General features: G+C 37.7%; 1 protein-coding gene and 1 long non-coding RNA gene across 4 annotated transcripts; one reads left to right on the top strand and one right to left on the bottom strand.

The window, feature by feature from the left end:
* Positions 1 to 10,772: 10,772 nt before the first annotated feature.
* Positions 10,773 to 64,716, bottom strand: VAMP7 (vesicle associated membrane protein 7). Of its 3 annotated transcripts, NM_001243593.1 has the most exon segments (9): positions 10,781 to 12,630; positions 16,367 to 16,459; positions 27,470 to 27,537; positions 40,264 to 40,354; positions 48,708 to 48,845; positions 50,783 to 50,840; positions 56,363 to 56,517; positions 63,066 to 63,137; positions 64,593 to 64,712. In NM_001243593.1, coding segments are annotated over 7 exon segments (663 nt in total). In that variant the 5' UTR covers positions 56,509 to 56,517; positions 63,066 to 63,137; positions 64,593 to 64,712; the 3' UTR covers positions 10,781 to 12,561.
* Positions 64,717 to 64,848: 132 nt separating this feature from the next.
* On the top strand, positions 64,849 to 102,021 carry LOC146394845 (uncharacterized). The gene is made up of 3 exons (XR_014835681.1): positions 64,849 to 65,027; positions 69,986 to 70,058; positions 98,890 to 102,021. It is a non-coding gene; the product is annotated as an uncharacterized LOC146394845 (long non-coding RNA).
* The last annotated feature ends 3,338 nt before the right edge of the window (positions 102,022 to 105,359 follow it).

Raw genomic sequence — 105,359 nt, 5'->3', positions numbered from 1 at the left:
CACCGGGGAAAAAAACAAACCCAAAAAACATCACCATGGCTCCTTAGGAGGGATAAGCAAATGCCATCGACACTGAGGGAGGTCCCACCCCACCCCTGTCCAGAGCAGCCAACGTTCGGAAGCCCGCCAGTGACAGATCCGGGAGGGGCTGCGGAGAGGAGGGGGCCCTCCTCCAGTGAGGCTGGGTCTGTAACTTGGTACATCCCCTATGGACCACAGGATCGGGACAAGTCCGCACAAATACATCTCGAAAGACCTCATGACCCAGCAAACCCACTCTTGAGCAGTTATGTGGAAAACCTTTCAGAACACGGTAGGTGCCCCGTTATGCTCAGGCAGCACTCTTCACCATAGCAAGACATGGAAACAAACTCAATGTCCGTGTATAATGTCAGGAGAGTCTTTTGAATTGCTTTATCTATCAATTCACTTCGCTACTATGTATTTATAGACTTCTTGATCATTTGATCTTCTTTTGACAATTTTCTTATGTGTATTCATTTCTTTGGGTACCACCTGCGACCCTGGGAATTTTTATGGCCAGGTTCTGATCTCCCAAGGCAGTTCTTACCACAGCCACAGCAGAGGGAGAAGCAGGCTCTTAAGCCAGGAAGCCATGAGGGAACTCCACGAGAGCTTTCTTGATAGCTTAATTCATCAGACCTGGTTCGGTCAGGCCTCCATAGCCTGGCGCAGTACTGAAAAGAAAGACTCACGTGGGAAGGCAAGAAGGGAGTTTCACTAGGTCTCTTGAGAGAGAAAAGCACAAGGATTAGCACAGCCGCCCATCAAAATGCAACCGAATCCATGCATCAGCAACAGCCTCTACCGGGATACCTAAACCCTCGACAGGGAGGGGCTTGAAAATTGCCCAGTCACGATGGAAAACAGATGCTGTGTGGGTCCGGGTCCTGCCTCTGGAGGAACAGAAGGCAATCCGAAACCCAGTGAAACCCTCAAGCGTTCGAAACGCTCTGCTAGCGGACCAGACTGCAAGTCCACATCCAAGCCTGAAGGGACACCTGTGTCCTCTGCCTGACATCAGGCATCCTGGAGCAGAGTCACAGGAGACTGGAGAACAATGCCAGACCTCCAGGTGCTTGCTGCGGGTTCTGCCCAACCCACCATCAACCCCACTTCTGAGCCTGGGTATGCAGCCTAGGAGCTGCACAGGAGTCCAGAAGGTACTCTGGCGCCCTCGTGTGGACATCTACTCTAACAACAACTCTCAGGTTTTCCTCACAAAGTGGTTGTTTCTTCCTCCTCTTTCTTTAAATACACGAAGTGCCTGCCAAAGTGGGCTATGTCTCTCTCAAAGTCTTTCAGATCACTGAGATCTACCTAGCCCTAACCGTAATCCAAACCATAACCCTCACCCTAACCCACTAACCCTAGCCCCCATAACCCTAACCCTCTAACCCTAACCTTAACCTTCTGTCCCTAATCCTAAGCCTGAAATCATAATGCTAACCCTAACCCAACCCTCTAACCCCAACCTTATAACCCGCACCCGAACCCTAACCCTACCCCAACACCAGCCATAACTCTAACCCCTAACCCTAACCCTATCCCCTCACCCTAACCCTGAAACCCTAACCCTAACCCTCTAACCCTCACCCTCTAACCCTCACCCTAAACCCGAATCCGTACCCTAACCCTAACCCAACACAAGAATGAATTGAACAACCAAATACTGTGGTGCTTGACTATAACAAAAAGCTTAAAATAACTATGTGGGAGTCCACGCTGGTAAAAATAAATTATAATTTTAATATAAATGGAATTGTATAGGAATCTTCTATGCAGTTGAATCCAAATAACTGATGTTGACACCAACAGCCATATCTCAAGGAGTTGGAACAAACTTCCCTCTCCTGACGCATGCGTTCTGCTTAGTGACTTTCCCTTTAAGGAGATAGTTTATACATGGAAAAAAGTACCTTCACAGTGGGGAAACCTGACACAATTAACTTAGCTAAGAGACCAAAGTTAGGAATAACAGTGATAAGTTGTGAAATGCCCATCATGGCTCAGAGGTAATGAATCCAATTAGTATCACGGCTGTGTTGGACCTGGGTGTGCACAGAGTGGGTACACATCACTGTCCTCAGGCAGGCATATACAAGATAACACTGCAGGACCTCTGAGGCCCTAACAACATGACTGAGGTTAATTGGACTTGAAATAGTCATTGGCCAGAGAAGACATTTCATTCATATTTTATCAGGACTAAAGAGGCAGAAATATGATGGCCCAGGTAAACCTTCACCTGGACATTGACCCTGACCCTAAACACTGACTCTGACCCTAACCTAACCCTAGCTCTAAGACATACTCTAACCCATACCATAACCTGTACCTATACCTCAACCTATACACATACCCTAATCCATATTCATACCCATACCCATACCCATTCCTTAATTCTAACCCTAATTAACACCCATAATCTAGCATGCTAACCCAAACAAAACCAAAACCATAAAACTTAACCAATAATCAAAACTAAACTATAACCAAAACCAAAATCATAAACTATATCCCACAAATATATCCATTAAGTCATAATCATAAAACTTAAACCATAACCATAACCAAGTCCAGCCTCAGCACTAGCACTCCAAACCATTAAACACTAAGCCCAATCTAATCAAATCACACAAATACATCATAAAAAAATAGACCAATATCCCTTATAAATATGAATTTTAAAATCCTCTGTAATGAGTTACCTGGTGGCTCAGTGTGTTCAGCATTGTCACTGCTGTAGTTCTGATTACAGCTGTGGTGCAAGTTTGATCCCTGACCTGAGAACTTCTGCATGCCATGGGCACAGCCAAAAAATTATCGCAACATGAAACCAACAGCACATTTAAAGATTTATGCACCATAAGAAAGTGGCTCTATGCAAGAAAATTCTGCTTGTTCAACATATTAAAACTAAGCAATGTATTAAACCACAAGAATTGTATGAAATAAAAACGTATGATCATATTAGTGCAGAAAAAGCATTATCATGATTGGATGTTGAATTTAGTCAAATGCCTTTTCTGCATCTATTTAGATGATCATGTGATTTCTATCTTTTCTTTTGTTGATGTGGTGTATCACATTAATTGACTTGTGTGTGTTGAATCATCCTTAATACCCTGGACTGAAACTTGATCATGGTATATGATCCTTTTTATGTGTTGTTGGATTCGGTTTGCTAATATTTTATTGATTTTTTTCATCTCTATTCATCAAATGTATTGGCTTGTAATTTTCTTTTTTGTAGTGTATTTATCTGGCTTTGGTATCAGAATGATGGTGGTTTCATAGCATGACTTTGGGAGTGTGCCTTCCTCTTCAATATTTTAGAAGAATTTGAGAAGGATGGGTATAAGTTCATCTTTTTATTTTTGGGAGAATTCCCCACCAAATCTATCTGGTCCTGGACTTTTGTTTGCAAGGAGCTTTTAAATTACAGATCCTCTTTCATTTCTGCTGATTGGTCTGTTCAAATTATCTATTCCTCTTTTATTCAGTTTTGGTGGGCTGTATGTTTCTGGAAACTTGTCCATTTCTTCTAGGTTGTCCAATTTGTTGGCATATAATTGTTCATAGTATTCTGTTACAATGTTTTGTATTTTATGGTGTTGGTTTTTATCTCCTCTTTTACTTTTTATTTTATTTGGGTTCTATTTTCTTTTCGTTGAACCTGGCCAGAGGTTTGTTGATTTTGTTTATCCTTTCGAAATACCAGCCCTTGCTTTTATTTTTTTCCCACCCTTTAAAAACTATTTATTTCCTCTCTGATCTTTATTATTTCCTTCCTTCTGCTGACTTTAGGTTTTGCTTGTTCTTTTTCTATTCTTTTAGGTGGTAGGCTAGATGGTTTACTTGAAATTTTTGCTTTTTTGAGGAAGGCCTCTGTTGCTATGAACTTCCCTCTTAAGACTGCTTTTGCTGCATCCCATATACTTTGTATGGTTGTGTTTTCATTGTTGTTTGTCTCAAGGTATGTTTTAATTTCATCTTTTTTTTAATTGTTCACCCATTGTTTTTTTAAATAGCATGTTATTAGGTCTCCATGTAGTCGTTTTTTTGTTTTTGTTTTTACTTGTTTCTCTTTTTGTGGTTGATTTCTAGTTCCATGCTCTTGTAGTCAGAAAACATGCTTGAAATAATTTCTATCCTCTTAATTCGTTGAGGCTTAGTTTTGTGTCCTAATTTGTGGCCCATACTAGAGAATGTTCCATGTGCTCTTGAAAAGAATGTGTTATGGCTTTTTTGGATGTAATGCCCTGAAGATATCAATTAAGTCTGTTCTACTGTGTCATTTAGTATCTGTTGCCTTATTGATTTTTTGTCTCAAACATCTGTCCATTGATGCCAGTGGGGTGTTAAAGTCTCCTACTACTATTGTATTCCCATCAACTTTCTCCCTCTATGTCTGTTAGTATCTATTTTATATATTTATGTACTCCTGTATTGGGTGCATACATATTAATGAGTGTAATACCCTCTTCATGTATTGATCCTTTTATCATTATGTAATATCCTTCTATATGGTCTTTGTTTTAAAGTTTATTTTGTCTGATATGAGTATTGCTACTTCCACTTTCTTGTCATTTCCATTTATATGAAAAATCATTTTCCATCCCTTCACTTTCAATCCATGTGTGTCCCTAGCCCCAAAGTGGGTCTCTTGTAGACAGCATATTGTAAATTCTTTTTTTAAAAAAATCTAATCTACCACTATATGTCTTTTGATTAGAGCACTTAGTCCATTGAGATTTAAAGTAATTATTGATAGGTATGTATTTATTGCCATTTTAAACCTTATTTTCCAATTGATTTTGTATTATTTCTTTGTTCCTTTCTTTTGTGTGTGTGTGTGTGTGTGTGTGTGTGTGATTTGATGGTTTTTTTTTTTTTGGTTGTTTTTGTTTTTGTTTTGTCTTTTTGGGGCTGTACCTGCAGCATATGGGGGTTCCCATGCTAGGGGTCCATTCGAAGCTGTAGCTGCCGGCCTATGCCAGAGCCACAGCAACATGGGACCCAAGCCACATCTGCGACCTACACCACAGTTCACGGCAACACCAGATCCTTAACTCACTGAGCGAGGCCAGGGATCGAACCCACAACCTCAAGGTTCCTAGTCGGATTCATTTCCACTGCACCACAATGGGAATTCCGGTTTTCTTTTTTATTAAGCTTGAGTTCCCTTCCTTTTGGTTTTTGTGAATCTATTGTATGTTTTTGATTTTTGGTTACTCTGGTTTTCAAGTACGTGAACATATTACTGTGTCTACTTGCTTTAGACTGGTAGTCATATAAGGTCAAATATATTCTAGAAAAAAAAATCTACATTTTCTTACTACCCTTCCATGATGGAAACTCCACATTATGATTTTGATGCCCTATCTTACTTACATGTTCATTTTTATCCTATTGATGTTCACTGTAGTTATAATTGCTTTCACAAACTTTGGTTTAAAAAAATCTATATACTAGCTTAAGTGATCTATACAATCTTTTTATACATTTATTTTTTCCTATTGTAATTTTCCATTTCCTATAGATTCTTGCTTTATTTCTATTCAGAGAAGACCTTTCAATATTTCTCTAAGGATAGGTTTAATATTGCTGTATTCTTTTAGTTTTTGCTTGTCTGAGAAATTCCTTCTCTCTCCTTCTATTAAGTGATAATTTTAAGAGTATCCTAGGTTTCAGGTTTCCCCCCGCCCCCTTTTAAGACTTTGAATATATCTTGCCACTCCCTTCTGGCCTGCAAAGTTTCTGCAGAGAAATCAGGTGATAGCCTTATGGGGGTTCCCTTGTAACTAACTCTTTGTTTTTCTCTTGCTGCCTTTAGAATCTTGATATATCTTGATGTAGGTCTGTTTGGGTTCATCTTGTTTGGGACCTTCTGTGCTTCCTGTACCTGTTTCCTTCTTTAGGTTTGGGAAATTTTCAGTCAGAATTTCTTCAAATAGATTTCTGAGGCTCTTTCCTCTTTCTTCTTGTGGGATCCCCACTGGCACACTTTATATTATCCCATAGGTCTCATATGTTGCTTTCATTTTTTTTTCCATTTGTCTTTCTGTCTGCTCTTCTGATTGGGTGACTTCCATTAGTCTATGTTCCAGATCACTTATTCATTCTTCCGCATTATCTAGTTTGCTATTTATCACCTACAGTTTGGTTTTTATCTTGGCAATTAGGTTGTCTAATTTTGATTGGCTCTGCTTTATAGTTTGCAGTTATCTGCATTTCTATTGATAGTCTTTCTTAATTCCTTCAGCATTTTCAGTACCTCCTTTTTGAACTCAGGGTCTGGTAGACTGAAGAGATCTGTTTCATTGCTTTTTCTTTCAGTGGATTTCTCTTGTTCTTTTAATTGGGAGTAGTTTCTCTGCTTCTTCATTTTATTTATATTTCTCTGTCTCTATGAACTTTGGAGAAAGTTACCTACTGTGGTCTTGAAGGGCTGTTTTTATGAAGGAGCATCCCTATGTAGCCTACATGAGTCTGATATTTTTGGTGCAAGGGATGTTTTTGGTATGGATGCCTGCCATATTTTTCCCCAGGGTGTACTGGCTGTTGTCCCTTTGATGGAGGGTGTAGTTGCTGTTGTGATGACTGAAGCCCGAACTGGATTTTGGACAGGTCCTCCTCTTTGCTCTGTGATTGTCACAGCCCTGTCAGGGGCAGAGTCTGCTCCCCCATTTCTGGAGTAGAAGCCACCAGATCCAGTTCAAAGGTGAGTATGAGGTAAATGGAACTAGGGTGTTCCTCCCCAGAGGCTGTCCACTGGGACGTGTGCTGTAACATCAGTCATCACCCATTGTGCATGTTCCTCAAGTACATTGCTGTTGGTGCTGCCCTCAGCCCCACCTGTGCCTGTGGGAACACTGGGAATTGGCACACTTCAGCCCTACCTCTGCACGTGTACACCCATAAAGCCTGCTACTACTGATACTGGATCCGCCTCAGCTATGGGAGCACCAGTAACCAGCTTGCATATCCCCTACATGCTGCACCTACAAAGCCACTGGCGTAAATCTGCCCAAGTCACCTACCCACCAGGAATCTGCTCAGATTTCAGCCCTGCCTCCACGTGTGGGCAACTGCTCCTCTCTGGTGCTTGTACACTCCCAGAGCTCACAGTGGCAGAGCCACGTCTGCTGTGAACACACCAAGAATGAGGATGCTGGGGTGGGGCCACACCCTTCCCTTCACATGCACATTTATGATGGGGCTCTTATGGTGGACTTGGGCTCAGTCCTGCACACACCAGTTGCAACTTGGACCACACTTTGGGCTGTCTCTGCACAGCCAAACTGAATACCCTCCCCAGGTCTATATGCTGAGTTTCAGCACCCAGCCACTGCACACACTAGCAGGGATGCATCCTGGGCTGGGAAGTGCAGCAAGGTGGCAAAGGCCATCTGTGTTGATTTCTCTGTTTTGCCTGCCACAAGCTAGCTGCTGAGCTCTCCTCTGAGCCTCTGAAGCTCTGTATCTGTCCTGCTGATTTCCCTACTGGTGAGGGGGTTTCCAGGGTAAGGGAAATTTTCCCTTTCACAGTCCCCTCCTAGGGGCACAGGTCTTGTCCCTATTTCCCCCCCCCCCCACTCCCCAATCCTACCTGGTTATGAGGTGATCTTTCTTGCAGCGTTGGTTGTATGAGATCTTCTGCCAGCATTCAGTAGATATTCTGCATATATATATATTCAGATATATTTTTCATGTATTTATTGGAGGTGGTGAGTTCCATGTCCTTCTACTCCAACATTTTGATTTCCTGTCTGCACTTGTTTTGCTCCATTATCTACAATGTAGGCTTTGTCCTTATCCACTATGTTCTAAATACCATCTGTTCCTTTAGGGATAGTTTCAGACTCTATGTCTTGTCTCTCTCCCTGGGTATAATATCTAATCCACTCCTCTGGACTTGGAGAAGGGACATTTACTTACTTCCCTCAAAGTGACACCTCTGCTTTCTCACAGGGTGCTGACCTGGAGAAGCAACTTGTCTTCCCTGGTATAGAATCTATACTCTATAATTGACCAGGTGTGAGAGAGATTTGGGTCTCAATATTTCCATCATGCTGCACCTATGTGTGGAGACTGGGTGGAAGAAGGGAGCATTGATTCTTGGCTGTGCTGACCTAAAATTGAATCTCTGTAACATGTATCTGGGGACATGAGAAGGGTTAACAGTCTCACTCTCCCAGGAAGATTCCATATCTCTTGACTGGAGCTAGAAGAGGAGGGATCCCCATCTTTGTAATCACACCCAGCTGGAGTAGAGCCTCCATCACGCTGAGTTTGGAAGTGGAGAAAGGGAGTAGGTCAGGGTTAAAGTGCCACAGAATCTTGCTGTTCTTAGGTATACACAGCAGACTTTCCTGAGTGAATGTTTCTTCATGTGCTATCTGCCCTTAGGTCAATTTCCAGGACCTGCAATCGTTGGTTTTGTTTTTTATAGTTTTTACCAGCTTTGCTTATTTTACTGGGGTGTAGGTCAAAGTTGATCTTCGTGTACTCAGGTTATTTACTTCAAAAGCCACATGGAGCCATTAGAGAAAATGTGGCTTCTGGAAGTCTTATCTCTAATCAGAAACCCAATGTTCATTTTCCTCAGGACTTTTGTGTATGTTTTACCTATAGCAAATATTTGCAGATCATAAAGTAAATAAATTAAAGTCAATACCTCTACATTGTAACCTTTAACGTGGATTTATCTGAGCTTTATTTATGCACAATCACAAGCATCTGGAATGTCCCTAACCCTGACCCCTGATTCTGACCCTCACCCTGACCCCTACTACCAATACTTGATTCTGACCCTTACCTTGACTCCTCTGGAGTCCTTAACCTGATCATGAATGTGAAGACTGGAAAACATCCCTGATTTTTTTTTATGGCACTCATCTTTAGAATTGTACTTAAGCAGTAACATACAATTGATAAAGGTATGCTTTTGATTTGTTTCTCATGCCTCACTGCATCTCCAGTTACAATTCTTCACTAGGGTTAGTTTCTAGGTAAGATTTATAAAGTGCCATCCTCAATGTTTTTCACGCTGAATATAATCACTGGACAAAATTTAGGGGGCAGCTAATTTGAAGACTGAAATTTAGGCAGGCTGAAGGCCAGAGTCTGAACTACAAACAAACCTCTAGTATTTCTTTCTTCCTCCCATATTATGGGGCTGCAGTCACAGGTAGCCCCAAACCTATCCTCCAACACTAATCCCTACACCCTGGCCTCTGGTGAATTGACATATAACCTCTTTTATCCCTGGATACTCTTTGCTCTGAAATTTACTTCATCTAATACAACAGCCATTCCAGTTTTCTTGAGTGGTGTCAACATAATATATTGTTCCATGTTTTTACTTTAACTCATTAATGCTTACAGTGATTTATTATAGGCATTTAGACTGACTCCTTTTAAAAAATTCGTTCTGACATTTAACAATGTCTTCAATTGGTCTGTTTCATTTGGATAGTTTGTATTGCTGTCTTCAAGGTCAGTAATCTTTTCTTCTGAAGTGCCTATGCTATCGCTAATTCTATCCAGTGTATTTTTCATCTCAGAAAACAGGCTTCATCTCTAGAAATTCAATGGGCCTCTTCAAATTTCCCATTTTTACTTATCTCTTTGCTGGGTGTGAAATGCAGTATTAACTTTTTTATGTCTTTGCTAATTCTAACACCTGTGTCAGAGCCACATTTCTTTTAATTTAATGGTTTTCCCCTTATTATTGGTCATATTTTCCTGCTTCTTTGTGTGAAGGGTACTCTGTTACCTTATTTGTATTCCTATATATTCTTAAGCTTTTTTTCTAGGACAGTTACTTGGAAACAGCTCCTAAGGTCTGGATTTTAAAATTTATTATCCTGGATTATACTGTTTAGTCTAGGGCATTGGTTCTCAACCAAGGTTGATTTTGCTCTCCCACCCCAACTTTGCAGAAACATTTGGGGCATTTTTGGTTGTCACAATTGGAGAGAGAGTGCTCCTGGCATCGCATGGGTTGAGGTCAGACGTGCTGCTGAAGGAAATTTATGGACTGTGACATTATTTGACCTTGTGGCCAAGGGTTTGAAGTAAAGAAAAATAATTAGCTTGTGCCACTTCTTTCTTTGTTCATAACAACCAAAGAAATAGCCATCCTCGCCCCACCATGTATGGTTAAGGAATGCATACTTCAGTTGAAACTTAGAGGAGGCCTGTGGGGAGAGTTGAAAGGGCTGTTTTTGAGTTACCCTAGCCTATACAAAAACGTATTCAAAGGCCCCCAAGTGACTGATTATTGTTTTATTGTGGCCCAGCTTTTTGTACATTTGATTGGTGCCACTCTTTTTCTCTTTACCTAAACCTGTTTGCTACAACAAATCATTCTCTCCCACTCTCTAACGCCTTCCTTTGAGCCATTTCTTTCAGAACCAGTCAGAGCTGTGTTGAACTGGAGCACAATCCCTGGGGTTCTTTTTCTGTTCTGTCTCAACCATGGTTTCAGGATGATGACTGTAGAGGCTGTGTGGTCATTTCAGGATCTTTCATTGTTTTCAGTATAGCCTACATATTTTTAAACTTCTATTGTGTCTTTTGGTTTTGAAGAAATTTTATATACCTGAGCTCTTTACTAAAAGGCTCCAGGCCACACTTTTAAATATATTTTCAGCATAAGTAAAATATTTTTGTTCTGTAAACTATGGCAAAATATCATCAGAACAAATTAGATTCTAAGAAGAAATTCTAAAACAAGCAACTCATATTACTCTTACATTTTATTAATGCCTTCAGTTTGTGCATCATTTAAAACAAGATATGTGCTTTAAAAGCATTCTTATACATAAATAGACCAAGGGGGTGTTTAGTAATTTATCCCTAAAACATGCACATCATTTTTATTCAGGTGTGTATAAGAAAGGGAAATAAGCTTTAAGTCTTTTTCTTTGGATTAACAACATTTGGAAATTATTATTCAGGAATGCCAAATGTTTTCATGGAACAAATGTAAACACCAATAGGAAGTGCTGATATAATTAAAAGGCATTAGTGTTGATGAAGAAGAATGAAAAAACATTTACACTCCGCATGATCACCAGGAAAAGAGTTCTGATGGGTCAAAAATATATGTCAAATAAACGAATCAGCATGAATCAAAAGGTTTAGAAGGAAGAACAGATAGCAGGAGCCAGATTCTGTGAGACACATATATTCAAGGCACATTACTAGGCTAAATAGGTGGTTAGGTTTTATAGACCAATTTTTTCTTTCATTGGGAAAATAGTCAAATGTAATATAATTTCCATTTACTGGCATTTATTGATAAATGACTGCAATTAGATCTAGGGCAGCAAATGTTGTCCTTTCAGATACACACCAAAGGTACACACTAGCTAACAGATGCCAGAGTAGCCAAAGCAGTATGCTTACACTTCAGTTTTTTGTCACACTGCAGTTACATGGATGTTAGCAAATCTGTCTTGTATTGTTTCTATTACCATACTGTCTACTCTCAAGTTTCACAAAAGAATTCGTCAAAACTAGGCAGTTTAAAGAACTTATTAAACCAGAAAGGATGCTTGAACTATTTCATTCAACACCAGTCAAACCCAAACCCTGGAGTTGACTGTTGACTATATTCAGTTTGGGCTTTTCCCAGGCTGGGAAAAATTTCCCACACTATTTCCCTTCATACAGCTAAAATGCTAGCACATCCACTGTGGTTCTCTTCTTTTTCTTTGGTGAGCCACAGGAATATGCCTCCCTACTCCCTCCACTACCCATTCTATTATCTATACAATTGCCTTAAATATCCACCAAAGGAAAAGGAATATATAAAAATCCACAACCTTCATAACATTTAAACCACCCTCTTCTTAAATCAACTGCAATGGGAAAATAGAGGATATCAAGCTCTGTAAGGTTTGAAAATGATCAAAAGTTTCTTCCTACAAGTGAATAATAGGCAGACAAGAATAATTTCTGTGTGCTTCTAACAGGCTAGCAAAATGTTCCCCATCTGGCTGAGATAAAATGTTTAATACTTTACCTGCTTGGGCTCCTAGAAACAAGCAGCACCAACAATTTATTTACAATTCCCCAAATAATAACAATTCTCCATGTATATTGTTTTCAAGCACCTAAAACCCTTCAAAATCAAAAGATATTAAGATGAGATGTTAGCAATCCTGTCTCTTGAACTTTCGTTTGCACAAAGGTCATGCATAACTTTAGTAGACAGCTCATAAGACAAGTGGTTTCCACCTTGCTTTGTGCAATTACCGACAAAAAGGTTTCTGTAAGTAGATGACATTAGTTAATAAACCAAAGAAACAAAATGCCTTTTTAAGGCTACTGCTGCAATAGTTCAATCTGGAATAAAATGGTTGGTAGGACAAAGATAAATCTGGAGGCATAGAACAAGACTTAAAAAAGAGAAAGAAGAGGGTTGAAGAGACTGGCAGACACCATCTGTCAGTATTAAAAGGCTTGAATCACACAGATTGCTTTTAACTCCTTGTTCTCTCATATCCTTGGTTAATAACTTTTTTATTTCTTCACACAGCTGGGCCATGTAAATCCACCACAGAGAGGTGACACAATAATATAGATGAATACCTGGAAGGAGGGGGAAGGCAATTTTATTTTCTTGAATCTATCGTAGGCTCCTAAATATTATATAAAGACCTATTAATAAATATTGGTTTCATTAGAGCAGCAGTTATGTAATAATATAATAATCAAGTATTTTAAAAGATAGATTGAATTATAATGCTCTTTTCTCATATAACTCACACCCACTTGAATTCCACTATATTTTCTTTATTGAGAAAGAAAGGAGTGGGGTTGTTTCTCTTCACTGGGAAGCAGGCAGAATTGAACTATATAAGCAACTCTTACTGATATATCATTGTTATAAGGATCACAAATTAACATAACTCCCTTGAAGTATGATTTTATAATTAAGTACATTTTTGGGTTTTGCACATGGATTAATTTTTCCTTATTAGGATGATTAAAAATATTAAAAAGCATGAGTAGACTCTACATCTGTATCACCTATGAGCAAGAATGTTGCAATGAACCTTTCAGTGTATAATGACACAATAATTATAATTACCCAATCATAACTGACCCAACAAAAATGCTAGTCCTATTAAAGATGTATTAGCTTTTTAATTGTGGTATTGTATTTTAAATTATGACATTTTTTAATGGTATATGCTTGTTCATATTACTACATTGCAAAAATAGATTTACTGTAAATATCAGGTTCACTATATTAAATCAGTCGTTTTGTTTTGCTTTTAAATTACAGCTTTTGCCATGAGCTGTGGTGTAGGTTGCAGACACGGCTCGGACCTCGCGTTGCTGTGGCTCTGGTGTAGGCCAGTGGCTACGGCTCCGATTAGACCCCTAGCCTGGGAATCTCCATATGCCGTGGAAGCGGCCCTGGAAAAGGCAAAAAGACAAAATAAATAAATAAATTAATTAATTAATTAATTACAACTTTTAAGACCTTTAAGTGACTGACTTCATTACTCACATGCTTAGAAAAAAAAAAAAAACAGGAGTTCCCGTCGTGGCGCAGTGGTTAACGAATCCAACTAGGAACCATGAGGTTGCGGGTTCGGTCCCTGGCCTTGCTCAGTGGGTTAAGGATCCGGCGTTGCCGTGAGCTGTGGTGTAGGTTGCAGACGCGGCTCGGATCCCGCGTTGCTGTGGCTCTGGCGTAGGCCGGTGGCTACAGCTCCGATTCAACCCCTAGCCTGGGAACCTCCATATGCCGCGGGAGCGGCCCAAGAAATAGCAACAATAACAACAACAACAACAACAACAACAACAACAACAAAAAGACAAAAGACAAAAAAAAAAAAAAAAACATAATGAATTCATGCCCCCTCCCGAAAGTTAGCAGTGTTTTTCCTTACTTCCCTGTAAATGTTGGGGGTGAGGGTTACAGAAAATTATAGTTATTAATGAATAGGCTAAACTACTCATATCATATTCATACACAAACATATTCCAATTTGATATAAAGTAGATTATTTGCCACAGCTAAAATATAAGGATTTTAAAAACTGAAGTACAACATCAGGTCATAATATTTTTTAGCAGAGCTAGCAAAGCGCTCTGCATGCAATAAGCAATCAATAAATATAATCTGAATTTAACAATAATCCAGCTTAATAAATCAATCTAAATTCCCAAAGAAGGAGGAAGAACCTAAGCTAAAAAGCTTAGAATGTGACACCTGAGGACCTCAAGCAAGGAGACATTCAATGCCATGACACTATTTCTAGTATAACATTAAAAGATCTATGGATGCCCTTCTCTGTAAGGTAGGTCCAGCTGTCTAAGATGGAGGACCTTTATTAGGGGTCGAGAAGAAGTGGAGATGAGTCAGACATATCTGCTTGGAGTTAACTTTGGGCCTCTGTAAATGACAAGAGGAAGAGGAGGAAAGGCTGCTTTGCCTAGACACAAACTACCCCCAAAGTAGGGCATTCTTCCCCTACTCCTTAGCAACTGTCAAACTTTTGGTTTAGGACTTCTTTACATTCTTAAAAATTAGTGTGGAGCCCAAAGAGCTCTTCTTTTTTTTGGGGGGGGGTTATAATTATCAACATTTACCACATTAGAAATAAATTTTAAAAAATACCCATCACATATAAACATAACTATAGTACTGTCAGGGTCACTTTTGTGTGTCAACTTGGGGAGGCTACAGTGTGCTGTAATATAATCAAATGCTAATCTAAGTGTTGCTGTAATTTGAAGATGTGATTAAAGCACATGATCAGTCAGCTGACTTTAAGTAAGGGAGATTATCCTACATAATAATGAGACTGATTCAATCAATTAAAAGGCCTTAAAAGTGGAACCAAGGTTCCTTGATGAAGAAGAAATTCTGCCTGTGAATACAACTTTGCTCTTGCTCCACAGGTCCAGCCAGCCCTTCCTGACGGCTTGCCCTGAGGATTTTGGACTTGCCTAGCCAGCTCTTGGCATTGGGTAAACTAATTCCCTATATATCCAGAGAAATTCAAGGAGAGAGTACATCTGTTAACAAGTTCCATGAAAAAAATGTTAAAATAAGAATAATAGGAGTTCTTAGAAATTTAAAACATGGCTATAAAAAACATTTTAAACATTTTAAGATTGATGTTTAAAAAGAAGAATTGGATAGCAGAATGAACAGAGTTGGAAGAGTTAGCTGAATGATTCGCTCAGAATATGATACAAAAGAGGAGTTTAAACATATTAAAAAGGTTACCAGACAAGCAGGATACTCAAAGAGGTCCAATATATGTTTATATTGGGATTCCAAAAGAAGAGCAGCATAGACTGCTTTATAGTTAAAGACAAGAGAACTACTAAATAATAGAAAACTGAACTCACCATCTATTAAAAGAATACTATATAATGACCTCAGTATTTATCTCAGAAATAAAAGAATAATTGTTTATGCTTTTATTGATATCATTCAATATATTAATATTAAATGTAAATAGTTATATTATCAATTCATTGGGTAGCAAAATATAATTCCTTAAAGTGAAATGCCTATTCCTGATAAAAACTTTTAGTAATATAGAAAATAAAAGGTTCTTTAACTTCACAATAAAAGTTTAAATGAAATATTGGAAGCATTCCAATTGAAACCAGGAACCAAATAAAGATTCCCACTGATACCACAATTATTCAACACTGCTAGGATCATAATTTACCTATAGCCGGAGTCAGTGAACTATAGCCATGGACTGTGAGCTAAGAATGGTTTTGATATTTTTCAAGGGTTGTTTAAAAAATATGTGACAGAGACTGTATGTGACCTGCAAAGCCTAAAATATTTACTATTTGGACTTCACAGAATGTTTGCTGACTACTGATCTATAGCACACAGAAGAATCAACTGACAAACTGTTACAACTAATAAAAGTTATGCAAGGTTGCAAGAAACAAAACAGATTAGAAAAAACAGAAACACAGAAATACAAAAGAGAATTAGCTAAAAATTAGGAATATAATTAGAAAATGAGTGCTCAATTAGAAAATGTAATTTTAAACAAATCTCATTTCAGTAGTGAGAAAACCATTGATTAACCAGGAATATTTGGAATGCCTTGAACGACTGCTTACATAAAAGAATTCTCAACAGGGAGACTTGGTTTATTTAAGTAGAGATAATATGTCATAGTAACTTCATAGGAAAGCCAATGCCTGGTCATATGTTTCACCATTAAAAGTTATATGTAGCTCACTCAGAGTGCTAATCACTGAGAAAGAATTTCAGCACCTAATTTATTAGAGACTGAAATATAAATCATACACTAAAAGAACAAAAACTTACAACTGATATGATGATGATGATGATTGTGAGCTTGAGATTCTTCATACACATGGCTCGGGCGAGATTTCTGCTGGTTGTTTTGAAGGTGACAGACTAGGAAAAAAACATGAATTGTTTGATCTCTGGTATTGACTACATGATTAATTTGCAATAATACATGCAAAACTTTTACTTTCATTAAATCTGCTCCAATGTTCTTTACTCCTTCCCTCTCTTCTCAGGTAGAGACTGGTCACTAGTTCCCCAAGCAGGACTCTGCTATGTATACAGTAAGCAGTATGAGCCCAATGGAAAGATTTCTTTCCCTTTTCTTCTCCACCATAGCAATGCACATGATGTTGAGCACTGTTCAGTAGTTCTTCCTGCTAGTGGAAAATGTTTTCCTCTCTATGGTTCCAATAAGAAAGGCTCTTTACGAGCCAATTGGCTGCAAACACATTTGCCCATCCTGCCCAGTAGGACCCTGGGATTTTGAACCACATGGACGTGTTCATTTTCCATAAGAAGATATATATTTACTAGTATGAGGGCCCAAACCCAAAGAACTTCACTCCTTCAGTTACTCATTTTCTTTTGCAACATCAATTTCTCAATATCTACTGAACCATTCCCTCCAGGACAAAATCAGTTTAAAACAAACAAACAAAAAAATCCCTAATAGCCCTGCATTTCCATTCCTAGATATATACCCAACAGAGATATTTGCATGAGTTCACCTAAAGACATATACAAAAATGTTTCTAACTGTACTATTTGTCTCATCTCAAAACGAAACAAACCGAATGCCTACCAACTGTGCTGTATGGTAAAGAACTTAACTTTGTCCCCAAAGGGGTCTGACATTTGCTTTCAACTCCCAGAAGGTAACCTTTTCTTGCCTGGAGGCCATGGGCTATCCAAATAGTAACAATGTGATTTAGTGCAGGGACTAGTCACTCCAGAAAAACCAACTATATGATTTAGGATAGAGATTCTGAGTCATACCTAGAGTTGCTAGAGACTGGAGAGTGAGATTAAGCAAGTGGGCAATCAAGTCAGCCATGCTTATGTAATGAAATCTCGAAAACTGAAAAATGCTAACGAGGTCCTACTGTATAGTACAGGGAACTATATTCAATATCCTATGATAAACCATAATGGCAAAGAATATGAAAAAAGAATATATATATGTAACTGTATCATTCTGCTGTGTAACAGAAACTAAACATTATAAATCAACTATACTTCAATTTAAAAAAATGACTAAACAGTGAAGCTTGGGCAAGCTTCCCTGTTGTACAATACTCTGTGTATATTGTAGAATAAAATTCATATTTTATGGAAAGACAAAAAGTTAAATGTAAAAATTATTTGTCTTTTGGCCTCCTCTCTCCCCACACTGTGCATTGTGTACCTACATTATGCATGGACCTAATCTTCCCCATCAGTGAAAATACCTGCTCAACATAAAGAGCAACTTTCTCTTCGCATCTATGATATAACTCCTTAAAGATAATAGCCCTTCTTGATCTTCTAAGGGGCCATGATGACATATATATCTGGATTGTGCAAATTGTTAATAATATGTCATTTAACATGCAGTCTCTTATCTCAAAACACATATAACTGTTCCTGGACTTTTAACAGGCAGAACAGTTCTTAGACCTTTCTAAGATACTCTTTCCTGATTATAATCCTCAAATTTGGCTCAGTAACATTATTCATTTCTTTCTTAGATTGACAGATTAATTTTTTTTGTTTTGTCATTTGTCTTTTGAGGGCTACACCTGCAGCATATGGAGGTTCCCAGGCTAGGGGTCTAATCAGAGCTGTAGCTGCTGGCCTGCACCACAGCCATAGCAATGCCGGATCAGAGCCACGTCTGTGACCTACACCACAGATCATGGCAATGCCGGATCGTTAACCCACTGAGCGAGGCCAGGGATCAAACCCGCAACCTCATGGTTCCTAGTCGGATTCGTTTCCGCTGCACCACGACTGGAACTCTGACAGATTAATTTTTTATTGAACTCTCATCACACATTATGCTGGGAGAATAAAGTGTCCTGACTCCATGTGGAGAGAATAATAGAAGCTCTGGGTCTGATACTTCTTCAAACTCCACCTTATGTACTCCTTTCCTTGGCTGAGCTTAATCTGTAACCTTTGCCTGTAAAAAAAACATAACTGTAAGTATAGTAGCTTTCATGGAGTTTTGTGAGTCCTTCCAGTGAATTATCAAACCTGAGGGAGGTTTGGGGAACAAACTTGAATTTGGTGTGAGAATTGAGGGCAGCTTGGGGACTGTGCCCTCTAAACTGTATATAGCTGATGAACTTCTCAGCTGCCTTAACTCTTTTCAATTACTCACAAAGTCACAATAAAGAATCCAAGAAGAAGGAAGGTAATATAAGAAAAAGTAGTTAGCAATGAAACTTAATAAACCTAAATATAATTGTGTGATTTAATAGGTTGGAGTGGACATTCCTCCACAGTCCTCAGGTCAATATTTGAACATTGATAATTCACCTATTTAAAACCAGTTCAGCTATAAAGAATAACTGCTATGTTTTATCAAAGCTTCCCTTGGGGATGGGTGGGGGTAAGTGTAGGTAGAAAAGAGCGAAGAAGATGATATTAAAAATCCCCATGAGAATGACAAGGGCAAGCTGACCAGTCTGATGGCCACTCCACTCCATGTAAATGGTTTCATTAGCAGCTGGTGATACCCTAAAAATGGGTAAAGGACTTGAACAATTTCTCCAAAGAAGATACACAAATGGCCAATAAACACATGAAAAGATGGTAAATATCATTAGTCATCAGGGAAATGCAAATCAAAACCACAATGACATACCACTTCATACCCACCAGGACGGCTATAATAAAAACATGGAAAATAGTAAGTGTTGGTGAGAATATGGAAAAACTGTTACCCTTGCACATTGATGGTGGGAATGTAAGATGGTGCAGCAGCCATGGAAAAATGACAGTCCCTCAAAGAAGCTAAACACAGGATTACCATATGACCCGGCAATTCTACTCCTAGGTATATATCCAAAGGAACTAAAAACAGGGACCTGAACAGATACTTGTATGTCAATGTTCACAGCAGCATTATTCACAATAGCCCAAAGATCGAAATAACTCATGGGTCCATTAACAGATGAACAGATAAATAAGATGTGGTATATCTATACAATGGAATATTACTCACCCATAAAAATAAATTAAGTTCTGATACATGAAAACACAATGCTAAGTGAAATAAGCCATACACAAATGGACAAACAATTGTAGGATTCCAATTACAGGTACCTAGAATAGGCAAATTCATAGACAGAAAGTAGGTAAGAGGTTACCAGGGGCTGGGCAGAGTGGGAATGGGAGCTTATTAATAGGTATAGATTTTCTACTTGGGATAATGACAAAGTTCTGGACACAGATGATGATGGTTGTACAACATTGTGAATGCAATCATGTCACTGAATTACACATTAAAAATGGTTAAAATGTCAAATTTATTATGTATATTTCACAATTAGAAAATCATACTGTAATATGCCAAAACCCATGGAACTGTATACTTGAAATGGGTCAACTGAATTCCAAAACCAGACAAAGATACCACCAAAAAAAAAAAAAAAAAAACTACTGGCCAATATCTTTGATGAATATAGACGCAAAAATTCTCAACAAAATTTTAGCCAACCCAATCCAGCAACGTATCAAAAAGATCGTACACCATGACCAGGTGGGATTCATCCTAGGTTCACAAGGATGGTTCAACATATGCAAATCAATCAACGTCATACACCACATTAACAAAAGAAAAGTCAAAAACCACATGATCATCTCAATAGATGCAGAAAAGGCATTTGACAAAGTCCAACATCCACTTATGATAAAAACTCTCACCAAAGTGAGTATAGAGGGAACATTCCTGAAGATAATCAAAGCCATTTATGACAAATCCACAGCAAATATAATACTCAATGGGGAAAAACTGAAAGCCTTCTCACTCAAATCTGGACCAAGACAGGGATGCCCACTCTCACCACTGCCATTCAACATAGTTTTGGAAGTCCTAGCCACAGCAATTAGACAAACGAAAGAAATAAAAGGCATCCAAATAGGAAGAGAAGAGATAAAACTGTCACTGTATGCAGACAACATGATACTATACATAGAAAACCCTAAGGACTCCACCCCAAAACTACTCGAACTGATTAACAAATTCAGCAAAGTAGCAGGCTATAAGATTAACATTCACAAGTCAGTCGCATTTCTGGATACTAACAATGAAATATTAAAAAAGGAATACAAAAATACCTTTTAAAATTGCACCCCAAAAAATCAAATACCTGGGAATACACCTGACCAAGGAGGTAAAGGACTTATATGCCAAGAATTATAAAACATTAATCAAGGAAATTAAAGAAGATGTAAAGAAATGGAAAGATATTCCATGTTCATGGATTGGAAAAATTAATATTATAAAAATGGCCATACTACCCAAAGCGATCTACAGAGTCAATGCAATCCCTTTCAAATTACCCATGACATTTTTCACAGAACTAGAACAAACAATCCAAAAATTTATATGGAACCACAAAAGACCCAGAATTGCCAAAGCAATTCCAAGAAACAAAAACCAAGCAGGAGGCATAACTCTCCCAGACTTCAAGCAATATTACAAAGCCACAGTCATCAAAACAGTGTGGTACTGGTATCAAAACACACAGACAGACCAATGGAACAGAATAGAGAACCCAGAAATAAACCCTGACACCTACAGTCAATTAATCTTTGACAAAGGAGGCAAGGGCATAAATTGGGGAAAAGAAAGTCTATTCAGCAAGCATTGCTGGGAAACCTGAACAGCTGCATGCAAAGCAATGAAACTAGAACACACCCTCACATCATGCACAAAAATAAACTCAAAATGGCTGAAAGACTTAAATATAAGACAAGATACCATCAAACTCCTGGAAGACAACATAGGCAAAACACTGACATCAACATCATGAATATTTTCTCAGCTCAGTCTCCCAAGGCACCAGAAATAAGAGCAAAAATAAACCCATGGGACCTCATCAAACTGACACGCTTTTGCACAGCAAAGGAAACCAAAAAGAAAACAAAAAGACAACTTACAGAATGGGAGAAAATAGTTCCAAACGATGCAACGGACAAGGGCTTAATCTCTAGGATACACAAACAACTTATACAACTCAACAGCAAAAAGCCAACCACCCAATGGAAAAATAGGCAAAAGACCTGAATAGACCATTCTCCAAGGAAGATATACAGACGGCCAACAGGCACATGAAGAAATGCTCAATATCACTGATTATAAGAGAGATGCAAATCAAAACTACCATGAGATACCACCTCACACCAGTAAGAACAGCCATCATTAATAAGTCCACAAATAACAAGTGCTGGAGGGGTTGTGGAGAAAAGGGAACCCTCCTGCATTGTTGGTGGGAATATAAGCTGGTACAGCCACTATGGAGAACAGTATGGAGGTACCTTAGAAATCTATACATAGAACTACCATATGACCCAGCAATCCCACTCTTGGGCATACATCCAGACAAAACTTTCCTTAAAAAAGACATATGTACCTACATGTTCATTGCGGCACTATTCACAATAGCCAGGACATGGAAACAACCCAAATGTCCATCGACAGATGATTGGATTAGGAAGATGTGGTATATATACACAAGGGAATACTACTCAGCCATAAAAAGAATGACATAATGCCATTTGCAGCAACATGGATGGAACTAGAGACTCTCATCCTGAGTGATATCAGTCAGAAAGAGAAAGACAAATACCATATGATATCACTTATAACTGGAATCTAATATACAGCACAAATGAATAGTTCCACCGAAAAGAAAATCATAGACTTGGAGAATAGACTTGTGGCTGCCGGGGGGTGGGGAGGAGTGGGAGGGATTGGGAGCTTGGGGTTAATAGATGCAAACTATTACTCTTGGAATGGATTTACAGTGAGATCCTGAGAACTATGTCAGGATACTTACATCGCAACACAACAATGGGAGGAAAAAGTGTGTATACATGCATGTGTAACTTGGTCCCCATGCTGTACAGTGGGAAAAATTAAAAAAAAAAAAAAGAAATGGGTCAACTGGATGGTCTGTCATTTATTAATAAAGGAATAATTAAAGCTGTTAAAAAACAAGATGATAGATGAAACAACTTTTACAATATTTGAATAAACAAAATTTAAAATAAGAGGAACAAAGAGGATGGAGCAAATTAACACCAAAGAGCTTACTTAATTCCCAACTATCAATATTTATATTACATGTAAATAGAATAAACATTTAAATAACAAATATACTTTATATATTCAGGAAGGTAGAGGAAAGCATGCAAATGTTAAGGAGCAACATGAAAGACACAAAAAAGTTCCATCAAACTTATAGGGATGAAAAATACACCAAATGAGATTAATAGATTATAAACTGCAGAAGAAGAGATAAGTAAATGCAACACAAAGAAAAATGACTGAAAAAAAATGAACAGAGTCAACTGGTTTAATGTACACATAATTGGAGTCCTAGAAGGAAAGAAGGACAGAAAAATATTTGAAGAAATAATGGCTGTTGTCATAATTTGATGGAAACTACAAACCCACAGCTCAACAAACCCAAAGCTAAATAAAGAAACATGAAGAGGAGCTCCTGTTGTGGCTCAGTGGTTAACAAATCTGACTATGAGGTTGCGGGTTCAATCCCGGCCTCGCTCAGTGGGTTAAGGGTCTGGCGTTGCTGTGAGCTGTGGTGTAGGTCGCAGACGCGGCACAGATCTGGCATTGCTGTGGCTGTGGTATAGGCCAGCAACTACAGCTCTGATTAGACCCCTAGCCTGGGAACTTCCATATGCCATGAGTGTGGCCCTAAAAAAACAAAAAAACGAAACCAAAAAACAATCTTTTTAAAAACGAAGCAAAATAGACTTTTCAGATATACAAATACTGAAAGTCATTACTAGCAGGTGTACCAACCAAGAAATGTTAAAAGATGTCTTACATGCAGAAAGAAAATGTCTTACCCCAGAAGGAAATTTGGATCTACAGAGAAAAATGAAGAGACTTACCAGAAATATTAACTACATGGATAAATAGAAAAGATTTTTTCCTCATTATTTAAATCTCTTTAAAAGATAATCAACTGCTTAAAGAAAAATAATTACAGGAGTTCCCATCGTGGCTCAGCAGTTTAATGAACCCAACTATTATCCATGAGGATGCAGGTTCCATCCCTGGCCTCGCTCAGGGGGTTAGGAATCTGGCATTCCTGTGAGCTGTGGTGTAGATCACAAACATGGCTCAGATCTGGCATTGCTGTGGCTATGGCATAGGCTGGCAGCTATAGCTCCGATTGGACCCCTAGCCTGAGAACCTCCATATGCCAAGGGTGTGGCCCTAAAAAGACACCCCCCCCAAGAAAAACACAAAAATAATTACAATGTATTTTAAAGTTTTATGTGAAAATAAAAGTATAAAAAATTAGCATCAAGTCCAGGAAGGTTAAATTGGAGGTATACTATTACAAGGTTCTTGTATTATTTGTGAAGTGGGATAATACCCACTTAAAAGTAGACTATGATAAGTTACAAAACAATAAAAATGGAATTTAAAAAATATTCATTAATTGAACAGAAGGCAGAAAAAGAGGGTGAAGGGAACAAAGAACAGATAGTACAGATAGAAAATAAAAAGTAAAATGGTAGATTTAAAACCTTCCCACAAGAAGACACAAGGCTGAGATGGCTTCCCTGGTGAATTCTTCCAAACAGCTAAGGAACAAATAATGTCGATAGTGCCTAAACTCTTTTGGAGAAGGGAGAGAGAGGGAGAAAGAGAGATAACACTTCCCAACTTGTTTGATGGGGTCAGCAAATCCCTGATAAAAAAGCACAAAAGGAAAAATAAATTATAGACCAATATCCCTCATGGGCAGAGATACAAAATTCCTGAATAAATCAATAACAGATCCAATAAGGTATTATATAAAAAGCATAATCTATTATGACCCTGCAGGAATGCAAGATTTGTTTAAATTTCATAAATAAATGTTAATTTAGTAAGCTATGTTTAGCCATACTAACTAACTAAAGGAGAATAAACATACAATCTTCTCAATAGATAGAGAAAAAAATATTTGATAAAATTTTTGAATAAAAAAAATCTCAAATGAGGAATTAAAAGGAACTTCTTCCACTTGATAAAGGGTGCCTATAAAAAAATCTACAGCTAACAACATAATTCCAAAGATAACGAATTCTTCCACATAATATATGCTCCATGGAAGAATGTCCACTGTCATAATTTGTCTTCACTATTGTAGAGAAGGTTCTAGCCAGTGCAATAAGACAAGGAAAAGAAATAAAAGGCAACAATATACAAAAAAGCTAGCAGAATAAGTGAATTTTGCAAAGTTGCAGGATACAAACAAGGTCAATATACAAAAATCAATTTCATTTCTATATATCAGGAATAAAAAATTAGAAAATGAAATTTAAAATTTACAGAACACAAAAACATGAAATTCTCAAAGGTAAATTTCACAAAATATGTCCAAGACCTATACAGCAAACAGCAAAAAAACAAAAACAAAAACCCACTGTTGAGAAAAATTAAAGAAACGCTATGCAAAAGAAGAGATAATGCTGCCAGGTTTAGGGACAGGAAGACTCAATCCTGACAAGATTACCAATTCTCCCTAAATTGATCTATAGATTAAATGCAATCACAAAGATTTTTTTTTTTTAAGGACGGAAAATAACAAGCTCATTCTGAAACATAAATAGAAATGTAAAGAACCTAAAATGGTGAAGACAGTCTTGGAGAAGAACATAGTGAAGGACTTAGGGAATTCTATAAAGCTCCAGCTTTAAATACAGTGTGATGTTGGCATAAAGGCAGACAAATAGAACGATGGAACAAAATAAAGAACCCAGAATTAAAGCCCCACAGAGGAGAATGGATAAACAAATTGCAGTAGATAGGTTACAAAATGGAATATGCAGTACAAAACAATAAAAAATAATTACTACATTCAACAACGTGGATGAATCTCACAGGCATAATGGTGAGTGAAAGAGGCCAGATGCAAAAGAGTCTGTAACACAGATTCCATTGTTTTATGCATTTTAAGAACAGGAAAAACATCTAGGGTGATTAAGTCAGAAAAATTACCCCTGTTAATGGTTACTAACTGGAAGGGGCAGGAGGCAGCTTTCTGAAGTATTACAGTGTTTCATATCTTGATTTAGGTGGTAGTTACATGGTCATAAACATATGTAAAAGATAACTGAGCTGCACACTTATTAAAAATAGTACACTTGCTGCACTTTATTGTATTTATGTTATTCCTCCCTAAAAAGAGGTTAGTAGTTAGCTCAGCAGTACCTTTGTTACTCTGGGTCATACAATCAACAAAATTAAGACTTCTATTTGGAAAGTGCATACTATACTAGTACTGGTCAAACACAGATCACTCTGTCTATATAGGGTCATCTTTAGGGATTAAGAATAACTAAGATATCAGAGTCAACTTAGAATAGATTTACAAGGAGATCCTGCTGAGTAGCATTGAGAACTATGTCTAGATACTCATGTTGCAACAGAACAAAGGGTGGGAAAAAAAATGTAATTGTAATGTATACATGTAAGGATAACTTGATCCCCTTGGCTGTACAGTGGGAAAATAAAAAAAAATAAAATAAAATAAAAAAATAAAAGAAACATGATTTGGGGGAAAAAAAAGAATAACTAAGAGATGGCCTGGACGTACCAAAGAAATTGTCAGCAGAACTAGAATTAGACCCTATTTTCCCTCTTTGTTCCCAAGCAATGGTTTACAAAGTCAGCCATTATAGAAACCTAGTCTTTTGACTTCCTATATGGTGCTACCCTTCTTCCAAATTTCCACGTACTTTATAGAAAAAACTATTATGATCTTCCTAAGATCTACTGGATGCCCCCGTAAAACTAATATAAGAATAAACATTTAAATAGCTCTCAATATGTATCAGACACTGTTAGGGACTTTGTATGCACTGTGTGCTTTAACCCTCAAACACTATGAAGAAAATATATCTCCATTTTACAGATGATGATGACTGAGGCGTAGAGAGGTTAAGTAACTTGCCTAAGGTCACACAACTAGTGGCAGAGATGGGATTCAATCCCAGTCACCCTGACTCTAGAGTTTGTGCTCTTAACCACTACAATTTAGTAAGAATGAACCTGATCACTCATTGATCCATTTCAAGCTGTAAACTTCTACTTTTTCTGTAAATTTGTAATTGTGTAGATCCAAATTGTAACAGACTTCTGCCTTCCTTCTATTCACCATGTATCTATCATCCTCCCTCAAAACTTTCACCCACTAACCAGATGGAAAAATGCAGAGATGGGAGTTCCCATTGTGGCTCAGCGGAAATGAATCTGACCAGTATCCATGAGGATGCAGGTTTGATCCCTAGCCTTGCTCAGTGTGTCAGGGATCCGGCGTTGCCATGAGCCGAGGTGTAGGTTGCAGACATGGCTTGGATCTTGCGCTGCTGTGGCTGTGGTGTAGGCGGGCAGCTGTAGCTCTGATTTGAACCCTTGGCCTGGGAATTTCCATATGCCAAGGGTGTGACCCTAAAAAGCAATAAAAAGAAAATGCAGAGACACACATAATTATAGCATAAGTAGGTTACAGGGACACTTCCTTCCCTACTGGGAATGCACTTTTGTTTGGTGTTTTACAAAATGTATAGAGAACAGACCGGTATGTGCAGCTGAAGTGCTAAATTACGTAGGCATCACTGCACGGCTTTAAAAAAAATTGCTTCCTTATATTGAAAATGTTTTCGAAATAAAAGCTTCTTTAATAGCTATTAACAGGTTGTAGCTTTTTATCTATGCCTCATTGTTATCCTCATCATCACAATTTAATCACATACTGGAGGTTAGGAAGGAAAAAATACCTACTAAATACTGAATTTAAGACATTTTTCTATTATATTAGCCATCAATCACAGTTTCTTATACTTTATATCCTAAAAAACATCATCATATCTCATACTTACCGAATCCACGAGATTTTCTGTTTTATCTATCAATAATTCCAATCTTTCACCTCGCTGAGCTACCAAATCTGAAAATGTTGGAAAAACAAAAAATAGCATGTTTATATTACAAATCTGTTACTTTTGTCTTTAAGCCAAATATGATTTTAATTATAAGGCTGGTATTCTTGACAACTCATATTTACGACAGAAGCACTTATATCTTAAAGTAATAAAAAACTTTAGTGAAGTTTATCAACTAAAATAGGTGCTGGCAGTTTTTTTTCTGTATAGGACCAGATACTAAATATTTTAGGTTTTGTGGGCCAAATGATGTTGGCTGCAATTATTCAACTCTATCAGACATAAACAATACATACATGAGTGGGCATGATTGTGTTAAAATGAAACTTTATGTAGAAAAACAGGCCAGATTTGATCCAAGGGCTATAGTTTGCAGGCCCCTAAATTAAGGTTATAATCTGAGAGTAAAATAAAAAAAAACCTTCAAAATGAATGAGAGTTAGACATTTCTAGAATTGCAGTGTGAGGAGCTCCACAGACCCTCTCTCCAACAAAACCACCATCAACTGGTAAAAATTATAAAAACAAACAAAAACAACCATTTGAAGTCTTTGGAAACTGAATGTTCTAAGGGCATGCTTTATACAAGAAAATCAATAAATCCTCAGTAAGAAGAGTGAGAATCTATAACATCTGAGCCATGACTTGCTCCATCCTGGAGTTCAGTGAGATGGAAGCTCTACTTCTGGCAAGTAAAGCTTAGGAGCTATCTTTCCCACCAGGTCCCATTCAAAGGCTATGATTTCTCCTCAGGAGGGGCAAGTCATCAGCATTTCTCCTACCTAACCCCATCCCAAGGTCCACGAAGTAGAAGCTCTATTCCAGCATGCCATGGCTGAGAGGTGTGAGGTTCCCTTCCTCTACCTATCCCTCATACATAGGGCAGAAAGTCTACCCAGGTAGCAGGTAGGCCTGAGTGCCCCTGTTCTGATATAACTCATAGAGCAGAGGCTCCACACTGGCAAAGCTGTGTCACTCCAAGAGAAGCAGTCCACTGCCCCTATTCACAGGTCCAGAGCAGTGGCTCATAGATTGTTCCCAGGGGGAGAGGCAGGAATTAGAACAAAGAGCTCTCCTAAGAAGACAGATTTTATTTTGAACAGTGTACGGGGAAGTTCAAGCCTAAGGGTGTTGTCAAAAACAATGGAGATTTTAGAGGTAAGTGATTACAATGAAGCTGGCAGTTTCAAGAGAATAACAAGCTAAACCTTGGCAGAGTTAGAATTTTAACAGCACCTGGGGAAGAAAAAGCTAAGAAGAACACTTCTGAGGTCAGAAAAATACCTAAGACTGGCTTCAAAGACAAGAGAACCCAAATCTAATTAGATCAGACTAGAGTAATTTATGTCTGGGGAACTGTCAGAAAAATAAAAATAGAGCAATTAGCCTGCAATCAGTAGAGGCTAACAGCTGGGTGAGATACCACAGAGGCAGGCTTAATAGGGAAAGCAGGAAAAGAAGCACTCAAAGAGAGCTATGCCATTTCAGGATGACTGTGTGCATGCCCAAGGCTGTTTCCTCTGAGAAGTGACATTAGAGGCCCCACACTGTAGGAGAAATAGACTTCAAAGAAAAAGTCTAGCCAAGTCACTAAACAAATAAATGAGTAGACAACAAACCTTGGGGGTTGGGAATCAGTACCCAGAGTTTCTACAACATATTATCTAAAATGTCCAATTTCAAGAAGAAAATACGATATGTAAAGAAACATGAAAGTGTGGTCCATACATGGGAAAAATAACAGAATTAGACACTTACTTGGGGAGGAGGAGCTCAGCTGTTGGACTCAACAATGGAATGAAATTAGAAATCAGTAACAGGAGGAAAACTTATGGGGTGAGGAGTGCATAGCAGGAAATTTAGAGCAGAAACACCAACATAAAAGAGAAGGAAAATGTTATGCACTGAATTGAGTCCCCACAAATTCGTATACTTGTAGCCCTAATCCCAAATGTGACATTATTTGGAGATAAGGCCTTTGGGAGGTTATTAGGTTTAGATGAGGCCATGAAGGCTTATGAAGGCATTAGTGCCCTAAGAGACACCAAAGAGCTCTCTCCCTGTCTTACTTCCAGCCATGTGAGGACACGGTGAAAAGTCACCATCTGCAAACTGGGAAGAAAGTTCCCACCATAACCCTAACCCAACCATGCAGGCAGGCATACTCCAGAACTGTCAGAAAGTAAATTTCTGTTGTTTAAGCCACCCAGTCTATGGTGATTTTTCACAATAGCCTAAGTGGAGACAAAAGACCCAATTAGTAACCTAACTTTCCACCTTAAGAAACTGTAAAAATAAGAACAAACTAAATTCAAAGCTAACAGAAGAAAGTAGATAATAAAGATTAGAGCAGAAAAAAAAATACAGATCAGAAAACCAATAGAGAAAATCAATGAAACCAAAAATAGGTTTGAAAAGAGCAACAAAATTGACAAATCTTTGCATAGACAGATCAAGAAAAAGAGGAACTCAAATTACTAAAATCATCACTACGAACTTCACAGAAATGAAAGGGATCCTAAGAGAATACTATGAACAAGAGTATGTCAACATATCATATAACTTAAATAAAATGGATAAATTCCTAGAAAGACACAAACCACCAAAACAGACTCAAGAAGAGAATATTTATCTGAATAGAGCTACAACAAATAAAGAGATTGAATGAGTAATTTTTATTTATTTATTTATTTATTTATTTATTTATTTATTTATTGTCTGTTGTCTTTTTAGGGCTGCACCTGTGGCATACGGAGGTTCCCAGGCTAGGGGCTGAATCGGAGCTGTTGCTGCCGGCCTATGCCAGAGGCACAGCAATGCCAGATCCGAGCCGTGTCTGCAACCACAGCTCACAGCAATGCCGGATCCTTAACCTAACGAGCGAGGTCAGGGATTGAATCCGCAACCTCATGGTTCCTAGTCGGATTTGTTTCCGCTGCACCATGACAGGAACCCCCCAGAATTAGTAATTTTAAAATTTTGCACAAAGGGAGCCCAGGCACAGATGGCTTCAAGGGTAAACTCTACCTTCTCAAACATTTCAAGAAGAATTAATACCAATTTTCACAAGTTCTTAGAAAAATAGAAGAGGGAACATTCTCAGCTCATCCTATGAGGTCAGTATTATTCTGGTATCAAAACCAGATAAAGGCATCACAAGAAAACCATAAATCATCATCCCTTAAGAATTTGGACATAAACAGTCCTCAATGAAGTACTGGCAGAGTTAATTCACCAATATGTAAAAAGGATTATATATCATGATGAAGTGGCATTTGTTTCAGAAATGCAAGGTTGCTTTAATATTCAAAAATCAATTATTATAATGTACTGTATTAACAGAATAAAGGACAAAAACAATATGATCATATCAATAGATGCAAAAAAGCACCTGACAATATCCAACACTCTTTCATGATAATTCAACAAACAGAAGGGAACTTCCTGAACCTGATAAATGGCATTATGAAAGAACCACAGCTAATATTACGTGTAATTGTGAAAATCTCCCTAAGATCAGAAATAAGACAAGGATGTCCATTCTTGCTACTTTTATTCAACACTGTACTGGAGGTTCTAGCCAGGACATCAGGCAGGAGAAAGAAATGAAAGGTATTCAGATTGGAAAGGAAGAATTAAAATTCTATTTTCAGACAGCATGATCCTACATACAGAAAATCATAAAGAACTGTTAGGACTAATAAATGAGTTCCTCAAGGTTGTATAAGATCAATATACAAAAATCAAGCGTATTATTATACATGAGCAATCAAACAATCTAAGAATGAAAAATTCCATTTAAAATAGCATAAAAAAACAACTTGGGAACAAAGCAAGAAAAATTTTGGAAGATATATACTATTAAAAATAAATTATTCTGATACTCATCAAAAATGGCAGACTTTATTCAAGACTATTGCAATGGGGGTCAAGGCTATCGCAATAGGGGTAAGAGACTGAGCTCAACTCTGAATATAACAAGTACAAGCTGGTATCATAGTGGCATAAGACATTCCTTCTTTTTGTCCCCCCTTTTAAACAACTAGTTAGACATCCATCCATGAACAAAAGTGTCTCTACAGGAGTTCTGGGATCCGGCACCATATGCCAAGGGACCTGGGAGGAGTCTCATCCACCTATGCATCAGTAATAGGCAGACAGACTATAGTATAAGCTGTGGAATCAGCAGGACCAGTGAACCACCCCAACCCCTCTTGGTCATGATCAGAGAAAACCTGAAGAGTGCTGACTTGGGCAGGCACCCAAGGACAAGAGATAATTTGTAGAAATCCAGATTTGCTGAGAGGAGATTCCAATATGCCACTGGAGCAAAAAACAAAACAAAACAAATTTGAGGCTGGACTGCCATGACTGGGGAAAGGGAGAAGGGGAAGGGAGAAGATCAGAAAAGAAGTAGGTAAGACTATCAAACAATATTAAAAGGATGTGGTTCCTGATGACCTTGTTCAGGATTTCAGCAGAAAGTCCATCGACAAGCTTGTGAGAGACCCTCACCCGATAATCCTGTCATCAGTCCCACAGTCACCCTCAATGCCTAGAGTGCAAAAGCCACACTTCCCCCTTCTCTATGGCCAGCTCCTTAAACATGCTCCTGAGTTCACTAACATGAGCAAACTCCAGTAAAAGGAGACCTCTCACAGTATCAAGCCAGGGCCTGTGGGCAATGGAAAAAAGGCCCATAAACTTGAGCTGTAAAGTTATCTTACGAAAAATAAAAGAGGTTTCCAGCACGTAGCCTGGTGAGCTATAAAACCAGAGAAGACATAAAAGCTTAATAATTATGCCACAAGAGGGAGCAAGACACATGGAGCAGGCATATACAAGGTCAGAAAAACCCCAGACATAACACAACTTATAAACAGCATTTCCCTTCTGAAGGCAACTAATAAAGATCTGAGGAGGTGTATGTGAGAGCAGCAATACAAAACTCCAAAGAACATGAAGAAACAAGGGACCATGTCATCACCAAAAGGTAACAATTATCCACCAATAAACAAAACCAAAGAAATGAAATTTTGTGATCTAGCTGATAAAGATTTCAAAATAGCAGTTTTGAGGAAACCAAAAGAGCAACAAGAAAACACATAAAGACAATTTTTAAAAAATCAGGAAAATACCACATGAACAAAATCTAAAATTTAACAAAGAGACAGAAATAATGGAAATGAACCCAACAGAAATTCTGGAGTTGAAGAATTCAATGAATGAAATGAAAAATGCAATAGAAATCATCTATCTCAAGTAGACTGAGTGAAAGATAAAATAGGTGAGCTAGAGGATAGAAACTTTGAAATAATCCAATCATACAATAACAAAAAATAACGAAAAGAGTAAAGAAAGGACTTTATCAAACATACAAATATCAGAGTAACTGGGGTTCCAAATGGAAAAGACAGGGATAAAAGGCAGAAAGTTTATTAAAGAAATAATAGCTAAGAACCTCTTAAACTTGAGACTTGGATATCCAAATTTATGAAGCTAATAAATCACCCTATTATCCGAATGCAAAAAGACTGTCTTAAGATAAATCATGATGAAAATGTCAAAAATCACAGTTTAATTCCTAAAAGCAACCAGAAAAAAAAAAAAGATTGTGACCTAAAAAAGAACCCTCATTAGGTTACCAGCAGTTTTCTCAGCAGAAACCCTAAATGCCAGGAGTAGAACGACATATTCAAAATGTTGAAAGGAAAAAAACAGTAGCCAAGAATACCCTATATGGCAAAGTTATCCTTCACATATAAAAGAGAAATAAAGATACTCCCCGACAAAAGCTGAGGGAGTTCATTGGCACCAGACCTACAATGCAAGAAATGCTCAAAGGAAAAGATGCTAATTAGTAATATGAAAACATATGAAAGTATATAATACACTGGTAAAAGAAAATATGCAGATTTACAAAACTCTAATTCTGTAATAGGGTAGTATGTTAAACACTTAACTATAGTATAAAGGTTAAAGCAAAAAAGTATTAAAAATAACTACAGCTACTATAGTTTGTTAATGAATGCACAATATAAAAAGAGGTAAAGTGTGATATCAAAAATATAAGAGGGAGAGTAAATGGGTAGAGCTTTTGTATGCAATTAAATTTAAGTTTCTATCAGCCTAAAATGGACTATTTTATCTATAAAGATGTTTTATGTAAGCCCAATGGAAACCACAAAACAAAAATCTATAGTAGATTCGCAAAAGACAAAAAAAAGGGGGAAATAGAGGACACAACCACAGAAAATCATCAATTTTAAAAGGTAGGCAGAAACAGAGGAAAAAAGAACAATAAAACTATAAAACAGACAGAAAGCATAATTATATGGAATTAGTAAGTCCTTACATACCAATAATTACTCAAACTGTAAATGGATTGAATTCACCAAAGAAAAGGTACCAAGTGTTGGAAAGATAAAAAAACAAGACCCAACTACATACTGCCTACAAGAGACTGACTTCAGACTGAAGTACACACACGGGATCAAAGTGAAAGGATGGACCAAGACATTCCATGCAAGCGGTAATCTGAATAAAGTGGGGATAACTATACCTATATCACACAAAATAAGCCTGCATACCAAAAATGGTAACACGAGATAAATAAGGTCATTATAAAATACTAAAGCAGTCAATTCATTAGGAAGATATAATAACCATAATGATATACTCACACAACATCAGAGCACCTAAATATCTTAGGGAAATACTAAGAGATCTGAAGGGATAAATAAATACAGTAATTTTAGGGGACTTCAATACCCCACTTTCAGCAATGGATAGGATCATCCAGACAGAAAATCAGAAACAGAAACATTGGACATTAGACCAAGTGAACCTAAGAGATATATACAGAACATCCCATCAAACAGCAGCAGAATATGCATTCTTCTCAGGTGCACACAGAACACTCTCCAGGATAGATCTTATGACTCTAAAACTTGTGGGGTGCTACAAAAGCAGTCTGAAAGGGAAATTTATAGTGATATATGCATATATTAAGAAAATAGATCTCAAACAAAAAACACAACTTTACACTTCAAGGAACTGAAAAAGAACAAATTGAGCCCAAAGCTAACAGAAGAAAGGAAGTAACAAATATCAGGGTCAGAATAACTGAAATAGAGATCAGAAAAACAGCAGAAAATATCAATGAAACTAAGAGCTGGTTTTCTGAAAAGAAACAAACTGATAAACCTTTGGCTAGACTAAGAAAACAAGAGAGAAGGTCCAAAGAAATAAAATAAAATCAGAAATGAAATATGAGACATTACAACTGATAGCTCAGAAATACAAAGGAGCATAAGAGGCTACTATGAAAAGTTATATGCCAATGAACTGTATAACCTAGAATAAATGAATATATTCCTAGAAACATATAACCTACCAAGACTGAATCAGAAATAGAAACTCTGAACACTGCAATAATGAATAAGGAGACTGAATCAGTAATCAAAAGCCTCCCAACACTAAAAAGCCCAGTACCAAATAGCTTCACTGGTGAAATCTACCAAACATTTAAAGGAAAATTAATACCAACTCATCTCAAACTCTTCCAGAAAACTGAAGAGGAGGAAACACTTCCAAACTCATTTTATGAGGCCAGCATTACCCTGATACCAAAGCCAGATAAGGACACCATGAGAAAAGAAAACCAGACCAATATTCCTGAAAAATTCTGCTGTAAAAACTCTTTAAAAAATTAGCAAATCGAATTCAACAACATAGCAAAACAATCAAACACCATGACCAAGTAGGATTCATCCCTGGGATGCAAGGATAGTTCAACATACACAAATCAATGCATATGATATACCACATTAACAGAATGAAAGATAAAAATGTATAATCACCTCAACAGATGCTGAACAGATATCTGACAAAACGCAGCATCATTTCATGATAAAACCCCTCAACAAATTGAATACTGAAAAAATTTACTTCAACATAATAAAGGCCATATATGTTAGACACATGGCGTAACACCATACTCAATGTTGAAAGATTAAAAGCTTTTCCTCTAAGATCAGGGACAAGGAAGCCCACTCTCACCATTGGTATTCATAAAGTATTAGAAATCTTAGCTACAGCAATCAGGCAAGACAAAGAAATAAAAGCTGTCTAAATTGAAAAGGAAGACGTTCCCTCGTGGCTCAGTGTGTTAAGGATCTGGCATTGTCACTGCAGTGGCTTTTTGTTGCCACTGTGGTGCAGGTTTGATTTCTGCCACAGTGGGAACTCCCACATGCCCCAAACGTGACCAAAACAAAACAAAAAATAAAATAAATTGGAAAGGAAGAAGTAAAATTGCCATTATTTATAGATAATATATTATACATAGAAAAATCATAAAGATTCAACCAAAAAACTGTTAAACTAACCAACAAATTCAGTCAATTTGTAAGATATAAAACCAACATACAGAAATCAACTGCTCCTATATAGCAACGAAATATTTTTTAAAAGTAATAAAGAAAACTATCACGATGACAATACTATCAAAAATAATACAATATTTAGGAATAAATTCAAACAAGGAAGTGAAAGATCTGTGTGACAAAAACTATAAGACTTTGATGAAGGAAACTGAAGAAGACATAAACAAATGGAAATATATCCCATGTTCATGGATCAGAAGAATTAATATTGTTAAAATTTTAAAAAGCCATCTATAGATTCAATACAACATCTATCAAAATTTCAATGGCATTCTTTCACAGAAATAGAAAAAAACAGTCCTAAAATGTGTATGGAACCACAAAAGACCCCAAATAGCCAAAGCAATCCTGAGAAAGAAGAACAAGACCAAAAGCATTACACTTTCTGATTTCAAATTATACTATAAAACTACAGTATTAAATTGCATTGCTGGCAAAAATAGATACATGGACCAATGGAACAAAATAGAGAGACCAGAAATAAACCCCCATATATACGGTCAATTAAGATTTGACAAGGTAGTCAAGAACACTCAACAGGGAAAGGATAGGCTCTTCAACAAATGGTCTTTGGAAAACCACATGCAGAAAATTGAAACTGAACCCCTATATACATCACTTGAAAATTAACTTCAAATGGATTAAAGACTTAAATGTAAAACTTGAAACCAATAAACACTCAGAAGGAAATATAGGAAAGAAAGTTCCTGACATTTGTCTTTGCAGTGATATGTAGGATATGACAACAAACACACAGGCAACAAAAGCAAAAGTCAACAAGTTGGACTACAGCAAACTAAAAGCTTCTGCACAGAAAAGGAAACAATCAACAAAATGAAAATGAAACCTACAGAATGGCAGAAAATATTTACAAACCATATACTAGATATGGGATTATCATCCAGAATATATAAAGAGTTCATCTAACTCAATAACAAAAACCAAACAATCTGATTAAAAATGAGCATTGGAACTGAATGGAATTTTTCCAAAGAAGATATACAAATGGCCAGTATGTACCTGAAAAGATACTCAACATCACTGATCATAAGGAACATGCAAATAAAAACCACAATGAGGTATTAACCTCTTACCACTTAGAATTGCCATCATCAAAAAGACAAGAGATAGTGTTGGTGAGCATATGGAGAAAAGGGAACTGTTATGCACTCCTGATGGGAATGTAAATTGGTTCAATCACTATAAAAAGCAGAATGGTGGTTCCACAAAAAATTAAAAACACAACTACCACATGATCAAGCAATTCCATTTTTGGGCACATACCTAAAGGAAATGAAAGGAGAATACTGAAAGAACATATGTACTCCCATGTTTACTGCAGCATTACTCACAACAGTAAAGATATGGAAACAAGCTAAGTATCCATCAACGGATAAAGAAGATTAGATATAGATAGATAGATAGATGATAGATAGATAGATAGATAGATAGATAGATAGATAGATATGGAATACTACTGAGAGATGAGAAAGATGTAAATCTTGTCATTTGCAACAACATGGATAGGTCTTGAGGGCACCATGGCTCAGTGAGATAAGCCAGTCAAAAAAAGACAAATACTATATGACATTACTTATATGTGGAATCAAAAAATGTGGACCTTGTAGAACCAGAGTAGAATGGTGGTTACCGAGGGCTGGGAGGTAGAGGAATTGTGAACGGCTACAAACTTGCAACTGGAAGATTAATAAATTCTAGAAATCTAATGTGCAGCAAACTAACTATAGTCAAAAACTACTATATATTTCAAAATACCTCAATTTTACACAAAATTTTACACAACTGCATTTCTATGAAATGCCCAGAACAAGCAAATCTATACAGAGAGAAAGATTAATTGCTGCTTAGGTCTGGAGGTTGAGGGGAAAAGAGGAGTGACTATAAATGTATACAGAATTTCTTTGGGGGGTAATGTTGACTGTGGTGATGCACACACAATTCATGGATATTATAAAAACTACTGGATTGCATACTTTAAATGGGTGAATTGTATGGTATATGATTTATATCTCTTAATAAAGCTGTTTATTTTATAAAAAGTATATGAATTATATCTCAATAAAGCTGTTTATTGTATAAAAAGTCAAAAGAGATAACTAGAAATGTTTTTGCTACATTTTTAATTTGCTATTTCTGTAATTCTAAAAATAAGTCATTTAAGAGGAGTTGATTTAAAAGGTTCATTTCTGGAACTTTATTCATCTGCAATAAATAATATTGTAGTAGTTGGCTGCTTCTACTTTCAGGCAAAAGAAATATATTTGGTGACCAAAACAAGAGAAAAATATTAGCAGTTTTTCAATAAGTTCTCTAGTCTGCATCTAGACATATCATTAAGACGAAAATCAATACAAGGAACTCACTTCAAATAACAAAGAGACATACATATTAAAAATGAAAAGATGTTTCCAGCTTTTGATTACTAATCCCACTTTTGGGAATTCATCTCAAGAAAATAAGAAAAATAGGCGCAAAAACATTCATAATAGTACTATTACTATGACACAAACCTCTAAATCAGTGTTACCTAAGAGTGTGTGCTACTGCTCAAATGAGCTTCCAGGTACACTGTTCAATTCAATTGACATTTTCATAGCAAGATGCTCTCAATGAAAGAAGCTCAGCATTCATTTATATTCTGGAGCAAGCTCCTTATCTGGTTATAAAACAGCACTCTTGAGTAATACTGCTCTTGAGAACCAGTGACAAAAATAAGGATATAATTGGTAACGTGATATAACTCAAGAAATACTATATGAGCATAAAGTAGACTAACAACAGCTAACAATCATTCAGCTCTTACTATACACCAGGCACTGTATGAAGGAAGTGTTTTACATTTATCACTTCTTTTATCCTGGTAACCTTAGGTTCTATTATCTCCTTGTTACAGATTAAGGAATAAAGGTCAGAAGGGTTAGAGGATTGATCAAGGCCTAACGGCAGGAAGGAAGTGAAATCAGGACTCAAACTCAGGCATGTAAGACTCCAAATCTTGATTATTATATTGTCTCCACAAAACTGAATGATTTTTGATTGGGTATACATGTGAATAAAAATTAAAGGAACAAAAATGGAAACGAATCTTTGGGACGGTGCGACAAAGAGTAAATTTTTAAAATGTCTTTTCATAATTTTAACTGTTCAAATAATAAATGTAAAAGTAATTCAAACAGTAAATTCAAAATTATAAGTAAATATTTATGAAATTATGTCTCAGTTAAATATTTTGTAAAGCATTTATATACTCATTTTAGTTCAATTTTATAAAAGAATTTATTGTCTGCAAGACATTCCTCTTAGAAGATATATTTAAGAGTGGTTCTACGACTCGAGTATAACTGAAGGATGTGTGAAAACACAGATTGCTGGGCCTCACCACAAGAGTTGCTGACTCAACAGGCCTGGTGTGTGGCCTGAAAATTTGCATTTCTGACAGGTTCCCAGAGGATTCTGATGCTGCTGGCCCAGGGACTACATTGTGAGAACCAGTGCTTTTAAAATATTAGTATCATCCTAAATCTAAATACCATTGTTATAATCAATTAAATAATAAACTTTGATGCATTTCTCCAGATTAATGTGCTAAATAGGTTCTTGACAAAACACAGGCCAATGGAATCTACATTATAGTTCATTCTTTTTTTTTTCTTTTTATGGTTACACCTGTGGCATATGGAAGTTCCCAGGCTAAGGGTCAAATCAGAGCTGCAGCTGCTGGCCTATGCCATGGCCACAGCAACACTGGATCCGAGCCACACCTGCGACCTATGCTGCAGCTTGCAGCAATGCCATATCTCCAACCCACCGAGCCACGATGGAAACTCCTATATTTCATTCTTTTCAAGAATACAACAGTCAGGTTTGGGGTCCAATTATTTCTCTCAGTCAAGAGCTACAAACTTTCTAAGGAGGCCAAATAGCTATGCTTTAAGTATCTAAACTGATAATATCAGCTATCTGGGTATTTCCAGCCAAAACTGACTCAATTATTCTAAACTGCCGAACTGTTTAAGGGTCTCAGGAATTAGCCTTGCTAAGCAAACAAATTTAGAATGAAGAATAGTTAGAAGTGCTAAAAAGAAATCATTCATACAGCAGCCAGGATTACAGATAAGTAATATCTGTATCTCAGCTGACAGCTTCCAATAGCAAGAATAAGGAAATGCTGTTTCAGCCTCTCTAGAATAATTTGACCCCAATCAAGTAATCTATTATTATTTTTGCCCACATGTGTTATGCAGACTATGCCATGAAACATACCTATGTTTCTGACCATGATTCCTTTCAGTTCATCCACTTGAGCTTGAGTCTCCATCACTTTGTCTAGGCCCTTATTCTCGGAGTGATGCTTCTATTAAAACAAAACAAAACAAAACAAAAACGGTTTAACTTCTAATACCCAGACATTATTTACAATACGAAAACAAAAAGAAGAGGAATGACATTGAGGAATGGTGTAAAATTGTCTTTATTGACACAAAAGATAGACGTCACATCATTCAAAAATTGATAACAGACCTAGGAAAAAATATAGGCAAGCATAAAAATTGCTAACATGTAATATAAGTGTTATAGTATAAAGAGATCTCCTTATTTTAAATGAAATAAATACCTGATACTAGTGAGGCAGAAATAGGGTATTATATATAATCGATGCTCAGACAAGGAAGAAAAAAGACTATAGCTGGTGGCAGGGGGAACAGGACAGGGAAAGGGCACCCTAGATTTCCCCCCATTTCTTAGATATAATGAGGCAGGGCCTGGCCAAGTTTCTGAGCATCTATTCTTGTATCTGTTTGGAACAGAGTATGCATCCTATATTCATTGGATTCTTACAGAATCTAGAAATGTAAGACACCAATGACAGTGTTTGCTTTTTAGGGCCACACCCACGGCATGTGGAAGTTCTCAGGCTAGTGGTCAAATCAGAGCTGCAGTTGCCGGCCTGTGCCACAGCCACATCAATGCAGGATCTGAGCCACATCTGCAACCTACACCACAGCTCACAGCAACGGCGGATCCTTAACCCACTAACCCACTGAGTGAGGCCAGGGATCAAACCTGCATCTTCATGGATACTAATCAGGTTTGTAACCACTGAGCTACATGGGGAACTCCCTATTTTTAAATTATTATCTATAGCAAACAATTATGGACTGATTAATACACAATATTCCAGTTACTTTACTGGGCTAAATGCTTCAAATATGGGATATTATTTAATCCATGCAAAAACTGTGATAAAAATGCCATTATTATTATCTTCATTTATAATGAAGGATGTAGGCACAGATTTGTTTAGAAGTTCACATACAGATCTAGAGCAAAAGACATACAGGCTAAGTTAAAAGTTTTGCTGCCAGCTAACCATATTTACCTTTTTTTAACTCTTAGGATTTATTCTCTTAACTTTCAGATATATCATAAGGCACTGTTAATTGTACTTATTATGTAGTACATTACATACCTAGTACTTATAACTGGAAGCTTGTACTTTCTGACTGCTTTCATCCAATTTCCCTTACCCAAAACCCCGCCTCTGGTAACCACAAATCTGATCTTTTTTTTTTTTTTAATTTTATGGCTGCACCCATGGCATATGGAAGTTCCCCATCCAGAGACTGAGTCCAAGCCACAGCTGGAACCTATGCCACAGCTGCAGCAACGCTGGATCCTTTAACCCACTGCGCCAGGCCAGGGATCAAACCCGAGCCCCCAGAGCAACCCAAGGTGCTGTAGTTGGGTTCTTAACCCACTGCACCACAATGGGAACTCCCTGATCTCTTTCTCTATGAGGTTGTTTTTGAAATATAATTGACCTATAACACAATGTTAGTTCCTGTTACACTAGTGATTGGATATTTCTATACATTTCAAAACAACAGTTATTATGTCATAATTCAAATATAGTACATAGTTATAACTCTATTCTCAACATTGTATGTTTCATACCTGTGACTCATTTATATTGCAACTAGAAGTTTGTAACTTTTAAAATCCTTCACCTATTTCTTTCCTACCCCCAACCCTCATCCCTCTGGGAACCATGTATTTATACATCTATAACTCTGTTCATTTTTGCTGTTTGTTCATTTGTTTTATTTTTTAGATTCTACATGTAAGTAAAATCACAGCATTTGTCTTTTTCTGAGTTATTTTACTAAGCATGATACCCTCTAGATCCATCCATGCAGTTGCAAATGACAATGGAATAATATTCCATTGTTTATACATATATATGTATGTATGTATGTACACACACACACACATCTTCTTTATCCATTCATCCATTGATGGACATTTGTGTTGCTTCCATATCTTGGCTATTGTAAATAATCATGCAGTTAACATAGTGGGTACATGTATCTTTTCTAATTAGTGCTTTCATTTTCTTTGGATAAATACTCAGGGGTGGAATTTATGATATGGTAGCACTATTTTTAATTTTTAGAGGAAACTTCATATTGTTTTCCATAAGGACTGCACCCATTTACATTCCCACCAACAGTGCACAAGGGCTCCCTATTCTCCACATCCTCACCAATACTTGCTATTTATTGTCTTTTTTATAATACCATTCTGACAAGTGTGAGATGATATCTCATTGTGGTTTAGATTTCCTTGATGATTAGCAATGTTGAACATCTTATCATGTGCCTGTTGGCCATCTGTACGTCTTCTTTCGAAAGCTATCTATTCAGCTCCTCTACTCATTTTTTAATAGGTTTGTTTTTCAGATGTTGAAGTTATATCAGTTCTTTGTATATTTTGGATATTAACCCCTTATTAGATATATTGTTTGCATACATGTTCTCCCATTTCATCAGCAGCCTTTTCATTTTAAGCTACTGTAAAAGCTTTTCAGTTTGATGTAGTCCCATTTATTTTCACTTTTGTTTTCCCTGCTTGAGGAGACATATCCAAAAAAAAAAAAACATTATTAAAACTGATGTCAAAGAGCACATTGCCTTTGTTTTCTCCTAGAGGATTTACGGTTTTAGATCTTGCAATTAAGTCTTTAATTGTTTCTGATTTTTTGTTTGTTTGTTTGTTTGTTTTGTTTTTTGTCTTTTTAGGGCCGCACCCACGACATATGGAAGTTTCCAGGCTAAGGGTTGAATCGGAGCTGCAGCTGCCAGCCTACACCACAGCCACAGCAACATGGGACCTGAGCTGCGTCTGCAGCCTACACCATAGCTCATGGCAATGCCAGATTCTTAACCCACCGAGTGAGGCCAGGGATCAAACCCGTGTCCTCATGGATCCTAGTCGGGTTTGTTACCTCTGAGCCACAATGGGAACTCCTTTAATTCACTTTGAATTTATTTTTGTGCATGATGTGAGAAAGTAGTCCAATTTGATTCTTTTACATGTAGCTGACCAGTTCCCAATGCCGTTTACTGAAGAGGCTCTTTTTTTCCCACTGTATATTCCTGCCTCTTTTGGCATAGATTAATTGAGCATAGGTGCAGGGGTTTATCTCTGGGCTTTCTATCCTGTTCTATTAATCTATATTTCTGTTTTGGTGCCAATACCATACTGTTTTGATAACTGCAGATTTATACTATAGTCTGAAGTCAGAGAGCCTGATTCCTCTAGTTCCAGTTTTCTTTCTCAAGAGTGCTTTGGCTATTGGAGGTTTTTTGTGTTTCCATATAAATTTAAGAAATTTTGCTCTAGTTCTGTGAATCATGCCATTGGTAGTTTAACAGGGATTGCACTGAATCTGTAGATTGCCTTGGGCAGTAGAGCAATTTTGACAATATTGATTCTTCCAATCCAAGAACTTGGTATATCTTTCCTTCTGTTTGTGTCATCTTTGATTTCTTTCATCAGCATCTTGTAGTTCTCATAGTACAGGTCTTTTGCCTCTTTAGGTAGTTTTATTCCTAGATAGTTTGTTCTCTTGCCTGGTGATTTTATGAGTGTCTTTAGTGTCATGTTTGGATTCCTTTCCCTTTTATGTGTATCTAGTATAGATTTTTGGTTTGTGGTTACCGCAAGGTTTATATGTGGCAATTTTTATATAAACATATGTATTTATCTTAAATTTTTCATCTCCTAAGTTCAGATGCATTTTAACAACCCTGCATTTTTACTCCCCACATTTAGTGTTTTGATATTGTATTTTCATCTTTTTCTTTTGGATATCCCTTATTGTTGACATAGGTGGTTTTACTCCTTTTTCTTTTAATCTTCCTACAAGCTTTATATGTGGCTGATTTACTACCTTTACTGTATATTTGCCTTTGCCAATCATATTTTCCTTCCATAATTTTCATACTTCCTCTTGTGGCCTTTTCTTTTTTGCTTGGAGAATCCCCTTTATCATTTCCTATAAAGCTGGTTTTGCGGTGCTGAACTCTTAGCTTTTTGGGGTAGGAGTATTTGGAAGTTTCAGCAGGGATCGAACCTGAGCCACAGGAGCAACCAGAGCCACAGCAATGACAATGCTGGATCCTTAACCTACTGAGCCACCAGGGAACTCCTGAACTCTTAGCATTTGCATGTGTGTAAAACATTTGATTTTTCCATCAAATACGAATTAAAATTTTGCTGAGGATTCTTGGTTATACGTTTTTTTTTTTCTTCATCACTTTAAATATATCATGCCACTCCCTTCTGGTCTGCAGGGTTTCTGCTGAAAAGTCAGTTGATAGTGGGCCCTGTACATAACAGTTTAGTTTTCCCTAACTGCTTTAAATATTCTGTCTTTAATTGTTACCATTTTAATTACAATGTGTCTTGGTGTGGTCCTCTTTGGGTTGATCCAGTTTGGGACTCTGTGCTTCCTAGACCTGGATGTCTCTTTCTTTTCCCAGGTTAAGAAAGTTTTCAGCTCTTACGTTTTCAAATATGTTCTCTGCCACTCTCTCTTTTTCTTCTACTTCTGGGACCCATATCATGAAAATGTTAGTACATGTGATGCTGTTTCAGAGGTTTCTTAAACTGTCCTTGTTTCTTTCCATTCTTTTCTTGTCTTCCAGCTCACTGATCCATTCTTCTGTATTATTCAATCCACTGCTGATTCCTTCTAGTGTATTTTTTATTTTAGTTATTGTATTCTTCAATAACTAAAGAATACTGTCTTCTGTTTGGTCATTTTTATATTTCTAACTCTTGGCTAAAATTTCTAACTTCTCACTCTGTTTATCCAATCATTTACTGGGTTCTTTGATTACCTTTGTGATCACTACCTTGAGCTCTTTATTGGGTACACTGCTTATCTCTACTTCACTTAGCTCTTCTTCTGGGATTTATCTTGTTCCTTCATTTGGAGCATGTTTCTCTGCCTCCTCATTTTGCCGAATTTCCTTTTTTAATTTTTATGTACTTGGTAAGTTGGTTACATTTCCCAACCTTAAAGAATGGTCTTTTCTAGGAGACATCCTATGAGCCCCAGCAGTGTACTTCTCTGGTCACCAGAGCTAAATGCTCCAGGAATGCCTCATACATGGGCTGTGTGGGTGTCTCCTATTATAGCTGGCTGACTACTGTGAACAGCCTGGTAGGCATGGCTGGTCCCTGCTCTGGTTGATTGCCAGACCCTGCCTTGTGCAGAAGCTACCAGCTGCTGATGGGCACGGCTGGGTCACTAGGCAGCTGGCTGTAGAGCCCAAGGAATTCCAGGGTCTCTGGGGGTCCTGAAGCTAGTACTGGCCTGCTGGTGGGTGGAGCTAGTTTCTGACATGGCTGGCTGGAGAGTCTGGGGTGTCTCAAAGCTGGTGTTTGGCTACTGGTGGGTGAGGTCAGATCCTGGGGTGGCTGGCTGAGGGATGCAAGGTGTCCCACAGCTGGTGTTGGTCTACTGGTGGGCAGGGCCAGTTCCCAGGGGGTCCTGGGGGTCTCTGGCCATAGGGCCTGGGTATCTAGAACTGGTACTGGCATGCTAGTCAGTAGGGCCAAGGCCCAGGAGATGCCGTGGCTACTGCTAGCTCAGTGGTAGGGAGAAGGTCTCCTGGGGTCTCTGGTTGCAGGACTCTGGAGGTACCAGTGTTGATGTGTCAGCCTACTCATGAGTAGAGCTAGGGCCCAGAGGTTCTGGGGCTGGTACCTGCCCACTGGTGGGTGAGGCTGGTCCTAGGGCTAATGCTGGCCTATAGCTGGATGGAGGTAGGTCCCAGGGCCTCTGGCCACAGGGCCTGGGGGTTCCAGGCCTAGTGCAGGGACACTGGTGTACAGGGCCAGGTCCTGGGCCCTCTGTTGGGCAGGGCAAGGTCCTGGAGTGTCTCTAGGCTCAGGGGCTCCTAAGGCAGCCAGCCCGCTGGTGAGTGGGGCTGTGTCTGTGCCCACAGTTGCTTTGTTTAAGGTGTCCCAGTATTGGTGTGGACAGGCTGGTGGGTAGGGCAAGGTCCTGTCAATATGCTAGAGGGAAGATTCCAAAATGTTGCTTGCCAACACCAGTGTCCTTGTGGTAGACTGGACTCCCCCAAATAGCTGTCACCAGAATCTATGTCCCCAGGGTTAGCTCCAGCAGCCTCCTGCCTCTCTGGGAGACACTGTAAGATCAATCAGCAGGTAAGTCTGATCCAGGCTTCTTTCAAATGACTGCTTCTGCCCTGGGTTCCATGGCACGTGAGATCTTTGTGATCACCCTTTAAGAGCAGATTCTCTATTTCTACCAGCTCTCTGGCTCTCCTCAAAACAAGCACCTTCAAAGCCAAATGTTTTGGCGGTTTGTCTTCCTGGTGCAGGACGCCTGGGCTGGGGAGCCTTAGGTGGGGCTCAGAACCCTCACTCCTTGGGCAGAACCTCTACCATTGTAATTACCCTCCCATTGGTGGGTGGCCCACTTGGGTATGGGTCTTGATTATACTGCCATCTCCACCCTTCCTACTGGTCTCATTGTGCTTCCCTCTTTATATCTTTAGCTGTAGAAGATCTTTTCTGTTAGTCTTCTGGTCTTTCTCAGCAATAGTTGCTCTGGAAACAGTTGTAATTTATTGTGCCCATGGGAGCAAGTGAGCTTAGGGTCTTCCTACTCCGCCATCTTAGCCACCAACCTGATCTTACTATCTTTTTTTTTTTTTTTTTTTTTTGCATTTTATGGCTGCACCTGCAGCATATGGAAGTTCCCAGGCTGGGGGTTGAATCAGAGCTACAGCTGCCGGCCTACACCACAGCCACAGCAATTCGGGATCCAAGCCATGTCTGCAACCTACACCACAGCTCTGGCAACACCGGATCCCCAATCCACTGAGCAACGACAGGGATTGAACCTACATCCTCACGGATACTAGTTGGATTCAGTTCCACTGCACCGCAACAGGAACTCTCTGACCTTACTTACTTTCAAATGTGCATCAGTATATATTTTGTTGGTGATGTCTTACATAGTTTGACATATATGAATGTTTCCTAATGGAAATATGAAACAAACCAACTGATTGAATAATAATGATTTATAACTATTTAAAGGAACTTCATCCCCACAGGACGCATATTTAGAGATGTAATACTCATAAAGGGTATTAAAAAGAACACTCACAGGAGACATTAAAAGGAAAGTATTCAGTTACAGTAAGTCTCTTTTTTTCTCATTCACAACACCATCATAGATAAAAAGTTATGTCTCTGCACTCAAATAATTTCATGGATAAAAGGTAAGCATTTTTTAAGGTCTCAACATCATTAGGGAAATACATATCAAGACCACAATGAGATATTACACATCCACTAGAATGAATTAAATTAAAAATACAGACCATAACAAGTATTGGCAAGGATGCAGAAACATTGAAAATGCTAGTGGGAATGTAAATGGTACAACCACTTTGGAAAAAAGTTTGATGATAAATTATAAAATTAAACCATCATTCAGCATATGACCTAGCAATTCCATCCCTAGGTATTTATCAAAGAGAAATTAAAAACATGTCTGCACAAAGACTTGTATATGGATTTTGATAACAGCTTTGTGATAGCTGAAAACTGTAAAGTTATCCAGCAGCAGATAAATGGATAAATTGTAGTATATGCATACACTACTACTCAGCAAAAAAGGAAACTACTAATTTACACAACATCGATGAATATCAAAAACCTTACACTAAGCAAGACAAGATACAAAAGAGTGTATATTATTCCATTTATAGGAAATTCTGGAAAAGACAAAACTAATTTATGGTGACAGAAAATAGAGCAGTGGTTGCCTCAGGCAGACTGTGGAGGAAGGAAATGACTGCAAAGGGACCTAGGGATCTTTTAGGGTCATGGAGATGTTTTGTATCTTGAAAACGGTAGTATTTCACAGGTCTATACATATGTACGACTTCACTAATCTGACAATTAAGTATTCATACAGATGAACAGACTTTCAAATGACTAATTGAGCTATTCAAAAATTAAATTTTCCTCATGGGGGTGGGTAGAAGGTTAATGTATATGTTAAGAGGCCATTTGGCATGTTGAGTAGATTTATACATTAAATGAGTAGTTGAAGTATATGATCTTTAATGTCCTTCCCAACCCTGAGATACTCTGACCACCATTTATAGAGAATATCACCAATTTTTAGCTTTCCATCCTTAATTTGTCCCATCTTGTCATATATATATTTTTTAAATCAGGGAAGTTTTCCTATTTGGCATATAATAACATAATCAGAAAAATACATTGCAGATCAGGGTCCCCTATATTCATGGCGTTTTATAAAGGAATAAGGAAGATATGACTCAAACACTATATCCTGAGAAAGATCTTACCAGTTGTGCAGCCAAGACACTTGAGAACTCACTATTCATGGCATATGGGAGTGCCGTCTGTGCTCTTGAACCATATGTAGTCTGGAACCTCTTCTTTATCTCATTCAGAAAGTTAAAGGCTCGTGAACGTTCAAAATCCTCAAAAGACATCAACACAAAGTCCACATTAAAAGTAAACAAAGATGATATGGATGACTAACAACCATAAGAAGAGCTAACATTTAGAACAATGATTCTACAAGGAGGAAGCGACCTCATTTTATAGGTAAAGAAACAAAAACTCTGAAAAGGTAATTAACTTTCCAGTGGGGAAACAACTGGTAAATGAAAGAGCTCAGAGTCTAATCCAAATAAATTTGATTATTGCCAACTAAGATAACAGTATCTAGGTTAGCTTCTTGAGAGTAGGAATTGGGTTTTACTCCATCCATATCTTTCACAGGATCTATTAGAAAGCCCAGCACAAGAAGATGCTTAAGAAATCCATAATAATAGTAAAGTCTTTAAAACACAAAGATAATACTATTGATACAACATTTAAATTGATTTTTAATAGTGCTGGTAAATACTCTTGTCTAGTCCCAGACAGTCAAAAAGTGTGTATGGGTGTGTAATATACATATATATATATATATCTCAAAAAAATACAGACTCAGCTCTGACCTTCCCAAATTTAGTGTTATGTCTCATTCCAAGCACTTTCACATCAGTCATTTCAGATATAGCTTTATTTTTGAAATAATTTTAGAAGATACAATGAAACCAGGGAATAAAAATCACTGTGATAATCACTGTGGTTGACACTCATCCTCAATTCACCTAAAATGATTAGTCTAAGCCAAGGGTTCTTAAACTGGGCTCAAGAGTTCAAATTCAAGGGGCCTATGTACTTGGATAGAAAAAAAAATCTCATCATTATCTTCATCAATCTTTAACTTAAATTTTGATTGTGAATACAGCAACAAACCAGAGTAGTATTAAATAGTACCTGTGATTCTGTCACCAAGAGAAGTTTTTTTTCATATACCATCAATTACAGACATTTCTCAAAATATTGTTTATACTCACTGACACTTCAAAATTATTTTTATTTAGATCCATGACTAGATCTTGTTATTTAATGAATTTGTAAAGAAGCATATAATTACTAGATCAATATTTTAAATGTTTTGATTACTGTATTTCAATATAATTGGTTTTGTTTATAACCATGTATTTTATTTCATACATTTAAAAAAATTCTTGGAGGGGCCCTTGAGTGCCAAAGGGGTCTGTGACACAATAAACGGTAAGAACCCTGACCTATGGCAATCATGCCAATTTCACGTCAACTGAGAAATAAGTACATAACCTAGTCCTAGCCAGTAAGGCATGAAAAGAAGTCCACTATGAAAGTGGGGGCAGAGTAAAGAATGCTTCTGGGAAGTTTTCTTATTCCTACAATTAGAGACTTGAGAAGACACAACTCCTCTTTTCTGGACACAAATAAATAAACATGTGGCTCCATGCAACCATGAGAGGAATGTGTCCAGGAAGAAGCCAACATTACAACTGCAGAGAAGAGAAAGGGCATTTATAACATTAAATTATTGGGCATTTTGCATCTAGAACCTACAAACACTCAAAAAACAACCTACTCATGTGAACTATGGGCTTACAAAGATGATCATAATGCACTGTGATTTTGTTTTCCCAAAGTCCACATACATTAAAAATTTCACTAACAACTGATGGGAGGAGTGAAATGATCTATTTTATTTCAGATAAATAAATTTCGAGAGGATTTGATATCAAAGGATAATTATGAACATCAACTCTCACTACACAATAGGATAAATATAGAAGTTGTAAGAGGTTAAGCTAAAACTCTACAAACCAAGCTGATCTGCATATGCCCAAATATCAGCTTTTCTTGTGATCTGCTGCTCTATATGATAAATGCAAAGTATGGGAAAAAATTTCCAGCCACAGACAGTTCACATTACCTTTACCTATCATAGACAGAGATAATTAAGAACTGACTCTATTAACACTTCACATAGTTAAATAGCAACATGTCTTCATCAGTTACTTACATCATCAGTGATACAAAGATATACAATCCTGTCTTGGCAGATGTAATGAAACAAATAACTGCAGAATAAAAGATATAAAACTTACTGTGGTTATGAGCAATATCTTTTTTATTTCTATCTTCTATGTATAAGAAATTTTAGTACTGCCAATGTGATCATGCTGTTTATAGATACTGTCTCTTCTCCCTCTCCCCTATACACCTGTTTCTTTCAAATCAAATGGACAGAAATAAGAAACTAAAACAAGGTCTCTACCCTAACTACACAGTGCATTATGCACATTACCATTAAAACAATATCGTGCAAAAGAATAACTGGACTCTTAAGGTTTGAACAAGAGATCATATCTGAGGAACACATAATTAAGATTAACCCCTAAATGGGTCAGTCTTCCTTGCCTTCTAAGATCTCACAACACTTTTTCTACCAAAAATTTAACAACAATGTTTATTTATCTACTTTGAGCCAGCTACTGGGCAAGGTGCTGAGGATACAAATAAGCAAAACCATCAGTCCCTGCCTTCACAGAGATCAAAGTGCAGGGAATTATGGGACAGCATGGAAAGCACGATGATGAGGAGTTAAAGGCAGTACATGGTACTTTGGAGATATACAGGAGACACCTAAAAGAGTATGGCAAAGAGTAACAGGAAGACATCCTGGAGCAAGTGATGTCTGAGCTAAGTCCTGAAGAATAAGTAAGAAATGGCAAAATGAAGAACAAGTGAAGAATGTTCCACATTGAGAGACCAATATGCAAGCTTAAGGGCTCTGGGATAAAAGAGCATATAAGGGGTTTAAAAAGTAAAATTAGGAGTTCCCATTGTGGCTCAGTGGGTTAAGAACCCAACTAGTATCCATGAGGATGTGGGTTCGATCCATGGCCTTGCTCAGTGGGTTAATGATCTGGCATTGCTGTGAGCTGTGGTGTAGGCTGCAGATGCAGCTCAGATTCGACCCCTAGTCTGGGAACTTCCATATGCCACAGGTGAGGCCCTATAAAGAAAAAAAGAAAAATTAGTTCACATGACTAGAGTCTTAGAATGCAAGGGAAAAAAATTGCTTGCACAAATAACTTTTTAGGTAAGTAAATACCAGGTTGTATAAGACTTCCAAATCCCACTATGCATTATCCTAAGAACAATGGAAAAGCATCAAAGGGTTTTAGCCTGGGAGAGTGTGATCAGATTTGCCATATAAAAGGATGGTTTGGCTAGAGTGTGGAGAACTGACCAAAAGAAGGACCAGATTGGAGACTACTGAAGTAGAACAGGTAAGAAACAATGAGGGAAACAAACTAAAGCACTATAGGCAATGAAAAAGAAGGTACAGAAAAGAAATAAGAGAAGACAACTTGATGATTGGCCACTGCAAGTAATGCACAGGGATAACTCAATTTTGCTTCCCAGATTTCTATCCTGGGCAAGCAGATAGACAAAAGTACTTGTTGAACTGTATTATTAATGCTCACATAAAAGCGTGATATTAATTACAAGAAAGTATGGGAACTCAAGCCAAATGTCTTTCTCCACACTCTGAAATTGTTCATCAATTCCACCAATGATTTCCACACTGCCGTATCCAGTGGCTCTTTCTAACATATTTGATAGTGTTGACTACTTCCTTCCTCTAGAAAGTGTTTTCTCTCTGTTAGATTTCTTCACGCCAGGCTTGCATGGCTTATGTGGTAGTTTCTTCCCCTCTCAGTTGATGTTTTCCAGCATCCTCAACCCCCTGCTTTTCTCACACACACACTCTGGAGTACAGCATCCACTCTCATGTTTTGTTGTCAATATCTATTTTCAGCTACTACAATTATAATGATTCCCAAATCTAAATCTGACTTATTTCCTGAGCTCCATGCCTATATACACTACTGTCTACTAGAAATATCCAACTGGATGTACCATAGACAACTCAAACACAACAGGTACAAGAATGGAAGTCATCATTTTCCCCACAAAATGTGTTTATCTTAAACCACACTTGGGAGTAACCTGGTGCAAAAACCACAAAAGGTAATGAGGTATGGTCCTTGCCATCGAGGAGCCTACAGTCAGGGGACAGAGGCAAAAAAATAAATAAATAAAGATAGCAATTATAACGCAATGATGTAAGTGCTACAATAAACACAGGATGGCATGGAGACACACAAAAAGGGGGCACCTGGGCCAGTTTTAGAGTTCAGGAGTTTCTAGAAGAGGAAACGTATAAGCTCAGGAAGACAAACTTAGATTTTTAAAAAGCAATAGCTATTGCAGAGGGTTAGGAAGAGAGAAAGAACCCAGCTTAGAAATGCACATAAATGAGTATGGCTAGAAAACAAAATTGAGGGCTCAGATAATGAGAGAGAGAGGGCCAGAGAAGGGAACAGGAGCAGATCTTGAAGAATCTTCCAAGTCACGTTAAAGAACTTTACCCCAAGGGCAAGGAGTACCTGCTGAAAGAAGGGACATGATCCAAAACTGCCCTTTTAGAAAGATTAGAATGATTAAGAAAGTATTTTATTTGGTACCTGTAAAATGAGCAAAAATATACCAGAGAGACTAAGTGGGAAAGGATAATCCAAGCTGCAAAAGCATGAAATATATATATACATGGCTAGAGAATAGAATGTAAGGAAAAAATAATACATATATAATATATATTTATATATATATAAAAAACATATAATACACACACACACACACACACACACACACACACACATACACACCAAAGCTTGAAATAACAAAGATTAAGTCAGAGAATGACAAAGATTTCTACAGAGAGAAAGATAAATAGGTCAGGAATCGACAAAAATTGTGAAGGACGAGTTTGGGCTTTATTCTAAAAGCAATGGGTTTTAAGCAAGAAATTGTAATCATAGGAATGTGAAATACAGATTTAATGAGGGAGCAACTAGGAGCAGAAAAATCAGTTAGAAATGAGAAATAATGAATACCTGAACAAATACTATGACAAATGAGGACAGAGGAGAACACAATACTATTGTTGGAGAATGGAAAGGATTTGGTGAAGAAGTCAAATATGATTCTGTTTTAGCCAACTGAATGACTGGTGATGCTATTAAAGAAAAAGAAACAGCAAGAGGAAGGTCAGATTTGAGGGAGAAATGATTGTCATATAGTAAAATGGACCTTTTTCTTTTGATGCACGGTAATAAAAGATATTTTGGACTTAGCTGATGGAACATGATATAGGAAAAAAGTCAAGGCAGCAGGTTAGAAAGAAAAAAACAACTCAGAGATAGAGACTTACTCCATAGGACTGGGTCAGGTTGCAGGTAGAAAGACACAGTAGATGGGTAACACTGTCTCCTTGCACTACAACCACATTTTCATTGGATTACATATTCTACCTTCCCTTGTAGCTAGATAGGACTATGTGACTAAGTTCTGCCTGATAAAATGTGAGTGGACGGTATATGCCCTACTCGCCTCTAAAAGGATTACATGTGCTTTCCTGAACCTGTACAGTTCTCACAGATGAAACACTCTCCAACACTCATTTTGGAGGTGGCCAGAGAGGATAATGGACCAGAAAGAGCCTCCTGAAGAACAAAAGGAGAAGAGATGAAGAATTTCCTCCAATAAAGTAGAACCACTAACCACTCCTGGACCAGAATAGGAGTCTCTGAAATTGCTGTGGTGTAGTTTTGTTAGAATATTGCTAGGAAGCAGGTACTTCTATGTGTTTCTTATTCTTCCCTTTTTTAAAATGGAATTTACAACTTCCACTCTGTGATGCTCTTCTTATTCCACCATTGTCTACTGGGTTGGGCTGGTGAAACAGGGAGATCATATGATTTGTATTTTAGTTTATGATCAATGGGCCACAGGAGCCACCTCTGGGTGTAATGGAAAAAATTGTGTACCACCAAGATTCTCTGGACTTGGAGCTGGACACAGTGATCAAATGAATCTTTGGGGCCACCTCCTACAGAGAGGAGATGTGTTCTGTGTTTGTAAAGAAGAGTACACCCAAATATTTTAGTGGCCCAGAGGAGTACACTGGAAGATTGCACAATGTCTAATATCCTGTAACTCCTTCCAGAGTAACAGAGTTTTGGCTGACCATATGGCTGCACAGCTAGAAATGACAAATCCTAGCCTCCATTCCAGCTAGGTTTGGTATATAACTATGCAGTAAACAAGAGAATGTCAGGCCACTTCCGGGCTTTGCCTTTAAAAATACTGGGCAAGAACAGGGTGGTAACAAGAACTGAAGGAACTGCTTTGGTCAGAGTTGGAAGGCAATAATTTGAAATGGCACAGCCACCCCACCAGTCCCTAAGTATTCATCTCTGGGCTAGCTCATTTAAGTTAACATTGTATTTTGGGGTCTCTTTCTTACAGTAGCTCAGACTAGATCCTAAGTTATACAAGGAGTAGCCCTGGCAAACAATAAGGAGCTCCTTCTGAGATAGAATCTAAGAAAATTAGGATGAGTGAGGTAGCAAAAGTGTTTTTAAGAATTGAGGAGGGAAGTTCCTATCGTGTCACAGTGGAAACAAATCCGACTAGGAACTAAGAGGTTGCGGGTTCGATCCCTTGCTTCGCTCAGTGGGTTAAGGCTCTGGTGTTGCCATGAGCTGTGGTGTAGGTCACAGGCGCAGAAGCTCGGATCTGGCATTGCTGTGGCTCTGTCGTAGGCTGGCAGCTATAGCTCCTTTTAGACCCCTAGCCTGGGAACCTCCATATGCCACAGGTGCAGCCCTAAAAAGACAAAAAACAAAAAAGAAACAAACAAAAAAAAAAAAAAAGAATTGAGGAGCAAGTACTAAGGAGGAAGATTTTAATATGATTACTAAGATTTCCTTTCTATGCCCCTTCCAATTCATTCTCCAACCAGCCACAATATTATCTTTCTAAAGCAAAACCCTACCATGTCACACCCCAGATGAAAACCTTCAATGCCTTCATACCCATAGGGTAAAGCACAATCCCTCATCAGGCCTATGAGGCCCTATAGGAATTCTCTTCTGTCAACCTCTGTAGCTTTTATTTTACCACGTTGGGTACCAGTCACAGAGAACCACCTGCAGTTTGCTAAATATGCCTTATGACCTCATGCCTCCATACTTCTCTACCAGCTATTCCTTCTACCTGGAATACCATCCCCTTATCCAGTATCTTCTATCCTCTACTGTGATTATCTATGGATTTGACTGTCTCCTTCATTAAACTATAACTTCTATGAGGTATCTCCAGCACCAAGCAAAATGCCTGGCAATAGTCAAGAACTCAGTAAATATTTACCGAAAGAATGAACAAAAAATATCATTTATCTTAACTATATTGAGTTTTACATATCCAAGAGCTCTATAGCAAAGTCACTTTTATGTTTAACATTTCCCTTTCTTTCCTTAAAACATCACTTTGATGACAGAATAAAATAATTTCTAGTTAAATTAAAAAATAATAGAACCAGACGTTTTCTAAGCTGATAAAAATTACTGTTCTGTCAAGCTTATTCAAATTATCTACCAAGAAGCTTGTTTTTCTAGTTTTCTACTGTTCTGATTATAATAATGTAATTCACTTCTTTCACCCGCTACCCACACAGAGCAGAACTCACTTGCCATGTGAGTACGTTAGTTTGTTATTTTCAGAAGGTATCTTAGCCAGAATCTGCTCTGTCACCTCCAGGAAGTTTCCTCCACACCAAGCATGTTTGGCAAGGATAGTGGTTCCCCTGGCAACAACAGCAAAAAGAATGGCCATGGCTTCAATCTGTCAAAAAGAAAAAAGACACACTAGACTTAGAATATTTCTTCGACATAATCTTTCAAACCATCACTTACCAACATCCACCTGGAGACAGTATTGACCAAGGCACTGTGATGTTAAATATAACAGACTAAACAGCAGACTTAAAGTCACAGTCTTTTACAAGCTTATAACCTAAACCACACTAATACCACGTTCATATACAGAGACAAACCAAATATATACATATTTATTTTTTATATATGTGTGTATATACAATGTAATGTAATGTGATACATTCATACACACACACACATTAAACTGATACACTGGATTTATAAATTGTATAGCACAAACTGATATCACCCCCTGAAAAGCAAGGACTATAGGTGGCAAAGGGACATAAAAATGTCTTCATCCTTTAATGAAGTAATCCCATCCTGAAAATTTATCCTAGGGAAATAATTCAACATAAATTAGACTCTAGATTCACAAATACACTAATTAACCCTAATAATGGCTCATATTTCTTAAGTACTTACTATGTGCCAGGAGCCATTTTAAGCACTTTATAATTATTAACTTATTTAATCTTTACATCAATGAAATTATACACTACTATGACATTTACATTAAAATAAGGAAACTGAAGTATAGACGACTTAAATAATTTGTCCAGAATTACAGAGCTAGTAGGTGGTAAAAGTTGGGATTTAAACCCAGGCAGTATGGTTCTAGAACCCATAATTTATCCCCATAGTGTACACTGCCTCTACTATAAAGGCATCATCCATTACAGAAATGAAGTGAAAATAACCCAAATCTTCCACAAGAGAGGAATGGTCCTATAAGTTATGCTAAGATCCATTATAAACAAAACATTTCTAAAAGAATACAGCGTGAGTTTAAGATTCAGTAATACCTTGGAGATACTGCAGGTTCAGTTCTAGACCACCATAATAATAAAGCAACTATCACAATAAAGCGAGTCACACAAATTTTTTGGTTTCCCAGTGCATATAAAAGTTATGTTTACACTATACTGTAGTCTATTAAGTGTGCAAAAGCATTATGTATAAAAAACAATGTACTTGCCTTAATTAAAAAATAATTGCTAAAAAATGCTAACCATCATCTGAGTCTTCAGCAAGTCATGGTAGTAACATCAGAGATCACTCATCACAGACCATCATAACAAGTATAATGAAAAAGTTTGAATTATTGCAACAATTATTAAAATGTGACACAGAGACATGAAATGAGCAAATACTGTTGGAAACATGGTGCCAACGGATTTAACTGAAGAAGGGTTGCCACGAAACTACTACCTGTGAAGCACAATAAAACAAGGTATGCCTGTATTTCCCTCATGTTTATGACTCTGCATTATTTTTTTCCCACAGAACAGCCCTGTTTCTATTAAAGGCATAATCTTATAAAAGAACAAATGTCGTCTTATTCTTCAACTAACTCTTCAACCTAACGTTATTTGTTAACATGTTCAGTTTCATTCAATCAGCCAGAGTCATCTTGGGTGGTAGAGTGAGAGTCACTTCTTAAAAATTCAAATCTGGAGTTCCCACTGTGGCACAATGGAATCAGAAGCATCTTGGCAGCACTGGGACACAGGTTCGATACCCTGCCCAGCACAGTGGGTTGAGGAACCTGCGTGGCCACAACTTCAGCTTAAGTCACAGCTGCAGCTCAGATCTGATCCCTGGCCCAGGAACTCCACGTGCCACGGGGCTGCCATAAAAGAAAAAAAAAAATTCAAATCCTTGGTATCATCTCCTGAAATTCAGATTCTGAGGTGGGGCCTTGGAATACATATTTAAGCCAAGCCTGTCTGGATGAAGGTGATTCACATGGCCACATTTTGTGAAACATAGCAGCTATAAAGCACTTGAGGTCAGGGAATCCACCAATTCCTTCTTGGAATGCCCTTGGTATGAAGGACAGCATATAAGACAGAGGTGCTTATCTGTCTCTTGAGCCAAATTCCTCTTGGGATCTCATCTTCATTCCACTCTCTAAAATGAAGGTGCTTGCCAGTGTTGTATCCTCAGCCATCTTCCTTCTGGATTTCTCCAAACATATATGTAGCAGCATATTATAACTTCCAAATGACTTTCTCATACATTATATCCCTTGATCCTAAAAGCCTCAAATGACTCTATAACATGCTCTAAGTACTGCTCCATTTCTTCAAGTCATCATCTACACACTATCTCTGCTTCTTTATCTCCTTTTAATTCTTCAATTTCCTATAATCTGGCTTTTGCCCTCAACCAGGTTTGTGAAGATCATCGACAGCCTCTACACTGCAAAATTCTGTGGTCATTTCTCTATTCTCACCTTACTTGACCTATCAGGAACAGTCATCACAGCTGAATAACCCTCCTTGAAACACTCCCACATATCTGGCTGCTACTTCTGTCTTCCTTCTGAATCTTCCTTCTCTAGCTGACTTCTAAATGCTGGCTTTCCATGTGGATTGGTTTTGCACTCTTTTATTTCTAAATGAGCTCATCCAGACCTGCCATTTTAAACATGCTTTATTTGAAGACACATTGCACGCAGAAAAAAAAAAAACCAACTAAAGTTGAGAGAAAACCAAAGATAAAAAATCAAGGTACACAAAAGAGTTGAGGGAAAGGTAGACGAATAGAAACCCACAAAGAAAGAAGACAGAGGAGGGCCAATCAGAAGAGCAAGAGGAAAGCCAGAAGAGTGTAGTGGCTTAGAAGCCAAAGCAAAAGAAAATTTCCGTAAGTGTCAGCTCCCAGCTCTTTCACTGATACGCAGTGTAAAGACTGTAAAACAGTTGCTAAAATATTTTAAGGAAGGAGGCCATTGGTAAGGGTCAAAGAGACATGCCATGGAATGGAACAAAAGCACAGAGAGAAACAGAGAGAGGAGAAATCACAGGGTCCCTGAGACAAAGAGGTAAAGAATTAGCAGCCTCAGTGCTTTAGCAGCTTTGAGAAGAAAACTGAATTTGGTAACAATACAAATAGATCTAGTGTCTTAGTGGACCATAAGTTCATTATGAAGTAAGTGTCATGAAGTAATTGCTTAAGATACTTACGTAATTCTTTTTTTCTCTTTAGGGCTACACCTGCAGCATATGGAAGTTCCTGGGCTAGGGGTCGAATCGGAGCTGCAGCTACAGGCCTATGCCACAGCAATGCCAGATCTGAGCCGTGTCTGCGACCTCCACCTTAGCTCATAGCATCGCCAGATTCTTAACACACTGAGTGAGGCCAGGGGTCAAACTCACATCCTCACGGATACTAGTCAGATTCTTAACATGCTAAGCCACAACGGGAATTCTGATGTAATCTTAAATTACATTAACAGGGTGTCTTCACCTTTTTAAGTCCTATTGCCATTATATTCTGTGCTGGTTAAAACACAGTGTAATACTGGGTTCAGTTTTTTAGTTTTTTTTTTTTTTTTTTAGGGCCACACCTGTGGCATATGGAAGTTCCCAGGCTAGGGTTCAAACTAGAGCTGCAGCTGCCGGCCTACACCACAGCCATAGCAACACAGAATCTGAGCTGCATCTGCAACCTACACCACAGCTCACGGCAACGCCAGATCCCCAACCCACTGAGTGAGGCTGGGGATCAAACCTGCATCCTCATAGATCCTAGTTGAGTTCATTAATCACTGAGCCACGAAGGGAACTCCCCTGGGTTCAGTTCTGAGTACAGTATTTTAAAACTGGACATAAGGGCAAAGTATGGAAAGAATGTGACAACAGTCTTCAAGTTTATATAAAGTATAGCTACCTAGAACAGGGAGGACATTATGTGGAATATAACTAGGAGTAGTGTGTATAGGTTATAGGGACAGCTACGTAAGTTTTGCATAGCAGTGTTTAATAAAATAAAACAGTCCTCAATTAAAGCAGTCCTCAATTAAAAAAATACAGTCCTCAATTTAAAAATGCCTAACTATTAAACACTGAATACACAGCAACAAAAACTATACTTTCCTCTCAGATTTCACTAGTAAGCATTTCTTACTCTCTCCTATACTGCTAAAAATCCCTCCTGTAATTGTATCTCACATGCTCCAACTATAATTCTCTTGCAATAGAATCTCTAATGTCATAATGCATACTGGGATAAAAGACACAACTGTGGCAAAAAGAATACTGCATTTGAAGTCAGAAAACATGGCTCTGCTAATTATTAGCAGTATGTGAATGTCCAATAGATGATAAAGTGCTATATGAGATCATATTTAAGAGGAAAACGAATGAAACTACAAGTCAGGGAGAAGAAAAAAAAGATAACGGAATATAAAGTTCTATCTTAACACTGTTCCTCCGTTTGTTTACTCACTCCTTGCTTGGTCCCACAGCCATCATCCCAATTCTACTTCACTGCTGCTAAGAATCAAGATGTTGGCAGGTCCGTGCTCCCTCTGAAATCTCTAGGGGAGAATGCTTCCTTTTCTCTTCCTAGGTTCTGGTGGTTTGCTGGCAAACTGTGGCGTTCCTTGGCTTGCAGCTGCAACACTTTAATCTGTGCCTCCACAGTCACAGAGCATTCTCCGTATGTGTCCATGTCTTCACATGGCAGTCTCTGTGTCTCTTCTTATAAGGACACCTACTCTAACATGACCTCATTTTAACTTGCCTCTTAATTACATCTGCAAAGACTATTTCCAAATAAGGTCCCATTCACAGGCAGCAGGAGTCAGGATTCAACATGTCTTTTTTGAGGACACAACCAACCCCTATCTTGGGAACTCACCGTTCCTCCCAAATCACTTATATTCTCCCCTCTTCACATATTCATATCACCTCAACTTGCCTTGCTCTCTTCTCCAAAGCCTCTATCACATCTCTTTCCTTAATCATATTAAGAGCCCTGTCCTTAGAATGATGGGTCAGAAGAGCAACCTCCAACCGCCTGGAGTTAGAAGACCTGTTTCTACTGTCTAGAAAGTTCCAAGGAAAGAACGAACAATTTTGTTTCAGTTGCTGGGATTTCAAAACAAGATATACTATAGCAGAATCAAAGTGAGAATTCTTTATGTAGCTTTTTTATAGAGGAATTGTTAGAAATTGTGGTGAAGGTCTTTAAGTCCATTAAATTAAAGGTTATATAAGATGCTACAGTTTGACATAATAACCAAAATGTCATGGAGAGCATTGTTTATAAAAGAAAATGCATCCAGAATTTTAAACAACAATCTTACAAAGGAACATTTGGGATATATACATTTGTACATAAGGGACTGCCTACATTTAAAAAAATGATAACTAAATACCACAGCAACAATATAAATGCTTCTCCTCAGTGGAGGCATCTTTAAATGGAATAGTTTCAGGGAACTGAGCAGGGGAAAAGGACAAGTCAGTCTTTCTCACATTCAAGTCCTTGTGTTCCAAGAAATTTTTAAATTCTGTATTTTTATAATATTAAGATGTATATGAATATCCTGGATTATCTACATGTATATCATATAAGTGAGTGATGGCACACAATTCAGTGCTGCATTTACATCACGAAGGCATAGGTGCCAAGAAATTCTCTAAAATAACAGTACTTAATTTTTAATGTATTGGAAGCATGTGTGGGTGCTCCTAGGTTGGCACATCCCAAAGTCATAATGCAATCATGACTCAAGCACTCTTGTACGCCTGTTGTGTTTTTCAGTCAGTTAAAAAGACAAAATTTATCTTCTGCAGTAATAATTTACAACTGAAAGATATCTGCATGGAAAAAAAAAACCTTTTAAAAACTGAAACTTGTATCTAACATTCTTCCACACTGAAAATGACAATAATACTCAAAGGTGTTTGCACCAAGTAGAAACCAAATGAGACCAAATGTGCTGTATGAATAAAGGTTGTGCAACTGTTCAAACAGAAAAAAGAAATGGAAGAATTAACTCTTCATATGCGTAATGGTAATAGCCAATGCAAAATTTAAAAAAAAGCATTCTGTATCATTTGTATTATTGCAAGGAGATGTACTACGTTAAAGCCTTGCAACAGTTCATTAGCAGAATATTTCATAGGAAATACATTATGGAAATTAAATTTTTTCACCCTTGTATCATGGGGCATATTATTAAATCAGCCCATTAAACTAAAAGCAGGGGGCATGGAAAGTCTCAGGGAAAAGATGTGAACTCATTTTAGGAGAGAGCCATAGGACAAGAGAAGGCATAAAAGTGAGAACATGCTAGAGAAAATAAATAAACTAGCCTGATGAGATGGAATGGTCTGCATTTGGCAAATGTAGATGTTTAGGGATAAGTCTAATGGCCATAAGTGAAAAGAAAGGCTTCTATGAGTTAGGTAATTTAGATTTGCTCAAACAGGTTTCCTATTTCAGTTCAACATGTTTTCTAAGGGTTTACTTTATGACACCCAATATAGTAGACACTGGAAGTACTAAAGACCAGTTAAGGTCTATCATCTACAGAGCCATAGTACAATATGGAAGACAGACATAAGCAAATAAATGCAATAAATCTTAAGAGTGAATGATTTAAGAAGGTACACAACTGTTTAGAAGATTTTTTTAAAGGTTTTATGATTATCTTACCTTGGGTGAAGACAAGAAAGAATGTAGGTGTCCGTCTATGTATTGGGAATTTCCTCAGTATATAATTATTTCCTTTTGGAAAAGAGGTCAAAGTGTCTACTTTATCCTTACTAGGTTCCTAGTGTCCAGCACAGTGCCTGGCATATAATATTCCCTCAAATATTTAATAAATTTAAAAACACTGAGAATGTTTTGGTTTTAAATATATTATAAATGATAGATAATTTCATAATCAGTAGGACCTGGCAAGAATAATATTTTGATTACCAAACTATCTTCCTAAGTAATATAGAGCAGTGGAGCTGAGAGAGTAATCCAATCCTCAACTCTTGTTAGGGAAGAAATAAGCCAGTAACTGAAAAACCACCAATTCTGATGTAATAACCTTGGAGGAGACAGAATAACAGAGAACAAACAATATGAGAGAGAAAAAGAAGAGGTGTTTATAATAAGCCTAAAGTCTGGTCACAAATCAACATTATTCTTGTTGGTATTACAAATATTCTTTTTGTTGTGATGTTATGAGACCCAACCCAATCCTTCCGACTTTCTCAGGATAGGAGACTACCCTGTCAAACAAAAAACCTGTTCTATTTTGCCTTAAGCAACACCATCATATACTATCATCTTGAGTCTTCCTGTTTGCGCCCCCCGACACACACAGCCAAGTAAGCCACCGAGCGTAGCTATCTCCTATGTCGTTTCCAGGTATATCCCTTGCACTTAAAAGAGTGTCCAACACATATTAGCTGCTCAATAAATGTTTGTTAAACATATGAGTGGGTCTTCTCTAAGTCACAGCTATTCAAAGGGAAAGTATGTCCCAAATATGACAGTATCCTCTGGGATCAAGGGTAGGACAATGGAGGTACAGGTAGTTGAGAACAATTAATAAGACAGAAAGAAAAGGACTTGATAACTGATTGTGAAAGTTGCGAAGGAGGAAGGTGTAAAGCATTTACTAAAGAGCCTAGTACATGGTCAGTTTGTTAAATATTTGTCAATAGTAATAACGAGAACATCATGCGGATCTGAAGCTGAGGAAATAGGTCTGGGCAGAGATACAGAGTTTACAATATGAACTGAGGAAGAAGAAGAATGTCAACAAGGGGCCTTGGAGGAAGGGCACACAGAAAACTAGAAACCCACGAAGGAGCCCAGAAGTAGGAGGTAAAGCAGAAAGTGACGTCATCGAAACAAGGGCGTAGAGAGGAGTTTTTTGAGGACTTAAGAAATCTCAAGATATTCCAATGCTACAGAGAGGTCTTGCAGAATACAAACTGAGGGAAAGTTAAATTTTCTGTAACAACTTAGGTGACGCACTCTGACTCTTTAACTCGAGGCCTTTTCAACAGCATAGAACGCACTTCATCAAAACTGGAGCTGCCCGACAATTCTAACTGTCGACACCAGAGAAGCCCTAGTCACCCTTGCATTGCCTCCCAATTCCACCTTCCCACAGATACCTCTTCCCTCCCTCTGCCGTCGTCTCCCCGCCTTCCGCCCAGCCCTCCCTGCTGCTTTTACCTGTCCGGGCCCTTTGGGAGAACTCGAGGATTAGGACAGAGTTGCCCGGCTCAACAACTGGGAGCAGACCACCCGCTCCCAGAAGAAGATAGACCAGACGCCGCCGGCTTCCGCATAGAGCGCCCCGCCCGCGCTCGGCCTCCTGGGAATGCGAACGCCCCTCCAATGGGAACGAGAGGCGGGCGGGGCCTGCTGCGTTCCCAGCCCCCCGCACTTCCCGGAGCCGCACTGCATTCCGGGAGTGGTAGTTTCCTCTGGCTTATCCCCGGAATCTGTCACTCGGTCCATCAACAACTCTTGTCACAAACAACATCAAGCGCTAGTCCCTCGAGTAAGAGAGAGGACGCAGGGCCACAGAGAGTCCACTGGCACTGAGTCTGCAGAATAGATGAAGAGCCGAGCTTTCCCTGCCATCTCCTTGCTGAGTCTCAGCAGGTAAGGTAGCCCGTTACTTCACAGAGGAGATAAATTCATCTGACAGGAACTCCCTCTACTCTCGCCATGAAATTTTTTAACCTCCTTGGATTCCCTCAGCAATCCTTTTTCCCAGTCTTTTGCAATAATCATGATAATGAAAATAATAACTTCTTTTATGTAAGCTCCCCTGTCCCGTTTACATCCCTATTTCTTACCAACCTAAGTCTAGCTCCTGAAATAAATTCGTCCGTTTTATGACTCAACAGCTCCCTGATGACTTGCTCTTTATTTTCAACATTTAAAGATTGTCAAAGTTTCTCTCATCTAAAACATTCCAAAGTCAGTTTTCTCAACCCCAATCCTCCCTCACCACACACAGACTTAACCTCTCCTTTCCAGCCAAAATTCTAGACCCTCTTGGGATAGAACATGATGGAAGATAATGTGAGAAAAAGAATGTATATATGACTGGATCACTTTCCTGTACAGCATAAATTGGCACAACATTGTAAATCAACTATACTTTAATAAAATGTAATTTTCCTAAGGCATAATCTTTGATCCTATTGAACATAGAGAATGGACATACATATATAGACAACTTGCAGAATAATAAATATTGAATGATAAATATGTGTATGTATAAAATGTAAATCTCAAGATAATCAAATGCAATTAAGTACTGAGATTCAAAAAAATTCTCAACCATGTTGTTAAAATAAAGACAATTTTCAACTATTACCATACTTCAACTTTGCAGGATCTTACATTTACAGGCGCTATACAAACTGTTCTGCTCTAATATGTACAGCATATTCCATACCTTATTTACTAGTATTAGCTCTAGGTGGGCTATAGACTAACTGAAGTACATTCACAAAATCATGACTAAAATGATCTGGGCAGTAGAAATCAGAATTAATATCTCTGTACCTGTAGTATCTTGTTCACCATCTCCTTCCACCCACTCCTCATCACTTGAGATTGCTCTATCTAAAACAAAATCTGATCAGTTCAAAATTCTACTTAAAATCTTCATTGACTCCCCATTATGTGGAGGATAAAGTCTAAGATTCTCGACAGAGAGTTCAAGGCCCTCCATAATCTTACCTCTCTCTACCTCCCCTGCTACATATTCTGCTTCTATCACCAACACATCCTGTGTTCAAGCCTCCTCCTGTATGGTGTCATACATTCATCCATCCATCTACCCATTTCTTCAACAAGTATGTGCTAAGTGACTACTATAAGCCAGACCTATTCTGAATTCTGGAGATATAGCAGTGAACAAGACAGACAATGTCCTTGCCTACCACGAGTTAACACTTCAATACCATGCTTTTTCATGCCTCAGTGCTTTTGCACAGGCTGCCTCCCTTGTCTAAATCTTACTTATTCTCCAAGATGAATCTCAAATATCACCTTTTCATTTTTTAGCAAAGTATTTTTTCAGCTTTTCATCCTCTGCAAAGGTTCTCTCTTTATATTAATTTTATTTTATTCAAAACCTGTTCTTTGAGAGACAGCATAGTACCTTAGAAAGAGAGGAGTTTTGGAGCCAGACAGTCCTGAGTTAATAGCTGTATGAACTCTAAATTTTGCTTCAATTTAGAGATTTTAGAGCTCTATCAAAGCCCCTCTTCTTGGAGTTCCCATCGTGGCTCAATGGTTAACGAATCCGACTAGGAACCATGAGTTTGCAGGTTCAATCCCTGGCCTTGCTCAGTGGGTTAAGGATCAGGCATTGCTGTGAGCTGTGGTGTAGGTCGCAGACACGGCTCGGATCCCACGTTGCTGTGGCTCTGGCGTAGACCCCTAGCCTGGGAATCTCCATATGCCGTGGGAGCGGCCCTAGAAAAGGCAAAAGAGACAAAAAAAAAAAAAAAAAAAAAAAGACAAAGAAAAGAAAAAAAAAAAGCCCCTCTTCTTACTTCATATTCTCTCCTAAAGTAATCTCATCTGTGTGCCAAATTTTGCATCTCTAGCACAAGCCTTTATATTGGGACACCAGGAAAAGTTCTCTCTAAGGTGATAACATTTAAGCTGAAATCTAAATGTCAAGAAGGAATCGGTCATAAGAGGAGGGAACAGAAATAAAGCCAGAGTGACTGGAGGATAGTGGAAGTGAGGGGGGCATAGCAGGAGAGACCACACAGGACTTCTTTCTGCTCCTCAAATATGTCAGGCTCCTCCTCACTTATGATCTTTGCCCCAGCTCTCTCTGCTTGGAGTTTTGTTCCCCCAATATTCTTGTGGCCAGAGGGTCTTGCAAGACTGTGTAAAACAGAAAAGAAGTTTGGGCTTTATTCTAAGTGGAATGGGAAGTATGTTCAATCAGAGGAGTGATTTTTTTTTTTTTTTTGTCTTTTTAGGGCCGCACTCATGGCATATGGAGGTTCCTAGGCTAGGAGTCGAATCAGAACTGTAGCTGCTGGCCCATGCCACAGCCACTGCAACATGGGATCCAAGCCGCGTCTGCAACCTACACCACAGCAATGCCGGATCCTTAACACACAGAGCGAGGCCAGGGATCAAACCTGCATCCTCGTGGATGCTAGTCAGATTCATGTCTGCTGAGCCACAATGGGAACTCTGAGGAGCGATCTAATGTTATGTGTTTTTAAAAGATTATCTGGCTTTATTTAGCATGCCAATGTATTATGTATCCTGGTAATAAATTAATATGTACAGTTTTCAAAATATGTTGGGTAGTTTCCAAGAGAAGTGCTTCTGGATGTGTACACTAGAGTGTACACAGAACTAATTAAATAGTTTGCTTTATAATTTTATAATTTTCAAATTTAGGGGTTCTGTTATTTCATCAAGCTACTAAAAATTGAATCTATTTATAATACAGGATTTTAGATAGTTTGAGTTTGTGAAGTGAAGGTTTCAATTTCCATTTCAATTCCTGCAGCTACAAATCCTGGAATTATAGAGTTGATTGTTTAGATAACCTAATCTAGTCTTCCAATTGTACTTATGACAAAGATCAAAGCAAAGACGACATGGATCTGGCATTAGAAACTGGCTCTCTTATAAGAAATGTCTGTTGGGCTAAAATAAGATACATATGTCACACAGAACTCCAGTCATATCTGAGAGATACTGGTTTTACATTCTGCTTGAAAGGACTGGATCTTGATGTGTTATCTTGTAATTGACAAGCAAGTCTAGTGACTGTTACTGTGGCATCAAAATCACATTATTACAATTTATCACTCATTACTGATGCTGTTTAGGCTTCTTTTATCCTGAATATTGTACTTGGGCAACTTTTCATCCTGTTCATCTGTGCTCAAAACAGACCTACATCCCTTGAGAATGCCTGTTCTCCTTTGAAATTCACAATCAGTAAAGGGAGGTAACACATCATCAATATCTACAAAATCTTTGACATTTCATATGGGACAGTTTATTTCTCTGCAGCTCATTCCAGTCAGTGTTATCACATATCCTGCTCTGTTGGTCTGAGCCATCAATGCTTCCAACACCAGCTTTGGCAAAGCAGTTGCAGATTACTTCTGAGAAGTCTATCCCACATAGCAATGAAATTTCTCATCATATAAAGGACATGCCAATTTTTTTTGGACATGCCATCTGTTTCTTTTTTCTTTCTTTCTTTTTCTTTTTAGCTTACTGGACCGCATATTCATCATATGAAAGTTCCCAGCCTAGGGGTCAAACTAGAAGTATAGTTGCTGGCCTATACCACAGCCACAGCAATGTGGGATCTGAGCCACATCTTCAACCTACGCCATAATTCATGGCACTGCAGGATCCTTAACCCACTGAGTGAGGCCAGGGATAAAACCTGCATCCTCATGGATACTAGTCAGTTTCATTACCACTAAGGCACAATGGGAACTTCCAGGACAGGCCATTTCTTTACACCTGCTATAGTGCTTCTCGTTATGTACCAAGCATTTCCAGCAGCCAACTTTTGATGATTTATTATTCCTCAGTTTAATGGCTACATGTAGCCATGGTGCAGGTAGGCAAAGAAAAAAAAAAAAGACTACAAACTTGTTTTCATTTAAACCACCTTGTGCAGGAGTTCCCGTCGTGGTGCAGTGATTAACAAATCCGATTAGGAACCATGAGGTTGCGGGTTTGATCCCTGGCCTTGCTCAATGGGTTAAGGATCTGGCGTTGCCATGAGCTGTGGTGTAGGTCGCAGACATGGCTCGGATCCTGCGTTGCTGTGGCTCTGGCATAGGCTGGTGGCTACAGCTCTGATTAGACCCCTAGCCTGGGAACCTCCACATGCTGCAGGATCGGCCCTAGAAAAGGCAAAAAGACTAAATAAATAAATAAGTAAATAAATAAACAAACCACCTTGTGCAGCTAACAGTAACAGAATGTTCATATTCTGGTAAGCCATTTTACTTTCTAATTGCGGGATCCATTTCCCAAATAACCTGCCAGGCATCAGTGCACTTTTGTTAACTTTATATACACACAGGAAAGTTATATTAGAGGAGCTTTCAAATTTCCATATCAATTCTTTTTTTTTTTTTTTTTTTTTTTTTTTTTTTTTTTTTGTCTTTTGTCTTTTAGGACCACACCCCACAGCATATGGATGTCCCCAGGCTAGGGGTCTAATCGGAGCTGTTGCTGCTGGCCTACGCCAGAGCCACAGCAATGCAGGATCCGAGCTGTGTATGCAACCTACACCGCAGCTCACGGCATTCCGGATCCTGAACCCACTGAGCGAGGCCTGGGATCGAACCTGCAACCTCATGGTTCCTAGTCGGATTCGTTTCCACTGTGCCACAACAGGAACTCCACCGTATCAATTCTATTTTCTTGCTCCTCTCAGTACTCTAATGAAGGAAAGCTGATGACACATCTCTTTTTTATATATTTATTTTTCTCTAGGAAAACAGTCTTCTGTCGTGCATTAGATATGACCCCGTGGACGTATCTATTCAGATTTGGCTTTTTTTTTTTTTTTTTTTTTTTTTTGCTTTTAGGGCTGCACCCATGGCTTATGGAGGGGAACTCCAGATTTGGCTTTTCATTTTCAAGATAATCACCAGCAAACAGGTATTGCAGATGCTTTACTTTTTATGTTAAGTAACATGATATTGTGATAATGCTGAAAGCATTGTTGCCAACCATAAAGACTTGACATCACCTCCAATCTGGAGAGCAATTTCATTAGCCTTTTCTAATTACCATTGAGCATCCAAATATTGAAATCTTTGGAGTTCCCATTGTGGCTCAGCAGGTTAAGAACCCAGCTAGTATCCATGGGGATGCGGATTTGATCCCTGGCCTTGCTCAGTAGGTTAAAGATCCAGCATTGCCACAAGCTGCGGCATAGGTTGCAGATACGGCTCAGATCCTGTGATGATGTGGCTTGGCTGTGACATAGGTCGGCAGCTGCAGCTCTGATTTAATCCCTTGCCTGTGAACTTCCATATGCCATAGGAATGGTCCCCCCCCCAAAAAAAAAAAGAAAAACAAAAAAACAAATACTGAAATATTTTGCCCTGGTCTAGCAAAATTATCCAAACGTTTTCTTTACTAAGGTTGCATATTTTGCTCCTCTCATTCTGTTATCAGTTTTATCTCACCTAGCTTCTTGACTTTTACCCTTTTCCAGTTTTCAAAAAACATACAGAATATTCTTTGGGAAATTCCAAATTTTGTGACCATTTCGCTTTTTGACTTTTCGGTTTTTAACCACTAAGTTCTAGTTCTGGAGAAATTTGGAGCTCACAATATACATTTTTTCGTCAATGGCATGACAAACACCTCATGGAGTGTAACAGAAAAAGGCCTGCTTTACAGAACATGAACATTCTCAAAAAGACAAGACCAAGGGCAAGCCTGAGGCTTGGTGTAGGAAATGAAAGTGCCACAGTGACAAGACAATTTTTGAACTTTAAGTCTCGAAGTTTCTAAAGCAAAAGTGATGTCAAACTACCAAAAGAGCTAATTTGAATTATTTCTACAACAAAGTAAAAAAAAAAGTTACTAATGAGGTAGATATTGATGCTACTAGAGAGCAAGTAATTAGTTTTAAGACATGAAAATGATGAAACAGAGGGAAAGAAAGCCCACTGACTTGAAATTATCCTCCTATAAATTCCAATGAAAAATTACGAACACTTTCAGTTCAATGTTCTAAGCATAAAATTCACGTTTTGGCTTGCTTCTAGTTTGATATAAAGAATCCACATTCTAACACATTAGTGAACCACAAAACTGGCATCCTTATGGAAAAGCCTGTAACTTGACATTTGGTTTTTTCCACCTTGGCTCATTTCCAGTTGTTGAGGATTTTTGACTCCGTAAGCCTTCAGTATTTAACAAATTATTTGTGAGTGGAATGGGTGGAATTATTTCTCCACACATAAACTGATCTTTGTCATCAATCACTTTTATTATTTATTTACGTTTTTACAGCTGCACCTGCAGTATATGGAAGTTTTCAGGCTGGGAGTCAAATCTGAGCTGTAGTTTCAGGCCTACACCACAGCCACAGCCACATCCACATCTGTGACGTAGGCTGAAGCTTACAGCAATGCCGGATCCCTAACTCACTGAGTGAGACAAGGGATTGAATCCCCATCCTCACAGATACTATGTCAGGTTTTTAACCCAGTGTGCCACAACAGGAACTCAATCAATAACTTTTTTAATGAGAGAGCATCCAGGACACAGCTATATCTTCCTCATTTTCCAACTCTTCCTTCATAGGGTTGAAGTTATCCCCACATTCACAGAAGTAGAAATACAACTCTAAGGCCTGATCTTATTCCAAGTCTATGACTTTCATCTTGGAACAGATCAAATATGTTCTTACCTTTGAATTTTTTCATCAGCTGTTTACTCAGCACTGGATGCTGAACCTCCAGATCTGTGCATATGTCTTTCTTGTCATTCAGGTCCCAGCTTACATAGTCCCCCCTCCAGATTCACTGTCCCTTACCACTGACCATTACACATTTCCCTGCTTTATTTTCTTTACAAAATTTATAATAATAATCAAAATAATTATTTTTAATTTTAGGCCACACCTGTGGCATATGTAAGTTCCCAGGTCAGGGACTGAATCCTATCCACAGTTGCAACCTATGTACCATAGCTGTGGCAATGCCTGATCCTTTAACCCACTGCACTGGGCTGGGGATCAAACCCATAACTGCAGTGATCCAAGCCCCTGCAATCTGATTCTTAATCCACTGCACCATGACAGGAACTCCTTTTTTTAAAAAAGTTTTTTGTTAAAGTATAGTTGAAGTTAACACCTATCCTTCTAAAACTATTCCAAAAAGTTTCAGAGGAAGGAATACTTCCAAATACATTCTATGAGGCCACCATCACCCTGATACCAAAACTAAAGATACCACAAAAAAAGAAAATTATAGGCCAGTATCACTGATGAACATAGATGCAAAAAAACTCAACAAAATATTTGCAAACTGAACCAGCAATACATTAAAAGGATCATACACTGTGATCAAGTGGGATTTATTCCAGGGATGCAAAGATTTTTCAATATCCAAAAATCAATCAGTGTGATACACCACATTAACACACTGAAGAATAAAAACCATATAGTCATCTAATAGTATAGAAAAAGCTTTTGACAAAATCCAACACTTATTTCTGATTAAAAAAAACCAAAACACCAGAAAGTGGACATGGAGGGAACCTACCTCAACATAATAAAGGCCATATATGACAAACCCACAGCTAATATCATTCTCAATGGTGAAAAGCTGAAAGATTTCCTCCTAAGATCAGGAACAAGGAACAAGGATGTCCACTTCCACCACTTTTATTCAACATAGTTTTGGATGTCCTAGCTACAGCAATTAGAGAAGAAAAAGAAGTAAAAGGAATCCAAATTGAAAAGGAAGAAGTAAAACTATCACTGCTTTCAGATGACATAATATTATACCTAGAAAATCCTGAAGACACTACCAGAAAACTATTAGAGTACATCAATGAATTAATAAAGTTGCAAGATATGAAATTAATACACAGAAATCTATTGCATTTCTATATAATAACAATGAAAGATCAGAAAGTGAAATTAGGGAAACAACTGCATTTACCATTGTATCAAAAAGAATAAAATACCTGGGAATAAATCTACCTAAGGAGACAAAAGACCTGTACTCTGAAAACTATAAGACATTGATGAACGAAATCAAAGATGACACAAATAGATGGAAAGATAGACTATGCATCTTGAATTGGAAGAATCAATATTGGTGAAGTTACTATACTACCCAAGGCAATTTACAGATTCAATGCAATCCCAATCAAATTACCAATGGCATTTTTCACTGAAGTGGCACCAAAAATTATAACATTTGTATGGAAACACAAAAGACTCCAGATAGCCACAGAAATTCTGATAAAGAAAAATGGAGCCAGAGGAATTAGGTTCCCTGACTTCAGACTATACTACAAAGCTACAATCATCAAAACAGCATGGTACTGGCACAAAAACAGAAATACAAATCAGTGGAACAGGATAGGAAGCCCAGAAATAAACCCATGCACCTATGTTCAACTAATCTATGACAAAGGAGGAGGCAAAAATATACAATGGAGAAAATACAGTCTCAAATAGGTTGCGCTGGGGAAAGTGGACAGCTACATGGAAAAGAATGAAATTAGAACACTTTAACACCATACACAAAAATAAACTCAAAGTGGATTAAAGACCTAAATGTAAGACTGGATACTATAAAACTTTTAGAGGTAAATATAGGTGGAACACTCTTTGACATAAACCACAGCAATATCTTCTCAGATTGACTTCCTAGAGTAATGAAAATAAAAACAAAACTAAACAAATGGGATGTAATTAAACTTAAAAGTGCTTGCAGGAGTTCCCGTCATGGCGCAGTGGTTAACAAATCCGACTAGGAACCAGGAGGTCGCGGGTTCAATCCCTGCCCTTGCTCAGTGGGTTAACGATCCGGCGTTGCCGTGAGCTGTGGTGTAGGTTGCAGACGCGGCTCGGATCCCGCGTTGCTGTGGCTCTGGCTTAGGCCGGGGACTGCAGCTCCGATTCGACCCCTAGCCTGGGAACCTCCATATGCCGCGGGAGCGGCCCAAAGAAATAGCAAAAAAGACAAAAAAGACAAAAAAAAAAAAAAGTGCTTGCACAACAAAAAGAAACCATAAAAAAAGAAAAGACAAACCACAGAATGGGGGAAAATATTTGCAAATGAAGCAACTGACAAGGGATTAATCTTCAAAATATATAAAGACCTCCTGCAGCTCAATATCAAAAAAACAAACAACTCCATCAAAAATGGACATAAGATCTAAACAGACATTTCTTCAAAGAAGACATACAGATGGCAAAAAAAAAAACATCGCTAATTATTAGAGAAATTCAAATCAAAACTACCTTGAGGTACCACCTTACACCAGCCAGAATGGCCATCATCAAAATGTCTACAAACAATAAATGCTGGAGAGGGTACAGAGAAAACCTACACTGTTGGTGGGAATGTAAATTCGTACAAACACTATGGAAAACGGTAACGGAGATTCCTCAAGAAATTAAAAATAGAACTACCATATGATCCAGCAATCTCATGCTTGGGCATCTATCCAGAGAGAACATGACTCAAAAAGATACATGTACCCCAATGCTCATTGCAGCACTATATACATTAGCCAATACGTGGAAGCAAGCTAAATATCCATTGACAGAGGAATGAATAAAGATGTGGTACATATATACAATGGAATATTAATCAGCCATAAAAAAGAATGAAATAATTGGCAGTAACATGGATGGACCTAAAAAGTATCATACTAAGTGAAGCTAGTAAGACAGTGAGAGACAAACAACACATATCACTTATATGTGGAATCAAAAAAAGGATACAAATGAACTTATTTGCAGAACAGAAACAGACTCAAGCACTGAAAAACTTACAGTTATCAAAGGGGACAGGTGGAGGGGAGAAGGGGGTGACCTGGGGGTTTTGAATGGAAATGTTCTAAAATTGGGTTGTGATGATGGCTGTACAACTATAAATATAAAAAAATTCATTGAATTATAAAAATATATAGTTCATTTACAATGTTGTGCCAATTTCTGCTGTACAGCAAAGTTACATTGTCATACACACACACACACACACACACAAACGAATATATGTATATATACATTCCCTTTGGTATATTATCTTCTAGCATGGTCTATCCCAAGAGATTGTATATAGTTCCCTGGGCTATAGGGTAGGACCTCCTTGTTTATCCATTCTTTTTTTTTTTTTTTTTTTTGTCTTTTGTCTTTTTAGGGCCGCACCCGCAGCACATGGAGGTTCCCAAACTAGGGATCTAATCAGAGCTGTAGCTGCCGGCCTACGCCAGAGCCACAGAAATGCCAGATCTGAGCTGCATCTGTGACCTACACCACAGCTCACAGCAACACTGGATCCTTAACCCCCTGAGCGAGGCCAGGGATTGAACCCACAACCTCATGGTACCTAGTTGGATTCGTTTCCGCTGAGCCATGATGGGAACTCCTGCTTATCCGTTCTAAATGTAATACTTTGAATCTACTAACCCCAAACTCCCAGTCCATCCACTCCCTCCTGCCTCCTCCTTGGCAACCACAAGTCTGTTCTCTATTCTGTGAGTCTGTTTCTGTTCTGTAGATAGGTTCATTTGTTCCATATTTTAGATTCCACATATAAATGCTATCATATGGTATTGGTCTTTTTCTTACTGACTTACTTTCCTTAGTATGATAATCTCTAATTGCATCCATGTTGCTGCCAATGGCATTATTTCATTCTTTTTATGGCTGAGTAGTATTCCATCGTATATATGTACCACATTTTCCTAATCCATTCATCTGTCAATGGATATTTAGGTTGCTTCCATGTCTTGGCTATTGTGAATAGTGCTGCAGTGAACATAGGGGTACACATATCCTTTTGAATTATACTTTTGTCCAGATATATGCCCAGGATTGGGATTGCTGGGTCATATGGTAGTTCTATATTTAGTTTTCTGAGGAACTGCCATACTGTTTTCCATAGTGGTTGTATCAACTTACATTCCCACCAACAGTGTAGGAGAGTTTCCTTTTCTCCACACCCTCTCTAGCATCTGTTACTTGTTGACTTATTTTTTTTTCTTTTTTTGTCCTGAATTTAGTTATAACTGATTTCAATACAATTCGTATCACTTCACCTTTCTCTCAATTGTAAAATATGTAATCGTGAAGAAGTGAGTGTAAATGTCCATTCACCAAGAGTTTTATGGTTTCTTCCCAGAACCATTGGACTAAAACATTGATTCCTTAACACCAGTGTATGGTTGGGCTACCTTAGAATCACCTGGTGTAATTATCTGCAAACATAGATTCCTGGCATATAAAGTTATATTTTTGAGGGTGTACAATGAGGATCTGCAGCAAGGGACTCAAGTGATGCTGATAAGCTAGAAAATACTGGAAATGCAGAGACTACAGAAACCTATTTAATTCTCCAATTCCAAAATATGATCAGATTTAATGCTAAACTGGGATCAGATTTTTCAATTTGCAATAGTGCCTACCAGAGTTAACAGAACAAACAGAGTTTTGTTTAGTAGATATAACCTAAATTTCTCATTCTGTAATTTCAAGTCCATTTACTGTCCATAGCAAAATACAGGTACTCTGTAATTCTGGGCTTAATGACTCTGCTGTCAAGCCCTAAATTTCACTTGCAGTTTGTAAAACAAATGCAAATGAAATCTGTCACTAGTCAGAGGCTATAACCCTCATTATTTTCCAATATTATTCAAAGCCTACTTTCATTTGATAAGTCATAAAAGTTTTTTTTTAGTAACAAGTAATACATGATCAGCAATGGAAAAATCAGAAAATTCAACTAGGTAATAAGGAAAATATAAAAATCAACCTTAATTTCACAATTTAGGGTATGTATCTCATGAGACTTTGTATATATACATGTATAGATGTTTGTGTGTATGTGTAAAGAATGATTTTTTCTGAGTGCTTGTAATTTTTGAGGCTGTATAGGAAAGCAAAATTCATTATACCATGGAAAATGTCAACAACAATTTTTTTAGGGCTGCATTTGCAGCATGTGGAGGTTCCCAGGCTAGGGGTCTAATAGGAGCTATAGCTGCCGGCCACAGCCATAGCCATGCCAGATCCAAGCCATGTCTGCAACCTACACGACAGCTCATGGCAATGCTGGATCCTTAATCCACTGAGCAAGGCCAAGGATTGAACCTGCAACTTCATGGTTTCTAGTTGGATTTGTTTCCACTGTGCCACAATGGAGACCCAACAAATTGATCACTTATAAAATTAGTCCTCCTCAAAAACCTAAAGAATAACATCTATATTCTTCTTCTTTTTTAAAAAATCTTTTTAGGGCCACATATGCAGCATATGGAGTTTCCCAGGCTCGGGGTCCAATCAGAGCTGTAGCTGCTGGCCTACACCACAGCCATAGCAACTACAGATCCAAGCCACATCTGCAACCTGCACCACAGCTCAGGGCAACACCAAATCCTTAACCCACTGAACCAGGCCAGGGAAAGAACCTGTGTCCTCATGGATGCTAGTCAGATTCGTTTCCACTGAGCCACAACAGGAACTTCCAGCATCTATATGTTAAACATCACTAATTATTAGAGAAATACAAATCAAAATTACAGTGAGACATCACCTCACACCAGTCAGAATAGCCATCATCAAAAAGTGTACAAACAATAAATGCTGGAGAGGATATGGAGAAAAGGGAGCCCTCCTACACTCTTGGTGGGAATGTAAGCTGGTGCAACTACTATGGAGAACAGTATGCAGGTTCCTTAAAAAACTGAATATAGAACTACCATATTATCTAGTAATCCCACTCCTGGGCATCTATCCAGAGAAAACCATAGTTCAAAAAGTCACATGCACCCCAGTGTTCATTGCAGAACAATTTATAATAGCCAATGCATTGCAGAACAATTTACAATAGCCAACAATTTACAAAATGTCCATCAACAGAGGATTGGATAAAGAAGATATGGTGTATATATGCAGTAGAATATTACTCAGCCACAAAAAAGCATGAAATAATGCCATTTTCAGCAACACGGAGGGACCTAGAAAGGATCACACTAAGTGCAATGTCAAAGAAAGACAAATATCATATGAGCTCACTAATAAGTGATACAACAGAACTGACAAAACAGAAATAGAGATTTAGAAACCAAATTTATATTTACCAAAGGGGAAACATGGAGCAGGAGGGATAAATTTGGGGGTTGGGATTGATATATACACACTATTATATATAGAATAGACAGGTAATGGGGATCTACATACAGCACAGGGAAATTTACTCAGTACTGTGTGGTAACATAATATGGGGAAAGAATCTGAAAAAGAATGGATATGTGTATATGTATAAATGATTTACTTTGCTGTACACCTAAAATTAACACAACTTTCTAAGTCAACTATATTCCAATAAATTTTTTTTTGTTTTTTTAGGGATGCACCCACACCAAATGGAGGTTACCAGGTTAGGGGTCTAATTGGAGCTACAGCCTCTGGCCTACACCACAGCCACAGCAACGCCAGATCTGAGCCACATCTGCAACCTACAGCACAGCTCACAGCAACGCCGGATCCTTAACCCACTGAGCAAGACCAGGAATCAAACCTGCATCCTCATGGATACTGGTCGGGCTTGTTAACCGCTGAGCCACGAAGGGAACTCCCAGTTCCAATAAGATTTTTTTAAAAAAATCAATAGCATCTATACCTTCCATCATATCATCAGTCCTTTGTTGACTATTGAATGTTAACAATGAAAAAATTACAAATTAATTGCAAGGTAAAATTATAAGTCACTCAAAAGGTACAGGATTTCATAAAGTTGAAAGCAGTGTTGGATAATTGCTTCAACACACCAGATACTGACACATGAATTAGATCAGTTAACAACTGAAGAAAGTCTACATGGATGATCAGTGATGGGCATTCTGATACCAAATTAATGAGGGGGTCTTGAGAAGAAACACTGAATTTTTCAAATATTTTAACAAAAGTGACCCTTTTGTGCTAAGGGAACCACAAATGTGAAAGATACTGTATCATGCAATACTTTTATTGGAGAAATGCCCCAAATCCCCTAAACAATTCTTATTTCACTCTTTGTCTATTCCAAAAATTAGTGTATAGCAGCAATTAAAATCTAAATAATTTTTTTTTTTTTTGCTTTTTAGGGCCACACTCGCAGCATATGGAAGTTCCCACCTAGGGGTTGAATTGGAGCTGCAGCTGCCAGCCACAGCCACAGCCACAGCAACTTAAGATCTGAGCCACATCTGTGACCTACACCACAACTTACTGCAATGCCAGATCCTTAACCCACTGAGCAAGGCCGGGGATCAAACCTGCAACCTCATGATTCCTAGGCAGATTCATTTCCACTGTGCCACAATGGGAACTCCAAAATCTAAATACTTGAAATATGAAATTAAGCTAGCTTATTTTCATAATTTTTGGTTTTGTTTTCCTAAGTCCCCCCCCCCCAAACTTCTATCGATCACTTGTAATGAAATTTTGTTCCCCTTTTAGGTTTCTCTTCAGGTAGCATTTTATTTTATTTTATTTTATTTTATTTTGTCCTTTTGCTATTTCTTTGGGCCGCTCCCGCGGCATATGGAGGTTCCCAGGCTAGGGATCGAATCGGAGCTGTAGCCACTGGCCTACGCCAGAGCCACAGCAAAGCGGGATCCGAGCTGCGTCTGCAACCTACACCACAGCTCATGGCAACGCCGGATCCTTAACCCACTGAGCAAGGGCAGGGACCGAACCCACAACCTCATGGTTCCTAGTCGGATTCGTTAACCACTGTGCCATGACGGGAACTCTGAGGTAGCATTTTAAAGACCAGTTATCAGTGAATAATGAAGACTTTCCGTATATGTGTATACATAGCATTGTTGTTGTTTTATTGAGATGTAATTGACGTATAACTTTATACTAGTTTCAGGTAGAACCTAATGGTTCAATACCTGTATATATTGTGAAGTGAGAACCACAGCAAGTCTAATTAACATCCATTGTCACACATAGTTACACCCTTTTTTCTTGTGATGGGAAACTTTAAAATCTACTCTCTTAGCAACCTTCTATTATACAATGCAGTATTATTAACTGTAGTCACCATAGTGTGCATTATGTCCCCAGGACTTATTTATTTTATAGGTGGAAATTTATACCTTTTGACTGCCTTCATGAAATCACCCACCACCACCCCCCAATCCCCTGCCTCTGGCAACCACTAGTCTGTTCTCTGTACCTATGAGTTCAGTTTTTTTTACAGGCTCCCTATGCAAGTGAGATTATACAGTATTGGTCTTTCTCTTTCTGACTTACTTCATTTAGCATAATGCCCTCAAGTTTCATCCAAGTGGTAAGATTTTGCAAGTGGTAAGATTTTCTTCCTTTTTATGAATGAATACTATTCGTGTGTGTGTGTGTGTGTGTGTGTGTGTGTGTGTTTTCCATTCATACATTGATAGAAACTTAGGTTACTTCCATGTCTTGACTATTGTAAATAATGCTGCAGTGAACACGGGAGTGCATATATCATTTTGAGTTAGTGATTTTTCTTTTTTTTGGGGGGGGACAAATACCTAGAATTGGAATTGCTAGATCATTTGGTGACAATTAGGAACCTCCATACTGTTTTCCACAGTAGCTGCCCCAATTTACCTTCCTACCAAGAGTTCACAAGGACTTCCTTTTCTCCTAGCCAATATTTGTGAGTTCTTGTCTTTTGAAAAAAGCCACTCTAATAGATGTGAAGTAAAATCTCATTGTGGTTTTGATTTGCATTTTCTCTGATAATTAGTGATATTGACAACATTTTCCTGTGAATATCCATTTGATATATACTTTGGAAAATGTCTATTCAGGTCATTCACCCATTTTTTACTTGAATTATTTGGGGGGGTTGCCATTGAGTTGTATGCATTCCTCATATATTTTGGATATTTACCTCTTACCAAATGTGTGGTTTAAAAATATTTTTCCCCATTCTATAAGTTGCCTTTTCATTTTGTTCATCATTTGCTATGCAGGAGCTAGTTTGGCACAGTCCTACTTGCTCATTTTTTATTTTGTTGCTCGTGGTTTAGGTGTTATATCTAATAAAACTCATTACCAAGACCAATGTCAAATATTGTTTTCCATTTGTTTTCTTCTAGGAGTTTTATGGTTTCATTTTATGGTTACATTTGTCTTTAAACCATTTCAAGTTACATTTTGTGAGAGGTATAAGATGGGAGTCTAGTTTCATTCTTTTGCTTGTGAATATCCAATTTTCCCAGCACCATTTATTGAAAAGACTGAATTTTCTCCATTAAGTATTCTTGGCTCCCTTGTCAGCTACTAGTTGGCCACATACACATTGATTTATTTCTGGGCTCTTTGTTCTGTTCCATTGGTCTCTGTCTGTTTTTGTGCCAGTACTATACTGTTTAGATTATGATAGCTTTATAATATTATTTGAAATCAGGAAGTGCAATGCCATCTCCAGCTTTGTTCTTTCTCAGGATTTCTTTGACTATTCAGGATATTTTGTGGTTCCAAACACATTTTAGGATTTGTTTTCTGCATCTGCAAAAAAATACCATTGGAATCTTCATAGGGATTGCATTTAATATATAGATGGCTTTGGGTAGTGTGGACATTTTAACAGTATTAGTTATTTTAATCCATAAACACAGGATATCTGTCCATTTATTTGTATCTTCTTCAATTTCTTTCATCTATGTCTTATAGTGTGGATATATTTCACCTCTTTGGTTAAATTTATTCTCAAGTATTTTATTGTTTTTGATTCTATAGTAAATGGGATTGCTTTCTTTATTTTTCAAGTAATTCATTATCAGTGTATACAAATGCTGATGATTTTTTGTATGTTGATTTTGTATCTGCAACTTTACTGAATTAGTGGACTAGATCTAACAGGTTTTTTTGGTGAAGTCTTTAGGATTTTGTATATATAAAATCATGTCATCTGCAAATAGAGACATTTTTACTTCTTCCTTTCCAATTTTGAGCCTTTTATTTAGTTTTCTTGCCTGATTGTTCTGGCTAGGACTCCCAGTACTACAGTGATGTATATCTCACACATTTTTCTTATCCATCTATCCATCAATTGACACTTTGTTCCATGTTTAGCTATTGTGAATAATACTTCTGTGAACATTGGTGTTCAACTATTTCTTCAAGATCCTGCTTTCAATTCTTGGGGGAATAGATTCAAAGTGGAAATGCTGGATCATATAGTAATTTCATTTTTATTTTTGTGAAGAACTTCTATACTGTTTTCCACAGTAGTAGTACCATTTTACATTACCACCAAGAGTGCACAAGGATTCAAATTTCTGCACATCCTTGAAACACATTATTTCATGTTCTTTAGATATTATCCTTCCTAATGGGTGTGAGTTTAGAGAGTTTTCATTTCTCTAATGACTACTAGTATTGAGAATCCTTTCATGTGCTTACTGACCATTTGTGTATTTTCTTTGGAAAAATGTATTCAAGGGCTTTATCCATTTTTGAATCAGGTTATTTGTTTTCATTGTTAAGTTTTAGGAATTCTCTATATATTCTGGATATTGATCCCTTATCAGATATACGATTTGCAAATATTTTCTCCCATTCTGTGGGTTGCCTTTTTACTGTTTATACTGTCTTTTGATGCACAAAATTTTAAATTTTTCATGAAATCCAAATTGTTTTTTACTTTTGTTTCTTGTATCCTTGGTGTCATACCAAAGAAATCATAGCCAAATCCAATGTCATGAAGCTGTCCCCTTATATTTTTTCCTAAGAGTTTATAGTCTTATGTCTTACATTTAGATATCTGATCTATTTTGACCTAATTTTTTGTATATAATGTTAGATAAGGGTCTAATTTCACTCTTTTAAAAAATATTTCTTTTCTTCCTTCCTTTTTTTTTTTTTTTTTTTTTGGCTGCACCTATGGCATACAAAAGTTCCTGGGCCAGGGACTGAACCTGCACCAGGGACTACCAGAGCCACAGTAGTGACAACTGCCTAGATCCTTAACCTTCTGAGCCACCAGGGAACTCCCAGTTTCATTCTTTACATGTGAACATCTAGTTTTCCTAGCACCATTTGTTTTAAAGACTGTCCTTTCCCCCATTAAGTGGTCTTGGTACCCTTGTAAAAATTATTTGACCGTATGCACAAAAGTTTATTTCTGGGCTCTATCCTGTTCTATTTGTCTATGTATCTATCTTTATTCCAGCAACACACTGGTTTTGACTTGCATTTTTCTGATGATTAGTGACTATTTATATACTTATATTTATATACTTATATTTATATACTCGTTGGCCATTTGTGTATCTTCTTTGGAGAAATGTCTATACAGTTCCTTAGCTCATCTTTTGTTTGTGTTCCTTATATACTTTGGATATTAAACACTTATTAGATGTATAGTTTGCAAATATTTTCCCCAAGTCCATAGGTTGTTTCCTATTCTGTTGATTGTTTCCTTTGCTGTGCAGAAGCTTTTTGGCTTGATGCAATTCACTTGTTTATTTTTCTTTTGTTGCCTTTGTTTTGGGAGTTATGATGGTCAATTTTACATATTAACTTGATTGGGCTAAGAATTGCCCAGATAGTTAGCAAATCAGTATTTCTGTGTGTATCTGTGAGGATGTTTCTAGAAGATATTAACATTTGATTTAATAAACTGAGGTAAATAAATATGCCATTAACAATGTGGGAGGGGAACATCCAATCCATTGTGGAACCTGACTGGAACAAAAAGACAAAGGAGGGGCAAAGTCTATCTTTTCCTGCCATCAGTCATCAGAGCTCCTGGTTCTTGGGGATTCAGACTTCAGAACTTACACCAGTGTTCCTTTTGTTCCCAGGTTTTTATTTTTTTTTTTTATTTTTTTTTTTTATTAAATTTTATTTTCCCACTGTACAGCAAGGGGGTCAGGTTATCCTTACATGTATACATTACAATTACAGTTTTTCCCCCACCATTTCTTCTGTTGCAACAGGAGTATCTAGACATAGTTCTCAATGCTATTCAGCGGGATCTCCTTGTAAATCTATTCTAGGTTGTGACTGATAAGCCCAAGCTCCCGATCCCTCCCACTCCCTCCCCCTCCCATCAGGCAACCACAAGTCTCTTCTCCAAGTCCATGATTGATTTTCTTTTCTGAGGAGATGTTCATTTGTGCTGGATATTAGATTCCAGTTATAAGTGATGTCATATGGTATTTGTCTTTGTCTTTCTGGCTCATTTCACTCAGTATGAGATTTTCTAGTTCCATCCATGTTGCTGCAAATGGCATGATGTCATCCTTTTTTATGGCTGAGTAGTATTCCATCGTGTATATATACCACTTCTTCCGAATCCAATCCTCTGTCGATGGACATTTGGATTGTTTCCATGTCCTGGCTATTGTGAATAGTGCTGCAATGAACATGCGGGTGCATGTGTCTCTTTTAAGTAGAGCTTTGTCCGGATAGATGCCCAAGAGTGGGATTGCAGGGTCATATGGAAGTTCTATGTATAGATTTCTAAGGTATCTCCAAACTGTTCTCCATAGTGGCTGTACCAGTTTACATTCCCACCAACAGTGCAGGAGGGTTCCCTTTTCTCCACAGCCCCTCCAGCACTTGTTATTTGTGGATTTATTAATGATGGCCATTCTGACTGGTGTGAGGTGGTATCTCATGGTAGTTTTGATTTGCATTTCTCTTATAATCAGCGATGTGGAGCATTTTTTCATGTGTTTGTTGGCCATCTGTATATCTTCTTTGGAGAAATGTCTATTCAGGTCTTTTGCCCATTTTTCCATTGATTGATTGGTTTTTTTGCTGTTGAGTTGTATAAGTTGCTTGTATATTCTAGAGATTAAGCCCTTGTCAGTTGCATCATTTGAAACTATTTTCTCCCATTCTGTAAGTTGTCTTTTTGTTTTCTTTTGGGTTTCCTTTGCTGTGCAAAAGCTTTTCAGTTTGATGAGGTCCCATGGGTTTATTTTTGCTCTAGTTTCTATTGCTTTGGGAGACTGACCTGAGAAAATATTCATGATGTTGATGTCAGAGAGTGTTTTGCCTATGTTTTCTTCTAGGAGTTTGATGGTGTCCTGTCGTATATTTAAGTCTTTCAGCCATTTGGAGTTTATTTTTGTGCATGGTGTGAGGGTGTGTTCTAGTTTCATTGCTTTGCATACCGCTGTCCAGGTTTCCCAGCAATGCTTGCTGAATAGACTTTCCTTTTCCCATTTGATGTTCTTGCCTCCCTTGTCAAAGATTAATTGACCATAGGTGTCAGGGTTAATTTCCAGATTCTCTATTCTGTTCCATTGGTCTGTCTGTCTGTTTTGATACCAGTACCACACTGTTTTGATGACTGTGGCTTTGTAGTATTTCTTGAAGTCTGGGAGAGTTATGCCTCCTGCTTGGTTTTTGTTTCTCAGGATTGCTTTGGCGATTCTGGGTCTTTTGTTGTTCCATATAAATGTTTGGATTGTTTGTTCTAGTTCTGTGAAAAATGTCATGGGTAATTTGATAGGGATGGCATTGAATCTGTAGATTGCTTTGGGTAGGATGGCCATTTTCACAATATTGATTTTTCCAATCCAGGAACATGGAATATCTTTCCATTTTTTTACATCTTCTTTGATTTCTTTGATTAAGGTTTTATAGTTCTCGGCATATAGGTCCTTTACCTCTTTGGTTAGGTGTATTCCGAGGTATTTGATTTTGTGAGGTACAATTTTAAAAGGTATCGTATTTTTGTATTCATTTTCTAATGCTTCATTGCTGGTATACAGAAATGCAACTGACTTCTGAATGTTAATCTTATATCCTGCCACTTTGCTGAATTTATTAATCAGATCAAGGAGTTTTGGGGTTGAGTCCTTAGGGTTTTCTAGGTATAGAATCATGTCATCTGCATACAGTGACAGTTTGATCTCTTCTCTTCCTATATGGATGCCTTTTATTTCTTTTGTTTGTCTAATTGCTGTGGCTAAGACTTCCAAAACTATGTTGAAGAGCAGTGGTGAGAGTGGGCATCCCTGTCTTGTTCCAGATTTGAGTGAGAAGGCTTTCAGTTTTTCCCCATTGAGGATTATATTTGCTGTGGGTTTATCATAAATGGCTTTGATTATATTCAGGAATGTTCCCTCTATACCCACTTTGGCGAGGGTCTTGATCATGAATGGATGTTGAACTTTGTCAAATGCTTTTTCTGCATCTATTGAGATGATCATATGATTTTTGACTTTTTTTTTGTTAATGTGGTGTATGATGTTGATTGATTTGCGTATGTTGAACCATCCTTGTGAACCTGGGATGAACCCAACCTGGTCATGGTGTATAATTTTTTTGATATGTTGTTGGATTCGGTTGGCTAAGATTTTGTTGAGAAGTTTTGCATCTATATTCATCAATGATATTGGGCGATAGTTTTCTTTTTTGGTGGTATCTCTGCCTGGTTTTGGAATGAGGGTGATGGTGGCCTCATAGAATGTCTTTGGGAGTATTCCTTCTTCTTCAACCTTTTGAAAGAGTTTAAGGAGGATGGGCACCAATTCCTCTTTATATGTTTGATAGAATTCACCTGTGAAGCCATCTGGTCCTGGGCTTTTATTTGTAGGGAGTGATTTTATGACCTCTTCAATTTCATTTCTAGTGATTGGTCTGTTCAGTTGGTCTGTTTCTGCTTGATTCAGTTTTGGCAGGCTGTAAGATTCTAGAAAATTGTCCATTTCTTCCAGATTGTCAAACTTATTGCCATATAGTTGTTCATAGTATTCTCTTATGGTTTTTTGTATTTCTGCTGTATCCGTTGTGATTTCTCCTTTTTCATTTATAATTTTGGTGATTTGGGTTCTTTCTCTCCTCTTTTTAGTGAGTCTGGCCAGGGGTTTATCAATTTTGTTCACCTTTTCAAAGAACCAGCTCTTGGTTTTATTAATTTTCTCTATTGTTTTTTGAGTCTCTATTTTATTGATTTCTTCTTTGATCTTTACAATTTCCTTCCTTCTGCTGACTTTAGGACTTCTTTGTTCTTCTTTTTCTAATTCATTTAGGTGGAGGGTTAAGTTGTCAATTTGGGATCTTTCTTCTTTTTTGAGAAAGGCCTGGATTGCTATAAATTTCCCTCTGAGCACTGCTTTCGCAGCATCCCATAGATTTTGAGAGGTTGTGTCTTCATTATCATTTGTTTCAAGATAGTTTTTAATTTCCTTCTTGATTTCCTCACTGACCCATTGGTTTTTTAGTAGCATGTTGTTTAGTCTCCATGGAGTAGGTTTTTTCTCTTTCCTTTTCCCATGGTTGATTTCTAATTTCATGGCATTGTGGTCAGAGAAGATACTTGAGATAATTTCTATGCTCCTAAATTTATTGAGATTCGCTTTATGTCCCAATATGTGGTCGATTCTTGAGAATGTTCCATGAGCATTTGAGAAGAATGTGTATTCTGATTTTTTTGGATGTAGTGTCCTGAAGATATCAATTAAGTCTAACTTTTCTATTGTTTCCTTTAGGATCTCTGTTGCTTTATTGGTTTTCTGTCTAGAGGATCTGTCCATTGATGTGAGGGGGGTATTTAGGTCTCCTACTATGATTGTATTCTCATCAATATCTCCCTTTATGTCTGTTAATATTTGTTGTATGTATCTGGGTGCTCCTATGTTTGGGGCATATATGTTGATGATAGTAACATCCTCTCCTTGGATGGATCCCTTAATCATTAAATAGTGTCCTTCTTTGTCTTTCTTTATGTCTTTTGTTTTAAAGTCTATTTTGTCTGATATGAGCGTTGCAACTCCTGCTTTTCTGTCATGTCTATTGGCATGAAATACTTTTCCCCAGCCTTTCACTTTCAATCTATATGTATCTTTTGTCCTAAGGTGAGTTTCTTGTAGGCAGCATATTGAAGGTTTTTGCCGTTTTATCCACTCAGCCATTCTGTGTCTTTTGATTGGGGCATTCAGTCCATTGACATTTAAGGTGATAATTGATAGATGATTATTTATTGCCATTTGATCCTCGTGTTCCAGTTGATTCTATGGTTCTCCATTCTTCTTTTTTTTTTTTTTTTTTTTTGGTTGGATGGTCTCCTGTTATTATCTGCTTGAGTGTATTTTTTTTTTTCATTTTTTGCAAATGCAATATTTGGTTTTGGCTTGTGGTTGCCCTGTTTTTTAAGTATGCTAACCCCTTCCCATAATTGTGTGTTTTAGCCTGATGGTCCTGTAAGTTCAAACACTTCATTATTATATTAAAATTAAGAAGAGAGACATACATACAAACAAAAAGGATTATTTACCTCCTAACATCCCTTGCCCACATTTTATGGTTTTGATGACTCTTTTATTTTTTTCTTTTTAATTTTATTTTGTTTGAAGCATGTTCATGATTAAATCTGTATGCTGGCTTATTTGAGTGACTGCTCTCTGATTGTATCTTCCTCAGTCCTAGTTCTTCCTCTTCTTCTTCTTCTTCTTTTTTTTTTTTTTTTTTCTTTTTTCTTCCCTTTCCTTCCTTTCTTTTTGGTTTAGAGAAGCCCTTTCAATATTTCCTTTAACCTGGGTTTTGTGTTGCTGTATTCTTTAAGTTTTTGTTTGTTGGGAAAAATTTTTATTTCCCCTTCTATTTTAAATGATATTCTTGCTGGATAAAGTATTCTAGGTTGCATATTTTTTCCTTTGAGCACTTTAAATATCTCTTGCCATTCCCTCCTGGCCTGTAGTGTTTCTGTAGAGAAATCAGCTGATATTCTTATGGGGGTTCCCTTGTAGGTAACATTCTGTTTTTCTCTTGCTGCCTTTAGGATCCTCTCTTTATCACTAACTTTTGCCATTTTTATTATGATGTGTCTTGGTGTGGGTCTGTTTGGGTTCAGTTTGTTTGGGGCCCTCTGTGCTTCTTGTATCTTGAATCCAGTATCCTTTAGATTTGGGAAGTTTCCAGCGATAATTTCTTCAAATATATTTTCCATTCCTTTATCTTTTTCTACTCCTTCTGGAATTCCTATTATGCGTAGATTGGCCCGTTTTATATTATCCCATAGGTCTCTTATATTGCTTTCCAGTTTTTTGATTCGGTTTTCTGTCTGTTGACCAGATTGAGTGATTTCCATTATTCTATCTTCCATATCACTGATTCGTTCTTCTGCATTATTCATTCTGGTTTTTACTGCCCCTAGTTCAGTTTGCATCTCTGCAAATGAATGTTCTAGTTTTTCTTGGCTCCTCCTTATATTTTCTAGCTCCTTTCTGAGGGTATCTGCATTGCTGTTCATATCTTCTCTTAATTCCTTCAGTATTTTCACTATTTCTCTTTTGAACTCCAGGTCTGTCAGACTGCAGAGATCAGTTTCATTGTTGACTGTTTTAGGTGAGTTCTCCTGTTGGTTTGACTGGGGGTGGTTTCTCAGCTTCTTCATCTTGCTTGTTGTCTTCTTTCTCCTGAGGGAGTTGTACTCTCCGTTATCGGGTAGTGTTTGCCTTGTCACTGCCCTGGAATATTTCCTGAGGGCTGTCGTTGTTGGTCAATCTTTTTTTGAGGCAGTGTGGCTTTTCTGGAGTGTTGATGGGACTAACAGTGTTTCTTTGAAGCAAAGGAGGACTTCCTGAGGGCAGACAGGACTGGGAGGTCCACCCCACGATGGTAGCAGATTTCACTTGGTTCTCAGCACCCCCTGGGGTCTTGGGCGGGTAGCAGGGCCCTTGGAGACTCAAGAGGTTCCTCCCCAGGGCAGCCCGACTCAGAAAGACCGTCTGAGATCTTTTCCCGATTCCGCCAGGCTTGTTGCAGCTTTTCTGGGCTGCAGGGGGTCCTGCCTGGAGCTGGCAGTCCTATGCAGCTGGTCCACTAGGTCTCAGCACCCCTTGGGGTCTTGTGTTCCCAGGTTTTTAGTGTTCAACTGGGAGTCACATCATTGGCTTCCCTGGTTCTCAGGCCTTCAGACATAGAATGAATTATACGACTGGCATTCTTGGTTCTCCAGCTTTCAGACAGCAGATTGTAGGACTTCTTGTCCTCCGTAACAAATGTGAACTATCTTTTTATCTTTTTTTCTTTTTAGAGCCACGCCTGTGGCATATGGAGGTTCCAAGGCTAGGGGTCTAATTGCAGCTGTTGCTGACAGTCTACACCAGAGCCACAGCAATGCCAGATCCGAACCACGTCTGCGACCTGCACCACAGCTCATGGCAACACTGCATCCTTAACCCACTGAGTGAGGGCAGGTATTGAACCCGCAACCTCATGGTTCCTAGTTGGATTTGTTTCTGCTGTGCCATGATGGGAAGTTCAACATGAGCTATTTTTTTTTATAATAAATCTCCTATCTATCTACCCATCCATCTCTCTATCTCTCTATCTGTCTATCTATCTCTATATCTCTATCTCCAAGGTTCTGGTTCTTTGAAGATTTTTGATGAATACAGGGTCATATACCAAAAAAAAATCATTTGCAGATGAATGTCAAGAAGTTTCTATGCTTTCTTCTAGTAGTTTTACAGTTTCAGGTCTTACATTTCAGTCTTTAATCAATTTTGAGTTAATTTTTGTATATGGTGTGAGAAAAGGATCCAATTCTGTTCTTTTGTGTATAAATAGCCAATTTTCTCAGTACTATTTAAGAGATTATTTTTCCTCATTGTATATTCTTGCACTTTTGTCAAAGATCAGTTGACTGTAGATGTATAGATTTATTTTTGGGCTCTCTATGAATACATTTTGAAAACAGGAGGTGTGATGTCTCCATCTTAGTTCTTGCTGAAGATTGCTTTGATTACTCAGGGTCTTTTGTGGTACCATAGGAATCTTAGAATTTTCTATTTCTGTGTAAAATGTCATTGAAATTTTCATAGGGGTTACATTAAATCTATATATAGCTTTGAGCAGTATGGACATTTTAACAATGTTAACGATTTTAATCCATGGACACAGGATATCTTTCCATTCATTTATGTCTTCTTAAATTTCTTTCATCATCAATGTTTTATAGTTTTCAGTGTACAGATTGTTTACTTCCTTTGTTAAATTTATTCCTAAGTATTTTATTCTTTTTGTTGCTATTACAAATGGGATTGTTTTCTTAATTTTTTTTTGAATATTTGGTTGGTTGTGTATAGAAATGCAACCGATATTTTGTGTGGATTTTGTATCCTGCAACTTTATTGAATTCATCGATTAGTTCTAGCAATGTTTAGATGGTGTCTTTAGGGTTCTCTCTATATGAGATCATGCCATCTGTAGAGATGTTTTTACTTCTTTTCTCATTTGGATGCTTTTTATTTCTTGCCTAATCGTTCCGGCTAGGACTGCCAATGCTATGTTGAATTGAAAGTGGTGAGAGTGAATATTCTTGTTTTTTTTTTTTTTTTTTTTTCTGATCTTAGAGGAAAAGCTTTCAACTTTTTTTTCTTTTTTTTTTTTTTGTCTTTTTTTTGCTATTTCTTGGGCCACTCCCGCGGCATATGGAGGTTCCCAGGCTAGGGGTCGAATCGGAGCCGTAGCCACCAGCCTATGCCAGAGCCACAGCAATGCGGGATCCGAGCCGCGTCTGCAACCTACACCACAGCTCACGGCAACGCCGGATCGTTAATCCACTGAGCAAGGGCAGGGATCGAACCTGCAACGTCATGGTTCCTAGTCGGATTCGTTAACCACTGGGCCACAACGGGAACTCCAGCTTTCAACTTTTTAACCATTGACAAAGATGTTAATTGTGGGCTTGTCATATATACCCTTTATTATATTGAGGTAATTGCAGTTGGAAAACAATGATAAGATTTTAGTCTCTTAAATTTGTTAACATTTGTTTTGTGGTCCAACGTATGGCCCATTCTTGATATGTTCTATATGTACTTGAGAAGAATGTGTACTCTGCTGCCAATGGATGGAATGTCTTGTAAATATCTGTTAGTTCCATTTTGACTATAGTATTGATTCAAGTGCTCTGTGTCCTTATTGTTTTCCTGTCTGGATGATCTATTTTGAAAGTGGGCTATCGAAGACTCCTACTATTATTTTATTGCTGTGTATTTCTCCCTTCATTTGTTAATATTTCCCTGACATACCTAGGTGCTCCAGGGTTAGATGTCTAGCTTATATATTTACAAATGATATACCCTCTTGGTGAATTCATCCCTTTATAATTATATAATTACCTATTTTGTCTCTTCTGGTAGTTTTTGACTTACAGTCTATTTTTCTAGTGACAATAGCCACCCCTGCCCTCTTTTGGTTATTTGCATTGAGTATCTTTTTCTACCCTTTCACTTTCAGCCTATTTGTATCCTTAAATTTAGGTGAGTCCTTGTAGGCAGCATGTAGTTGGATCTTGTATGTGTGTGCCTTTTAAAAAAATCCATTCAGCCACTCTCTGTCTTTTGATTGGAGAAGTTTTATCCATTTAGTGTTAATTATCCATAGATAAGAACTTACTATTGCTATTTTATTCATTGTTTTGTGATGTGTTTCTCTCTTGCTGTCTTCTTTGTGATTTGATAACTTTTTGTAGTACAATGCTTTGATTCCTTTTTCTTTCTCTTTTGTGTGCCCACTAGTGATTTTTTTCTTTATAGTTACATAAAAGTCTGATAGTTATAAATGTCTATTTATTTGCTGTTTAATAATTTTTTAAAATTAATCAATGAATTTTATTACATTTATAGGTGTACAACAGTCATCACAACCAAATTTTATAGATTTCCATCCCAAACCCTCAGTGCATCCCCCCCAACCCCCAACCTGTCTCAGATACTGACTTACAGACTTTGAAAAACTTGTGGTTTAGAAATAAATGTCTATTTTAAGCTAATAACAACTTAATTTCCATTGCACACAAAAACTCTATAAGCTTACTCCCTAACCCACATTTTATGTTATTGACAAAATTTACACCATTTTATAATGTGTACCCATTATCAAATATTATAGCTGTAGTTATTTTTAATACTCTTGTCTTTTAACTTTTACACTAGAGTTAAAATCATTTAAGCACCACCATTACAGTATTATTCTGAATTTGACTATATACTTACCTTTACCATTGAGTTTTATGCTTTCATATATGTTCATGCTATTAATGAGCATCTTCTAATTTCAACTCAAAGAACTCCCTTTAGCATTTCTTGTAAGGCAGGCCTAGAGATGATAAACTCCCCCAGCTTTTGTTTGTCTGAGAAAGACTTTCTCTCCTTCATTTCTGAAGGACGTCCTTACCAGTTATACTATTTTTGGTTTTTCTCCTTTCAGAACTTGGAATATATACCATCTCACTCTTTCCTGGTGTATAAGTTTTCTGCTGAGAAATCCACTGTGAGCCTTATGGGATTTCTCTTGTATATGATTAATTGCTTTTCTCTTGCTGTTTTCAAAATTCTGTATTTGGCTTTTGAGAATTTGACTATAACATGTCTAGGTTTAATCTATTTTGGTTGATCCTGTTTTATGATCTGAGCTTCATGGATCTGAATGTCCACATCCCTGTCATGATTTGGAAGTTTTCAGCAATTATGTCTTTTTTTCATTTTAAAAAGTTTTTTTGAAGTGTAGTTGATTTCCAAGGTTGTGATAATTTCTGCTGTACAACAAAGTGATTCAGTATATATACACATATCTATTCTCCTTCAGATTCTTTTCCCACATAGATTATCACAGAACATTGGGTAGAGTTCTCTGTGCTATATGGCAGGTCCCCATTGGCCAGTCATTCCATATACCTCAGTGTGCATATGCTAATTCCAAACCCCCAGTCCATCCCTATCCACCCCCACCTGCCCCCTTTGGTAATCATAAGTTTTTCAAAGTCTATGAGTCTATTTTTGTTCTATAAATAAGTTCATTTGTATCCTTTTTTTAGATTCAACATATAAGTGATATCATATGATGTTTGTCTTTCACTGGCTAACTTCACTTAGTACAATAATTTATAATTCCATCCATGTTGCTTCAAATGGCATTATTTCATTCTGTTTTATGGCTGAGTAATATTCCATTGTATATATGTACCACATCTTCTTTATCCATTCCTCTGTCAATGGACACCGTCTGCCCTTTTTTCTCTTTCTTGTTCAGGGAGTCCCCTGTGTTTATTAGTTCATTTGATGAGGTCCCATAAATCATATAGGCTTTCCTCACTGTTTTTTATTATTTTTTCCACTTGACTGGATAATTTCAAATGGTCTGTATTTGAGTTCACAGATTCTTTCTTCCATTTGATCAAGCCTGATGTTGAAGATCTCTATTGCATTTTTATTTGATTTATCATATTCTTCAGCTCCAGAATTTCCGTTTGGTTCTCCTTTTATGTTTTTTTCCTCTTTGTTGAAGCTCTCTCTTTTTTTCTTTTCTTTTTCTTTTTTTTTTTTTTTTTTTTTTTTTTTTTTTTTTTTTTTTTTGCTTTTTAGGGCCTTACCTGTAGCATATGGAGGTTCCCAGGCTAGGGGTTGAATTGGAGCTGTAGCTGCTGGCCTATGCTACAGCCACAGCAACATGGGATCTGAGTGGCATCTGCAACCTACACCACAGCTCACGGCAATGTCAGATCCTTAACCCACTGAGTGAGGCCAGGGATCCAACCCACAACCTCATGGTTCCTAGTTGGATTTGTTTCCACTGCGCCACAATGGAACGCCTCTTATTTTGTTTTTATATTGTTTTTCTGACTTTGCTGAGTTGTCTATGTTCTCTTGTAGTTCTCTGAACTCCCTTAAAAGAATTATTTTCAATTATTTGTAAGGAAATTTGTAGATCTCCATTTCTTTGGGGAAATTATTGCATTCTTTTGGTGGTGATATATTTTATCATTTTTGTATTAATTTAATTCCTTCATTGCCTTCCATGCATTTGAAGAAGCAGTTTATTGACTGGCCCTGGGAGAGAAAGACCTTTGCCTGCCAGCCTAAGTAGGGACTCTGGGGGTCTCTCAGACTTTTTCTATGGTGTGCCTACTCCATTCCTCTTGTTTTCCCTCTTCAGAAAAAATTTTAGAATTGCATGCACTCTCTCAATCCTGCAAAACCAGGCCAAGTGCTGAGTCTCCTATTTACTTTCCCTAGGGCAGTGCCCTAAAGAGTTGAGCTGAATGCATGTGCTTGTGCATGATCTGCAGAGGCTTGCATGTACTTTTATGGGGGCATGCACAGGGCACTGTCTCCAGGGTGTGAGGGATACATGAAGTTCTGGGGGCACCTATGGACCAATTAGGGGAGCCCACCAGTGATGCATCCCACAAGGTTCATGTACAAGCCTCTTGATGGATTCCATAAGGTGAGTAGTACAATTCATTATCTTTTGTTGAGTTCCACACCCCAGATGCTCTGATCCCCCATCCCTTTCCCCTACTCCTCGATGATTCCTATCTGCTTATTTTGACAATACCGTAAGTGTCATGGGTGGAGTGAAAATAAAGTGGACCTCAAGAGCAACTAGAGAAGTTAGGCCTTCACTTTCTCCTACAGGAGAAATCACAGGCCAAGGGTATCTCCACTATCTTTGCAGAGGGGGTATACAGGTAAAGTAAAACTGTTTTTTTTTATCATCTTCAATGAGTCCAGTCTTGGACTGTTGCTCCAATGAATGACCAGAATCTCTCTATGGACTTCTACATTCCCAAAAAAGTATTCTCATCATGGATGGTTGTTTAAAAGATCTAAAACCCCTATTCCACCATCTTGCTGATATTACTTTCCTGACCAAAGATTTAAAACCAGATTTCTCTCAATCAAATATGGTATTCTTTGCACTCAACAACACACCTTCTTTGCTAATTATATCCATTCGAAATGTGTGTATGAAAATTAAACATGCCTTTTCATTTTACCAGATCAGTAGCTTTCAACAAAATTGACCCTTCCCTCCTGGAAGTTGTTCTTACCCTGACTTTTATTATACTACATTTTCCTGGTTTCCCTCCTATTAATGTGGCTACTTCCCAGACTCTTTTTCTAGGCCCTTCTCCTTTACTTGGCCCCTCAATGTTGAAGTACTCAGGACTCTTACTGGACCCTTTGCTTTTCACACTTGCTCCACACACTTGTCCTAATAAATGTCATCCACTCCTGACTTCAACCTACCATTGATATGCTGGTGACACCCACCTTTATATCTCCAGCATACACCATTTTTCTAAACTCAATATTACATCTAATTGCATACTCTACATCTGCATACTTCAATTTCGATATGCTCAAAGTTTAACTAATTATCTTTTTTTCTCAACCCTGCTCATCTTCTAGAGTTCCCAAACTCAATAAATGGTAATACTATCCACTCAACTTCTCAAACCATAAACTTATGAATCAATCTTTTCTCCTTTTTCTTCATCCCATATATGCAATGAATCAAAAAATTCCTCTCAATTCTTTCTTAAAAATAGCTCCATTTAATTAAATTTTCTATATCTCCACAAACACACCCACTAACCACAAAGCTATTAGTAATACTTACTTGTACTGCTTCACTATCTTAACTAGTTTCCTCATAAAACCTTTTGTCTCCACTGTAATATTTTCTCCTTGTAGCAGAGTAAAAATTTAAAATGCAAAATTTATCTCCATCACTCTTTTCATCCCCTTAATTACTAAATCATGTATCTCTTTGGTCAGTGTTTCCTGTAAGTTATCCATCTTTGCCCCCAGTTTATTTCCAATGTCTTGCATCATCTTCAGCATCAACCGTCTAAAGTCTTTTTTCTGGAAGCTAAGAATCTCCTCCTCACTCAGCTGTTTGGGGTTTTTCCTTTCTCCCTCATCTGAGTTATAGTCCTTTGTCTTTTCATTTTTATAGGTTTTTGGTGTGGTGACCTTTTTACAGATAACAGAGTTGTAGCCTCTCTTACTTCTGGTGTCTGCCCCCCTTGTGGCTGAAGTTGGTAGGGGGCTTGCTGTAGGCTTCCTGATGGGAGGGGCTGGTGCCTGCCCCCTGGTAGGTGGAGCTGATTCCTATCCCTCTGGTGGGTGGGGCTTTGTCTCTAGACGGGTTTAGAGGTATGTGCCTGGGGTTGGGGGGGGGGGGTCTTTAGGTAGCAGGTTTACTGAGAGGCAGGGGCCGTGATCCCACCTGGGTTGTTTGCCCTGGGGCTTCTCAGCCTGACTGATGGGTGGGGCCAGATTTTCCCCAAAGGGCCCCCTCCAGAGAAAGGCAGCTGCTGAATATTCCTGAGAGCTTTGTTTTCAATGTCCATCCCTCACAACAAGCCACGTTCACCCCTGTTTTCCCAGGATGTCCTCCAAGAACTGCAGTCAGGTTTGACCCAGATTCCCATGGAGACCTTGCTCTGCCCTGGGACCCAGTGCACGTGAAAGTCTGTGTGCACCTTTTAAGAATGGGGTCTCCATTTCCCCCAGTCCCGTGGAGCTCCTGCGCACAAGCCCCACTGGCCTTCAATGCCAGATGCTCCAGGGGCTCTTTCTCCCAGTGCCGGATCCCCGCACGTGAGGGTTTGATGTGGGGCTCAGAACTCTCACTCCTGTAGGTGAGTCTCTGTAAACCAATTAGTTTCCAGTCTGTGGAGCTTCCCACCCAGGAGGTATGGGGTTGTTTATATCGGGAAACCGCCCCTCCGACCTCCTGATGTGGCCTCCTCTTGTTCTTCTGGAGTAGGGGATCTTTTTTAAGGTTTCTGGTCCATTTTGGTGAAGAGTGCTCAGTCTTTAGTTGTGAATTTTGTTGTTTTTAGGAGAGAAGTTGAGCTCCAGTCCTTCTATTCCACCATTTTAATCCCCCCCTTAATTACTGAATCAAACTTCTTAACATTTCCAGGTCACTCCTAGTTCTCTACTATCTCATATCCTACCTTCTCCCCCTCACATTCCACATATACTTGCCTTCTTTCATTTCCTTAAACATACCAAGTTTTCTCCTGCCTCAGGCATTTGCCCATGTTGGTCCATCAAACCAGCCCCCTTCACATAGCTTACTCTTGCTCATTCTTTAGATATCTTACCTATAATCTTTGGCTCTGGTACCTTGAAGACTAAATTATGTCTTTCATTATACACTTCAGTCACATTCAGTGTTCTCACCACAATTAATTATTTAATTATATGTAATTATTTATTATATCTTTCTTTCTTTGGCTAAAATATAAACTTCATGAAGGTAGGAATAATTATTTTGTTGTTAATTGTTGTGTCCTCACTACCTGGTATATTGTAAAACTGCTGGGGAAAAGAACACATATCAATGCACTATGGTCTATTCCACTGTTAAATGAAAACAAGTTTCAGATTATTTCTCATTACAGGTCATTAATATCATTGCTTCCTAATACTAAGGCGTAAAATTGAGAGATATATGTATTTCAATTGTGTCTATCAACTAGATCTATACTCCACTCTCTATTACAATTTTATTTTGATATGTGCCTGAGCTGTTGACTCAGAAATTTTAATTTGTGTAATATACTGCTTGAAAGTCATGCATTATTCACTCAATGTCAAAATACCAAGAAGTATTTTTAATTCTTCCTTATTTCTTACTGTGATTTTAAAAATTCTACTGGGTAAGGTGGCATAGACTCATCTTGGAAAATATACTCATTTGACTTCACTTACTTTGATTTTCAAATAGGATTTCCTTATATTACAAAAGAAAAGAAATAAATATTTCCTCCTTTCATCTCTTGGATACAAAACCAAGACCCAAATATATATTGTCTATAAGAGACTCACTTTATCATAAAGACATGGAAAGTTTAAAAGGAAATATGTGGTAAGTGGTACTCAATGAAAAAGTAATCCAAAGAAATATGGAGTGGCTATATTAGTAGAACACAAAATAGCTCTGATGCTTGACTGATTTACCCACCCATTCCAGGCTCTTGGTGAAAGAAGCAGGGAGGCTACCCACAGCATCCCCTCTGCACTGAGGAAACTCAGGAACCCAGCAACCCAGCCGCCATGCACTGTACGTTGATGATACCCAGGGAAGAATCAAGATGGTGGCAGAATAAAAGGACATAGAGCCTACCTCTTCCCACAAATACTTCAGAAATACATCTACAAATGGATCAATCCTGGAAGGATACCTACTAAACACTGGTAGAAGAACTCAAACACCTGAAAGGACAAGAGGGATCTCCATGTAACTGGGTTGGACAAAGATGGGGGGAGAAACAGAAGGAGAGTGGAAGCAGGTTGGGACCTGCACCCCTGGAAGGTTGCTGAAGGAGAGGAGAGGTTTCTGTACCCAGGGAAGTCCCCTCAGTAGCGAGGAGGTCGGCTGGGACAGAAAAGGAGTTTTGGAGGCTTGGAGGAAAACACAATAGCCGGCCTGTGGCAGGCAGGACAGAATGAGACATACACTGATGATTCCTACCACTTCCCTGTGTGCCCCATCCTGAGACTCCCAACTGCTGATATGGGCTGGGGCTGGGGACTGGAACACAAGGTTGAGAGAATATATCCAGGGAGAACACTTCAGTCAGTTGTACAGAGGCAGGTTGGAGGGCAGAGCAACACAAGTGAAAATGTTTAAAAGGAGGCCATGGTGGCCACAGAGGCTAAGCACCATTGGTGAATGGTGTGTGAGGAGCAGGGTAGCCCCCTTTCCCAAATAATGCTATTTGCAGCAATATGGATGGGCCTCAAGAGTATCTGCTAAGTGAAGTAAATCAGCTAGAGAAAGACAAATATCACATGATATCACTTATATGTGGAATCTAATTAAACATGATACAAAAGAACTTATTTATAAAATAGAAACAAACTCACAGATGTTTTTTTCTTTTTAAAGCCATATCTGCAGCATATGGAAGTTCCCAGGCTAGGGGTCAAATTGGAGCTGCAGCTGCAGGCCTACACCATAGTAACACCAGATCCTAGCCACATCTGTGACCTACACCACAGCTGTGGCATCACCAGATCCTTAACCCACTGAGCAAGGCCAGGGATCAAGCCTGCATCCTCACAGAGACAACGCAAGGCCCTTAACCCACTGAGCCACAATAGCAACTCCATTAAAAGATTTTGAAATCAAACTTAGGATTACCAAAGAGGAAACTGTAGTGGGAGGGATAAATTAAGAGGATGGGATCAACACATACACACTACTGTATATAAAATAGAAAACTAACAAGGACCTACTGTATAGAACAGGGAGGCCTACTCAATGTTCTGTAAGAACCTGTATGAGAGAAAAGAATGGATATATGTATATGTATAACTGATTCACTTTGCTGTACACCTGAAACTAATACAACATTGTAAGTCAACTATACCCCAATACAAATTTTAAAAAGAACATAAAATAGTTTTCAGAACAAGAAATATTAGGAATAAAGGCAGACACTCAATAATGGTAAACAGATCAATTCTCTAGGAAGACATAGAAATTTTAAATATATGTCACCTAACAATAAGGATTGAATGTACATGAAATAAAAACTGACAGAAATTAAAGATGAAATAGACAAAACATGGTTATAATTGGATATTTCTACACACCTTTTTCAGTAACTGATAAAACGAGCAGACAGAACATCAGTAAGGGTATAAAATATTTGAAGAGCCAGATAAACCAACATGATTTAATTGTCATTTATAGAAAACTCCTCACAACAGCAAAATACACATTCTTTTCAACTTTGCATGGAACATTCAACAAAAAAGCCAAATTTTTGGCCATAAAACAAGTCTCCATAAATTTAAAAGGAGTGAAATCAAACTAAGTATGTTCTCTGACCACAGCAGAATTAAAATAGGACTGTAAGATAGACATCTCAAAAATACATAAATACATGGAATTGAAAACAAATTTGTATATCACACATGAGTCAAAGAAGAAATCATAAATTAAATTAGAAAATAATTTTACCTGAATGAAAATGAAAACATGGCATACCCATATTTGTGGATTGTAGCTAAAGCAGTGCTTATGGGAAATTTATGGTATTAAGTGATTAGTAGAAAAACAAGGAAGTATTCAAATAAATAACCTAAGCTTCTACCTTAACAACTAGAAATAGAAGATCAAATTCAATCCAAGGTGTGTTGGGAAGGAAATAATAAAGGGAATCAATGACACTGAAAACAGAAAAACAATAGAGAACATCAGTGAGGTCAAGAGCTGTCATTTGAAAAGATTCATAAATCTTAACTAACGTGATCAAGAATAAAAGGGAGAAGAAACAAATTATGGATATCAGGAATGAAAGAAAGCTGTCACTACAGATCTTACATATATTAAAAGGATAATAGGAAAATATTATGAACAATTTTGTCATGAGATTTAAAAACTAGATGAAATTGACAAATTGCTTGGAAGAAATCAAATATTTTGAAATTGACAAAAAATTGAAAATCTAAATAAGCATGTATTCTACAAAGACATTATATTAATCATTTAAAATACTACAGGACCAGATAGACCAGATGAATTCTATGAAATGTATAAGGAAGAAGTAATAGCAATCTTTAAAAAGTCAGAAATTATAAGAGGACACTTTTCAAATAATTTTAGGCCATCAGTACCTGGATATTAAAACAAGATTAAAATATTGTAAGAATAGAAAGCTACAGAGCAACATCCCTTATGAACATAGATGTAAAATTACTCAACATAATATTAGCAAATTGGATCCGGTAATACCTATAAAAAAATGCATCACAACCAAATGAAGTTTATTCTGGGAATGCAAGGTTACATTAACATTTGAAAATAAATTGTTATAATTCACCATATCAACAGAATAAGGGAGAAAAAACCACCAGAACATCTTAATATGCAGGAAAAGCATTTGAAGAAAATCAAGTCTAATTGAAGATTAAAAAAACCTCTTAGCAAAAAGAAATTGAAGGGTACTTAGCCTGATAAAGGCATCTACAAAAAAGCCCTAATGTATTATCCTTAAGATTGAGAACAAGGCAAATGTGTCCACTCTTGCTATTTCTTTTCAACATTATACTGGTGGTCCTAGCCATTATAATGAGATTAGTACAAGAAAAAAAAGTCATAAAGATTTAAAAGGAAAAAACAACACTAACTTTATTCACAAGTGACATTTTGTATAAATGGAAAATCCTAATGAATCATCAGAAATGCTATTAAATACACAATTGAGTAAGGTCATAAGATATAAAAGCAACATACAAAAGCTGACTTTTTATAAACTAGCAAATAACAATTGAATATTTTTCCATGTTTTGTGTTTATGTTTTATTTTTAATTTTATATTGGAGTATTGTTGATTTACAGTGTTGTATTAGATAATTGAGTATTGATAATAAAAAGTTATTACATTTAAAATATCATCCCCAAACATGAATTTCTTAAAGCTACATTTAGCAAAATATGTGCAAACCTGTACATTTTAAATTGTGACAAAAATAGAAGAAAAGTTAAATAAGTGGAGAGATATACCATATTTATAGATTAGAGGACTCAGTTGTGTCAAAGTTGTGGCAAATTCTCCTCATTAATTCATAGAATCAATTCAAGCTGATCAATATGCCAACAAGTTCTTAAAAGTGATTTAAAATCTGATACTAAAATTTGTATGGAAATCTGAAGGATCTAAATGTCAGAAAGAATTTCCTAAAATAACAAAGTGGGGGAGGTATGGCTAAGATGGTGGAGTAGGAAGACCCTGAGCTCAAATCCTACCATGAGTACACCAAAATTATAATGATTTACAGAGCAGCTGTTTATGAGAATGACCTGAACACTAACAGAGAAGACGTTCTACAACTAAAGATATAGAGAAGGAACCACAATGAGATGTATAGGAGAGAGGCAGTATAGTCAAGGCCCATTCCCATTGTAGGCAAACCACAAATGGGAGGATAATCATAATTGCAGAGGGTCTCCCACAAGGAGCAAGGGGTCTGAGCTGCACATTGGGCTCCATAGCCTGGGTGGGCTTTTTAAAAAATTTTATTGAGGTATAGTTGACTTACAATGTTATATTAGTTCCAAATGTACAGCAAAATGAATCAGATATATATATGCAAATCAGATATATATAACCTTCCCGTAGAGGTTATTACATAATTGTGAGTAGATTTTCCTGTTCTATACAATAGTTCCCTGTTAGTTTTCTATTTTATTATATACGGTAATGTGTATGTTTTAATCCATTCCTCCCAATTTATCCCTTCTCCATGGGTTCCCCTTTGGTAACCATAAGTTTGATTTCAAAACCTATGAGTTCATTTCTGTTTTTTAAATAAGTTCTTTTTGTATCATTTTGTTAGATTCCACACATAAATTATACAATTTATGTGTGATATTTTTCTTTCTCTGACTTAACTTCACTTAGTATGATAATCTCTAGGCCTATCCATGTTGCTGCAAATGGCATTATTTCATGCTTTTTATAGCTGAATAATATCCCATTGTATATATGTACCACATCTTCTTTATCCATTCCTCTGTCCATGGACATTTAGGTTGCTTAAATGTCTTAGCTATTGTATATAGTGCTGCAGTGAACATTGAGTGCATGTATCTTTTTGAATTATGGTTTTGTCTAGGTATATGCCCAGGAGTGGGATTGCTTGATCATATGGTAGTTATATATTTAGTTATCTGAAGACCCTCCATACTGTTCTCCATAGTGGTTGCACCAATTTACATCCCCATCAACAGTGTAGGAGGGTTCCTTTCACTCCCCACACTCTCCAGCATTTATCATTTGTAGACATTTTGATGATGGCTATGCTGACTGGTGTGAAGTTATACCTCATTGTAGTTTTGATTTGCAAAGAAGATATACTAAGATACAGCCATTAAAAAAAACAAAATAATGCTATCCACAGCAACATGGATGGAACTAGAGACTCATACTAAATGAAGTAAGTCAGAAAGAGAAAGACAAATACCATATGATATCATATATCTGCAATCTAATATATGGCACAAAGGAACCTGTCTACAGAAAAGAAACAAACACATGGACATGGAGAATAAACTTGTCATTGCCAAGGGGGAAGGGGAAGGAATGGGATGGACTGGGAGTTTGGGGTTAGTAGATGCAAACTATAGCATTTGTAGTGGATAAGCAATGAGATCCTGCTGTATAGCCCAGGGAACTATATCTAATCATTTGTGATGGAACATGATAGAGGATAATGTGAGAAAAAGAATGTCTATGTATGTATAACTGGGTCACTTTGCTGTACAGCAGAAATTGACAGAACACTGTAAATCAACTATGATAAAAAAAATCAAAAAGTCACCTAATGCTTGGGAAAATATATTTTCAAACAATATATCTGCTAAGGGGTTAATATTCAACATATACAAAGAAATCATACAATTAAACATCAAAAAACTAAACAACCTAAATTTTTTAAATGGGCAGAGGAAGAACCTGAGAGACAATTTTCCAAAAAAGATGTACAGATGGCCAACAGGCACATGAAAAGATATTCAACATTGCTAATTGTTAGAAAAATGCAAATCAGAACTACAATGAAACATCACCTTACACCTGTTAGAATGGCTGTTAACAAAAAGACAAAAAAAAGCAAGTATTGGTGAGGATATGGAGCAAAGGGAACACTTGTACACTATGGATGAGAATGTAAACTGGTATGGTCGCTATGAAAAACATTTTGGAGGTGCCTCAAAAAGTTAAAAGTAGAACTAATGGGGTTTTCTGGTACTGAGCAGGTTAAGGATCTTGTGTTGTCACTGCTGTGGTGTGTATTTGATTTCTGGTCCAGGACTTCCACATGATGCGGGTATGGCCAAAAAAGTAAATTAAATTAAAATGTTTTAAAAAAAATAGAACTACCATATGATCCAGCAGTCCAATTTGGGGTGTTTTTTCCACAGAAAACAAAAATGCTAGTTTGAAAAGATATGCACATCCATGTTCATTGCAATATTACTTACAATAGCTAAGATATGGAAGCCACCTAAGTGCCCATTGATAGACGAATGGATAAATAAGATGTAGTATGTATATATAATGGAATATTATTTAGCCATAAAAAGAATGAAATTTTGCCATTTTAAACAACGTGGATGGACCTGGAGGGTATTGTGCTATGTGAAATAAGTAAGATAGAAAAAGAAAAACGCTGCATGATTTCACTTATATGTGGAGTCTAAAATCAAAACAAATGCATAAACACAACAGATACAGACTCATAGAGAAAAACCTGTTGGTTTGTGGAGGGGAGGGGGGATAAGTGAAATAAGTGAGGGAGATTAAGAGGTATAAACTTACAATTATAAAATAAATGTTATGGCCAGTAATTCCACTCTAGGTATAACCCATGAGAACTGAAAAAAATATGTCCTTACAAAAACTTTCACGTGATTCATAGCAATATAATAGC

The sequence above is a fragment of the Sus scrofa genome, chromosome X (genome assembly GCF_054392235.1).
Source record: "Sus scrofa isolate SSC_HxYL_T2T_F1_AM1 chromosome X, Sscrofa_HxYL_maternal_Yorkshire_Landrace_v2.0, whole genome shotgun sequence".
In the NCBI taxonomy this organism is placed as follows: domain Eukaryota; kingdom Metazoa; phylum Chordata; class Mammalia; order Artiodactyla; family Suidae; genus Sus; species Sus scrofa.
The sequence above is the reverse complement of the archived record's forward strand: the minus strand, read 5'-3'. Positions and strand labels throughout refer to the sequence as shown.

Excerpts from the sequence above, each read along its gene's own strand:
- VAMP7 (XM_021079480.2), bottom strand. The coding sequence starts at position 56,508 with ATGGCCATTCTTTTTGCTGTTGTTGCCAGGGGAACCACTATCCTTGCC. Across the intron at positions 40,355-48,707 it reads GTGTCTTGGCTGCACAACTG|AAGCATCACTCCGAGAATAA; the intron begins GTAAGATCTTTC and ends TTGTTTTAATAG. Across the intron at positions 16,460-27,469 it reads CAGAAAATCTCGTGGATTCG|TCTGTCACCTTCAAAACAAC; the intron begins GTAAGTATGAGA and ends TTTTTTTCCTAG.